The 123,845-nt window shown below is 51.4% G+C and overlaps 2 protein-coding genes across 5 annotated transcripts; both read right to left on the reverse strand.

Annotated features, from left to right (window-relative positions):
• Nucleotides 1-382: 382 nt before the first annotated feature.
• Nucleotides 383-68,835, reverse strand: USP10 (ubiquitin specific peptidase 10). Of its 2 annotated transcripts, XM_086688784.1 has the most exons (14): nt 68,629-68,835; nt 39,204-39,272; nt 31,936-31,996; nt 26,565-27,605; nt 16,807-16,898; nt 16,168-16,277; nt 15,700-15,755; nt 15,339-15,442; nt 12,643-12,742; nt 11,688-11,865; nt 8,759-8,924; nt 5,628-5,772; nt 4,437-4,502; nt 383-1,417 (listed from the first exon to the last, which is right to left on the reverse strand). In XM_086688784.1, exons 1-14 carry the CDS (start codon nt 68,818-68,820, stop codon nt 1,230-1,232), a joined length of 2,568 nt encoding a protein of 855 aa, XP_086544910.1. In that variant the 5' UTR covers nt 68,821-68,835; the 3' UTR covers nt 383-1,229. The 2 variants fall into 2 exon arrangements, with proteins under 2 accessions (XP_086544910.1, XP_086544911.1); XM_086688785.1 differs by lacking the exon at nt 39,204-39,272.
• Nucleotides 68,836-90,370: 21,535 nt separating this feature from the next.
• On the reverse strand, nt 90,371-102,810 carry KLHL36 (kelch like family member 36). Of its 3 annotated transcripts, none has more exons than XM_086688787.1 (5): nt 102,637-102,810; nt 100,298-100,376; nt 94,845-95,918; nt 93,105-93,262; nt 90,371-91,126 (listed from the first exon to the last, which is right to left on the reverse strand). In XM_086688787.1, the coding sequence occupies exons 2-5, from the start codon at nt 100,358-100,360 to the stop codon at nt 90,478-90,480; spliced, it is 1,944 nt and encodes a 647-aa protein (XP_086544913.1). In that variant the 5' UTR covers nt 100,361-100,376; nt 102,637-102,810; the 3' UTR covers nt 90,371-90,477. The 3 variants fall into 3 exon arrangements, with proteins under 3 accessions (XP_086544913.1, XP_086544914.1, XP_086544912.1); XM_086688788.1 differs by lacking the exon at nt 102,637-102,810 and adding an exon at nt 102,437-102,594; XM_086688786.1 differs by lacking the exon at nt 100,298-100,376 and having other exon boundaries at nt 102,637-102,734.
• Between the last annotated feature and the right edge of the window lie 21,035 nt (nt 102,811-123,845).

Here is a 123,845-nt window from a genome sequence, read left to right on the forward strand (position 1 = left end):
CACGTGAACTCTCCTCCGTCTCTTCTGCCCGGGAAGGGCTTCCTGTCCCCAACCCAAGGGCGGTGTCCGAAGTGCTGCTAAGATGCCCCAGCAGCACGGTGTTCAGCCGTGCGTGACGTAAGCCCACTGCTCTGGGGATGCTGACCGCGCTGGGGACAGGAACAAGGAACGGAGGAGAGTCACCTCCCTTTTCTGCTATCGGAAGATTCAAAAACTCCATCCCCCCAAATCGCTAGTTAGTGGCGTTGGCGACACTAAGCGGGCACGACCCGAGCCTTGGTTCGGCTGGCTGGAGGGCCCGCCGTGATTCTGGGGGAGCCCGCGGGCCCACGGGAGCGCCGGCGACCGGAAGTGGCGAGAGCAGTCAAAGAAACACCGTGCACAGCTTTAAACCAACTTTGTGATTTTTATTGGTGGGGGACAACTTCTGTAGTCCTAGAGATCACTAAACTGTGTACAATTAGAGACGCAGCATCACAGAAGAGCAGACGGCAGAATTAAACAGAGCGACTGAAGGAAAGATCCGTCGTCATGATTTTGCCCATTTTTCATTATGTGTACACAGAAGCATGAATGCAACGTGAAATCTTTTAATGGCAATAAAGTTTACAACCACCCACCTACGTGGGCTAACGTCTTAACTCCGGGTATCTGATCTGCAATGCATACGTAAGCAGCTTTTCATCGCACGATTACTAACACGTATCTTTCCGGTGAGGAACCAGCAACTTATTTTTCGTATTTATGTTTCTTTTAGAAGTAAGAACTATGTCTCCTCTGATAACTGGCTCGTTTTTATCGTTTATCAAAAACTAGAGGGTGGGGAAGGAAAGTGTGACGGATTAAAAAATTTACTCCTTAAGGAAAGATAAAATTCATTTTCACAAATTTACAAGTGTCGCTGGTGCAGGATTTATTCTACTAAGCAATTAGACTGCGAATCGAATGCAAGTTCCCCCTTCTCACTCAGGAATCGGCATTATTTCAGAAACACGGGTTCTGTGTATTTTCTCAAATCGAGTGACGGTCTGTTTCAACCAAATGATTCGGATCTGGAAGGCAGGCGGCAACGTGAACTGTTGCGCACAAGCCCCGAGGCGTCTGCTCTCCGTTCTAGCCCGTTCTGCCAAGGACGAAGAGGCTCCCCCTAGAGAGCCACTAAAGACGGGAAGGAAGTCAGAGGGAGTCGGCGTCTGCAAGCGGGCGGCGGGCACACGGCGCGCAGGCGGCTACAGCAGGTCCACGCGGCGGTAATACAGGAGGTAGGCTGTGCGTTCGGCAGTGGGCTTCACCACCTGGTACTGGTTCACCACCTTGACCGTCTGGTCATCGATGCGCAGCCAGCCGTTCAGACCGATCTGGAAGACGTCCGTGGTGTAGTGGCCGCCCGTCGCGCTGCTGCCGTGATGGTAGACCACTGCAAGAGAGGCCGGGCGCCAGGTGAGACGGGCGGGGCGGGGCACGGCAGCGTGCCACGCCCCCCACGCCCGCCACGCCCACCGCGCGCGCCACGCCCGCCACGCCCGCCTGACCCCCCCCCCCCCCCCCGCCCACGGAGCCGCCTCGCGGGACACACCTTTCCGAGGCGCGTGGGGCAGAGATGCCACCACACAAAGCAACGTCATGTAATCCAAAACCCTCAGCGACGCGCGAGAAAGTCACACACGGACACCTTAACGACACACTCCGGACGTTCAAGGCCTCGCGGAGGAGTCGCCGGCCCGGCGGGGCTGTCCCACAAGCCAGCCCTCCGGGCGAGGACGGCAAAGACCCCGCCCCCTCCCAGCCCCCACGGAACCGCTAGCACTGACGGACCTCCAGAAATGCCACCCAGACCCCCAAACGCTCATGCTCTCGATCCAGCCCATCCCCTTCTAGACCGTTCTAAAGAGATCATGTGAACCTCCGACAAAGATTTGGTAAGAGTGAAAAAGCAAGGAAACGTCAAGAGCCGTGCACAGTAAGAGGAACAGGCTGAGTGCAGGCGATGTAGGAATATGCCGGTGTTACGTGGAAAATGGACAGTTCTAGGTTTTCTGTGACTGTCATCACAACGAGTGACCGCGCCGGCCCCAAGAGGGACAGACAGCAGGACTGTCATGTGGGCGGAGCGGGTGGCGTCCCCACCGAAATGGCACCTAGTCATTGCGCTTTCTTCTTTTATGCTTAAACGAAGCTTTTCACTTAAAAAAATTCTGTAATCCAATCAAGAAGCCTTTGGTCAAAGGCCTAAAACAAAGACAACCAACCACTGGAAGACGCAGTGAAGTCCCCTGAAGACACCAAGGGCCCCCGTCTTCCCCCCATGGCGGGGGAGGAGGGCCAGGCCGCAGGCAGGAGCCTGGGGGACGGAGACGCCTCCCGAGGACAGGGGGCTGGCAAGGCGGCCGGGCGAGCTCGTGCCACCACCAGTGCAGAGCAACAAGACTCGGCTGGTGGCACGGTGGCTGGGCCCTGGCGGCAGCGGTCACTCCAGCGGAGGGACGACCCTGTCCGGACCCCGTGGCCGAGGTCGTGGCTGGTGGGATGACAGTCCCCCCGGCAAAGGAGCCTCCGTGCTGGAGGCACAGGGGACGCCCTTGCCAGCCACGTGACAAACACGGCTGGTGCCCTGGGGACAGAAGACTGCAGGAGGCCCCGGCAGGACACCAGCGGTGGGATCGGCACACACGGCAGGTCGCACCCATCAAAAGGCCATCGAGGACGTGGAAGAGGCTTGACATGGCCCGTCCCCCAGGCCCCAAACCCACTTTGGGCTTTCGTCCTGGATTTTCACCTCCAAGACACGTCTCGGGCAAGAGTTTTGATCGAGTGACCAAGTCAGTGGGATTTAAGGAGCTGTGGGTTTGTGTTTCCTGCAGGCCCCTCCCGTTCTAACACTTCAAGAGAAAGCACTCCACACGCGTTGTGGTTCCCTCAGCAGCACCCGGGGGCTGACACGGCACGTCAGGGCTCCAGGCGAGTCCCCCTGACTGAATGGGACCGCCCAGCACTTCTCGAACGTGCTCTCCGGGTCCCGCAGTCAGAACCATTTGTGCGAAGTGCTTCCTTACATTCCTGGCAGACCGGGAAAAGTCCAACTGATCCAATCTAGTGCCCTTATTTCTGAAGTGAGAAGCCATGAGAGGATTTGGGAACGCAGGGGAGCCCTGGGCAGACGCTGGGCCACAGCCGGCAGGCAGAGCGGGACCACACCGGGGCTCCCCGAGCAGGAGAGACAGGGATTCCCGTCCTTGCCCCCGGTCGGCGGCCTCCCCCTGCAGCGGCCCCAGGCGGGGAGGGCAGCAGGGAGACGGCAGGGCTGACCTTCATCTCCCCCTGGGGCCTCAGGGCCCAGCTCCGGACTCGGGCCGGCCGCCACGACCTCTCTGGTCCCAGAGGCAGGTGGCAGAGTTTCCATGACAAGGCAGGGCTGGAAAGGGCTGGGGACACCGCAGGAGCGCAGGGCCCCCCTGCCTGGGGAGGGGCTGTGATCGGCTGACGTGGGGGAGAAGAGAAAGTCAAAGGCACAGCCTGGCAGGAAGAGCAAGGTGACCGGGCCCAAGCCCTCCTGGTGTCGCACGGGGACCTGACCCGCTCATCGGGGGCCAACCAACTTTCTAAACAGGCAGGACGGAGGGTAGGAAGGTGAAGACCGGCCACGCCACTGCGGGTCAGAGCGGGGCGTGTGTCCCAAACAAGAATTTGGGTTTCTTGTTTTATAAAACGGGGACACCACCACCTGCCTCGCAGGACAGCTGTGAGGAATAAATGAGATACCACGAAAAAGGCACCGAGTAGAAAGGTTCACTAAACACGTGTCAGTAAATGGGAACTTAGTTTAAATTACACGCAGACTGAGCAAGGCCAACACAAAAGAAGGATAACGAAGAAGCTAGGAAATTCTGGTAAAAACGGCCAGAAAGCACACGCAGCTGATGCAAACAGCAACCAGCACAAGTACAGGGCCTCAAAGGCCCAGAAGACTCTAGCTACAAGAGAGGAAGGAGGAGCGGAAGGACGGACAGACAGTATTAGACAAACTGGGGCCGCAGGAAGCTCTGGGCCGAGAGAACAGGGGTCTCGGGGACCCGGCCCCCCAGGCGCCACCGTCCCTGCGCAGGGGCCACAACCGCAGCAGGAAAGGTCCTGTCTGCAAACCGCTAGCCCGGCAGGCGGCCTCCGACCCGATCCTCTGACTCACGGACAGAACTGATGTTAAACAAGGTCTTAAGACGGATTCAGCTTAGAGCCAAAAGGATATTCTGTCAAATCCAAGCACCAACGTCAGGTCAAACGCACATTTTCAAAAGAAAACAGAGTCCCCTTATAAGGTCCAGGGGTTACCAGCAGAGACACTCTTCTCTATGCGAAGTGGTATTGTGGCAAAATTGGGCCTGGGTATTAAACGTCTTTATCAGTGCTTTAGTAAGTAAATAACGTACAGATTTACTTACCTGCAAATAGCCTATAGGTTCTGTGGCATTTAAAATTCTTATTTTTAACCCCTGGAGAAAGCAGTTCTGAAAAACAAAATATCGACAGCTGCAATCTGTAAAAAAGCACTTATAGAGAGGCTCAGGGTGACAGAGACGAAGAGGTGCCGACAGCCCCGCTCACATGCGCCCCCTGGCAGACCAGGAAAACAAAACAAACTCCAGGCCTCCCTGGGCGCAAGCGCTGCCCAGGAGGGAAACCGGCTGTGCGACGCGGGAGCGCCCGGACCCGGCAGCCAGTCCGTTAAGAAACAGGGGAAATACACTGAGCCTGTTAAGCTCATGCCAGAAACCCCTTAAAAGCAGACATGCTAAAAAACGGAAAAGAAAGCCGCCCACTTAGAAACAAAATGGCCCGGGGAAACGAAGAGTTGAAACGTTTTACAGGCGAGGGAGGCCGCAAAAGTTCCATTATGTAAGAGTAAGACGGTCCCTCCAAAGAGGCACTGTCCCCCTGCGGGAACGGCTCCCCGCAGATGCACCCTTCCGGGAGCCGCTCGCCACCGGCTTCTCCCCTACCCCCACCCTTGACCCACGCCAGGGCCTCTGGTCCTCGCTTATCTCGTTTCTCTTTCTGGAAAGCACTTCAGGTGGCAGCTGACACGAAGACCACGCGTGACAAGCAAGACAACACGAGCTTGCTTTCATCAAAACGCGTCGAAGCTGAGGGGGCCCGGTTACCTGACGGAGACTCGGGGCGGACAGGGTGCCACAAACCTGACACGTGTCATTGCAACCGGAGGTCGGAGGAACGCCCAGGGGCCTATGGGAAACGTCCCTTCACTTCACTAAAAAAGTCCATTTAACAGGCCGGTACGTGCGATTCTTAACGTTTATGAAGAAAACCGTTTTGGACCACTGATCCACAAGGTATTTCCAGAAAGACGATGCTCATCTTAATGGACAAAATCTCCTCCGGTTTTACAATCTAGTAAGATCATACGGTTTATTCACTTTTTGCCTTTATCTTTCAAGAGCTACCCTGGTGCCAATTTGAGCATCAAAATCCGTTACTAATCGAGAAATCTAAAACCAAACCGTCACGAGAGAGAACCTCCTGACTCCGGCATCTCGCAGAAACGCCGGGCGCCAAGCGCCCGGCCTCCCGGGGGAGCGGGCACCACGCACGCGGTCTCCGTCCGCGGCCGTTACCTTTGCTGATCTCCAGGTCCACAGGATACTCGACGCTCTTGACGAGCTTCTGACACCCGCCGGTCTTCTCGTAAACAAACCGCTTCAGGTGCAGCACGAGCACAGGAGGGAGCTTCTCCAGAGTCACCCTTCGACTGATCTCCACCTAGGGCACAGAGCAGAGCAGGACGCGCGTCCCTCACTCCACGCGGCAGACGCCACGTCCGTCCCCCAAGAACCCCCTCCGGGAGCCGACGGCCTGCGGCTCCGCGGCCCCGTTCCCCACTCGGCCGGGTCAGGGGAGCGTCTGAGGATCTAACATCCCGCCAAGAGGTCTCGCGAGAGCCACCCGCACCCACACTCCCCGCGGGAAAGCACGCACGTGCCTGCAGACACAGCGGCACGGGGCGCCCCGGCTCCGCGGGCCCAAGCGTGAACTCCGCGGCAGGAAGCCCTGCTCTGGGGTCGGTTAAGCATCAGACTTCCGGTCGGGTCACGCTCTCACGGTTTGTGAGATCGAGCCCACATCGGGTGAGCCCCGCTTCTCTCTCTCTCCACCTCTGTCCCTCATGAGATTCTCTCTGCCCCTCGCTCACTCGTCCTCTCGCTCTCAAAAACAACAAAACAAAAACCTGTTCTGTGACATTAATGGCAAATTGGCACAAAAATTAACAGCTAACTCGGCAGTGGCACCTCGCATTATGTACGTATTAACGTGCTTTTTAGTAACTCAAACCGAAGCCAAAGTGTTTCTCGAATTAGGTGTTCTACGTAACCCAAAAGCTATCTCTTGTAACCATTAGCTTCGCAGGTTTGTTTTATCAACTTACACGTCTCTCATCTGCTTCCACAGGTCCAATGAATGCTGCGCTTCATTAAAAATGCATCCTTGCCAACAATGCCTATTACCTTTATTTGCCGTTCTTTAGAATTATAAACTCTTGGATGCTCCCTGTATTTAGATGAAGAATCCTTTTGGTAGAAATGCCCGTTCGGGTGACCGTCGGAAAGAGAACAGCGGAAGCGAAGTGTATGGCAACGTTCAGAAGACCGTATGTGCATCTGGGCAGAGGTGTCCTAATGGGTGCCCGGCTTCCCACTCAGGCTCAGATGCCAGGCGGGGAACCACCCGACCCGCCTCTGGATGCTCATCACGGGTCTGGAGCCCGGTGTCTCCGTACCCGAGGAGGATGTGCAAGCGATCGGAAAGTGTGGCTACGGCCCAACAGCAAGAGACCGAGATTGTGGCAAGAGGACTCCAGCGTCCCCGCGCGTGAATCGAGGGCTGGGCAAATGCATCTCTGGGATGCTCTCCGAGCCAGGGACCTAGGACTCTGACCTCAGACTTTCGGGCAGTTCACTAAGTGGCTAATCGGAAATTCTTCCGTGTGTTTTGGGTTTCCACACAAACTTGACACACTTTTCTTCACACAACAAAACCAGACCCGTTCCGCACAGCAAGTGTTTTCTATAGTCCTATTTTCCCATGGGCCTTCGTCAAGTGGTCCCACAGCAAAATAAATCTCATGACCTTAAAACACAGTAACGTCAAACTCGGTATTTTAAAAAGTCCATTCAAAGAAAACACATTCCAGAAAATGTGATACTTGCTCTTTCTGGATATCCCCGCCCCATACGAACCGTCCAAGATCTCCCTTTCTCAAACGTCTGCTTTTCGGAGAGTTTTCGCTCTTCTCGGTAACATGCCACCGCCATCACCGAGCCGGGACACGCAGCGTGTTGCTTCTTCCTCTTCGAGGCTCTGCCAAAGGGCCTCTTTTTTCCTGCGTCCTTCTCCCCGCTCCCCCCAGCCATCTGGAATAAACCACTTTCTTTCTTCTCACATCCCCTACCTCGATCTCATCTGCACCCTCCCGACGTGCACGCGTCACCGCAGCAGGAACAAGAGAGGAAAAGACGCGTGAGGGGGCGGGGGCGAGGTCTGCAGGATGAGTGGCCACCAACCCCTGCAGGTGGCTGCGGGAGAGCGAGCGAGAGAGGCGCTGGGGGGTGGGGGTGGGGGTGGGCAGGACGGCGACTCCACCTCTGGAGCCGCGGCTGCCACACAACGAGCCAAGTACACGGCTCAGCCACACCAACCGACCTCCTGGAAACAAATACCCACTTTCTCTCTCATTAAGTTCCACCGCCAGACTCGGCTGATTCACTTAAGCCAAGCGCCGAGATTCTGTCTCTCGCTCCTACCGCTTTTCTTGTTTAAACAAAATCGCCCGTGGGAAGCAAGTCAGAAAACACGGGAGGATCAGGCCAAACCACGTGCCCATCTCCCAAGAGGAGGCTTGACCGGTCCAGGCGGGAGGCCCCAGGGGAACCGCAGGCGCCCAGGTGCTCCTCTGCTCTGCTCCCCGTGAGCCTTCAGCCACCACAGCCTTGTTGAGTCACGCTCCCCAGGGATACTACGAGCTGTCCAGACAGGTGCCGCCCGTAACTAGCCTGCGTCCATCTGTCACGTTTCTCTGAACTCACCAACCCCGAGATCACCAGCACGATCTCGGCAGCGGAGACGACACCCTCCTCAACCCCGGAGTGGAAACAGCGGCCGCTGGCACATCTGGACCCCAGGCACCAGGAAGCGCTCCGGGAGCAAACACTCCAGCTCTCTCCTGACTCGGCTGACAGGTACCCCGCACGAAGCCATCTGCCTCTCTGACTCCCGAACACTGAAGACTCAAAGACTTTCCTCCTGTCCACATCCGATTAAAGACTAACACGCAGGAAAACAGCTACCTTCTAATTGTTTTTGATCTCCTGGAAGACCTACAACCAAATGCTAAATAGACGTGTTTGGAACCTCTTTTCTGGCCTACCTAAGCTCACGAAATTATGCTCTGTGACGTCAGAAGCTGCTCGGCCTCTGTTCGACGTGGTGCTGACTTTATCATACCACGATCGCACTAGCCAAGTTACACAGCTCAGGACAGACGCTCCCGATGACCGTCACCCTGGGCTACGTGAAGTGGTGTCAGGACCAGCCATTTCAGCCGTCCCATTGTAAACACGTGGAAACTTTCAGTGCGAAACAGTGAAGCAAGGGGCCTGAGAGGCAGAGCGCGGACCCGCTTGCGCCGCGCGCTCTTTCCACCAGACCGGGGCGCCTCGGCACACACGTTCAAGACCAACTATGGCTGTACCTCTTGTTTGGTCTTTGTGGTATAACCCTGGACAGATTCTCTCGCCACCAGGCTCTCCAATGCGTCCTGGACCGTACGTATCTTGTCAGACTGGATGTCCAGCTGCAACGTGAAGAAGGGCTGCAAAGTGGCGGATTCTCTGGAACTCTGCTGGTAGACCACAGACCTGCGGGTTGGAAGACACGACCAGACAACTGTGAGACAACGCTCCTTCCCGCCTTCCCTCAAGATCACCCAGCGGCAGAAGAGGGATTAACGCAGGGAACGAGGTTTCTCAGGACCACTCTCAGAAGGCCAGAGAGGGAAAAGAGCCACAAATGTACCGAAGTTAAAAACAATCAGGTGGGAAAAATAAATAAATAAAATAAAATAATGACACCAACTACTGGTGGAAAAAAAAAATTAGGCTGGGAAAAAAAAATAATGACACCAACTATTGGTGGGAAAAAATAATCAGGCGGGAAAAATAAATAAATAAAATAAAATAAAATAATGACACCAACTGTTGGCGGAAAAAGAAAAATAATAATCAGGCTGAATACCACCTCCTGAGTATTTCTAAGCAAAAGCCCACCAGTTCAGCGGATCGCGTTCCCGGCGCAAGCACACTGGAAGAAAACCTACTTCATCTTGCAAATTCCTTCCCTTCCACTCCACACTTTATCTAATGCACCAGTTAGTAACTGCCCTTATCCTGCCATGGCCTCAAAACGCTGACACTTCTCATCTTCGTAAAGTGTCAGAGCCGTTCTAATAAAAGAGAGGAAACCCCAAGGTAAACAATATTTTTAATGGCATTCTTCCCCTATGAAAATGACTTACAAAAGAGAAGCAGGGTGTGTCTAACAAAAACTAAGCTAACATTCCAGGAAACAAGGCTACCTACCACCCTCAAGAAGAAGGGTGCCAGTTCGACCTTGTTTTCTTAGCTGGTTTTTCATTTCATTTTTCTCTGAGTTTCTCTGAGTAAAACTTGTGTGCTCAGCCCATCTCCCGTTTAGCCCCGGCAGGGAAACATTCCAGGCGCGCAACGAGAATTCTGCTTCTGCAGCCCGAGTGACCCGGTTTACGAAAGGAATCAGATGGGTGCCTGGGGATTCAGACTTTGCAGAGCAGGTGCCCCCAAGAGCGAACTAAACGCTCCTCTGCCTCGGGCTTCACGTCCACACGCGCTCCCCTGCCACATGGACCAGGAAGCATCTTGGTGCTCCCTCCGAGGGCACAGACTCGAGAGCCACGGCCCTTCCCCTGGTTCCAAGAGCAACGGGGGAGGGCGGTCATTAAAACTGGTGGCGGAATCAAGAAGCGGTCCTCCGGACTCCGACGGCCTCGATTTTATTCAAGGCTCCGAACGGGCGGGGGGAAAAGGGTGAAGAAAGGTGATGGTTTCTCCAGGGGGAGTGAAAACCCACCCAAGGAAGGTGGATTTGCAAAGAAAACCACACTTCATGATGGCTACCACACACAAAGTTCCTAAATTTTAAGAAATCATTCCAACCTTTGTTTTGTTAGTTCTCCAAAGTATCAACAAGCCGTTTCAACATTTAAAAAGCCCGCCAAGGCCAAAGCCAGAGGTCCTGCACGGCAGGGCCGTGCACGCCGAGCTAGAATTTCCTCCAAATCGGATGCTGGTTATTCTCAAACAAACGTGAGATCTTGGGGTACGCTGGCCTCAGGAGCCTTGCACGTTCCACCTACGCGCACACACACGGTGCTGTCACGCCCACTGGGCTGGCCCAAGAGCACGGACATCAGGCTGCCGGTCTCACGCAGAGCCAAGGGCACAAGATGGCCTTCTCTCAGTGCCGTGCCTGACCTGGATCCCAGCTTCCCTTCCCGAAACAGCCCAGCCCAAGGAATCGTATCCACAACACCAAGTCACAGGGGCGGCAGTCCCCAGGGCACACCTGACCACAAGGCTGACGTGGAGACGTCACAACGGAAGGGGGCCCGGCGGCTCTAGCGCACAGTGGGGAGCCCAGAAAGGACTCGTTCAAGGGGACAAGGCGGCACGACTGGCTTCTGGATCCGGCGCGGCAGAGCAGCACCGCGCGGGGCCGTGAAGGAGCCAGTGGGCGTGCGGGGGTTGTATCAGCCTCGCTGAAGGGGGCTCGACCTAAGCTGTGGGGCAGGGCGAGCCCGAACTGACTCTGCCTGCCTCTGCCTCGGAAAGGGGGTCACTTCTTCTGGATACACGGCATTCGGGACAAGCAAAGGCTGCGTCTCACTACGAAACCCCCCTCGTGGGTTCCAACGCCAGGCCGTCCGCGAGGAAACCCTGCTCCGGGGGCCCTTCGGGACTCTGGACGCTTGGGCCTCCCTGGAGCCGGCCCCAGCGCTCCTGAGTTCCACATCGAAGCGGCAATGAATGTCTGTCTCTAATGCACTCAGACAGAACTCTTCTAGAAGGAGGTCATTAAAGAGCAATGAGCATCTGCTTTATGGGAACTGGGCCAGAGGAGGGAACCCAGGCCCTCCAGGAGGCCCCGCGTCCCCCTTTGTGTGAAAGTATCTCCCTCCACGCTCCCTCACGTTTCTGGCTCACTCGGTTCCAGAGCCTAAAATTCCTCTAGCCAGACACAGAATTTCTTCTCTTAACAGAACCTGCCTGCCAACTTAACAAGTCTTTCTCTTTCTACCTAGCTGTGAGCGGCTGGAGCGCTGACGGAGGGAGGAGTCAGGAGGGCAGCAGGGCCTGGGGGACGGCGGCAGTGCCCGGGGCCGAAGGGCCTTGGTGCCGGGCGAGAGCAGTTGAAAGCACCAGGCAGGAGAGGCGCAGGGACGGCGGGGGACACAGCAGGCACAGGGGCGTCGAGGCAAAGCGTCGAGCCCAGAATTCCTCAGACACGTCTTCCACCCTCCCCCTTCGGCCAGATGGCAAAACCCTGAGAGAGGCCAACACTCCGGCATATTCCAGAAGAGCACACACCTGATGTGTCCGCCAAAAATGCCAGTGATCGGGGTCTGAACAAACTCCGCCTGGCGCGTGACTGAAGTCTTGCTCCTGGGGCCCACTTGCTCCCACTCGTCCTCACTGCCTTCGCCCGGCTCGTCCTGCTCGTCTTCGTGCACCGACGGGCTCCTGGGTCCGTTGGAAACGGTGAGTTCTGAAAAGGAGACAGTCCGCTTAGGCCACTCACGGCAACAATGACAGCGAAACAGCTTCCTTAAAAAAAGGTTCTCCGTAAGCCGCCTGCACGGAGTGAGCCTTAAAGGCGACACCAAGGCGCGCTCTGCACAAAGAACAAAGGCGACAGGGACGGATGCCCACCTGAATGCTGCTGGCATAAACCACCAAGGACGGCGCTCCTGGGACAGCCGGAGAGCCGTGAAGACAGACCGGAAGCCAGGCAGCACGGTGGGAGCGCGGCCCGTCTTCCTCACGTGCTAAGGAGCTTTGGTCACATGGGAGAGCACTCTCAGTCTCCGGACACGCATGCTTTGGCCATTTTAGGGGCGAACTAAACTGCTACTTCCCACTTAATTTGTGTCACTCAGGAAATGCGTGCACACACCGTGCGTGGGGACACAGAGAGAGAAAGCACGGCAAGACGTTAACGGGTGCAGAATCCAGCGGCTGCACAGGTATTCACCAAACCATTCTCCCAGCTTTTCCGTATGTTTGATCGTTTTCCTCATTAAAAGCTGAACGAACAAAAGCAGAGGTGCTGGATGTACTCTGATTTACCCAGAGGGAGCATTCTTGGTGGTATAAAAAATAAGCAGTGTAGAGATAACCAGAGTCGCCCTGGTGAGAAAGTGACTCAAAGGGCCAACGATCTGGGGAGGAAGCGGCTTCGTGTACGAACACGCGACATCTGTTCAGAATGAATTCTTGGGGAAATGTTCTCGCGCAATTTTGTGGCCAACAGACCACGACCTACTTTGGTTATTGGGTGACAGAAGTTTCTTCAGGTTCAGCATTTCCTCGTGAAGTCCGTTTAGAATGAAGCCTAAATATTCCTCCGCATCTTCTTGTCGACCCTGAAAAGGCCAGATAGGAACACGTTAATTTTAACTGATCACCACGCAAGGCCTGCAGGGAATACTGAGCCTGCATATTCAGACCAGGTCTCCTCTTCAATTTTTAACAAGACTTAATGTAAAGTGTTTCCAGAAATCATGTGACTTTTTTTTTTTTTTTAAATTTCTTTTTACGTTTTTGAGACAGAGCGCGAGTGGGGGAGGGGCAGAGAGAGAGACAGACAGACAGACACAGAATCGGAAGCAGGCCCCAGGCTCCAAGCCGTCGGCACAGAGCCCGACGCGGGGCTCGAACCCACGAACCGTGAGATCATGACCTGAGCCGAAGCCGGACGCTTAACGGACGGATCCCCCCCAGGCGCCCTTTGCGTGACTTCTTTGTAGGCTGAAACAGGTGGAGTGAGGGGGGCATGGGTGGGGGTGCAAAGTAAACCTTTATGTCTTAAGTGTAGGATGAGGAGGAACTTCCATCTGTTATGTTTTTTCTGGCTTTTTGAAATTTTCTACAATAAATACACGTTACCCTTAGAACAAAACACTTATTGAAAAGTTGCTCTTCTGTGGACACGAAAGGGACGAAAAAGCACCAGACACGAGGGCCCCCTCGTCTCACAGCCCCAGGGGCCAAAGGTCACACTGTGGCTGTGAAGGGGAGCCCGGGTGGTCCTCCCGTTCGCAACGATGGGCAACTACAGGGGAAAGGACCCAAATCACACGTGAAAATCTCTCCTGATTCAAAGGCTCCGCTGACGGGTTTTTTTTACACACACACATCAGCAAATTCATCTCCAGACGAGTCACGCGACAGCCAGATATCTGTTTTATGATCTCAGGATGAGTTCGTATTTCCTTCTTTGGAGAAGGACCGCAGGGACCGAGGATTTCCGAACCCTTCTTTCAGCCTCTGGCGTACCCGCTCCAAACAGGACTCCAAACGGACGGCAGCCGTTGGGCGTGGAGCACGCTCTGTGTGTGCGGCAAAGGGCGGAAACCGGCACGGCTCAGAGGCACAAGGGTCAACGCGGCAGGCCTGACGTTCTCGGGAAGGGCCGCTTGCCGGGTCGGGTCGCTCCCTGGTTGGCATCTGGGAAGTGGGATTTGGGGAGGGTCCCCCCCGCTCCAAGAACTGACAAGGGAATGTGCCTGAATCGTACAACATGGTTTACGCTGAACACCCGCTTTCCTTGTGCAGGTGTGGAATTCTGGTCTGCGCCGGGCAGAGGACGCCTGGGGACCCCGGGCACGGAGTCTCCAATGTGCTTCCCTAGCAGACGGCATCTTTCCACGCGTTGTCGCACTCTGACGCCGAGGAACGAAGCGCGTTCTCTGTGACGCACCAGGACGCGAGTCTCCAGGTTTCCCGCACACCGGACGTCTCGTCTTGCCTTGTGTCCTCGTGCTGTCCTAACCCGATTGTGAGGATAACGGCTTCTGAGTCCTTCCGATAACGGCTGTGACTCACAGCCCTTCCGTCGGACCACCAAGCCTGAGGGTGGCATGGGGGACCCAACACAGCCAGGATGCACCTAACTTCAAAAGACACTTCCGTCCACGAACATGACCTCGGAGCCGGATGTCAGTGGGGCTTGGCCACGGGACGCCCCCTGAACTTCACTGCTTTTCCTGGGCCGCCACCTGAACCGGGTGGCCCGCCTGGGCTTCTCAAGCATCTGCATTTGCATCTATCTTAGGACTTCTTTGCTGTTTCCTTAGATTAAATATCTAATTCCCCTACCGGACGGTGAGCTGTCTGCGGGCAGAGGGTGCAGTGTAATCTGCTTCTGCATTCCCAACATTCCGTACATTCCCGCCACCCCGGAAACGTCAATCTCCAACTGAACGTGGAGAGGCACAGTTCGCACCTACGCCACCCCGGCCACTCACCCTCCGCAAAACAATGGCGCTTCAACACACTTTACTTAGCTTTAATGGAATTTTGGGGGGGATGGTTTTTCTCTCTAAATAATTCCCATAAGTATCATTTCAATTGCTCGTATGGACTCATGACAGACTGTCAGGGAGGAAAGAAAGGCTCCAGTTAACTTTGCAGAAAGGGTATGTAATTCACTCTCGACAGCTGTCGGCGCCCTACGCGAGACCCCCTTGGCCCCTGGTCCCACGCCTTTAGTAGCAAAGTGTGTGACAAAAGATGCAGCTAAGAGAGTCAAGGAGCCGTGTGAGTGTGACGGAGACGCAGCTCTCCCGAATGCCGCCACGGTTCCGGGCCCAAGGACCACGCTCCATGTGAAAGGCCGTGCGGCGGTCAAGGAGCTGGCTGTGATGCCAGGCGCTGCATTTACGAGCTATGTGGCCTTGGAAAAGGATCGCCCTTTTCTCAAATGTAACAACGAGAGGACCACAGGGGGCGAGGTCGGCTAAGGTACGGAAAAAACTTACAAGGGTGCTCAGTGCCCAGTAAGTGATGCACGCCCTGCCTCTGGTTACCAGGACGATCGTCGTATTTTTAAATTTCATTCAAGCAACTGACTCCACAACAAGCCTAAATCTACCGAACACCCACCAAATGGCAGCAATGCAAGTGCAGGGCGAGCACTGAACAAGCAGGGACCGGAGCTACGCGCGAGCAGGGCCAAACCTTTTCAGACAGGCTCGACTTGATCACCGTCAGGAGTCTGTAAATGTACGTAGGTTCAAAAGCAGCTCCAGGGCGGATATCCCTCACGATTTTATCCCCAAGAGCTGCAACGGAACAGGACACAGATTCTCGTCACTGAAACAGAGTCTTAACACGATGAAAGGCAACATCACCAGGGCGCCCCGCCCCCCGCACAGCCCCGCCCCCGCCCCGCCCCCCGCGACGCTGAGAACAGCACAGGTGTAGCGCCGGTTATTTTAAAAACCTTTTCTTTGCGACAAGACCGAACATATGAAATTTAGCCACCTGCCTCCCCAGCCGTCCGTACACAATGGCATCAGGAGGCCTCACCGCTACTCACCTTGTCTGGGTTTTGGAGGTACTGGCATATTAGTAAACTCATTCATTAGCCGAACACTAAACACGGGGGAGAAAAAGTTTAGTACATTTTTGTAAAAGACATCCTTTCACTAGAGACTCTCGATGGCTACTCAGAATATCAGTCAGTATGAAGGTGGCAAGTTTTTGGCAACCGATGCCAGAGTGGTGAGTGGTTCTTCCACCTTTTCTATGTAACTTCCGGAAGATCTTCAGGGACACACACTGGCAAGCACTAAACTGACATGAACAAATCTGAGGAACACAGGCAGTGCTCCAATTCCATTTCTGGTTAGCTTCCACATAAAAACACAAACAGTGAATTTTAAAAAATTAAAAAATTAAAGGACTCATCTGCAAGAAAGTAAGAACGTTGCTAAACTATTTGAATTTGAATTATCAGAGGCGAAACGACCCAGCCCCTGGACACGTCTGGAGGCACCTTACTTACAAGCTATCTATCATGGGTGTCGACGTACAAGGCCTTTGCACTTTCGAATACAGAGGGATGAACTTCATCAGGTGATACATTGGAGGGCAGGCGACCAGTGCCTGCAGCGTCTAAGGAGTGGCAGTAAGGAAGCGTAAAGGAAATGAAACAGACACTCCAAACTTCTGAAAGGCACATTAAACGCAAAGCATGTAAAACTAAGCCAAGGACACTGAAAGACTTACGTATGTAAACTTTCAAGGAATCAACCAAATAACCGTAAGGACAACTGCCTTGCGATTTCCATGTAAGGCCTTACTCGGCAGTCAGCAGTTTACATACAAAAACTTGATTCGACCAAGATGTAGCAATTACAACAATGTCTCCAGCTGTCAGTGGACACGCTACCCTATTACTCGAGGCCATGCTAATGAAAATAAAATTGGCCTCATTCTGTCACTCACCGGTCAACAAATCACCTTTTTGGGGGGCAGGAAGAACTCTATCTTTTAAGCAAGGTAGGCACACTAAGTAAGGAACCAAGTTTTCGGACTCAAAGTTTAAGGCAGAAGCCCCATGGCAGCTGAACTAAGTCAAATGCACCGGAGGAAGAGAACGCCGTGGTCCGCTGGCCTTGGAGACAGCATGTGAGAAGGATACAGCATTAATGTAGCACCAGTTTCCTTTATTGATCAGCCCCCGGGGTTGCAATGACACTGGTTTATGTATTAGGGTCACATTCTCCAGTAACTCTGAAAGAGTGAAGAAGCATATTTAAGAAGTTAACGACATCCAGTAAATAACAGTGAGCGAAATTCCTACACTCTGGAGGAGCGTTAAAATCCCCCTCGAGAAAGCACATATCCAAGGAAAAGGCACACTGTGTTGAAGCTTCACGGGGCCCAATATCGTGTGCAGTAACCAACGATTTAAAATTTTTAAAAATACTCTCCCCCCAAACACTAGGTTTGTTTATCTTTCCATGGGGATCCAACCAGGGAGCAGAGAACTATTTTAACAAGAAACAGAAACGGCTGAACTACATGGGTTAGAGCGAACAGACCTGAGACACACAGGCTCCTCCCCGCACGCTGACAGCGAGGCAGGCCCCGCCAACGGCACAGTCCCTCAAACGCCAGCTACGGAGGAGTTCGAGCGCAGACGGGAGCCTCGTCCGGGGGAAGCCCCCAGCAACTGCCACGGCACCCCACGCACCCCAACGGTGGGCGACCCATCACCGTCCAGGGAGGGGCGACACTCCTTTCTGAGACAGCGGTCTCACGTGGCGCACTCCTCACACAAGGCGTGTGCTCAAACGCCCTCGCTCCAGGCAGAAACACACCTCTCGGCAGATTCGCCCTGACGTCACTCTTCTCTACAGTCGGCAGACAGACGGGACTGCCATCTTCACAGAACGCTCGAGTGGTGCAATTAAACGCCTTAAGTAATTTTTTTCAGTAAAGTGTTAAAACAAGACAAAGCCCCCCCATGTCCCGTTACGAATCTTGTAGTGAAGCCACACAAGTCAAGGACACCTTTTACCCGGGCAAGCGCTCGATGACGTACAAGCGCTAAGGGGCTGCACTGAATCCTCAGCAATCCAGAGGAGCAGCACCATCCCCCTTTCACCAGAAGGAGACGGAGTCTCTAAACCCCCGCCGGCCGGCCTGTGTCACTCGGGAGCTACGGGGCACAGCCGGTGCCTAAAAGCCACGATCTGCAGCCACACCGCTTCCTTTTAAATCGTGTCCCAGAAAAGACAAAGGGAGTGAGCGTACGTGTGATGTCAGCACCCGTCCAAGGCATCCAACAAAAGCAAGCTTCTTAATCCTACACCGCAGCTGGACTGGCAGGTCTCAGACTTGAGCTTTAAATGAGGAAATTAATTTGCACACACACCTATCCCCTCCCTCCTGGGACAGTAAATGTCCTCTTGCCTCTAACTGACGAAGCACAGTGAATGATTTTCCCATTTACAAAAAGTAAAGCATCACAGGCTCCAGAAGACCCGCTGGGACCTGTTCAACTAGTCTGGGCTGGCACAGCTCTCCGCTCCCTCCCCTACTGCGGGCGCAGCGCTGGGCGTCCGTGAGGACCGCGCCAGGTACAGAGCTGGGCCTCGCGCGACATGTGACGCCTCCCGGCAGAGACGGGACAGGGCGTGTGACAAGACAGTGTGCCGCGGGGCTCAGCTGTACCGTTCGTTACTGTGCTCACACCCCTGTCAGGGGGCCACCGCTATCCTGCTCACGTCACAGGCGAGAGAACAGAGGCCCAGAGGGTTAGGGAGCCGGCACGGCTGTGGCCTGAGCTGACGCGTCACCCGCGTCCGCACTGCCCCTCAGCAAGTACCGGGCTCCACGCCACGACCCTTTCTCACAAAGGTTTCAGGGCTCACTTTCCCCACAGGCTTAAGATCTCCTCCTTAAAACAGAGCTGTGTGTTGTGTTTGTGGCGTATTATCATGACGGTCCATACTTGTCAACGTGTGCCCCAGAACGGCAATTATTTAACATAATTATTCCATTAAAAAATCTGTGCACTTCCAAGTGGGCATCCGTCCCAGATGAAGACTCCAGCAGAGGCACGACCCCTGTGAATCTCTGCCACAGCAGCTTTACATCTACGAACAATAATGCTGTTTCTGCCAAACCAGAAGACTCGGAATCAACCGCCTTCTCACCACCAGGACCTCTGCTAACTGACACGCTGCCGCTCGCTGAGCCCCGCCCGGGCACCAGGTCCTGGAAGCACAGAGGTGGCTGAGAGGTGGCCCTGCTGCAGGAGAGCTTGTGGACCAGCGAAAAGGGGACAACGGGGCAGGCTGAACCGAAGGCGGGTCGGCGGACGGGATGCTCGGCCAGATCCACAGACTGGACAACCCGTCAGGCGGCAGGGGGCCGAGGACGGCAAATGGCAGCTGGCACGGCAAGGTCTCCGGCCGGGGCGATGGGGCCTCCCACCCAGAGCAGGCTTCTTGTTGTTGCATACAGTGATGAGGTCACAAGCTCAGTTTCAGAGGTGTGGAAACGAGGTACCCAGATTACACCAGTCGGCAGTGCACGCACACCCACAGAGCGGCAAGTACCACATCTACACACACACACACACACACACACACACACACACACACACACAGGCCCACAGCTTGCAGCTGGCACCAGACATCCTCAGCAGCAGTGATGTGTCAGGAGCGGAGCCCTAAGCACCACCCACATGTAAGAGGCAGCCCAAGAAGAACCTAGAAGGACGCGGGGGATTGAATTAACAGTGGAGGCGGAAGCAGGCTCTAGGCCCCCAGGAAGGAGAGCCAGAGCGGAGCGGCCTGAAGCCTGCCTGAGGAGTGAGACAGGACTGGGGTGCCGAGGGGCTCACAGGACTGTGGAGGGAGGGAGCCAGGGAAGGACCGACTCACCGCTGGGGAAAGAAAGGAAACAGCAGCCTCCATTTCTTTTGAGGACTGCAAGGAAGGAGCGGCTTCTAGGGTGGGGGAGGGGCAAAGACAGAAGAGGGAGGTGGCTTGGTGACAGGAATTCTTGTTCAGCAAGACACGGAAGGAAAATGCAAAGAAAAGGACCAGAAGATCTGAAATCTCCCTCCCGCGTTAACTGCCTTAACAGACTCAAAAACATGTTTGCAGACGGTCAAAAGTACTTTGAATTAATATCTTCTTAAATACAAAAAAAAAAAAAAAAAAATCAACTCCACGCTCAAAAGGAAACAGGTGTGGGGCGCCTGGGTGGCTCAGTCAGTGAAGCGTCGGGTCACTTCGGCTCAGGTCATGATCTCAAGGTTCATGAGTTCGAGCACCACGTCGGGCTCTGTGCTGACAGCTCGGATTCTGTGCCTCCCTCACTCTGTGCTCCTCCCCTGCTTATGTTTGCAACCGAGCCACGTGCCCAGAATAATCTGCATACCTGCAGGCTGAAACACTCCAGCCCGGTGCAGTCAGAGAATATACCCAATTTAAAGTTGACTATCAGCTGACTTCTTTCCAACACTGATCTGGGAAGCAGCAGGTACTGGCTGGACAGAAACCTTTAGTTTCTACATCGACCCTTCCCGTTGGAACCAACGCCAGCTTCGGGCCATTGCTCTCAGTTCACTTATTTTTTAAGGGAGGGAAAAAAAAAAAAAAAGCAGTTTCACTGTTCGGCATCTACAATCTCAAATTCAAGTCTCTCAGCATCACCTAGTGGTTTGCTCAATGACTGCAAGTAACAGAACATTCCAAACAGCCATGTAGCCACAAAATGAACAGGGCAAAAACTCAAAGCACATAATCTGGAACAAAAAGACACTCAGTACATTTACTAGAGGATGTACTGAACTAACTTCAAGTCTTCAACATTCTTTACAAGAGCCTCTGGTACAATATTCAAACATTTGTAGATTAAGGTCTTTATGGTAGAACATACAGAGAAGAAACCATTCCAAACATTCCAGATTTTCCTGAATCATGACACTGCTATTCTAGAACGTTCTCTACAGTGGCAAGTCTTACCCAAGCTAAAATAAAGTTACCATTCTGTCGTTAGCATCTTCCAGTGAGCCTAAACACCACTCTCGAAGGCGGGCTGACTGGAAGCAGTCTTCCCTGAAGGCACACTGCGTATCTCCATGGCAGGAGGCGCCATCACCCCCACCTAGTATCAGACAACCCCGTCACGCCACTAACTGCTCTGCTGAGTCCTTCCCGTGTGCGTACCAGAGCTTCCTGGCCTCCTCGGTCCCGGCCTGATCTTGCCATCCCCACTGATTCCAGCGCATCTCCTACTGGCCTCAGGCCCCACACCTCTCTGCAGATGATTGCTGTCTTTCTGCTAATAAGAGCGGACATCTGTTCCTTTCGTATCTTATTCTTCAGACAACGCTCAAGACGAGGCCAACCATCACTCACTGACCTACAGAGTAGGTGGCATACAGAAAGTAACTATTAAGGGTCATGTGGGGGTGAATTAAACATCTGGAGACTAAAGTTGTTGGTTCCACTCAAGTTTGTTAGAAACGACCTGGTGGAGTTTGAGGGTCATCCTATCACACTGTTCAGAAAGCCTCCAGGCGCCCCTGCAAAGGAGACTCAAGGCACGAGTCCAGGAAGACAACCAGCAGACAACCAGAGTTCAAACCCTGACTCTGCCGCTCCATTCACTTCGCAGCCTGGAACAGAAGACTCCAGCCTCCCTTGTGGCAGAGTCGACAAGCTGCACCGTGCAAGGCCATGAGGTGCGCAGACACGAGAGCACAACGGGTCTACAGAGACACCTAGCAGGATGGCAGGCGCTGATAATCCTTATTATAATAGAAAGAACGGTGGGGCTCCTGGGTGGCTAGTGGGTTAAGCGTCCGACTTCGGCTCGGGTCATGTTCTCACTGTTCGTGGGTTCGAGCCCCACGTCGGGCTCTGTGCTGACAGCTTGGAGCTTGGAGCCTGGAGCCTGCTCCTGATTCTGGGTCTCCCTCTCTCTCTGCCCCTCCCCTGCTCGTGCTCGGTCTCTCTCTCTCAAAAATTAACAAACATTAAAAAACATATGTTTTTTTAAAAAAGAAAAGAAACAACTGATGTAGGCAGGAAGACACGGAAAAAGGAAATTAATTTATGGAAAACTTTGAGCAAACCAACAAATTTCAGTACTGCAAGAAGTTAAATTACTTAAAATTAAGTTTTGGACATTTTGTGAATATACATCAAGTTCCATTTAAAAAGAAATGAAAGTTTGTAAAAAAAATTAAAATTAAATATCTCCTCGGGGCGCCTGGGCGGCTAGGTGGGCTAAATGTCCAACTCTTGGTCTCGGCTCAGGTTGTGGTTTCACGTTTTGTGGGTTCGAGCCCCGCATCAGGCTGTGAGCCGACAGCGCGGGGCCTGCTTGGGATTCTCTTTCTCTCCTCCTCTCTCTGCCCCTTCCCTACTCACTCTCTTTCTCTCTCAAAATGAATACACTTAAAAAAAAAAAAAGATGAAATTTCTTCTCATCTGGAACTTCTCTTAAGAAACACACATCCAAACGATGTAAAGGTTTGGTTCTGCAGCACCTGCCACTGGGCCCGCCCCCCTCAACAGCTGCAAAGACCACAACCGGGCGGAACACACACAGACACCTGTGATGCGCTCCTCCTCTCCCTCCCGGCGACACACACGTGCAAAGATCCTAATTCCTATCAAGGGTCACCTGTCACTATTGCTGAATCCTGCCACTTGTAACTCAAGTCAATTCTTCTTGACTTGCAGACAAGCCAGTAGGAATCTGGCTTTGGCCTAACTCTCGGCTACATTTAGTTCAGTTTCTTTTATAACATCACCAAGTGCATTCGCTATTGTATTCCTATCCTGAAGTCCAATAAGCACTCTAACAATTTCTGAGGTCAAAAGAATTAAAACCAGGAAGGGCGGAGCCAAAGGACAAAAGGCAGGGTACTTCCTGACGCTGAAACTTGAAGTGGGACCTGTGAACCCAAAGTCATCACTGTTGGTTCTCTATTTCACCTTTTAAGGCAAATAATCACAAGTTAACTGGAACAACAAACCTCCCCGGAGGCCTTCTTTCCAGTTCATTATTGTCAGTGTAATTTACTACTCAGATCCACCCAGACAGCGGCTGTAGGAAGCTGGCCTCCTCGATCCACCCTTCGCACCGGGCTGGGGGACTGCCCCACGGAACGCTGACTAGAATGGCACAGAATGCCAGAATGATCCATACCACATACAAGGTCCGAAGTGCCTTTGCTTCTGTACCAGCTTAAACATTAAATGGCTGAATTAAAATTAACTTTCTTATGAAATCTGCTGACACACGGAAAAACTGAGTGGTTAACAGCCTTTCTTGTATTTGAAGACATACACAGTGGCTCACGTAAACTGCCACAAGTCATTCCAATGAAATGATTTACAAACCCGGAGGCAACACTTGCACTGTAAACTTTTAAGTCAGTATAAAGCAGGATTATTTTTGTATGTATTTTAGGCATCAAATTTTGTTTTCCTAAAATTAGGATTTAGAGGTCACGGTACCTTTTAAAATCTGTGAAAATGCAGGGCAGAGAACTTTCCTGGATTCTTAAGGCCCAGTAACCGGCCTGTAATCAACATTCTGATGCTGACCTGCTTTTTCTGTCACCTTCCTAAACTGTCCAGAGCATCCTATAAGTGTTTCCCTTTCCCTCATCGCATCACTTTGGAAGGACACAAGCTCTCTTGGGTTACCAAATCAGGAGCAGGACAGCAAAGTGACCAAAACGTACCACTATCTGTTGGCTGCACAGACCAACACACGCTCTGTAAGTAAGTGGAGGGGGGTCTCGATTTAGTTCTGTAAGAGAGAGACGCGGCCCAAATACCAGCAGGACCATAAACACAGTGAATCAGACAGGGACCGAACGCTCCATCCACAAGCATGACTCGTACAAACCGGTGCTGGTACCTTTTCAGCTACATTATGCTACATTATCACTACCTCCGTTGCTCTGGAAAAGCTGAAGAGGAAATACAAAATATTTAAGAAATCATTCCCCTAGGAAAAGGGAAGTATAAATAAATATGGCTTATAAGCCACCAAAATGATCGATCACAAGGTATGTACTTGTTTACATATTTGAAATAAATACGGACACAGGAATTCATTTTTCTGAGCAGATCCAACTTGTAATGATTCTGCTGCTGTCTCCAGGAACAAATTTTAGGTATAAAACCACTGTGCGATTCCATACATTAATAGGTTTTGACTAAAACTCATAATAAACGGTAGCATTAGGGACTTCAATTTCTTCACCAGACAGGTGTATTTTTAGAGCTGTCAAGGACCTCAGTTTACTTCGCTCTTTCCCCCTGGAATTTTAATTCATTTTATTTGGGTTTCAGCCTAGTCCCTCTCCTTGCCCACCATTATTTATACTCCTTTGAGACAAGATACACCGATGCACGATTTTAAAAGCCGAACATAAAATACAAAACAGCTCTATTTGTGACTCGAAAGCATCGGATATAAATGTTTCTTAGCAAAAGCCCAGAAAAGTTAAACATTCGTCACAACACACGGGGAATCCCTGCACTACCTGTGTGTCCCCCACACTTACTCTTAAACGTGGACAGGTCTACGGCTTGGTAACCACTTTCAAGTACAAGCTAAGATTTTCAAGTTTCTTTTCTTCACCTCCTGGTTCAGCTGTTACTACTGAAAAGTGGCAAATATCCCCTCTCAGATTGCAACAAGCAGGCACTGCCACAGAACCCGCCCCCACCCCCAAGCCCATGCAGGCCCCTGCTCCCTGCAGGCTGGAGGAAAGCACTCTGGGGGTCAGCCCAATTGCTCTTCCCTTCCAACTCCTGGAGTAAGAGTTTCTACTTGAGTTCCCACCAATGCAACAAAACGTGGACAACCTACACCAAGAAGGTGAGAGCAGAACCCACTAACATAACGGATCAACACGTACAAGTAGTCGAGAGCTGGCTGTATTTCGGGTCAAAATGCCTTATGTGGTGTTCTTATTGTTTACAGTTGGTTTATCTTCCTAATTTGTATCTCATTGGTGGTTACACAAAAATTAGTTGGCATTTATTAACCACAGACTTAATGACAGGGCAGAGGATCCAGAAATGTGGACATCCAAACTAAATGAACTTGGGATTTAAAAAAAAAAAAAAAATCAAATGTGGATACTGATATTATTCTAAGAATTCAAAACAGAAAAAACTTCTTATCTGAACTATTTCCCTCTCCCTGTTGACCAAAAGTTAATAAATACAATAATCAACATAAAAATTACTCTCTTAGTAGAACCAGTTAGATGCTAATGCTAATTCTGGGATAACCATCAACAGATCTTTTAATGGAACTAGAGTCTCTCTCAGTTAAATGCTGCTTAAAATAAGTGGGCCTACGCTTAAAAACCTGCCCATTCGAGCGAAGTCTGTGGCAGTGATCTTACTCGTAACAAACTGAATTTATTTCACCGTCTTACAAAGTAAACGTCTACACAGGAGCCTATAACAAAGAGGAAGAAATTGCAAACAATAGCACTTTGCCTAAGCTGTGTGTGGTCCCAGGAGTTTAGTGTCGCTGCTACCGCTGCTCTGTTTTACAGGAAGCAATACTCAAAACTACTTTCTATATTTCTAAGCAGCAATTTCTAAGTCTCTATTTCTAAGACTCAATAAAAAGTCTCAAAATAATAAAGTATCTTTTTTTTTTTAAGTTTATTCATTTTTGAGAGACAGAGAGAGACAGAGCGCAAGTGGGAGAGAAGCAGAGACAGACGGAGACACAGAATCCGAAGCAGGCTCCAGGCTCCAAGCTGTCACCAGAGCCTGTCGCGGGGCTCGAACTCACAAACCGCGAGATCATGACCTGAGCCGAAGTCCGATGCTCAACTGACTGAGCCACCCAGGCGCTCCGAGACAGCCTTTTTTAACTCCGCTAGCGGGACGAGAACCTGAAGAGCTGGCGACTGAACTTCTCAGGACAGAGAAACCTGAAGACATACGTTGGCTTCTTAGCTATGTATAAACATAGACAGCCCCTGCATTTCTGATTCTTAGTAAATTCGCCCTTTGAGCCTGAACCCTCAAAAAAAAAAAAAAATCATCAACTTTGTCCCAAATTACTGCAGTTTTTCTTTTCCTGTCAAGAGCTGACCCTCATGTGCTACAACGAACTAAAATCCATGTCCTCAATCCAAAACAGACGACAAAAGAAAACCACCCCCGCCAGGGTGCCTGGGCGGCTCAGGCAGTTGAGCAGCTGACTTTGGCTCAGGTCGTGATCTCACAGTTCGTTCGTGGGTTCAACCCCCATGTCAGGCTCTGTGCTGACAGCTCAGAGCCTGGAGCCTGCTTTGGATTCTATGTCTGTCTGTCTGTCTCTCTCTCTCTCTCTCTGCCCCCCACCCCCCTCGCGCTCTGTCTCTCTCCCTCTCTCAAGAATAATAAACATTAAAAAAAATTTAAAGAAAGAAAAAACCCCAAATGCTTTCTAATATCCTAAGAAAGAACGGAACAGAAACAGTGCAAAGTTCAGTCCACATCAAGGATTCCACCGCAAAGGTGTGCAAGAGCTGTGACACACGTACACGTCCATTCACTCACACGATGGAGAAGTACTGGATCAAAAGGCAAGAAAGTGGAAATGTAACCCCTCAGCAGAAAAGGACTGGTAACAGACACGGACTGTTCACTTAACACAAAGGTATGAGCACACCCCCGCCACCCCCCGCCCCCCCCCCGGCACTGTGCTTGGATATCCTTTTACATCTAGACAGGTAACAATTAAGGCATGGCCATTCTCGAGAAATTCCTAGTAACACACAGGTCAGGGCCTGCTGCCGCGGGTAACCGTCAGCCCAGACAGCCTCAAAGTTCCTCACCCGGAGCCAAGGAGCCCTGCTCCCATCTCCACTCTCCACCTGCGTCTTTTGAACTATACCTGCAATCTTTATGGCTACGGGATCCTCTGAAACCGGAACAAGCCCTTCTTTGACTTCGACCTGCTTTTCAGAGACCAGGGGGGACGTGGCGGGAGGGGAATACTTAGTTTCCACGGAAGCCACGGGCGAGGAGGAAGAGGGCTTAGAATCATGAAAAAGACTGGCCCACGACTTAGGCTGGCTGGCGGGAGCGGTGCCCGCCACAGAGGCCGGGGCATCGGCAGCAGGGGCAGCGCTCTCGGCTTTAGCAGCGTCCGAGTCCGGGCTTTCCACAGTGTGCAACTCGACCCCATTGGCAGCGGAGCCCTCGCCCGAGGATTCAAGTATCTGTCCATTAGCAACGGCAAGGTTTTCAGTAGTGTGAGTCCCCGTGTAAGGCTGAGCCACCGCTGTCCTCAACAGGCTGTCCCTGCCGGCCTCTGCGGGGAGGCAGGACTGTTCCAAGTCAGCCCCGTGGCAGCTCCCGGGCTGCCCTGCAGTCCTCGCATCGCCGTCGAGGGCTCCAGGGAAAGGCCCGCCGGACACAGCGTCGCTGACGAAGTCCGTGGAACCCTGAGGGCTGCCGCAAGTCCTGGGTGTCCCCGATGGGGGCGCCGCGCCCGCTAACTCCACATCCTCTGAGCCTACGCTGTTCGGGACCGCTGGGTTGGCGTGGCCATTGACCAGGGCGTCTGTGGGACTACTCCCCTCACCGCCATCTTTCAAGTAACTGTAATATCCTGGTGGACGTTTTTTCTTCTTTTTACGCTCCCTCTGTCCAAGACCACCCGCGACACCGTCGTTTTCTAGAACTTCCACCTCCACGCTAGAGCTGCCGTCCAGAGCAAGGGCAGAGCCTGGGTACTGGCAGTCCACGGAGCTGTAGGCCGCTTCTTTATCTACGTCATCAGGGATCTTTTTGGAAGTTGTGCAGCTGAGGATAAATTCAGGGGCCTGAGGATTCAATGTGCTTGAAATACTGTAGTTGGGAGTTCTCGGCAAAGTGTCGTTAGGTTCAATTACTTCATTAACACCAAACTCAATTCTCTGATATTCTTGTCCTGTTTAGAAAGACAAGGATCAGCGAATATCCCATTAGTTGAGAACATGGCTTATAGACGTCTCAAAAATTATTTTCTTTTTGAAACTGAACCCTTAAAGTCTTCTTCTAATTAACAAAGCTATGACATTTTATTTCTGTGCCAAAAAATCTGCTGAAAATAAATAACTATGAAATTTTATTTAATTTAGAGATATGAAAAACAGAAGCCTGTATTTATTTTCCACTTTCAGGGTGGCCATGGGAGACTTCCAGAAGGCAGAAATTTAAATGAGATTATAATAGAAAGCAAGTAATATTTTGCCTGTCTAAAAACACCCCTCAGTGAAATATGACTTCATTGGCTTGCTTTCTGGGGTATATGTATTTTGGACAACTTAATTAAAAAAAAAAAAAAAATCATGACAACTAACTTAGGGACTTGAAGTCATTGCTGTATTTATCACTTCTCTAACTGGTGTAATTTAATAATTCAGAAAATATAAACTACACCAGAATTAATCCTCTACATAAAAGCGCACTTCAGAGGTGCTCCTTACAATTACCCGTCTCCTCGGGGCGCCTGGGTGGCTCAGTCGGTTAAGCATGTGACTTCGGCTCAGGTCATGATCTCACAGTTTGTGAGTTCAAGCCCCACACTGGGCTCCGTGCTGACAGCTCAGAGCCTGGAGCCTGCTTCGGATTCTGTGTCTCCCTCTCTCTCTGCCCCTTCCCTGCTCATGCTCTGTCTCTCTCTCTCAAAAAATGAATAAACATTAAAAAAATAAAATAACAAAACAATCACCCATCTCCTGATCTCCTCCACTGACAACCTTAACTGAAGTCTGAAAATGGCTTTGCATGAATGCATGTAAATGTGCACTAAATGAATTCATAATGGATGAACTCCACGGGTGAAGAAGATACTTCCAAAAATACCCAAAGACAGTTAGGACTGCACACTTTTAGAAACCTCTTTGGGACCTTTCACTACTTCCTGCCAACGGACAACAATCTACACGTGCCACCATTCCGAAAGGTACATTTTCTTCATAGTTTACATTTCTGAAATTACGTTAAGTTTTAGAATCAACTGCAGCTTTCAACAGACATCAAGCATCAGTGTCATCTTCTACCTGACGCAACAGTTCTAAATTGTGAAGTTCAGGAAAGGCCACATGCCTTCTAACTCATCTTTAACGCCTAACTGAGGATTTCTCCGAGTCTAGCCTAAGAAGCCAACTTCTCAAAACATGTATTTCAAAAAAAACCCACCCTATAGGCCAGAAGAACTGGGCTCTATTAGAAATATCCTATGTTTCACCTCAGAAGTCTTTTAAAAAGCAGCCCCCAAGAGGCGGCAATTACGTGCAAGTTACTGGAGGGCAGGGGTGTCAACAGTCTAATTCTTCATCCGTTTAGTGATCACACCTGGGGGGCGGGAGGGGCGAACACCTGCCCAACACCAGAAAGTTCCTGAAAAAGGAATACTAGGGATGGTTACACCTAACAGCACATTTCCATATAAAGCCACCACCATGACCACTTGAATCCTTTGGTCCTTGAACACTGATTTTTTGTTTCCTTATTTTGAAAAGAATCACTAAAGACAAGTGAACTTCTCCACCATCATGCCTAGAAGTAGACCGTCCATTCTGCTTCCAGGCATCCCCTACTCCGCGGTGCTGCGAGGGTGCAATGCCGCTGCATGGACTGACACGGATGTATTTGAGGAAATGAAGAGCACGCCACACAGGGAGGCTACTCTGGGGACACTGGTGCGTATTGTGACATCTGATTATAAATTAGTATGCGCTGTGTCAGGCAGTCTGTGCAAGATTTTAACTCCAACAGACAGTGCCTTCCACATCTCAATCCTTGATCTCATCGTGTCCCAGAACATTCTAGAACACGATATGATATTTCCTTAATCTTATCATATCACAGAATATTCTAGAACATGATATGACATTTCCTTAATCTTATCGTATCACAGAACATTCTAGAACATGATATGACATTAATGGAATCATTTCACTACGCTACGGCCATTGTGAAAACATGATCCTGTCTAGGGTCTGACTGCATCACTGGAAGGCAGAGTCCTACCCGGAACAGCTCCTCCTCTTCGCCAGAACACACACCACGGACACGCGTGCGCACTGCCCCACACGGCAGAGGAGTCAGGAGAAGCCAGTCGGTGCGGGCTGACGGACCGGTGGAAGCCCGCGAAGCCAGGCTTTACACAACACAGTCGAAGCAGTGGGTGACTGGGGACCGCTCAGCGCGCTCAGGCTATACAGGCAGTGGGTGGTTGGGGGAGGGAAGCAGCTCAAGTAAAACGATGACATCCTAGCAGCGTTTTGCCGAGCGTGCTCCCTGCAGCTCCCTGGGTTCCTGAACGTGCCCCGCGGTCTGCCATGCTCAGGGGCCCCTACGGGTTGTCGTGCCCGCCACTGTCTAAGAACTGCTGCTTAAGTGGCTTGCTCAGCTCATCTGTCCAATTAATAGAGCAGCCAGCCACGTGCAAAGTGCTTACTCTTATCACAGAGGGTTGAGTGATGAGTAAGGCAGAGTCCCTGCCCCAGGGAGTCACATTTACCTGCAGACAAACACCTTGGACTGAAGCTGACAGTACGGAGGGAGGGCAAGACAAGGCCTCAACGGTTTACAGAGAGAATGCTTCCAGACACAGGGAAGAGCGCCAATTTCCACGAGAAGCTACAGAGGCGTCCGCGGAAGAGGCAGGACAGCTGGCTGGGAGCGGGGGGAGAGGGGGGCGCACACTATTTCCAGCTGTGGGAAGTGACTGAAGGAAAGGAGAGGCAGGAAAGGCACGCCGTGATGAGCCCCCGCAAAGAGCCCGCTGCAGCTGCCTACGGTGGGAGGCAGAGGACGTCCTCCTAAATCATTCATCCGAAACCATACTGGGGGTTGACAACATTCCAGATACGACACCGTGCGGCTGCTGAGCACACAGACGTGGACGACTACGATCCCTGCCGCCACGGCTGCACTCAGCCCGGAAAGGGGGGCGGACTCATCACTGGACAGTGGGACAAGCACTGTAAGAAAACAGACGTCACGGAAACGCGAGAGAACAGAAAAGGCCTCAGAGAAAAAGGGGCCTTTAAGCTGGCCGGTCTCTACCAGCACGAGCAGGTGGCAAGGTCCCAGCTGTGTTTTCAGCAGATTAAAAGGTGGACTTGAGACAATGGAGAACGGGGGACAAGCAGCAGTAACTGAACAGAGAACAGCCTGGAAGGCGGGTACGGCGCGAGAAAGGGAAGGAGAGAGCTGGACGCCGGGAAGAGCTGGCAGGGCCTCCCGTCTCCAGCCTGCGCCCCCTGAGCGGGTGGTGAGGCCGTTAACTGGACGAGAATAAAAGGAGTAACGTGAAAGGGAAAAGAACGAGACATTTTAAAGCGCTGAGGAGACACCCGCAGCGTGCTCACGACGCGCAGAATGCACGGAGACAGACTGCAATCCAGCGGACTCGGGCAACAGCCGCCCTGGAGGCTGGGCGGCAGGCAGGGGGGCCGGCTCCCTCCGGCTCACTTCACTCCGTCCCGTCCTGGGCCGCCACCGGAACCGCCCTTCCCCTCGCCATCTCCGAGACGCCGGCTTCTCAGCTGCCAACGTGAGACGCGGGCTCTCTCCGATTTTACTGTGCACAAAGTCCAGACAGTCTCTTCAAAGCGCACGTCTAGACTATAATTAAGAGCCCATGCTAACGAAGCACGGGACCGGATCCCTGGCTCTCCAAGGAAAGGGTCAGCGTTCGCTTCTCCGAGGCCAGCGAGGGACCTTAATGATCCAGACTGAACACGGTCCACACGGACCCGACCCGCGCGGTAACCGAACCACCCGCCACTCCTTAAACCCCGCGGCCTTCGACAACACAAGATCACTGCATCTCGGCGGGCACCGTCTCCGGGAATCGGCTCTGCGCCCGCTCTCGGGGAGGCGGCAGCTGCGGCCCGGCAGCCTCCCCAACCAGGAGGAAGCCCGCGGACAAGTTTCTCAGAAAGCTCTGGCCATGAAAAACCTACCTGTGCAGCTGAGAACGGTGAAGAGAAAAACAGACTCGAACAAGCAACTCCTTCGCTAACCTGGAACATCTGATACCCTGAAGCCCAGGAGACACTTAACTCCTCAGTCAAAACGGTGCAGTGATCAAATATGCTATAGCTTACAGCGAAAACACTGAGCGGTAAGGCAATGTTTACTGGAAAAGTAGGAACGAGCAGGAAACGTGGCTTCCAGGCCTCCTGCCCGTCCCCCCCCCACCCCCACCCCCAGCACACAGGGCCAGCACGCATGTCCGGGGGGTAGAGGAGAGACCAGCTTACCATCGGGTAGTTCATCGGGAGCTTGTGTGCCACACAGAACCGTTCCATTGTAGGGAGGAAGCTGCACAGGGAAGTGGAAAACAAATTTTAATTCAGCAACATGTTAACACCCAACACATGCTTCTTCGTTAAGGCAACACTTCGTTAAAACTCTTTATCCGTTCAACTTCTCGTGACATTTGTTTACCACAATAACATACACTGATGGTAAAATTAAATCACCTTCATTTAAGAAAAAAATACCACAGGAATGCTTTTAAATATTGCCATTAAGATCCAAAAATGAGGCAAAATAATAAAAACGGACTCCAACGGACACGTGAATCAACTACGATACAATGCTACGACAAACACCCCCGTCTCACAGGACGTCAGGCGGCCCACAGGTACCGCGGCCACTTGTCCCGGGCCCCCGACAAAGATGACCCGTACTGCCCGTCGGCGTTTCAGGTTCACCTCACACGCGTCAGCACGGCCAGTGGAGGCCAGGACCAGGCCCACGGGCAGAGTGCCGAGAGCCCACAGAGAAGTCTGAGAATCACGGCTCCTTTTTGACACAGTGCCTTAAATAGCTGAATTAAAGGCTGGAAAAAACATTCCTTGTTTAGGAGAGAGAAAGCAAAACAGCAAGTATCTGACCTCTTTGTAAAAAGCAGGAAGGTAGTGTTATGAATATCCCAAATTTTTCTTCTTCCTAGCTACTCCACAGCATTTAAGACTTGGAAATGTTTCAAACGGACACATTCGGGGTAAGAATGCTTAGGACGGAAGGGCTAAGGCAAGTGGACCTGAAGAAAAAACAGAAGAGCAAAGCAACGACACCCTAACACAGCCCTTCTCCAAGCGTGTCCCCCCGCAGCGCCCGGGCTTCCTGGACGGGCCCCGGGGACTGTCACGCCCGCCACTGTCCGAGAACTGCTGCGTGAGTGGCTTCCTCGGCTGATTTCTCCAATTAACTCTCAGCAAGTCGACTCAATAATCACGGAGACAAACTCTTATCACTCCAAGTAACCAAGTTCTCTCCCCCAAGAGAACCTAAGGAAACAAAGAGCAGTTCAAAAGGAACTGAACAGGGGCGCCTGGGTGGCTCCGTCGGTGGAGCGTCTGACTTCGGCTCAGGTCATGATCTCACGGTTGTGAGTTCGAGCCCCGCGTCAGGCTCTGTGCTGACAGCTCAGAGCCTGGAGCCTGTTTTGGATTCTGTGTCTCCCTCTCTCTCTGAACCTCCCCCGTTCATGCTCTCTCTCTCTCTCTCTCTCTCTCTCAAAAATCAATAAAGGTTAAAAACATTTTTAAAAAACAAAGCAAAAAAAACAAAAGGAAGTGAACACTTTCAGGACCGGAGAGCTATGCATGTTTCCACCACGTATTCCCACTAGGGGGCGCACGGTTCCCATCCGCTGACACACCAGGAGAACCCATTCCGGGTGCGGCCAGGGGCTACCCTGGGACTCGCACCTCGCACGGGGTGCTGCAGCGTTGACCTCTGGCACAGACACACGGAACAAAAAGGGCGCACGTGAGGACCAGTCGCTTCCCGTTCCTCTGCAGCCACAAGGGAAGTTTATCAAGCTCCCGGATGCAGAGGGCCTTCTCTTTCTCTATCAGTGACAGCAGGGTGCCCCCTGGTGACAGAAATCTATACAACCGTAAGGCACCGAAAGTGCTTAGTTTTTTAATCACGCTGTATTTACACACACTGTGGTAAGGGGTAGAGGCAGGTCCCGAAAACAGACCTCCCACCCCACCAGACTCCAGGGCAACACTGACAACCTGTTGGTGTTTAAAACACTCTGAGTTACTAATCTGGTAAGAGTGCAAATGTGGGAATTAGTGATGCTGGAATGAGTTCTGGCACAGAAGTGTGTGTGTGTGTGTGTGTGTGTGTGTGTGTGTATTTTTTTCCTCTGTAAGCACGTGGCACCTTTAATTCAACAAACCTCCACCATTCATAAGATGCCCCTTAGTCTGTGGTAAATGTGGATTTATTATAGACAGCGGAATGAAATTATAAGAGTTGTTCAAAGTTCCCTCTTTAACCGTGCAGCTATTTACGAGCATACAGACTTTCAAACTGAAGCAAAACCATAAAGCTCTCACACACGAATGCACGGTGAGCAACGCAAGATGCTGACATCTCGTGACATCAGGTACAAAGTGAGATCAACTTAGGCTGAGAATAGCGCCACCGTCTGGAGAAGTCACTGCTTGGGCCCTTTGATGAAGAAGGTCGTGTTTTCAACAAATACTGTATGACATCCCTTACCTCTGGAATCTCAAAAACGAAAACACCTCAAATCCAAAACCCAAAGAGTGGAATGGTGGGTAGTTCCCAAGGCTGTGGACTGGGGGAACGGGAGAGACGCTGCTGAGGGGTAAGTACCTGCAACTCGCAGGTAAGCCCTGGACAGGTGACACACTACACGGATTACAGGCAGCAAACCTGGCTGTGAACCTGAAGCCTGAGAGACCAGAGTTTAACCGTTGTCACAACTAAAGGAAACGGCAACTCCGTGACGAGACACAGCTAACTCTACGACAGCAATCTTGCAATATAAATGTATCAGATGTGGCGCCCACCTTATTAAGCTTACACAATTTTGTGTCGATCACATTTCATGAACTAACGTTTCAAAACCTTTTGGCACGGCCCCCATTTGTTCCGCCGTCTAAAAGCCCCTCGTGAACCTCAAGTCTCTCCTTTGAAGCCCCACAAGGACACCAAACCCCTGAGAGGAACAGTCTTAACTCTCCATAGCCAGACCCACACCCACGCACCCACGCACGCACAGACACACACAACCCTCAGCGTCTGCAGCGTGGCCCATCCCGCTCTGGTCTTGTTTTTCCCGTAACTGCATTAAGCATGTGTGCGTGTTGCCCCCAATACTGAAGTTCCGGAAGTCCCAAGAACAAGGAGCGTTCATTCACCCCTAATTTGTGAACACTACTGACATGATGACGACTGGGGTTCAAAGCATGCTTATTCACTAAATTGACTGTATTTCTTCCAGCTGGAGAAATTCATTTTTAAATCACGCTGGCTTACAAACTAGAGCACAGCTTTATAAAAAAAGATATGCGGTATGTTACCTTTAAATTTCTACTAATATTTAAGATCACATACAGAAACCAGCTGAGAGGGTTTCTTCGGACTCTGTTCAACTACTGACCATCCTGTCTGGCCAGGGGCAAGCTTTCAAACAGGGAAAGTAAAACGGAGTCCAACACTCAGCTGAGAGAACAGGAGAAAAGCAGAATGTTCCTACAGTTTAACACTTTATGTTTCTCAAACTTTGTTTTTTCAGTTCTTGGCCCCAGGGAGAGGAAAAAAATGCTTCTCAAATTCCTAACAGCCAAAGAAGTACATGATGAACAGGGCTGGTGCGAGTTCCCACGACGGCCACACGGCAGGCACGGAGCGGGCAGGAGCCACCGCCGTTCTCAGCGCGAGGCAAAAGGCCCGAGCCACAAGGCCACAGCGCCAGGAGACAACAGCACCCACACACCCACCCGTGCAACCACACGGCACGCCACGAAACAGTCTGTGCCCCACGTGATGATGCTACTAGTATGCTCCAGACTCCTGAATTACAACAATTACGACAGAGAGAGAGCTTGGCCCAATCGCATTAATTAGCCTGTGTTTCCCCTCTGCGGGTCACTGGACCATATGTGATTCTGGCAGACGACATCTGTCATACCTGCCCCCAAACGCAACGCATATTCAAAAGCGAAAACACAGACGACCCAGAAATGAGCCAGACTTACGAAGATTTCTGGCTATAAACTCATTCTGTTAAGACACAGCCATTATTTCTACAGTAAAAAGCCTGACACGACTTTACCATCAAATCCTTATGTGTGAAGGTCTTCCACAGTAACCAATGACTGCCCAACATTCTGAGAGGTAAACAAACACCCCCGTTTCCCTGTAAGGAAGCACGATCAGTGGGAGGAAACTGCCAGAGCCACCAGGCCTGAGTAGCAGAGTGACCAAGGAGCGCAGCTCTCCAGACTCTGAAATATGGTGCATTCTCTACCTTCACATCACAGGAAAACCCACGTTTTTACTCTGACACTTACCTGCAAACTGGCTCTCACAAACCCACACAAATGCACACACTTGCGAAAAGCTTTTGTAAAATACACGAGTGGGGCTTTCTCATCTTTTGACACCTTAATTGCCAAGCGCACAGGCTGTCCTGTCCCTGGCAGGTGCCTCTGTACTCTACTGTGATTCAAAGACAGAAATGACTTAAAACTCGAACCATTAGTACACAGGGTAGAACCTCAATTACACTAACACTTGGGGAATACGGGACGATCATGTTTTTCCTAATTGTTATTTTTTCTGTCAGGACACACTCAACTCCAAGCCTCATTCTACAAAATCTAACATGCACAGATGCATTTTATTGCCTTAGGAAATACACTCTATAACGCAGCATTCACGGTTTCCTGGCTCCTATCCTTAGATTCCTTAAAACGCCCTTACCATCAATGAACACAAAACAGAGGGAGATGGGCACTGAAGGGATTTATTCACCTTGTCAACTGTAACCTGACCAAAGCTTTGCTTTCGGTGATTTCTTCCTTTTTCCTGAAGTCAAAGAGGAGAAACCAATAAATCGCTCTCTAGTCTGTGCAGCTGAAGTAACGCTTTCAACACGCTGTCATTTAATCCTTCCTCTCCAGCTCCAGAGTCTAGAGTTCAAGAAGCCAAGGTGAAACGGGCAGGACTGGCCAAGGCCACATGCAACGCGGGCCGTGTGGCTCCAATCCTAAGGAGTCAGTATCTTCTGCTCCATCTTGCCAAGTAAAAAGAACTCCACACAAAAACACTCAAGTGGCTGGTTAGGTCTCATCAACGTCCTTATCCTTATCCTTACTCGTACCTCCCTTTGTGCTTTTCGATACAATTTCAACAGTTTTCATATTTAAAATACGAATATGAAAAAATATTCCAGATCAGTTTTATTAAACTAAAACAGAAATCATTAATTACATGTAAAAGACCTGAATGGTGAAATGTACCAAAATCGTGTTTAGGAAAACTCTCATAAAATTGTGAATTCTCCTACAAATGAGCCCATAGTTTACACAATTCTAACTGAAATCTCAATGGGATTTTTCATGGAACGTGGCATGCTGATCACAGATTCTTAAGGAACAGTTAAGGAAGAAGGAGAACCAAACCACTTGGGGTGAGCACAAGAGGGTGAGGGCCCTCCCAGAAGACGGCCTACAATTAAAACGAGTGGCACCGTTGCAGAGATCAAGCGCAAGGGCCAGAGCAAAGGGGCACTGCAACTGAGGGCCCAGTGCTGGGACAGCTCCCTGCGGCCAGGGCAGAGGACGAGGTCAAGCCCCACCGCACATGCACAGCCAAGTCCATTCGGCTGCACTGCATACTACAGTGAACACAAAAACCTTAAAAGTTTCAGGAAAAAAAATGGTGTCTTTGCTACGTCAGGGCAGGGAAGAATTTCTTAAAGACATTTATAAACCGGAAGTAAAAAAAACAAGACGTTTGGCATGAAAGTTAAAAGTTAAAAAGTTACTTCCCATACCCAGCAAGCAAGCAAGCAAGCAAGCAAGCAAGCAAGAAAAGAGATGTGCATCTCACATGAAGTTTTTAAAAAGCCCCCGTGCTAGGGGCACCTGGATGGCTCACTCAGTTACATGTGCGGCTTCAGCTCAGGTCAGGATTTCAGTCTGTGAGTCCGAGCCCCGCGTCTGGCTCTGTGCTGACAGCTCAGAGCCTGCTTCAGATTCCGGGTTGCCCCCTCTCTCTGCCCTTCCCCCCACTCACACTCTGTCTCTCAAAATAAAATAAAGACACACACACACACACACACACAAATTTTTTAAAGCCCTCATGCCAGAAAAGATACTTGTAATATGCAAAACCAAAGACTATGAGTCCTGTAAGCAGTAAGAAAAAGACAAGCCACTTAATAAAAAATGCGGACAAGGGAGACAGGTAATTCACAGGAGGGCTGGGCACACGAAAGTAACCAAGCGGTTCTCAACTTTGCACCCTGGGAATATTGTAAATTAAAACAGTGAGAACCCATTCATAACCAGCCCGGCAGACTCACAAAAATTTTGAGCACACCTGTAGTGAGAATAAGCGAGAAGCTTTTCTTTAACTGAGATGGTGACGGCGCTCACGCACAGCTGGTGGCCATGCAGACGGTGAAACCCTCAGAAAGCGGATGAGCAGAGTAGCCAGTGAAACTAAACACTTACTCCTGGTGGCCCCAGCAATCCCACCCCTAGGAACAGATCTTGGAGAAACCCACAGAGCCTGAGGACACACAGTAAAATATGTTTACCGCAACGTTTCTGTAGTAGCGTAGGAACCAAAGATCTAAACGGTCCTCAACAGGAAACAAGGCAAACGAGCTGTGGTACGTTCTACTGACGGAATCGAGAAATTGAAATCAAACAACACGAATGTAGAACATGAACGCACATTCATCAAAGCATGAATGTAAAGAATGTTACCTTAAAAGAAACAAACCTCAAAAGGATGAATCTACAGCTGACCCTTGGACAACACGGGTGTGAACGGTGCAGGCCCACGCCAGGCGGATTTTTTTCCAAAAACACAGAACAGTACTGTAAATGTATTTTCTCTTATTATTTTAACCTTTCCTTTTCTCTAGCTTACTTGGTTCTGAGAATACAGTATATAATACTTACAAAACCCAAAATATGGTAATCAACTGTTACCATTGTCATCGGTAAGGCTTCCGGTCAACAACGGGCTACGGGTAGTTAAGGTGCGAGGAATCAAAAGTTATTGCGGATTTGCAACTGCGCTGGGGTCGGCACTCCCAATCCCCGTGCCGTTCAAGAGCCAACCGCAGTATGACTCGGTTTACCATTTAAACCACAGGAAACAATATGGTGCTACAATCTGTTGACAACCACGTATGTAGTGAAAGGTGAAGACGACAGTCCGAAAACAATACCAATCCGGCAGAGTTGTTACTTCTGGGGAGGGAAGGCAGGAGGTGGGAACGGGTACAAGGGAGGCCACGACGCTATCTTGTGACGTTTTGCTGTTTAATAAATACAGCAAAATATTGACAGTAGTCAAATCCGCTCGGTGGGTTTGGGCATTTCTTGTATTAGTCTCTGCGCTTTTCTGTACGTTGGATTTCCTTATCAACAAGCAAAATTAAAAACTCAAAACTAAAACGTAACCATTAGTTATATCTATACACATATTCAAACAAAACACTGTTTTGTCTTACCTCAACTGAAGAGCGAGGAGTCACAAAGAACTGATTGAATTCATCAGGGCTAAAGTCTCCAAAAATATACTGGAAAAAAAAAAAGCCACCGATCACATAAAATATACAATTTATATTTTCAGGCAAGATGCTACAGACTATACCAATCCTATGAAATACGTAGGCCAGAACACCCAAGACCCTTTCTCAATTAAACGATCAAGGGTCGGCAGAAAAGATTCCGAGGTGTGATTTTCCGATCACAAACAAGAAAATGCTTAGCCGTTTCCGCAAACTGTCAAAGAACACTCTGAAATTGATAAAGCCTATTCTGAAACAGGTCAACTGTGTGCACCACACTTATCCTGAAGGAAAACCTTCGGGATCACAAACCCTTCCAGGTGTTCTGTTTACCTGTCTGTCGACTCATGTCACTATCTCCATTTCAGCCCTCTCCGCCGCACATACTAACGAAAAGCAGAAAACGTGGTTCAAAAGGCAAGACAGGGAAATCCAAAACAAGAAAAATGCTAATGATCCTGATGAATGATATTTAAGATATATATGTGATTTTTTTATCCTGAAGTTTCATTTAAATATGATGCACAAGCGTATTTTTTAAAGTTTATTCATTTATTGTTTCTGTGAGATAGAGAGCGAGCGAGCAAGAATGTGTGCTCACAAGTGGGGGAGGGGCAAAGACAGAGGGAGACACAGAGTCCAAAGCAGGCTCCAGGCTCTGGGCTGTCAGCATAGAGCCCAACACGGGCCTCGAACTCCTTACAAACTGTGAGATCATGACCTTAGCCGAAGTTGGATGCTTAACTGAATGAGCCACCCAGGTGCCCCAAAGTATTTTTTAATTTTTTATATTATTTTTATTATTGTAAACTTATTCATTTATCCTGAGAAACAGAGACGGTGAGAGTGGGGGAGGGGCAGAGACAGAGGGGGAGAGAATCCCAAGCAGGCTCCAAGCTACCAGCTCAGAGCACGACCAGGGTCCAAACTCACAAAACCACGAGATCATGACCTGAGCCGAAAGCAAGAGGGAGACACTTCACCAACTAAGCCACCCAGGTGCCCCCAGATAAACATATTATTGAACAGATACAAGCCTATTTGTGAACTCCTGCTTCACAGAGTTCGGAATGTGACTTTCTGAAATAACAATTGGTTTACCTGCATGGAAGCAAGTTGGGCAAGTACCTAGCAGTTCATATTCTCCCCGAAGCTTCTAAAAATAAGTCACTGAAAAGAATCAGTATGACCAGATTTCTACAACAGAGAACACTCACTGCATTATTCATTCATATAATCAACAATTATTTAGAGCCTACTAACTGCCAAGCATGATGATCGGTTGCTGGGGATAAAAATGGTAAGCAGAGGGGCACCCGGGTGGCTCAGTCAGCTGAGCGTGCAACTCTTGACTTCGCCTTGGATCACGATCCCAGGGTGGGGGGATTGAGCCCTACCTGGGCTCCACACTGAGTATGGAGCCCTGCCTGAGGTTCTTTCTCCCTCCCTCCCTCCTTCCCTCCCTCTCTCTCTCTCTCTCCCCCCCCCCCCGCCCCTCCCCAATGCTTGTGCTCTCACACTCTCTAAAATAAAGGAAAAAAAAAAAAAGAAAATGGTAAGCAGAGTTAGGGCTCCTCTGCTCTAATGGAGCTCAAGAACCTACAGGGAAATTTACAAGCATGTAATCAAAAGTAACCAGTAACTACATATTATAGATGTGGATAATGCCCAGTCTTATTGTAAATGTAGATAAATGCCAATTAACTCTCACAGCCTGTTAGTAAGAATGCACCAATACTTTTCAGGAAAATATTTGTGGAGGGCTCTCTGGCAATAGCTACCAAAACTGTAAATATATATAAAAAAAACAAGAACAGCTTCACACAATACTTCCATATACTTGCAAAAATCCACAAAGAAATTGTGTGTTGACGCTAATGGTGAAAATAAGCAGTCTCGAAACAATTTAAAAATAATCACCTGCGATACTTTCATTCTGAACTTAGACCTTCTTATCATTTCCCACACTGAGGAAAAGCCTGTATTCATTTCAGTCTGGTGTAATACCACGCAATGGAAGGAAAAGGTATCTTTCAGTGAAAAGGAAGCAGGAGAAACGGTGGGGAGGGGAAGCAGGGTGTAATGAAATGACAGCGCTGGCTGGTATTCCCACTACAGACAGAGATCGTAAAGTCTAGATATAAATAAACCTCAAAATGTGCTCAGGAGGGAATGAAAAGACAAGCCAAACTAAGAGAAAATATTTCCAACAATACCAAATGCTGACAAGGATTTGGAACGACTGGGACTTTCTACATGGCCAACACAAATGAAGAATGGCACAGCCACTCTGGAAAAGAGCCAGGCAGTTTCTTATAAAATTACTTACCATCAGACCCAGCAATCCCATGCCTCCTCACTCACCCAAGAGAAATGGAAACCTATGTCCACAAAAACAAACAAAAAAAAACAAACAAACAAACAAAAAAAACCCCTGTAGGCTGATGTTTATAGCAGCCCTATTCAAAACTGGAAACAACCCAGGGGCGCCTGGGTGGCTCAGTTGGTTGAGTGACTGACTCAGGTCATGATCTCGCAGTTTGGGAGTTCGAACCCCGCGTCGGGTTCTGTACTGACAGCTAGGAGCCTGGAGCCTGCTTCAGATTCTGTGTCTCCCCCTCTCTCTACCCCTCCCCTGCTCACGCTCTGTGTCTCTCTGTTTCTCAATAATAAATAAACATTAAAAAAAATTTTTTTTTTAAAAACTGGAAACAACCCAAACGTCCATCAAGAGGCGAACGTGGTACGTCTATAAAATGAAACACTACTCAATGGCCCTCAAAAGCATCATGCTAAATGAAAGAAGTCTGACTTAAAAAGCTACATGTGGTATGATTACACTTGTGTAACATTCTAGGGCAAAACTGTAAGGAGAGAAAAAAGCTCAGTGGCTGTGTCAAGGGCTGGGGAAGGACTGATTACAAAGAAGCACAAGGGAACTTTTGGGAGTGATGAAATATTCGCAGCGGAAGCCTGTTGGAAAAACAGTAACCCTCCTAATTGCCAAGGAAACACACAACCCACTGAAACACTAATGACTTCAGGGGCACCTGGGTGGCTCAGTGGGTCGAGCGTCTGACTTCAGCTCGGGTCATGATCTTGCGATTCATGTGTTCAAGCCCCGCTTCGGATTCTGTGTCTCCCTCTCTCTCTGCCCCTCCCCAGCTTGTGCTCGCGCGCACTCTCTCGCTCTCTCTCTCTCTCTCTCTCTCAAAAACATTTAGAAAGATTTAAAAAAACAACACTAATGACTTCAGTCCCCATACAAGGAATGGACAACAAATAGTCACAGGACATGTGAGGACAAAAATGAAGAGAATTACTTTTAAAAATGAGTCAGTCGGTACAGGGGCACCTGCCTGGCTCAGTCACGATCTCATGGTGTGTGGGATCAAGCCCCGCATCGGGCCTTGCACTGACAGTGCAGAACTTGCTTGGGATTCCTCTCTCTGCCCACCCTGCCTCTCGGGCGCTCTCTCTCACCATAAATAAACTTAGAAAAGAAAAACCTCTGAGTCACACTTTCTAAGCACCCATTCTTATTGTCGTTCACATACAATGTGAAGTGTTCACAAGAGAGATACGGGTAGTGCAGCAGGAGAACTAAATCTCCAGATGATTTCATAATATCGTGTCAATAAAGGGGGTGGGGGGGGCGGGCACGTAATTCCTGGTGGCACCTGCAGGTACCACATCCCCACAGCCGGTGGCTGGAAGAAGCCTCACCATCAACCTAGGCAATGCTCAGAAAGATGCCAAGGAAAACTTTTCTCTTGTGTCATTTTCAATTTTACCATTTTTACTGCTTTCTTTATTTTTAAAGTATGATCTGAAAAACTTTCCAACAGATTTTAAATGCGTTTTTATTACCATTTCATGCCCATAGTTTCTCCAAAGATATGTGCCTTCAATCTCATCACAAGACTAATGGGAAAAATGAGGAAAAGCTTGATGTGCAGGTGGGAAGGAGTCTCCGGGATACTGTTAAGTGAACAAAACGCTCTTTGGGCACAAAAAGGAAGAAAAGCTGGAGCTACGTAGTACAGTGGCACCAGATTCCTAGCTTGTCTCTTGCCAGAATTCTTAGTTCTGAACCATAGAAATACCTAATTTACTTAAAAAATTACTTGCAAAAAGTCAATGTAAACAACCGAAATCACTGCCCAACTATTCAAAGACACCCACTCTGCACAACAGTTACAAGCCCTGTGCTCCTCTCAAGGTCTCAATGACAACAGATTAGGACTTGATGAAACGCTTAATCCAAAAAAGCCATCCTAAGCAACTGCTAACTATCAACTACACAAGGCCAAAGTATCACTTACCGCTCAACAGACGGCTAGCGGGAGCTGTGGTCAACTCCAACGTGATTCCCTCAACACTGGCACACGTGCATCCGAAAACAACTCGGTCCACTCGCTCCTCTTGCCACAATCAGGCCAGACCGATCTTCAATCTTTCAAACGCATGAGTTTCTGAACACGAGCAGTTACACCCCACTAATACAAGAAACAGTCGTTTCAATTCTGCGACTGAGATGACGGAGGGATTGCTAAGAGGCTGGCACCAAGAAGAGTGAGCGTTTCTACAAGGTGCTCACCACCCCGAGGAGTCTGGTTAGGATTTCTATTTCCTACAGAATGAGTATTCCCCATATGTTCACGGCAGATAAACCGCCTGAGTCTTCTTCCTATGTGTCTGTACACACACGGCTTATATTTAACCAGAAATCCAAATATAAGGAAGTAACCGCAGATGTAGGAAGGCCTGAGAGTTGGGGGATGCATTCTCACAGGGCGGCCAAGGTCAAGCCCCTGAGGTGTCAGGCAAGGGAAGGCTTAACAGAGGCAATTTCCCACCTTCACGGTGCATGCAGGAAAAAGGACAACTCCTTTCTAGGCAAAATAACTAACTAGCGCCTCTTTGGGAACCCTCTTTGGGAACCACGCAAACAATCATTTGGAATGATGTAAGAAAATACCCCCCATAAACTCTGAGGCTGTGACATCATTTCAGGGTTTAACAAAATCAACTGTATCACCCAAAACTGACTACAGGAAGCATTACCACGAATAAGCATTTTATTATCCACATTGTTCCAAAAAGGCAAGTAAGAGTGTTGCTTATAAAATAAAATTTAGCTTAAATAAACTTATTAGGAGCAAAAAAGGTAATTTTTTAATGTCCTGATAAAAAACTACAAAAGCAAAGGCCAAGTATTTATTCAAACCCCGGTGAGTGGACATAAATCACACGGCCCTGCATTTTACTGACAACATTACTGAACTAAAATTATACCTAAGGGCTCAGGCAACAGTGTTGGGACACTGAGGAGGGGAACCAAACTGCCATTAAGTGTTCAGGTTCTACCATCTCCTTCTCCAAAAGCCTTCTTAATTTTCCATCACAAAATATTTCAGGTGTTTGGCAAAATGAAGAACGTGACCAAAAAGAGAGGGGCGGGACTGTGTTCTTCAAAAATTCAGTGTTACGAAGGCTGTAGAAAAGCTCCAGATTACAGAAGCTACAGACACCCGCCAACTACAGGCAACACCCGGCCCCAGACGGGATCCTGTCCCGGACGGGAGACGCTCTAAAGGAGATTCTTAGGTCAACTGACAAAATTAGAATACGGACGGCAGGTTATAAAAAGTATTGTCTCAATGTAAATTTATGAACGCGGGAACTGTCCAGCTGTGGTTATGTAAGAGAATATTCCCATTCTTGGGAAATACCTTCAAGCATATGCAAGGTAAAAGATCATGGCGTGTGTAATCTCTCAAATCTCAGAGGGTGGATGACAAAATGTGTATCTGCACATGCGCATGTTAAGTGAGTGAGTTTGGGAATATGTCTGTGGAGAGAGAACTCAGGCACACACATAAATGACTATGCAAAGGGGGTTAAAGCTTTTATTTTTTTTTTTTAAGTGAGAGAGAGAGAGAAAGACAGAGACGGCGGTGGGGGGTGGGGAAGGGAAGGGCAGAGGGAGACAGAATCTTAAGCAGGCTCCGCATAGGGCTCAATCCCATGACCCTGGGATCATGACCTGAGTCGAAATCAAGGGTTAATGCTCAAGTGATGAGCCATGCAGGCGCCCCCAAAGGGTCGATCTGGGTAAAGGAGTAAATGGGGGTTCTTTGTACCGTTCTTATTTTTGCAACTTCTGTAAATTTGAAATTATTCCCAAATAAAGAGATTTAATTTAAAAGTCAAAGCTGAAAACACTCATTTGTGAGACTAACCTTTAACCCCTCTCTTTATGTGAGTATGAAACATTCTCCTTCCTCTGGAGAAGTATTAATAAATACATTCTAAAGTCTTTTTAGGGAAAAAATATTGTAGGAGTCTGGGTTAAAAAAAAAAAAAAAAGGGGGAAATATGGAGCTCCTGGGTGGTTCAGGCAGTTGAGCATCCGACTTCGGCTGAGGTCATGAACTTGCGATTCATGAGTTCGAGCCCCACATCGGGCTCTGTGCTGACAGCTCAGAGCCTGGAGCCTGCTTCGGATTCTGTGTCTCCCTCTCCCTCTATTCCTCCCCAGCTCACACTCTGTCTCTCTCTGTCTCTTTCTCTCTCTCAAAAATAAAGATTAAAAAAAAATTATAAAAAAGAAATAGGACTCTGCCTGATTTCATAGGATTTATAAGTTAGTGGGGAAGAAAAAGCCACTGACCGCATGAATTAGTTCTGTCCTGTAAGAAAGAGCAGAAAAAAATACAACAGGACAATTGAGTCTGCATGAAGAAGAAACAGTAGGAGCAACTGCATTCTTTCTTGCATTTCCAAAGCCGGGCACGGGGCCCAGCACAGACAGATGCTCAGTCAATGGGTTCAGTGAGGACAGAACAAAAGAAGGTGCCTGAAGGCCCTCTGTTGGCCCACCTGCACTACAGAAATGTTTACATTGCCATTAATAATTTTACTCTCTCAGCAGCTGTAGCAGACTCTATAAAGCAAAGCTGGAAACTCCCTCTAGGTTTTCAGCAACCCCCACCCGAGGTGGATGAATAATGGGAGTCGCGAGAAGGAACAGGAAAGCAACCATCGAAGGCTCCCTTCCCAGCTGCCATGATGCCCACGGGAAAGGCCCGCGGTCAGGGGCATGCCCCAGGGGCTTCTGGGCTCCCCAAGCCCCTTCTCCAGGAAGCAAGCCTGTAAGGTGCAGAGGCTCTCGCCCACGACCAGGGACGCAGCTGACTTCTCCTCATTTCCAACTAATTCCAGCTCAGGCTTTCAGAACTCCCACTGTTCACATGTTTGATTATTTTCTGATCCTTTCTAGAAAGGACATGATAACAACAACAACAACAACAAAGACGGAGGAAGTGCTTCCGGAAAACAGGGCAAACGCCCACAACACAGGACGGAGACCCGGCCCCTGGCTGAAGCACAGCCCCTGGGCTCGGCTGCTCTGGGTTTCACCTTCTGGAGACCCGATCTGGCCCCTGCAGGGAGGGCCTGGCTCTGTGAACGCTGAAGAAGGGGCCAGGCAAACCTGGAAACACCACGTTCACACTAAAGGAAAAAACAAAGACGCGATGTCACCCCAGGAAGGTGAGAAGGAAAGATGCTGGCCGTCGCCTGCACCGCGTCAGCGACCTGCACAGACCGCGGGAAGCCACACACCGGAGGCACAGGGACTCCCACCCCAGCGCGGCGCTAGGGGGCGCTGGAGCACCGCGTGCTGCGCCTTCAGTCCCGCTTTCAAAATCTCCTCTCTAAAAGCACGAATACAGAGGGTGCCACCAAAGCAACGTTCCGCCTTCAGAAGGGCGCGCGGAAATAGATCAGCCTCTGAGAGAAAAAATAAAGCTACGAGGCAGCGATCGATGAGCACCCTGCCGCGTGTGCACGGTACTCGGTTTCCCAAGGCAGTGAGACACCGGCGAGCCAGCTCCCAGAACCACCGCCAGCCGACGCGCATCAAGCCAAGCCAAGCCAAGCCAAGCCAAGCCAAGCCAAGCCAAGCCAAGCCTCGCCGGGTGAGAGGACAGAACCAGGCACGGCTACCAAGAGGCCGAGAGACACGACGTCTTCTCCTCCCTCAGCATCCAACCCAGCAAGGCTGAATTCGGGAGAGAGGAGGAAAGAGGAAGGACTAACAAACTCGTTCGTTTCGAGAGTGACGAAGCCTGAATGTCCTCTCTAGTGGACGTGAGGGGGCGCTGGACTGGGCAAGTGGGAGTGTTCTGCCAGCTCCGAAGGCATCTCCTGGATCTAACAAGGACAAAGCAGCAGGGGTGTGGAAATGTCCCCATGCGACCACATGGATGAACCCTGAAAACCGTGCTGAGTAGAAGCCAGGCACGAAGGGCCACGTGCTGTATGATTCCACTCCTGTGAAACGTCTAGAAGAGGCAAATCTCTAGAGACAGAAAGCAGACTGTGATCGCCAAGGGTTCAGGGGAACGGGAAATGAGAAGTCGCTGCTAATGGATCCGGGCTTTCCTTCTGGAGTGGTGAAATGCTCTGACATGGCCTGTGCTGATGGTTGCACAACTCCAGGAACACACCAAAAACCGCTGAAATGTACTCGTATTGAAATGGGTGAATTCTATGGGATGTGAATTAGATCTGAACAAAGTAAAACAGAACGTCAGTGCCTGCCTAAAAAAGTCCAATTTCTTCACTAAACTATACTGATCAGGCCTGCTAGGTGACGGATGCTCAGTGACAGCTACCGAACAGTCACAGCGCACTTTCAACTCTACAAAGTGGTGTGCAGAGAGGACACTGTTCAGGCAGTCGAGGCACAACGGGAATTTCGCTGACTTAACCATATGCGCTGAGCACCAACTATCTACACAGAGCTGTGTCAGATCAGAATACACTGAGTAAGACAGACACAGGGTTCAGGACAGCACCACATTTACAGTTCTGTCACAGCACAAGTGAACTGCGAGCTGCACTGAGAGCTACAGAGGGCAAAAGCAGACAAAGAGGGAGGCAGAGAAGGGCTTGCTGCCCAAAGCACTGGGCTGGAGCAGAACCCTGCTTTACCTTCTTGGGGCCGAGGGATCCCGAGAAGGGGACAAAAGGACAAACTGTTACAAAGCCACTCCCATGGGCGGTGCCCTCTTCTTAGGATTCTAGCATCCAAATGCTGCAATATCGTGTCAGTTTCCCAGGGTTTGTGGGTTTCACGTGACTACTAAAGTCCATGAGAAGATCACCGCGCACCTTCCAAAGCAGGATCTGTGACGGGCTGGCTGCATGTTCCTTCAGAGCTTTCCTGGAGATTCTGAGCTAAAACTTGTTCCCACCAAATCTATTTCCAAAATTAGAAAATATGATTCATCTAACAGAAATCCATTTCGTACCAACTTCCCAGTCCTACATCTGCATTAGGTACTTTACACAATGGCAGTTAAATTTTAACTTACTTTGCTCTAAACTAATACTAAACAGCAAGATAAAAGAGCCCTCATTACACAATAACTTCTATCTAGAATTTTTATCACATGGAAGAAAGCTGATAAATTATTAGGGAGTGAATTTAGCTCCAGTAGAAAAGTTCAAGATTCCACCATTTTCATTTTCATTACCATCACCTAGCTGCTAATCTAGGGAGGAAGGAACAGGGTTGGTGGGGAGACACAAGGCAGGGAGGAAGAGAGAACAGAGAACAAAAAAGAGAGAACAGAGAAGAAAAGGGAAAACAAGCAAAACACCAACAAACACGACACCATAACAGCAGTGCTCCCTCTGCTGGGGCCAAGGGTGAGTGCAGACAGGCTGCAGGGAGGGGAGGTCTGGGGAGCCACTGCAACGGTAGAAAAGTACCTTAACTGTTGACGTGATCACATAAGTGGGCACATTCGTTGAGACTCATCATGTATACTTTAAATGGGTGACATTCCCTGCACATAAATTATGCCCCCATAAAGGTTTTTTTTTTTAATGAACAGGAGCCAAGTTAAATTCATCTGCGTATTGCCGGCAGTCAATGCAGTACTTGGCATACAGTAGGTGCTCAAAAAAGCTTTGCTGAACAAATCATTTCAAGAAGAGGAAGAAGAGATCCCCACTCTCCCACCCCAATTATAAGTTCTTGGGATAAGGAATGACAGACAGCCTCTCCAACCTCCACAACAACAGGAAACTTCCCACATGTCAGTGCCACCAAATCACCCCGTTTGCGCGGACTGGTTTTTATTCTTCGGTTTTTAAGATCACAAGAGATGTTCCAGCCAGAAGCACAATTTTCACGTTTAAATATAATCTTTAGGGGGGCGGCGTCTGGGTGACTCAGGCGGTTGAGCATCCAACTTTTGATTTCAGCTCAGGTCATGATCTCACGGTTTCTGGGTTCAAGCCCCATGTCACGCTCTGCACTGACAGCACAGAGCCTGCTTGGGATCCCCCCACACACATACAAAAGAAATACACACACACACACACACACACACACACACACACACACACACACTTTAAATGTAATCTTTAGGGATACCTAGGTGGTTTAGTCAGTTGAGCAGACTCTTGGTTTCAGCTCAGGACATGATCTCACAGTTCACGGGATCAAGTCCCACGGTGGGCCCTGCACTGTCAGCAAGGAGCCTGCTTGGGATTCCCTCTCCCCCTCTATCTCTGCCCCTCGCCAGCTCACTCGCCCTCTGTCTTTCAAAATAAATAAACTTTAAAAACTAAATAAACATAATCTTTAAATATAACCAAGATATAACCTTTCATTTTTAAATATATATTTAAACATAATCAAGACAATCTGAATTAAGCTTTACAGAAAACTTATTAAGAGCATACTTGTTTTGGCCTAGAGGAAAATCATTCACAATTACCACATGGTCGCCCAGACTAAAGAAAAATCGACTTTCACATTTTAAATCTAGAAGGGAAAAAGGGGGTAGAAAAAACCATGCGTGTGATTACAAAGTATCGGGGCAGGTCAACCTTTCAAAAATCCGTTTTCATTCCCTACCACCCCCCTACTATCCTCGCCTACCAAGAAAGTCACTTGTGTCCAGTGTGGAGAGGGCACTCTCCTAGTCTTTACTGTCCCCCTCTATTTTTGGCTTAAACTTTTTTTTTTTAAACATATTTTACTAAGAACCACCTATGTGCAGTCAGATCCACTTCTCGGTCATAAATATGACTCATGTTCTTGTGGATAAAAAATTCTTTCCTTTTAAACTGATGCACAAGAAAGTTAACATAACTGAGAATACCAAGTGCTGGTGAGGCTGCGGAAGAAGGGGGATCCTCACGGTTGCTGGTGGAGATAGAAAATGACACAGCTACTTTGGAGAAGCTGGCAGTTTTCTACAAAACAAAACACACCGCTGACCACATGACCCAACAATCCCACTTCTAGGTATTTTACTCACAAAAGTGAAAATCCACGTCCACCAAAGACTTGCAGATAAACGCAAATCTTCGTTTAGCTTCGTTCCTAACAAACACTGGAACAAAACCGTGCACCAAGAGGTGAAGAGACAGGGGCGCCTGGGGGGCTCAGTCGGTTAAGCGTCCGACTCTTGATCTCAGCTCACGTCATGATGCCAGGGTCGTGGGATGGAGCCCCACATCGGGCTCCACCCTGAGCTGAGCGGCGAGCCTGCTGGGGGTTCTTTCTCTCTCCCTCTCTCTGCCCTTCCCCTGCTGGCTCACTCTCTCTCTCAAAATAAACAAATAATTACATTAAAAAAAAAAAGAGGTAAAGAGAGGAACTGTGTTACTTCCATAATGAAATACTACTCAGCACTGAAAAGGAGAGGACTCTTACCCACAGTACGGATGAATCTGAAAGTGCTGTGTAGAACGAAAGAAGCCAGAGAGAGGAGTACACTCCGTATAATTCCACAGAAACAAAATCCTACAAAAGGGGATATGCCCAGAGTGACAGAAAGCAGATCAGCAGTCACCCACTGTGGGGCAGAGACTCATGGCAAAGGGGCATGAGGGAACTTTTTGGACAACAGATTGATTGTGGTAACAGTTACCCTGGCATAGACGTGTCAAACCTCAATCTGAAAATTTAAAGTCGGTACATTTATTCTATTAAATTATACCTCAAAATGGTTAATGTTTTAAAACTGGTGCAGAATTAACCAATGCACGTCTACAAATAAGGTGGATGAGGCAGCTGCACTACAGAAGCAACGCTGGGAGCGCCCGGGGGGGGGGGGGGGGCCGGTCGCTTGAGCGTCTGACTCCTGATTTCGGCTCAGGTCATGGTCTCACAGTTCGTGAGTTCAAGCCCTGCATTGGGCTCTACCCTGCTTGGGATTCTCTCTCTCTGCCCCCACCTCTTGCTCATGCGTGCTCTCTCCTTCCCTCTCTCTCTCAAAATAAACTTTTAAAACATTAAACCAGAATCAAATAAGTAAAAGCAGCTCTTGAAGACCAAGGACCACAGTATTAATCCTTCACTTACATTAAGCAGATTCTTAAATACTCTGCTAACACCACACGCTGAGATGTGTTTTAAGACTTCGTGTTCCTGGGTCCCAAGACTCTTACTAGTAGTACCCAGCACCACCTACGATACTGGGCATGACACCTGTAACCTGCTGCCTGGTATCGCCATCAGGGTGCCCACTCCCGTAGTTGCCCAAGCACTAGACCAGAGACTGTTCCAGCCCGGCACGGCCTCTCTAACTGCCTAGATCCCCCAACCGCCTACTCAAACCCCACACCACACACAGACAGTTGCTGCCAGTAACACTGAATCAGACCTCGGGTGTTTCATTAAACAGAGTGCTACGCGGGCAGAAACTTGCACATGCATCTGTTCTACAGGGTTTTTCACTTAATGGAACATGCTGGAACCAAACCAACAGAAGCTCAGCTACCGAAGGCCACCTGCCAAAAAGGAGCGTGCATCACTAAACCAGAACTTTAAGTTAAAACACATTTGGAAAAAAGCAGTGTGACTACATAAACAATTTCCTTCTAATCTGCTGCCCACTGCCAACGGTTTCCTAAATACCTTGCAAGATCCAGAGCTGCCTGACTTACGCCCCGCAGCCCACACACCCAGAGGGAGCCAGTTTAGAACGTTCCCCTTCAGGAGTCGCTCTGCTTGTTAATGAAAACCAAAGTTACTTAGAAGAGTCGGTCCAAGCAGTAAAAGCTGCAAAATTACGATCTGCTGAAAACAAGAGAAAGCGAAACCGGGTGCTGACAGCTAAGGCCGGGCCGAGCCCACGGAGGAAGCAGCCCGCTGCTCGCTTTTGCCCGCTTTTTCGGCTTCGCTTTCACCTAATGATCTGCCGAAAACAAAGACCGCAGCTATGCAGAAACAGCTTCCTTTACCAGCCAAGATAGCAGATTGCGCTCCATTCCTGAATTACGTTTGTAAGTTGGCTGTTAGGGTTAAAAATCTTTGATTAGAAAAAAACGAAACCCGAGACTTCGGGAAGTCTGCCCTATAGTAAAGATGTGGAGCTCGAAACTTGAATCTCCTGGAAAAGTATTTCACCCACCTGGCTCACAATGCTGTTTTCCGTATAGAACACCAACCACTGGTGGGGCTCACCAGGCAGGGGAGGGGGTCAGCTGTGCAGGACGAAGGCCTGTGGCAGTGGTTCTCAGCCCCAAGCTACCCCTGGGATCGTCGGAGGATCCTCGGGCCTTCCCTGCAGAACTCCAGGGTTCAGCGCTTCACTCAACACGCTAAACACTTTGTGTCCTCGTGACGTGCAGTTAGGGTTCTGGCCCGCCGCGGAGGGTGCTCCCACGGCCACTCCAGGCAGCTGAGGAGTTGGGGAAACTAAGGCAGCACGAGGGAAGGCCAGGCGAGCACAGCTACCTCGCCACTCAGTTATGGCCCCAAACCAGACAGAAGCAACCGGGAAACCAGTTGAAGCGATCACTTTGTGAAAGGACCCTCTGCTTGATGAACAACACGCAGAGCATGTTTTTAAAACGGGAACTCTTTTAGTGCTTTCAAGGGTTTACTGATCACTAACAACTTACCGGCAAACCACAAAGCTAAATGTCAACCAGAAGAGAAACTATCATGCAAGCAAACTGGAAACAATTTGATAAAAAAATTCCATTCCCAGGTAACGTTTCGACCCGTCTTTTCCACAAAGACCATTCTTTTATAACTGAGCTCATTTCCCATTTGCTCTTAACTGAAATCTAACACTCACCTCCAACACTCTGCTTTTTCAGAAACAACCTCCCATCCTAGCATCCTTTCACACCCTCCAGCTAGTCTGTCTCTCCATCACGCACCCGATTTGTCCACACTGGGAGCTCTCTCTCACACACACACACTCTTCCCGTGGGTGGCTCCCGCCCCCTGCAGGTCCGGCCTCTGCTCCAGCCACCCCTCCTCCCCACCCCCGGCCTGTCCACGCCTGTCTCCGTCCCACAGGCAGCTCTGTTCCCCGCCTCAAACCGTGCTGGTGAAGCCCAGACTCCCATCCTCTCCCGGCCGCTCGGTCAAGTTCCAGGCCCACTTCTCAGGCTGCCAGCCCCACGGCACTCCTACTTCCAAGCTCTGGTTTCGCCTTCAATTCCAAAGGCCCGTTATTTTCTCAAAACCAGCTCCTACACGAACGCCAACGGCAGACTTCATGGTTCTGCCAACCTCCCGGAAGAGAAACCTTGAAGATTATCTTAAATCATGTACCCTTCCATCCCAAATTTCTGGGACAATCTCAAACAAAGTACCAAAATGTTCAGAAAGCTTTACCTGGCAAGAACAAGGGCAACTACATGAAGAGAAAGAAGTATTCTGATTAACTGACCCCTATCGACATCCCACGACTGAGACCCAGAGAACAGTATCTCCAGGAATCAAAGGCAGGAGGAGCACCTTTCTGAACATACACCGCACCTCAATAATAAGATTATGGGGCACCTGGGGGGCTCGGTCAGTTGAGCATCTGACTTCGGCTCAGGTCATGATCTCACGGTTCGTGGGTTCGAGCCTCGCATCGGGCTCTGTGCTTCCAGCTTGGAGCCTGGAACCTGCTTCTGATTCTGTGTCTCCCTCTCTGCCCCTCCCCCGCTCGTCCTCTGTCTCTCTCTCGAAAGTGAACGTTAAAAATGATTGATACACAGATGTCATTTTATCATTACGTTCTTTCTTAAAGACAGGGATTTCTAATTGCTATTTGGGGGGAGTAGACCCCCTGAGGACACAGTCCACTACCTGAAGAATGCACGCACGGAGGAAGTGACAGACCTGGAAAAGGAGAGGGGGAAGGAATGGTGCTCCCGGATGGGGCTGTAACGGACTTCGCGGCCACCCTCCAGATGTCCATTTTCCTCCTCCCCTGCTGCTTAGTGGTCACCCAGTCCAGAAGGCTGATACACACCCACTCCCAGCTCTAGATGGGAGCCCGACCTGGCATGCCACCCACCCTCCCTGCCCACAGCACCCGGCTCAAGGGTGACCCAGAAGGCACAAACCCCAAGACACAGCCAAGAACTCTGGATCACACGTCCACTCTCTTGTTCTGGTTGGTGCGGAATAGGCTGGACATACACAGGAAGCCTACAACCGCTGTGACTATTTTCTCATTCGGAGGAAAACTAGTCTTGGGAAAATGCTGACACAACAGAAGTGAAAAGAAACCAGGTCCTCAAAGATATCACTGAATTGATTAATCAAACCAACCTTGAAGCGTGAACTACCTCTGGGATTTCTGGTTCCATGAGCCAATAAATCTCTAGTTTATGCTGTAAGCCAATAAGAGCTGGCCTTTCTTTCACTTGTTCTCAAAAGCATCCTACCTAAGACAGGAACGAAGCGCACAAAAAAGGACATAAAAAGGCTTGTTCCAGGTTCAGTGGCAGCAACCAAGGGACTCAGAGAAAGTAAGGTCACTCCAAAAGCCAAAATCAGGTTGATCAGAAACGCAGGCCCTACTGTCTGCCCACAGGATGCCCTCCGCCTGCCTCCCCACTTGCCAAAATCCTATTTCACTGTCAAGGCTGTTCGTCCCTCCCTTCCTTCACCCTCTGAATTACTGCGGCAGAGCCTCGCACGTGCACCTCCCAAGCACTGAGCACGTAACTACACGGCTCAGGACGTGCCCGGCAGCTTCCTACACCTCAGTTACGGGCTTAGTCACCCACTACCTACCCAGGGTAAGAGCACCAGTTATCTTCCTGAACATCTGTAGCAACAGCTAAAATAGTTGGCCTTCACCAAACATTAATCAGCTTATTGACAAACACTTTATGAAAAGATCTTTCTCAATCTTTTCCAAGTAGTTCACACACAGAACTGGCTTCTGATCCAACTGGTACAAAGTTTTAAAATCCAAACATGAAAAAACGTCATGTTTGGGGCGCCTAGGTGGTTCAGTCAACTGAGTGTCCAACTCAGGATTTCATGATCATGGAATAGAGCCCCACACTGGGCTCCACGCAGAGTGTGAAGGCTGCTTGGGATTTTCTTTCTCTCTCTCTCTCCCTCTGCCCCTCTCCCCCTGCTCACACACACGTGTGCGCTCTCTCTCTCTCTCGAAATAAAAATATAATAAAAAACTTATTTTCGGGGCACCTGGCTGGCGCAGTCAGTAGAGCATGAGATTCTTGATCTCAGGGTTGTGGGTTTGAGCCCCAATGTTGGGTGTAGAGATCACTTAAAAATAAAATTTTGAAAAAAAAGCCCTTCATGTTTTAAACTACCACTAATTACTTAATATTACTTAGCAAAATATATCTTCTCCTCTACCCCCCAAATAACCAATGAATTAAATGTATCTTTCAGTTTACTTTTTTTTTTTTCAACGTTTTATTTATTTATTTTTGGGACAGAGAGAGACAGAGCATGAACGGGGGAGGGGCAGAGAGAGGGAGACACAGAATCGGAAACAGGCTCCAAGCTCTGAGCCATCGGCCCAGAGCCTGACGCGGGGCTCGAACTCACGGACCGCGAGATCGTGACCTGGCTGAAGTCGGACGCTTAACCGACTGCGCCACCCAGGCGCCCCACTTTCAGTTTACTTTAATGCTTTAATTAGTTCTGGGAAATAAGGTAATTCACAACCAGAAACGGCTAAAAAATGTATCCAAAAAATGTCCATCACTGTTTTTAGTATGTGTAAAATATAATTTGTGCATACACCACAGTACTTAAAAATAACATTGAGGAAAAAGTTTAATAATGAAGAATACTCACAAGTGGGGGAGAAAAAAAAAAAAACTTCACTCAACAACATATAGTATAATCCTATTTCATTAAAGAAGAAAGTGCATTATTATTATTACATATGTTACAACAAAGCTGCCTGGTTCCGTCTGCATCCCATTTCAACTGGTCACCCAAAGCCTTATTCGGCCGCCATGGCCTTTTGTGCTGCTCAGCTGGTCATGGGAGCACCCAACCGCCCCTTCCTGCCTCCAGGCTCAGCCTCCACCCTCCAAACCACATGTGGCCACCACGGCACTTTCTCCAAAATGGGAATCTGATTTGGGTCCCTAGGAGCAGCCTATCACAACCATTCAGGACAAAAAGCCCCAGCAGAGCACATAAGAGCTCAGCGCCTGGCACTCATCTACCTTCCCAGACTCACGGGCCAAGGCTCCCCACGGCCCAGCACGGCAGTTCTCTCCGTGCACGCTGCTGTGCGTGCTGGGCCTCTTGCATCCGGGGCCTTCTCTGGCCTGGATGACCTCTGACATCATAGAACACAGTTCCAGAGTCTCAGCTTTACCAGCTATTTTCCCAAAAAACCTGCGGAGTTACACACTCTTGATTGTAACAGCTGATTAGCCTCTATCTTACATGCAACTGTGAACTTCCTCAATATATGGACTGGGCTACATCTCTCATTAATTTGTACATCAATATACTTACTGAGCACTGATCATGTTCTAAGCCCTGGAGATGTATCAATGAACAAAACAAACAAATCTGCCCTCATGAAACTTATGCTCAGCTCTGACATACAATTAGGCTCTCCACCTGGGAAGCTCTCGAATTGGGAGCGTTAACGGCACTGGCCCTGACGGGATCAGAGGATCACTGCCACGGCCTACTAACAGGGCATGGGAAAGCTGTGCTAAAAGCACTGTATTTGCATCAGTGAGTAACTGCCTTTTGATCTATCTCAGGACTACATTTACTGAGAAACAACCCAGAGAATTAAACAAAATACTTTATGATCTGATATACAGATCAGTCGCCTGGATTCAAAGAACTACACAACAGAGATAAAGAAAGCCATGAAGACCCTTAAAAGCAGCTCAGGTCGCCTGTGTTTTGTTCTTGTTTTTTTTAAGCAAAGTCTACACCCAACGAGGGGCTTGATTCAACTCACACCCCAAGACCAAGAGTCACGTGTTCACTGATGGAGCCAGCCAGGCACCCCGCCCACTCGTTCTTAATGCAAAAATTACAACCAATCAGAACACTTCATGAGCAGCTCATCCTTCTTATTCGGGACTGGCACTAAAAGGTATTTCCAGCAAGGACGAATTTGTCCCTCGCCGTTCTGCACGCTGCGGTGCTAATCTTCATGCCCAGAACGAGAAACCCCACAACAAACCCATATGCGGTCCTGAATGTACTGGTCATTTCCTCCAAGTGGCCCCTCTGTCAAGTAACTTACCCACTGCACACACCACAAAGGCGAGACCCTGTACTGGCAGCGGAGGTGCTGGAGGAGAACCAGACCTCAAGAAAGCCTTCCTGTGCCACCAGGTCACCCCCGGGATCCTTACTCTTACTTCAGAGCACCTGAGAGAGCTCGAGTTAGACAACCGACCCGTGCTGTTCTCTGCCAGGCAGGGCCCCGTCTGGGCACAGGGCCCACACAGGGCCCGGAAGGCTACAGGCCTCCACGAACAGCTGACTGACCCTCGGAGGAAAGACAGGGCATCTACAGAACCAAAGTCCACGGGGGCCTCAAAGCTCACCATGCACATTGCATGCAAGGCAGTCCTTTCCTTTTTCATAGGAAAGTGAAGGACTGACAAAGCTAACTCAAACCTATGTTCCCACCCGAAAAGAAATTAGTGTCCGAGAAACAAAATGATAACGTACTTTACTTTCTGTCCACCTTAAAAAGAAAAGAAGTCCATCTGTTCAACTTGTGCCATAGGATAAGAGGCAAACTCCAAACTCAGCTGTGGTAATTGTTTCCAAAACTAGTCAATGCTAGGATATTGCTACAGTGTCACCGTGTGTAGTCAGCTAAGTTTCCAGCCAAAACTACTGCAGAGACTACTGCGAGTTATATACATACACATACGTATATACATATGTACATATATGTATACATATACACGTACACATATACATACACACATATATATACGTATATATGTGTGTGTGTGTGTGTATACATATAAATATAAAAGCTATGTCCTACCTCTTACCTCCTTCTCATTTACCTCTAGTCCCAGAAAAGTAAATGTACGTTCCTGACCCTCAACTCATGCCATACAGCCGTGGCACGTAAAAGGCAGGAGTTCGCCAAGGAGAGGGAAGGAGCAGTAATTATGCTCGCGCGTCTGTGGAAAAGTGGAGGCAAGAATTTCCTCAACGGACAAATCCGTGACCAGCAGCAAAATACGATGGCAAGAATTTCTGATGGCAGACTGGCTTAATGCCGTACACACAACCTCAGACAAATTTTGGCTACGACCAGACCTGAGAACGAATTAGAAAGTTCATCCCAATTCACTGGGACATCAGATGGTCACGGCTGAAATGAGCCGTGGTGGAGTCTGGGCCGCTTCCACCCCGTCCCCTACATCCCATCCACGACACAGAGCACAGGGGTCAGCAGCGGTGCGCCTCTCTGGCTTGGGAGAGAGTATTTGTACTCAGATTACTTCTCTGTGACTGTGTTTTGCAACTAACACACCCCATCCAGGTCCTGGCACACAGCAAGAGCTGGATAAATGCTGAAAAGGAATGAATCAGGAATCTCCTTCTGAAGACCCAATGGGACAGATCTTCAAAGTGGCAAAATTTTCAGGCGTCTCGTGCTGCTTCTGTCCCCACAATCCGTTCTACTCGGTGCTAAAATTAGATCTCATCACCTCTCACAGTGGTACATACATGTATTATGGTTGTTGTTCACACTCAACCTAGACTGGATAAATTATTTTATCCAAAATATGATTTAGCTAATCCTATTCATGGCAACGTGTTCAATGGGTTACGTGAAACAAACTGGAAACAAAGCCATGTGGAGGCTCTGAAACCTGAGCCGAGCTGCGATACCCTGGACGGAGCTGTCCTAAACCCAGATTTAGAGGCCTGCCCACAAGGAGCCCCAGCAAGAAGGTCTGGATGGCCATCAGGTGATTCTGACGGAAGACTAGGACCAAGGGTCCCAACCTAAGAAATACTATCATATAGGGGCGCCTGGGTGGCTCAGTTAGGCATCTGACTTCTGCTCGGGTCATTATCTCGGGGTTCGTGAGTTCGAGCCCCGCGTCGTGCTCTGTGCTGACAGCTCGGAGCCTGGAGCCTGCTTCGGATTCTGTGTCTCCCTCTCTCTGCCCCTCCTTTGCCTACACTCTGTCTCTCTCTCTCTCTCTCAAATGTAAGTAAATGTTAACACGAAAGAAAAAAATACTATCATATAAAATGATTCCAAATTTCTAAAATCTCCTATAAAAAAGACTGAAGAGGGGCACCTGGGCAGCTCAGTCGGTTGAGTGTCCAACTTCAGCTGCGGTCATGACCTCGCAGTCGGTGAGTGTCAGACTCGCTGCTGTCAGCACGGAGCCACCTTGGGATCCTCTGTCCTTTCTCTGCCCCTCCCCACTCGCACGCGCAAGCTCCTTCTCAAGAATAAAAACATTAAAAAAAAAAAAAAAAGGACTGAAGAAAAGCATTTCAAAGTATTAACCTCAGAAGTCACCTCTGGGTCATGGGATATTATGAGGGACATGTTCTTCTTATATTTTATTTCCTAAGACCATAATGAAGAAACAAATGTTTGTTTTTAAAGGTGCCCCCCCAAAACTAAAGGGCATAATGTCCCCACATGGCCTTCCTAACACTCTATCCAATCAGCACTGAGGACACCCAAAAGCTATTCGCCTTGCATTAGTCCGCCTCAGATGTCCCCAAAAGAATGCCCGGCTTTTCCCCCTCCAAGTTCTGGGGTTCAAGATGCTCGGGGTGCTGACGTGAGCACAGAGTACGCTCCCGGATCTGGGCGACAGCCGGAAGAGGGACACCTCTGACAGCCGGGAAGGACCACACCTGGCCCCCCGAGGCCGTCGCCACGGGCAAGGCTGGCACAGAGCGGTGCCACCACTTACTAAAACCCGTGGTTTTGTTCTGAAATCCTGTGGGTTCTCACAGACCCGCACCTGCTCACAAGACCCACGGTGTCTGCGGCTTGGCCTCTCTCAGGGTCCCTCACCTCGCCTCTGACTCCGCCCCACCCGTTCCCCCACACGGCACTTCAGCCACAAACCCCTTCCAGGTCCCCACACGTGCCTCAGGTTTTGGGACTCTGCTCCTCCGCCCGCCGTCTCCCAGATGCCCTTGTCCTCGTGCTCCTCTGCCCAAATGTCACCTTTTCAGAAGAGACATCCTCCCAGCCTCCCCTGACGCTCAGTCTCGCTCTCCCCCTGTTCAATCCGTCTTACACCTAAATACCTTCCAAGTCATTCCACTGCTCTACCCTGCACTCTCCCTGAACAAGAATCCAAAATCCCTCCGGCCTCATCTCGTGGCCCCCGTGATCTCGTTACAACGCGTCCACTCCGCACAGGGCGGTCACAGCATGAGCCCACGAGGCAACTCGATCACGTGCTTCCACGGTCAAACGCCAGACGGCCCCCTCCTTCCACATTTTTCTCGGCGTAAAGACGTTAACATTCAGGAAACCCTACAAGGTTGGGCAGACCCCTGGAGGCCTCTCCTCTCCGGCACGGAGCTCTACACCTATGTGGGCTTTCTCCGAGTCCTCTGAACTGCCCTCAACTCGCTCCAGCCACGGGGCCGGTACGCCCGCAGCTTGCACGGTCCCCGGCTGTGCATCTCAGCTAAGGCACCCCTTCCAGGGAAAACTCTTCCCCGACCCTCCCGGGCCACACCAACACGCTGCGTTCCCTTCCTCTGGGACACACTTCTCAGTCTGGAACGACACAGCCATTGCTGTGATTATCTGACCAGCGACCGTCTCCCTCACCAGACAGTAAGCTCCCTGGTAGGAGGGACAATGCCCGCTTTTGCCCATCACCCCATCCTCAGTGCCTGGTACACAGTAGCCACTCAATAACTACTTGCTGAGTGAACGAACGAAAGTTCTTGGCAATGTTCTCCACACTTCTGTTGCAGGAATTACCACCGCAAATCAGGGTTCGCCAACGAGCCTGTTTCTCTCCCCCCTCCCACTCCGTGAACTTCTAAAGCACAGCAACTCGCTCTTCAGCTCTGCGTTCCTAATGCCCAGGCGCCAAAAATTTTGCTTTGAACAATCACAAAAGATACAAAGTCCTTTAAACGTGGTTCTGAATAAAAGTGTCTGATAGCCTACAAATTAATTCCAGCTGAAACAGAACGCTACCCTTGGAAGACCTGATCTTGCGTTTTATTAGAGGCAGAAGGGGTGGAATGCCGTCGTCTCCAGGGAGCGGGACCCGAGGTGGGCAAGGGGAGAGTGCTTCATCTTCTGCCATTGCAGCACGTTGACTGTAAAACAAGGGGGGAGGAGGAGAAAACCCGATTTCTGGAGAAGGCAGGAAAATCCAAGTTAATTACCGGCGCCCCCACTATTCACTCAGGCTGATGACCACTGTCTCCAAATAAGGAAAGCTTCATCCTCTCAATAACCTTCTCTAGTGAAGAGGGGACCAAGAGACAAGAATCCGAGTTTGAGTCAGACCTCTTTTCACCGTATAAAAACTGGATGGCACGGCTGCTATAACTATGGGGTTGAATTCTTCAAAAAGCCATGTCTTTAAAAAAAAAAAAAAGTCTGGACATTTTATTACTCAGAAATCTCTAGAGCATTTCCACAGTTCTCAGTATACTTTAACCTCTGGCTAAAACAGGTAAAACGAAGAAAACTTACTATGCTTGAATAGATGCCTTCATAAATTTTAGAAACAAGGTTTGCTCCAAAAAGTTCAGCTCAGTGGCCGTGTGGTTCGAGCAGACTGTATCACGTACAGTGAACAACAGGATCGCAGAAACGCCCCGCGGGAAAAGGGGCGGAAGACGTAGATCAAACTGAGCGTTAAAGGCCAGAGAGAAAGAGCATGACTTCAACTTTTCACGTTAAATACTTCTGGGTCGTTGGCATGTTTTAGAAAGAGCACATCTGTACCATGTGTTTCAAAATAAAATCAATAAGGACACACCCCACACAAAATTTAGCAACTGGTAACATACTAGCAACTCTTAGTGAGATCACAGTCCTGAATCGTTTCCATTTTTATTTCACTCATTCATCCATTCTATCAACTTTCACTTAGGAGCTGCTCCGGCGGGGTCACTATGTGAAGCATTACACCTTGATCAGTCTCTTGCAGGAAAGCAGTTTGGCAAAGCAGAAAAAACAAAGGATTCAGAAGTCCAACGACCTGCTGGCAAGCCCCCAGTGATGCACGTAGCAGCCACGTGACTTCAAGTCCCACGCTGCGTGGGTCTCACTTTTTCATCTGTGAAACGGTGATGACAAGACACCGCAGAATGGCTGTAAGGCTCAAACAAGCCATGCACTTTACAAACCATGACACTTACATACTGCACAACACTCAAGTGCTGATCACTGCAATTTTAATGTGTTGTAATTAATAAGTTCCTCCGCGTCCAATTATCAGATCTACCCAGAAGGTCTACTTCCGGCCTCAAATAAATATACACATATTGACAGCCATCTAAGTGGAAGTACTACTTAAAATTTCAAGGGACATATTTGACAACACTGGGCAAGAATCTCAAAAAACTCTGGAATTAAATTTCACTGTCAAATTCTCTTCCACTTCCCCGAAAGCTTCAACAGGTCCTGTCAAAAGGAAAAAGAGGATGACGTTCAGAAAGAACAGGCAGTGCACACACTTTAACGACGCAAGACGAAAGTCTCTCGACAGAGGCACTGCTTCACTCCGCTAGTTATAAAACGTCTACAGTGGAAGAAAGCCCCCCCAAAAACCGCTAGAAATCCTCTTGACAATTATTAGAATACCAAATACATTCACAAGTTAATTGGTCCTAACTAAATTTAAATGAATGCAATAAAATGTAAAAGGCACCCCTTGTAACCAGAGCAAAGGAAGGGCATCACCGTGTTTACATGCAGACTGCAACCCATCCGGCCAAATGGCAACTCAAAATGTTCTACGGCGTCATCTGCAATGTTCCTGAACAGTTCCTATGTCACAAGGGCCATGGCTTGCAAATACAACGTATACAGACGTCTAGCTTTACTTAACGCATTTTACAACATGAGTATTTATGACATGTACTCGCAGTAATGGTAAACGACTGTCTTTGTGGACAGTGAGCAGAACTCAATTGAGACACTGGTCTGAAAAGCCACCCCCACCACTTAGTCCAGCACAACCAGCGGGTCCCCTCTTAGAATGACAGCTCCAGGGGGTGCACTGCTCATGGCACTCTGCACTCCCCACCCTGCCAGCAATTTGCATACAGTACACAGAGATGAAAAAAATTTCTTCCTCATAAAATAAGGACAAGGAAAACAAAATCTGCCACTGTCATATATGATAAGTAAGGGTGAAAGAAAGAGGCAACTAGATGTAAAAATCAAATGCCCAAGGTGCAAGAGTGGGGCAGACTTCCCACCAGGAGGCGCCTCCACTTGTAAGGCACCAGTGGTGAGAAGGAGAGTTAGATGTCCCACCAGCCGACACCAAAAACATAAACTGAGAATTGATCTGAAGACTGGCAACCACTAAAGCCGCAGACAAAGCCCACAAGAGAGGGGCCTGAGGATCACAAGAGCAGACGGCATCGGCGCGTGGACACTTGGCGGCAGGCGCTGGGCGAAGGCTACGCGCATGCTGTCGTCTAACAAATCTCCAGGAGGCCAGAAAAGGAAACTGTAGGAAAATGTAATAGGCACTAATCCCCTTTGCATCACCTTACTCTCCCAGCCCTAAACCACACCTCCACCTCTACACCTCACCTACTCGATTCCCGGGAGAGGGCAACAGGAGAACCGCACGTGTCAAGACAGAGGGCAGAATGGAGTTACTGGCCCAGAGCTTCTGGCTTCTCAGGTCTTCTGCTGGAATGGGGTCACGGCTGAGGAGCTTTCAAACAGACAGAAACAGCCAGCTCGCAAAAAGCATACATTTCGAAGACGCCACATCTAGGGTTATGACAGACTCTACAATGTCTAATCCTTGAAACAAATACTATGAGCGTAACCCACGGGCCACCTTTATGTTGCCCACACTAGTCCTTAATCCAGCCTGCAGTGACAGAGACGGTCACAAAAAGACCTTTGGGGAGATCACTTCAACAAACGGGCAAACTGCAATCCAAGCACATGTAAGTCTTTGGAAACGAACATCGACACTGCTGAAGTGGCACTAAAGTGACAAACGACAGTAATCCAATGGCCCCAGGCCAATTAATTCCACTGCAAACAGATTTATCTGTTTTGTGCCCGGTGGTTCTCGCACGGGAAGCAGTAAATAGAAATGCAGCCGCCTAATTACAAATCCAAAAGTGAGCTCTTCCTACAATTTCTCGAGTTCTTCCTACAATTTCTCATACTTCAGTGTGCGAGCAGCCAAGTAACAAGTGTCCTCAACAACCACCTTTAATGATTCTCTTGAAAAACCAGATCTATTAACAGCAAAAACTCACAGGACAAATCAGTACAAACACAAAAACGAACAAAAAATTAGCCTTGATGTGGCTGATAATTCAAACACAGATGACACAACTTTTCCCAAGTTCCTGAATATCATACACGGGCAGAGAAAACGTGCAACAGGCTTGGCATGAGACAATCGCTACACTTTGTAACCCTTTCCTCCTGTAAGTTTTCCCATGTCGAGCACTATTAGATCACGCCAGCTCCACATAAAAGTGCACTGGAATGCAGGTCCTAACTTTTGCTCTAGAGAGGAATTGAAAACGAGGCAGGTTGGCTTAGCGCTCACTGCAATTTCGGTAAACTGTGGTCCCACCAAGACGGACCCAAGTGCACGACGCACCTCGTCTGCACTGCCGCTCGGTACGTCACTGAGGCGACCGTCATTTCACCAACTTGAAACCCATCTAGTCGCAGAACAGGTTTGAGTTTCTGCTGTCGCTGTGCAAAGGAAAATCAGCATCTCCAAATATCCTGTATTTCAAATAACTGTATTTGCTTCAGCTGCCTCACTACGAGGTTCCAGTAAAAATGTATCTTTTGAGAAATACTAATACAGCAGTCAGTTATAAACAGATAGATATTCCACCACACGGGGACACTCCGCCATATGCTGTAAAGTGGATCCAAGAGATTCCATAACGTAAAATGTGGGGCCCCATCACTGCCAGGTAATGCAAAGACTAGAGTGAGCCTGCTTCAGGGCACCAGGACAGGAAGCCACGTGATATCCAAATAAAGTGTAGAAGGCATTACCAGGGGGGATTTCACTACAACGACCACAAACCCACAAACGATTCCTGGTTTAAGGAAGGACTGGTCAGTTCACACTAATTACCCCAAGTCATTTCATCAGACAACAAATAATCACAAATTAAGAGATGTACTTACACTTCCATTGTCAAAGTTCATCCTTTATATCTGTTAAAATGTTGAAAACTATTGGCATTAGAAATGTTTCCAAGTTTTCCACTGGTTCACTTCAATCCAGGGAACAGGGTTCAACAATCACATGGAAATAGAATATAATCTATATAAATTTTCAAAATTGTAAGCATAACAATCCAATTTTGTTTTATTTTTTAAAGTTTATTTATTTATTTTGAGAGAGACAGAATGAGGAGAGGGGCAGAGAGGGGGGACAGAGGACAGCAGAGAGGACAATGTGGGACCCGAGCCCACAAACTGCGAGATCATGACCTGAGCCGAAGTCTGACACTTAACCGACTGAGCCACCCAGGCGCCCCAACAACCCAATTTTAATACAAAACCCTTACTGTTAATTTGTGGTTGTCATTCCCAATTGTACACAAGTAACATGCATCTCATGATGCTTAACACATGGTAAGTGATCGGTAACTGCTGAATTAATGAGTGAATGACCAGTGTCTCTGCAGGGCTCTTAGGACAGAAGGTCTAATAAAACAAATTTATTAAGATGCTCAGCCTGGGGTGCCTGGGAGGCTCAGTGGGTTAAACGTCCGACTCTTGATTTTGGCTCAGGTCATGATCTCACGGTTTCGTGGGACTGAGCTCCAAGGCGGGCTCTGTGCAGACAGCACCAGCCTGACTGGGATTCTCTCTCCCTCTCTTGTCTGGCCCTCCCCTGCTTGTGCACGTGCTCTCACTCCTGCTTTCGCTCTGTCTCTTCCAAAATAAATAAAATTAAAAAAAAAAAAATGTTCAGCCTGATGCAAGCAGGATACAATTACCAAATCTTGTCACATTATTTCATTACTTGTGTTCATTACTATTCTTTGAAAAAGACTATGAGAAATCAAACTCTTCTTTTGCTACGTTCTCCATGCTAGAACTTAAAAGCACTCAAATTATACTTAAAAATAAACGTATTAAAAGAATAACCTCAAAGAGTTGCTAACATTTATGTTCAACTGACTTTCGCCACTGCGGTTTTCTAAAAATGGGTATAGGCAATATGGTTTGAAACGTGAATACTAGGACAATGAATGTAGATGAAATTACAATTAAGTTTATATATCGTCACGGCTAGTTATCATTTAAATCAGGTTTGCATTGTAACTGGTGCTTATGATAATGGACTGAATTAGGGGTGCCTGTAGCACACGCAACTCTTGACCTCAAGGTTGTGAGTTTGAGCCCCACAGTTAAGCATAGAAATTACTTAAAAAAATAAAATCTTGAAAAAAAAATAATAGAATGAATTATGGCTAAACATGCCTTCACTTCAAAATCACTATGAATACATTACACGTTCGTTCACAATGAATCTCGTACCTGTTCATACCAATTTTAACAAGGAGCTATACACGTCTATATTTGAGAAAAAGGCAAATATCAAACCTCTTAAGAAAACAAAAATCTTTCAATTACACATTTGTAAAAAATTACTCAAATGCTAAGCCCCCTTTTTTGTGCAAAGAACCATACGAAATACTCACAAAGTAGATGAACAAGTGAACAAGAAGTTAAAGGGAGAAACTTCCGCAAACTAAAGTATCAAAAATTTGACAACATTCCAGCCTCCTGTAAGATCTCATTTAAGAAAAAAAAAAAAAAAAAAGTTTTCGCGTTTTAAATTTCAGGATAGGCATTAATCTCAACAGCTATTAAAATCGACTTCATTTCCGAAGGGCGAGAAACACCCAACAGTTCGCAGAGGCGATCTACCGGCCACCAGCTTTCCCAGTAGCTACTTTGTTTCACTTTCCCACATTTCAATCCCAAAGCACACTGGGACGGTATAAAGTGCAGAAATTTCTAGGGATTAGATGTCAAAAAACCAGCGGTCGAAAGCAAGCCTGAAACATAATACCATAGGAGCAACTGTAATACCCAGAGTCACTGAAAATTGGGGGGGGGGGGGGGGGTCAACTCTACACGTACACCTCCCCAGAAGAGAAAAAGGTGCGTCTCACTCTTTCCCTCCACTGTGGGATCATTGTAAATGGTCCCTAAACTTCGGCTGGTGCTGTGACACGGCGCGTTAGCGTCAGCCAGGCTGAGATGGGTTCATGCAAAAGATGTCACTCAGATGCAACTCAAAGTACGGTCCTGGGGACTTGATTTCCACTTTCCTTTGCAACAGTAACCGAAGGCTGTTCCCCAGTGACTCGCGTCCACAAACCAGAGAACCAGCAAGCCCCCCGCGGTCAATCAAGCTGAGGAAGCGACCTTTGGGGGCACGGGGGCAGCGGGGCACCCCCACGCCTTGGGGTCCCGCTCCGCGCCCAGAGGTGACCCGAGTGCCTGGAGAGCCCCGCCGCGGCGGGGCCTCTCGAAGCCCCCCGGCTGCCTCTCCCGGGGCGCCCAGGGCGCCCCCCCCCACCTCCGCACCCCCGGCTCCCCCGCGGTCCGCCCGGAGGTTAACCCCTTCGCGACCCCCGCAGGCGGCCCGGCGCCCCTCCCCGCTGCTCCCCGAAGGCGGGCCCCTGCTGGCTCCGCGCGGGGCGGCGGCGGGCGGCCGGGGCGCGGCGGCGGCGGGAGGCCGGGGCCTAGTCCGGGGCAGCGTGTCCCGGCGCCCTCCCCCACTCCCACACGCTCGCTCCGGGCAGGGCGCGCCCGCCCGCCCCGGGGCCGCCCGCCGCGGCTCGGGGCCGCTCCCGCCCAGGGCGCGGGCCGGCAGCTACCTGCGGGTTGCGGAGGGCCATGGCGGCCCGTTTCAATGAGCCTCGGCGCTCGTCCGACTCCTCACGCTGCTTCCCCCGCCGCCGCCATCTTCTCGCCCGCACATACACACTCGCATCGGCCGCCGCGCCTGCGCACTGGCCGCGCGCCGCGGGGCGCGGGGCGGCCGGGCGCGCCGGGCGCCTGGTGCGCATGCGCGGCCGACAGGTGGGCGTGCGCGGCGGGAGTGGGCCTGGTGGACTCCGAGCCCGCGCCCCTTCGCGGTGCGGGCCGCGGGGCCGCGCGCTGGGGGCCCCGGCCGCGGTCCCGGAAGGAGAAAGGGCGGGGGACGGGGGTAATGATGCCAAAGCGCCCGGCCGGCCCGGGCCTCTCACCTGCTGGCGGGCCTCCGGGGTGCTGGGCGTGACTCGGGACGTCCGGAGCCCGGAGCCGCGACCGGAGGCCGGCCCGGGGCGCCGAACCCCAAGGTCTCCCTGGGCCGGGGTCTCCCAAATGAGCGCCGAGGGCCCGGGAGGAGCCTCCCCTGCTCGTGGTGATAACAGTTCCGTGCATTCATTCATTTATTCACTGTTCATCCCACAAACGTTGCCTGAGCGCCCACTCTGGGCCACGCCTATTGCCAGGCAGTGGCGAAGACTCAAACGCACACACGTAAAGCGCTTAGCATCGGGGCCTGGCGCCTGGTGAGCGCTCAGTCCGTGTTGCCCGTTACACACGTGCAGGCACGTACGCAGACAAATCGACTTTGGGGGCACGGATTCCAGACACAGTGAGCCCCCTACCAGGCCACGCACTTAACCATCTGGTTGGGCCTCCCTTTCTAGGTGAGTGATTTCAGACCTGTTACTTCCCTTTCTAAACCCTTCTGTTTTCCTCACCTGTAAAGGAGACCCATACAATTTCTGAACTCACAGGATTTCTGGGAAGTTCCTATTAGATGAGTGTGAACAACTTGGCCAACTCTCAAAAGCAAAAAAAAAAAAAAAAAAAAAAGTAGCTCCTGTGATTCTTATTCACAACCCTTATCCCTGGTCTCGCTTGTTCCACGAACGTGCACGGAGAGAGCTTGCTATTGCCGGACCCCGTGCCAAGCAGCAGAGGTCAACAGTATGATCCATGGTTACATTTCAAGACCGAGGGCCTCGCCTTCTCAAAAATGGGATGCCATGAAAAATAGATCAGGGAGAGGGAGGAAACTGTTCTAAAATGAAAGAGCTAAAAATATAACCAAATACAGTGGGTGAATCTTGATGGGATCCTGATGTGTTTTTTAAGCCGGTGAATATCTTTTGACAGAGAAATTGGAGTATGGCCCGGAGATACAGAGGCGTTCAGTGAATTATTATTGGTAATTGTCATGGCATACTAATGATATTATGCTCACGTGAGAGAATGTTCTTATTGTTAGAATATGCCTCTGAAGAATTTAGGGGTCAATGCCATAATGCCTGTGAGTTATTTTTTAATGGTTCAACAAAAAACAGCGTATAAAGACGCACAACTGTACATGGAAGGCAAATGAGGCGTATGTTCACAATCGGATCAAAGGGGTACCATCAACTTTTCTGTGCGTTTGAAAAATTATATAACAGAAAGCTGGGGAAGCAATATAATATTGTATCCATGCTATCCAGAAAAATAATACATGCGCATGGATAAAGACAAAGGTATGTGAAAACCCACTGGTGTCTTGGGGTGGTTGATGTCTGATTTTTATCGTAACGGTGCTTGAACAAAAAATAAAAATTATAATAAATAAGACCTAATTCTAATCTTCAAATCACTCATAGAGATAATAACACACGGTTTCTCGATACATAGGGGTGAACAGTAAAGAGAAAGGATCAACAATCATCATGGGCCCTATAGTGCTGAGCAGGCCCTGGTCTTTGCAATGCGTTTAGGGACACTGGAGGAACCCAGAGTCAAGATAAGCCTGAATTAAAATCCTGACTCCCCCAACTCACTGGTTGTGTGGACTTCAGCAGGTTACTTCACCTTTCCGTGAATCTTTTGTAAAAAGGGGTACCGTAGGCAAAATAACGCCAGCCCCGCTCCCATCCCCAAAGTACCCACGTCCTCATTCCTGGAATCTGTGACTACATGACCTCACGTGACAAAAAGGATGGGATGAAGTTGAGGACCTTGAGAATTAAGGGCCTTGAGAGGGAGAGAGCTTTCTGGATTATCTGGGTGGGCCCCTTGTAAGCACAGGGGTCCTTACAAGGAAAAAAGGGAGGCGGCACCAGAGGGAGAGTGGGGAGGGAGAGGGAGATTGCTTTGAAGATGTTACGCTGCTGGCTTTGAAGATGGAGGAAAGGGCCATGAGCCCGGGAATGCGCGCAGTCTCTAGAAGCTAGAAAACGAAAAGAAACAGAGTTTCTCCTACTTCTCCCAGAAGGAACAGAGCCTTGACCACACCTCGATTTTCGTAAATCTTCTGACCTGCAGAATTGTCAAATAGTCCTATGTAAACCAGTAGATTTGTGGTCCTTTTTTACGGCAACAACAGGACGTTAGTTAACACAGGGGATAAAACCACCACTTTGCAAGTATGTTGCCACGAGGACATGAAATAATGGCCCAGCACATGGGATATCGTGCCTGGCGCTTGTTAACGATCGTTAACATTTGGAAGATGTGCATAACTCAGTGAATCGATATTTTCCATATGACCCATGTGGGATGTTATAAAATCATGCACGAGTAAAAGATCCGTGTAGAGCACAAGATAGACTGATGGATTTCAACCTGAGTACAATAAAGTTCACTGATACGATTTCACATGCCAATTTGAATTTTCCCTTGAGAAATCTGTCAGCTTTGGGCAGAGCAACGAAGAAAGATAGCCACAATTCTCTGCAAACCTCACTTCTTAAAAAAATGAATGGGGGCGCCTGGGTGGCTCAGTCGGTTCAGCATCCACCCTCAACTCAGGTCACGACCTCGCGGTCTGTGAGTTCGAGCCCCGCGTCGGGCTCTGTGCTGGCTGCTCAGAGCCTGGAGCCTGTTTCCGATTCTGTGTCTCCCTCTCTCTCTGCCCCTCCCCAGCTCATGCTCTGTCTCTCTCTGTCTCAGAAATAAATAAACACTTAAAAAAATTTTTTTAATGAATGAAGTTAAAAAATAAAACCATCACTCCTTTTGAGGAATGGACAATACCCCTCCCTCCCTGCCCCCACCACATTCCCTGTGCGAGGCTGGATTTTCTCCATACGCTTCAGTCAAAGCAACGTATCGCAACAGACTGAATTCGGCAGCAGATACAAGAACCCAGCTATTTTCTTATTAAGCCAGACGTTAAAGAGCTTTACAGAAATCCACCATAATGCCACTCTCCTCACGCAAATTATTTGCCTTGGAAAAGAGTTATTTTCCACTTTAAAAAAAATACGTTATTTTTATGTTGATATACAATGAGTTCATGATTACTACATTATTATACTTATTTTTAAATGTCTCAGTTTTCATCCCCCCCCCCTTTTTTTTTTGAGAGACAGAGAGAGACAGAGGATCCCAAGCAGGCTGACACGGAGCGAGAGCCCCCAAACCATGCGATCATGACCTGAGCTGAAGTCAAGAATTGGACGCTGAACTGACTGAGCCCCCCAGGGACACCTCAGTTTTCATCCCTAAATAAATAACAACAGACATAACTTATAAAAACAAAGGCTTTCTGGAGTCCCGAAGTAAAGCAGTTTGAGAATGACAGCCCCAAGATACCAGGCTGCCCGGAACTTTCTTTCCCCTCACCCACTCAGGTCTCTGAGAAGAGGTCACGGCCACTCTGGCCCTCATGGCCACCTTCCGTCCTTCCCTCCTGTTAGCCTGCTTTGTTTTTCTCTACGGAAGTCCCCACTCGCTGACAATCTGGAAGGGCTGCTATAACAAAGCACAAACCAGAGACTTAAGACCCCGGGAATCTGTCCTCTTACAGTTCTGGGGGCCGGGAGTCTGGGATGAAGGTGTGGACAGGCTGAGCTCCTTCTGGACGCTCCGGGGACCGTCTGCTCCAGGCCTCTCTCCAGCTTCTGGCGTTGGCAAGCCTCGGCTTGTGGCCGCGTGGCTCCGCTCTCTGCCTCCGTCGTCACGTGGCCCTTCTGCTGTGGGGCTCCTCTGGGCCCCTTAATAAAACCAACACAGAGGACTTTTCATCCAGAGCCGATTGGAACCCGAGGTTGCCCACTTGAGCCCCCAGCTGCGGCTCACGGCGCAGGACGCGTTACGTGAAACCTGCTTAATGCTACCCATCAAGGCCGCGCTCCGGCCCGGCCGGCTGCCCTGGGAGCACTCGGGGACCCAGACTGCCACCTCCCAGCCCGTGCCCTTGCAGTGGTGCCCATATCTCCTCTCGTCGTCCTGCCGTCGCTCTCGTTTTGGGTTGGCAGTCGTGATCAAGTTGACGTATCCGTGCAAAGCAGCAGCACACCCGCCCACTGTCCCTGTCTCCCCCACACCTGGCACCACCCCAGGCGGGGACGTCCCCGTCGCCAGGGGAGACACCGGTAAGGAAAGCGGAGACAAGGGGAGAGGCACCAGTGGTCTGGATGGCACTCCCCATTCTGAGCCTGCCTGAGAAGGCACTGAACGCTCACTCACAGAAGGCTCACTGCCATTCTGATTTGCCACTGATTTTCCGGAACGTCCAGCGTATCCTGCCGGCCTCAGAGGACCGGGCCCGGGATCGGCCCAGAGACGGCTGTGCCGGCGACTTCAGTCTCATGAAACGAGCCATTAACCACGGCACCTTCGCATTAGCGAGGAGTTCAGGCAGCAACGTGGCCATTTAATGCCCTTCATTTGTCTCCGTCCCGTCGCCCCTGCGAGCCCTTCCTTCCCCACTCGGCCAAGCACAGCTTCGTTTTTCACGGGCTTTCGTCGAACTTAGGTTTTTCTCTTCCGCCAGACAGGCAGCTCGGAGGGGAAAAGAAATAATCTTCAATCTCCTGCAGCCTACAAAAATAAGTATCTTTTCTACTCTAAAGGCAAGATTAATTATTATGACAAAACCAAGAGATTTTGAAAAAAAAAAAAAAATCCGTGACCCCAGCACTCCAGCACAAATACTATGACTTCTCAATTTTTTTTTTTTCTCCCGAAGGCTGTTAACATGGATGGGACTGGGGGCACCTGGTTGGCTGAGTCGGTTAAGCATCTGACTCTTGGTTTTGACTCAGGTCACGATCTCACAGTTCGTGGGTTTGAGCCCCACACTGGGCTCTACTCTGACAGTGCAGAGCCTGCTTGGGATTCTGTCTCTCTCCCTTCTCTGTCTGCCCCTCCCCTGCTCACGCTCTGTCTCTCTCTCTCTCTCTCAAAAATAAATAAGTGAACATGAAAAAAGAAATTAATAAAAATAAAAATAAATTATGGGGGGGCCTGGGCGGCTCAGTTGGTTAAGTGTCCGACTTCGGCTCAGGTCATGATCTCACGGCTCATGGGTTCGAGCCCCACGTCGGGCTCTGGGCTGACAGCTCGGAGCCTGGAGCCTGCTTCGGATTCTGTCTCCCTCTTTCTCTCTGCCCCTCCCCCGCTCACACTCTGTCTCTCTCTCTCTCAAAAATAAATAAACATTAAAAAAAAAATTTAATGAAATAAATAAATAATAAAAATAAAAATCAATTTAAAAAAAAAACATGGACGGGACAGGAATCTCCAGAGTGGACTTTGGGGTCCAATGGGTCTGAGCTCAGCTCTTAGCTGTCCGTCCGCTCAGCCGCAGGGGATCCGTGGGCAAGCCCCCTGCTGGAAGTCTCCATTTCTCTTCTCACAGGGTCGGCAGGGTTAAACAAAAATCCTATCTGTCTGCTAGAGTGGGGTGAGCTGAGGATCGCAAAGAGGCGTCAGCCAAGGCGTCCCAAGCAGCCCATACCCACCGACCCCGCGAGGGTTGCGGTGGAGCCTAAGCAGGTGGAGAGCAGCTCGGTCCAGGAAACGCTGGAGGAATCCACGTAGTACCTGGAAAGCCGGGCTGGACCGGCCGTGAGGCTTGGCAGAGAGGATGCTGGAGAGACAGCCAGGGGACTGGAGGCAGGTCGTATAATGACGTCTACCGTGTACTGAGGGCTGTGTGCTGGGCACTTGGATTACATTGTGTATTTGCATCAGCCCACTATTTATTCATTTGGCAAAAGTTCATGGAGCTGCTACCATTCGCAAGTATTAATTTAGAAGCTGGAGACGGATGGGAGGGAAAGTGACGCGAAATGTATCCATTTACTGACTGCTGTACAGATACACACAGGTTCTTAGCTCATGCTGTCGGTGTAGTTTGTTTCCAGAATGTCACCGACGCTGAGGACACTGCCATGAAAGCAGTGTTTCTTAACGCGTCTCCATCTGACTTTATTTTTGATTATTAATTGAATAAGCAATAACTGGGTGGCCGGCGAGCACAGTTCAGCTGGGGGATCACCCAGGGGTTTCCTGACAGGTGTGACTTCCCATAGAGGAGGCCACGTGGCGCTGAGGACACAGAGCAGGAGACTGATCATCTTTTGTCCCGTTGCATGCTGCTCAGCCAAAGCCGCGAGGTTCCCCCATTCTGCCCCGATAATTACGAGGCTGCCCTGGGGAGGTGAGGTCCACACACGCCTTGCTTTCTATGAGAGCCTCAACTCTAGCATGATCCCTGACCCGTGGTGAGTGTCCCACTAATACCTAATGAATGAATGAACAGTTGGAGCCCCAAGAATATTAGAACCATAAGCTAGAGTCTCCAGACAGGGAGGCAACAGCTTTGAGCCTTCCGAGGCTCACGCTTTCTCCTGAGCAGAGGTTCTCTTTCTTCCGAGCCACGACCGATCAGATCTCCCAGACGTGACGAGGTGACCCAGCTAGTTAGCAACGGAAAAATTAGCCCCTCGCACCTTGGCTGGGTGATAGCAATACCCTATAATGCAATATCCCACCACTCCAACCTGCCGCTTCCGTCTAAGCCCGAGGCAGCGGCCAGAGAGCCTGGCAAAACTCACACTTGATCCTGACCCTCCTCTGCCCGGGACTTTCCACGGGCCCGCATCGCTCTGAGTAGAAGGCCACACAGTGACCTACGCGGCCCTCCACGATCTGGTCCTGACCCCCAAATCCTGTCCTCCTTCCCCGACACCCTCTCTTCTAGCACACCAGCCTCCCTGCTGTTCCTCCTGCCCCAGGACATTAGCACTTGCTCGGCCATTCGCCTGGAATGTCCTCTCCGCCTGTCTGTTCTCTCTCACGAGGACCTCCCTGGTTGCCCTTGATAAAGTGGACCCTACCCCCAACACCGTTTATCCTCTTTTTTGTTTCTTTTGTCTCCTTAGAACATGTCCCTGACATGCCATATATTTATTTTCCTTAACACATGTCTTTCTCCCCAAAACGGAAGCTCCGTGAAAGCGGAGATGGTTAGGGTGTGTTCATTCTAATATCCTTAGAGCCTAGAACAGCGCCTGTCCCATAAGTGTTCAGACACCAAGTTTATGATCAATGTGCTGATTTAATGAAGCGCTTGGCTGATGAGTGCAGATGGGGGTCTCCTGAGGGCCAGGACAAGTCACTTTCTTTGGGGACTTCTCTGGAGACATAGGGAGGATGTCCCCAAATCTCTAAGATCTCTTACCTCCGATGACTTTACCTCCAAACATCAAGATTTTGACTACGCATCCGATGGTTCCAAAACATGGTTTTGTTGGGTTTTTTTTTCCCCATTTGAAATGTGCTCTAAAGCACGCTGGCCTTTATTGCGGAAGATTACAGACGGCTGCCAGCTCTTTGACACTGTGCCCTGAGAGACGGAGCCGGCGTCCCCAAATTGCTGGCCCCGTGACTTGCTTGACCAACAGAGCGCGGTACCAGCCCCGCTTTGTAAATTCCAAGGCTGAGCCTTTCTCTCAAGTACTTGGAGTGTTTCCTCATGGAAACCGTGAGCCCACAATATCATGACAGTTGATTGTCTTAAGCCACTATATTTCAGGCGATCTGTTACGCAGTCATAAATAATCAAATGCCCCCGGTCTGTTGGGGCTGCGATGACAGAATACCGTAAACCGGACGGCTTGTAAACAGTGGAAATGCATTTCCCGCAGTTCTGGAGTCTGAGACGTCCGAGATGAAGACACTCGCGGATTCAGGGCCGCCTGGGGAGCTCAGTCGGTTAAGGGTCCGACTCTTCATTTCAGCTCAGGTCATGATCTCACGGTTCGTGGGTTCAAGCCCCATGTCGGGCTCTGTGCTGACAGCTTGGAGCCTGGAACCTGCTTCAGATTCTGTGTCTGCCTCTCCCTCTGCCCCTCCCCCCCTTCTCGTTTTCTCTCTCTCTCTCTCTCTCTCACACACACACACACACACACACACACAAAATAAACATTAAACAAATAAATAGTAAAAAAAATTGGAAAAAAAAACCTTCCGAGGGAAAAAATAATAATAAATAAATAAAACCTCCTGAGGTGTTTTTGCCTCTTGTTTTTACTTATATTTTTATTTTTTAAGTATTACAAAATTTTTTTTTAATTTCTAAACTTTAAAATTTTTAGTTTTTTTTTTTTTTTTTTTTTTTTTAAATCAGAAGCAGGCCCCAGTCCCTGAGCTATCAGCACGGAGCCCGACATGGGGCTTGAACTCACGAACCGTGAGATCATGACCTGAGCCGAAATTCACAATCAGTCAGGCGCCCTGACCCTACGTGACTGAGCTACCCAGGCGCCCCTACTTGTGTGTTTAAAACAATGATGCCAGATCCCATCCTAGACCGAGTTGGTCAAAGTCTCCAGGCATGGGCTTGGGCACAGGTGTTTCATGAAACTCCCCCCGTCCCACGCTGTTCTAGCAGGCCCAGCCTGGGATGAAACCCGCTGCGTGGGCTCTCCGGCCTTGGCCATGGCCTCACTGGCTGGCCAGCCGCTAGAGGCCACACGATCTCTCACAGCTCCATAGCTTAGCAGTGCCCTTCCCTCTGTCTAAAACACCCTTCCCTGTCCCTCCAGGCTAGCAAAGTCCTATTGACCCACTGTGGGCATCCCAGTACCAGCATTATTGGAAACCACACAAGCTTGGGATTCAGGTAGATGTGGGTCTGATGCCACAACAAGCGATTTACTCTTTTTGGAAGCGAGGGAGACAGAGACAGAGGAAGAGAGAGGCCTGATAACTAGAGACAACGCACGTTTCCACGTGAACTGAGACACCCCCCCCCCCATCTTTAAACGTTCGCTACTTTGTGAGGTCTGTTTCGTTTTCGTTTTTTGAGAGAGAGAATCCTAAGCACGCACCGCACTCAGCACAGGGCCCAACACGGGGCTCGATCCCACTACCCCGGGATCGAGACCTGAGCCGAAATCAAGAGTCAGACGCTCAACTGAGTGAGCCACCCGGGCGCCCCTAGACTTGGGCTACTTTGGACTGGGACCGTGTCACTTGCCACCAAAGGAGCGCCATGAATACACTGTTGCTATTGTTGTGCACCTATCATTTCAGGAAGTTAAAACCACGACCTCATGTGAATACACCGCGAGCCATGTCAGAGGTTTACTCAGCTCACAAGTGAGGGAAGCGGCAGGATGGGAATTGGGTTCCGGGAAGGACAAGAGGGACTGACGTCGATGAGGTTCATGAAAGAAAGAAAAAGCCATCGGTAACTTACTGATACTCGACAAGCCCTAAGAGTAAAGAGTAAGTCAAACACGACGACCTTTCCCTAGAGCAGCAAACCACCGTGGCCCACATGGGTGACCAGATTTTCATTCTAGAAAGATACCTCAGGCATCGACAGGTAAACCATCAGGGGTAGGGGTGGGAAGGCGGTGAGGTTAGAGAAACACAAAAAGATGGGAGGACTTGTAGCTAGTTTAGAGCCTGTAACTGAATCCCAAGCTGGAGCCACTTTGTGAACTCCTGGATGCAGCCATACCTGAAGCTGGAAAGAATTCACAGACTTCCCAATGAAGCCATCCTGAAAAGGATACTGGAGAGAAGGTAGGTAAGGGGACAGAATTGGAAGATATTGAGCTGATGGAATCCAGCAACTGATGCGCCAGGTGACAGGCAGCCAATGTTCTCCTGTAGCCAATGTCGCTATATATTTTTGATTTGTTGGACTGGTTATATGGGGCAGCCCAGGAGGAGGTGTTTAACTGCACGTAGAACCTCTCTGATTGCTTCCAATATGCTGGGAGAGAGAAACATCGGCCAAGGGAACGACAGTGCTCTTCAAACACAGTATACACATCTCGTCTTCCTCTTCACTTCCATCAACACGCTTGGCGAACACCACAGCCGAAGTTAAGAACACACTTCTACTGGCAACAGCACGGCGGCTGAGCGCTCCTCGCTTCTGAGTTAGATGCTCCCAGGCTTAAACCACGCTAGCCCTGCCCCCCAACAAGAATTTTACTCACGGCGATGAGGAATATGTCTGAGACATTGAATGCAAAGTGCTTTGCACGGTGCCTGGTATGTGCTAAGGGCCTCCTCAGAGGTGAGGGTTTTGATGATCCTTCTGGGGACGCCAAGCAGACATTTTTTGACTAACTGGCTTGTGACATGGATTACTTCTTTCCAATTTGAGATGCTTTTTTTTTTTTAATGGACGTTGAAAGAAAATAAGGCATAATTTCCATTTCATAGGTAATTTCTATGCGGTGCTTGCTCTAGGATTAAATAAAGGGATTTGCATGTAAGATAATATTGCTCCTGTTAGCACTACTGATATATCAGCTATATGATAATACTGACTTTAACTTTATGGGTAGATTCTGGGGATGGTAGTCTTCCAGGCGGGGGAAAGGGGCGCCCCACCACCCTCCATCGCTGGCCCCACGAGTGCTGTGACCTCAGAAAAGTGGGAAGGACAATCAGAGGTAGGAGACTGAGGCTCCAATCCTACTCTTAAAAATCCAGTTTCTCGGGGCGCTGGGGTGGCTCCGTTGGTTGGGCGTCCGACTTCGGCTCAGGTCACGATCTCGCGGTCCGCGAGTTCGAGCCCCGCGTCGGGCTCCGTGCTGACAGCTCAGAGCCCAGAGCCTGTTTCGGATTCTGTGTCTCCCTCTCTCTGACCCTCCCCCGTTCATGCTGTCTCTCCCTGTCTCAAAAATAAATAAACGTTAAAAAAAAAAAAATTAAAAAAAAAAACAACTTCCAATACCATGCCTGGCGTGTAGCTACTACGTGGGAAGTAACAGTATAAGAGTTACAGTGATTTTCATTGGATATTGGATTTGTGTGCTGGCATCTCCCATGCAACTAGTTGTCCATTTTTTTAAAAAGAAAAAAAAGCTCCTCAACATTATTATTATTATTATTTTTTAATCTTTATTTATTTTTGAGAGAGAGACAGAGTGCAAGAGGGGGGAGGGGCAGAGAGAGAGGGAGACAGAATCGGAAGCGGGCTCCAGGCTCCGAGCCGTCAGCACACAGCCCGACGCGGGGCTCGAACCCACGCACCGTGAGATCGTGACCCGAGCCGAAGTCGGACGCTCAAGCGACGGAGCCCCCCAGGTGCCCCTACATACGTATTATTTCTAATTGTTCACTCTTAGGAACAGTAATGAACATCTCCAAGCTTAACGTCCCTTCTATGTTTCGCGTTGTCGCGTTGTATTATTGGTCAGGGTTTTCCAGAGAAAGAGAAGCCAAAGGGTTCTCTCGATTGGAAGGAATTGGTGGAATTGGTTCGTGCGATTATGGATGCTGGCCAGTCCAGAATCCGCAGGACAGGCGGGTGGGCTGGAGACCTGGGGGAGGGGCTGATGTTGCATTTCAAGCCTGAGGACAGTCTACTGGAGAATTACCTCTTGCTCTAGGAAGGTTAGTCTTTGTTCTCTTAAGGCCTTCACCTGATTGGATGAAGCCCACCCACACAGTGGAGGGCGATCTGCTTTCCTCACTGTCCACCAATTTAAATGTTAATCACACCCCGGGCGCCTGGGTGGCTCTGACTTTGGCTCGGGTCATGATTTCACGGGTTCATGGGTTCGAGCCCCGCGTCCGCTCTGTGCTGACAGCTCAGAGCCTGGAGCCCACTTCGGGTTCTGTGTCTCTCTCTCTCTCTCTCTCTCTTTCTCTCTCTGCCCCTCCCCTGCTCAATCTCTCTCTCAAAAATAAATAAATATTAACAATTTTTTAAAAACCCCCACATCAAGCCACCAGCCTCCGTGGGGAATATATCTTACAAAGGCAGCTGACCGTCTCCCCTGATGTCTCTGTGGCACCTCTCTATGTGGCTGATGAAACGGTCGCCTGATCTTAGACTGTCAGAGGGGATGGGACACAGAAATCGTCCAACTTCCCATTTCCCAGAGGGGGACGTGCTGGCACACGGCCTCTGGAGTCGTTGTCACTACCAACAGAGTAGCGAAGGGGGGTCAGGAGCAAATGAGCTTGGGGGATCCTGGTTTAAGCGAAGGTGGATGGGTGTCCTTGGTGGGACTTTTGGAGGCTGTAATACGCACCCGTGTACCCTGCTATGACTCCCCAAGAGGTGGATCCTGTCTCGGGCATTTCCCAGGCCCCTCCTGACCAGAACTCCCTTAGGTGGCTGCGTAGGGGACGAGGGCTCTCTGCGGGGCGCCCCGCCCGACCCGAATCGTCTCCATCCGTCTCGTGTCACAGCCCAAGAAACGGAGACTTACGAGATGGCGTGCCTCGCCCGGAGGCACGTGACACAGCCAACGCGAGAATCCGCGTTCCTGCCCGGGGACATCACGGAGATGTGGTCTAGGCCCCCGTTCTACCAACAGGAGCCGCTGAGCGAAGCCACCCCCTTGCTGGAGGCTCACTCGTTACGAACGCTGCATGGGAATCCAGATCTTTCGAACCTCAGCCTGGCACCAAAAAAGGCCCAGGGCATTGGCACACTTGGAAGTTGGGAGCCGCGTGCGGGGGTTATGTATTTTTAGCGCCTTCAGACGACAGAGGCGGTGGTACCGTCGCCCCCGGGAAAGAGGAGTCACTAACGTGGCATGCCTGCTCAAATGATTCCCTTGGGCCCAGGAGGCTGGACATCGCTCAGAGGGTTGGGCCACGCCGGAGCTTCCGGAGCTTCCAGGCCCCATCGGCAGGAAGTCCACAGGCGACGTTCACTTTCTCTGGGGCACAGGCAGGTGTGTGGCCCCGTGCGAGTTTGCTCTGAGACCCCAAGCTGCAGCCCCCCCTGGACTGGGCTGTGCTTCGCCAGAGAGGAGCCCCGCGGTTCGGGTTGGGGCCACGGTCACCCGATTTGTCGGAGACTCGCGGCCCAGAAAGGTCTGTGGCTGGAGATAGGATACAGACACCTCCAGAGGGCGGTGGTCCCCGACGGAGCACGGGCTACACTCGCCGGGAGGGCTTGTGACAATACACGTGGCTAGGCCTGATCCGGCAGGCCTAGGGTGGGGCCTGAGAATCTGCGTGCCCGGCGAGTTCCCTGTAATGGTGACGTCGCTGGTCCAGGGGACTATGGTCTGAGGACCAGTGCCCTGGGCCCCCCCCACACACAGAGGTGCTGCCCCACAGGCCTAGAATGAATGCTGCCTCTATTCTCATCGTTTATGTAATTACTTTCAGAGCACACGCTCGAGAGAGACAGACAGTGTGAGTGGGGGAGGGGCAGAGAGAGTGGGAGAGAGAGAATCCCAAGCAGGCTCCACACTGTCCGCGCAGAGCCCGATGCGTGGCTTGAACTCACGACACCGTGAGATCGTGACCTGAGCTGAAGTCACTTAACTGACTGAGCCACCCAGCTGCCCCGTCTCCAGTTTTAAAACCCAGGGAGGGAGCTTTGTCTCCTGGCTCTCAACCTGTGGCTATCTGGGGGACCAAACTCGGAACTCGGAGAGTGGGCTGGATTATTGCTCTGACGCCTTAACCAACTCTATTGAGATGTAACTCACACAACATGCAATTCACCCCGTTGAAGTGTATTCGACGACTTTTTGCGGTCACGGGGATGTGCAACCGTAACCACGATCGGTTTGCGGGCATTTTTATCGCCACCAAGAAGAAACATTGCCCCCCTCTCCCCGTCACCCCCACCCCAGCCCTAAGCAATGCTTCATCCACTTGCTGGCTCCGTAAATTTGCGCGTCCTGGCTGTTGGCATGTTAAGTGGGATCCTGCAGCACAAGCCCCCTGGGTCCCGCCTCTGTGACTCACCACGGTGTTCACCAGGTTTACCCATGACACAGCCTGGATCACAGCTTCACTCCCGTTCAAGGCCATGTAATATTTCGTCGACCAGTTAGAGTCCGTTTAGTTTGTCCGTTCGTCCGTGGTTGGGCTTTAGTTTCTGCAGAAAATGATTGCTTATCTGTTAAAATTCATGGAACTGTGCACACAGGGTACATCTTACCGTCTGTTGATTTTTGGAAAAGGGACCCCGGCGGCTTCCACTTCCTGTCTCAGAACGGGGTTGGGCTGAGCCCAACAGTTCGGGCGTCTCCACTCAGAGACCACCTTGCTGGAAAGGCTGGGCTGGCCCAGCTGAGGCCAGCCTCCCCTCTGGAGCGGCTGTGGAGTGAGGCGGGGCCACCAAGAGGACCCCCCCCCCCCAGGGAGCTGCGGGGAACAGTACAACCTCCCAGGTGCCCCCCCCCCCCCCCTCGGAGCTGTAAGATACAAGTGGTTATTGTGAAACGCCAGGAATACGTGTGGTTTGTTTCAGGGCCTTAGGTACCGGGGCAGCTGTGGCGCCTCCCTGGGGGGGGGGGGGTCTGTCAGGGACGCCTCCCCTGCCAGCAGCCAGCCCTGTCCACCTGCAGACGGCCGTCTCCCTCCTCCCACCTTCCCCACCCCCCCATGTCCCTCCATTCCACTGCGGCCAAGGCTTTGCTCTGAAGACAGGGGATCAAGTCGCTTCCCTCCTGAGTCCGAGCCCCAGCTCCCGACCCTCACCTCGTCCCACCTCACTCAGAGCTTTCGCTCTTCCTCGCCCGCCATGCAGGAGACATGGGGACATAATCCACGCACGTAAAAATCGACCCCTCTGAAGGGTGCAGTTCGATGGGTTCCTGTACGTCCGTTCATGTGTCGCTAGCTGTGATCTGCATTTATTGGTCTGTGACTCCCCACTAGGGCTGGCACCTCGGGGGTGTGATCAGCACCGTGTCCCCAGCCACCCCCCTCCACCCCCCAGCGGTGCCTGGCTGGCACAGTGCAGAAGCCTGGTGAACGCGTGTCACCCTCGTGAGCACAGAGTTGTCTGGGTCCACGGAGAAGGTGACCTCCAGGATTGAGGGCAAGTCCTTGAGACGATGGCACGGCCTCTGCTGACATGTGGTGAGGACCAGGCCTGTGCGGGGCTCTGAAGTGATAGGCGTGCGTCCCCCACTCTGCCTTCCGCCCAGCCCCTTACAGACTTACCTGTGTCGTGCCTCCTGCCACCCGTGAGTCAGGACGCATCTCAGAGCCTCCCTGGTTATCCCCTCAGGTCACATACCTGCATGCTAGGGGGACCTTTGGGAGACACGATACCTCACATGGAGGCTTTGAGTGGCGGTGGTCATTTAAACCAATTTTTTTTAATGTTTATTTTTGAGAGAGAGAGAGGGAGAGAGAGACAGAGACAGAGCATGAGCGGGGGAGGGGCCGAGACAGAGGGAGACACAGAATCGGAAGCAGGTTCCAAGCTCTGAGCTGTCAGCGCAGAGACGGACGCGGGGCTTGAACCCGTAGCTGAAAAGAGCCGGGTCTGTGTTAGAAGCTGTGCAGCTGCTAACTTGGGACGTGGGGTCTGGGAGCCTTTGGCGGCCATGTGAGAAATCTGGATGCGGCCACCATGTGGAGAAACCAGAGAGAGCAAGGGGCCTGGAGGGGTAGGGAGGCAAGAGGAGGAGGAGAGATCGAGAGAGCGGGGTGCTGGAGGAGCCCCATCTCACCGTGAGCCTCGGGGAATGGATACCTGACCCTGACCCTGACCCTGAGTGAGACTCCTGGGGGTGGGGGGGAGAGGGCTGCCTAGTGGAGCCCAGTCGACTCTTGAGTTTGTCCCCAAAGTAAATGCTTATTACCATTTATAAATTTTTTTAATGTTTATTTGTTTTTGAGAGACAGAACGTGAGGAGGGGAGGGACAGAGAGAGAGGGAGGCACAGAATCCAAAGCAGGCTCCAGACCCTGAGCTGTCAGCACAGAGCGCGATGTGCGGCTCAAACTCACGGACCGCGAGATCGTGACCTGAGCCGAAGCCGGACGCTCAACCGATGGAGCCCCCCAGGCGCCCCATGCTTGTTATCATTTAAAGCCACTACCTGGGAGTGGTTTCTTACTCCGCTGCAGATAAAACTCCTTGTCATCTGCCTTTCTTCCCCGCCCCCTGGTCTCACGCCCGCCCGCTTCTTGCGGACCACCTCCCCAGATAAATCACCTGCCTCGTGTCAAGTTCTGGGTTCCAGAGAACCCAGGGCAAGACAAGCACTGAGCAGCTGGGGGGGTAAGGTAATTCACCTTCGGGAAGATGATGCGGCCCAAGCCTTGGGTTCCTCATCCGGGAGATGGGAAGAGAGTCATTTCTAACCCAAGATTCTTCTCAGGCTGAAGGAAGGGGTCCTGGTGAGCTTGGCATCTGCTGGCCTGGGGCCTGCCTGGGGCAGCTCATTGGCTCAGGGGCAAATTCTAGGCCAGGTTCCAGGTGTGATGGGCACGCGGGTACCTTCCACCGTCCTCCCGATGCCAAACTGCTAAAGGTACAGGGAAAAGGTGTTCCCAAGCGTGACTGGGCTTGTCTGCTGGTGGCCTCGTGAAACCCCGACGGGGCAGAGGGGCGACAGTCTTCTTCTCGGGCCCGTGGGACATACAGCAAACTCGGTTCTCACAGGAACGTTCTGCTCTTTTTCTGATAAAGACAACAAACTGCGGGGCGCCTGGGGGGCTCCGTCGGTTGAGCGTCCGAGTTCGCTCAGGTCATGATCTCGCGGTCTGTGAGTTCGAGCCCCGCGTCGGGCTCTGTGCTGACCGCTCGGAGCCTGGAGCCTGCTTCATGTTCTGGGTCTCCCTCTCCCTCTCTCTGTCTCTCAAAAATAAATAAACATTAAAAAAAAAAAAAGATAATAAATTGCTTGCCATAAGCTATGCTTCTTTCCCCTGGTTTCTGTTTTTCTTCTCTAATCAAATTACCCCCACTGACACAAATTTAAGCAAATAGCTTCATTTCAGGTCACAGGACTTCGCGGTGCAATCAAGGATCTGAATGAAATTCCTGGGAAAATATAGTAATTAGAAGCACAATGAGAGCAGCCTCAAAACGTCCCAGCCCCCCACCGTCCTAAAGGGCAGTCTGGTTAATTTCCAAATTATATTTGGGCTCAACATGCAAGGGGTTCTTTTTCACCCGGGCAGAGAAAACAGGCCTGAAGATCATTACAATAACCACACAAGACTGGGACTATAATTATAAAATAATCCATACCCTAGCAGGCAAACCATTTTAATGCGTTTTGGGAAGTGAATATTCTGGACGGAATCAAAAACAGAGGGGGGAAGAAAATCAACGCGCAGGAAATGAGTTAAAAAGAGGTAAGACACAGAAAACCTCGGAGTGTCATAAAATCACAAATACAAAAGCAACCAATCAAAACACACACTCACACACACACACATACAGTTACAGATTTTGATAACATCAGTAGCCAGAATATACCAGGGAATTATTTAACGGTCAAATATCTTACTGCTTTTCCAAGGGGGGGGCTGGTGGTGATGACAAACTTCAGTCGACCCCAAAGGGTTTGGGTCCCCCTTCCAATCAATGCCAAGGGAACCTGTGACGATGACGTCGGGTCACTGGGTTCCTTTTCTCCAAGAAAATGGACACGGAAGGTTTATCCCCTCGGCCCCCTCTACCGCCGAACCTGTACGTTCATTCACCTCTTTTAACCAAGGCAACCAAGACTTCTTGAGACCTCGACGCACCGTCAGAAGCCACGGATTCTATTCGTGTTAAAAAAGAGAGGAACGGACCTCCGAGCTGAGGGCAGTAATTCTGTCAAGTGCAGAACGGTTCGCTGTTACAGACTTCGCGTTGAAGTGTCTTTAAAAGAAGGGATGGACGGGAGTGGATGAGGGCCCCGGCGAGCAGTGACCCGTGTGAGACAGGTGACAGACGGACTGGACCGGTCCTCGGGGATGGTTTCACCTCTGTGCACGCCGCTGAGGTAGGAGCAGCTTCAGAAGAAATACAACGGTATCTTAAGGGAGTGAGGACGTCTTCTTGGCCGATCAGTGCCCTCTAGCTCAGCGGGGGGTGGGGGGGGGGAAGCTAAGGTGGTCACAGCCATGGGTATCAAAAAGTATCAAAGTGTTTCAAACAACTTGAAAAGCTGCCAGGCTGGGCGGCTGTGCAGGGCCGGACCTCCCAGTACCCTTGGAGCTGCCCTGCGCTCCAGGGGTTTATGCTGGAGGCAGGACACCGCCCCCTCCCCTCCCCTCCCCTCCCCTCCGGAGACACTCAGAATCCGTGGAGAGGCCAAGGATGAAGGGGCCCCTCCCGGGGGGGGGGAGGGGGCGGGCAGCAGTCTGAGATTCTAGCCGAAAGCTCAGAGACCCAGAAGGCCCGTGAGCTGCTCCTCAGGCAGGTGGTGGCCAAGCCACGCGCCACGAGGACCAGGGTAATGGTGGAAGGTTGACAACTCTACAAGGGGGTGGGGGCGGGCGTCCCTCACTTCCCACGGTGCTGCAAGCCCCTGAAAGGTCGCCCTGGCTCAGGGGCCAGGGACTCTGAACCGCAGGTTAACTCGCTTGAGCAGAGTGGGGACCCCGGACCTCAGAGGACAGATTCCACTCCCTTTGGCATTTGGGTTTGCACCCCGAACTGAACACCCCTTAGGGCTGGCTTCTGGGGTTTCTACTAAGTCGCCAAGAGGTCACCTTATCAGTAAGCAGCAAGGGGAGGGGCATTCACGATACAGATACACACGCACCGAGGTTTTCTGCCCAGATGGAGACCTACAAAGCCCCACCCGGGCGCCTTTCTAAAATGGGAAAACGTTAACGCTTCGCATCTAACGTGAGAAACCCTGAGAGCCGCACGCACAAAACAAGTTGCTGAGACGACCTCCGTATGTTCCGACGGCAGGAAGAACACGGTAAGTCGCAGCGCTTTCCACGTTCCTTCCAATTCTGGTGTTACAGTTAGGTCTTCGGCAAACAGGGTTCTGACGTCGGGGAAGGGGCAAACTCAAGATGTACGACTGTGAACCTAAAACTGTAGTTCTTTCAAAGTGAGAAAAAAAACCCAAAAAGCCAAAAAAATACCAACCCTAAACCTGCACGGAAGCCCACCACGCTCATTTCGAACCATCGCCAGAAATGACCCGGGTGCCCTCCGAGACCGAAAGCGGTGCCGCTGTGTCTCAGGGGGGCCGCCCACCGGAACCCAGTCTCTGTCGCTGCGGTGGGAAACCACACTCCCATGATTCTGCAGTTCTACCGGCCACCTGCAGGAGTACCTCCCCAAGCTCTGCCCATCGGGGTGGGGGGGGGGGCAGCGTTTCCTCCCGCGACTTCTGTCTTAACACCTCGGACAGCTGCCATGGGTCCCACTGCTGCGCGGGCTGGTGCCCAGACGCCGCTCCTCGGTCCCGAGACTCTTTTCCACTGACCCCTAAGAAAGGCTCCAAAACCTTTCGTGGCACAGGGAGACCACCCCCAATTAGGTGACATTAGTTTACGAGAAGGAACTTCTCAACCTCACCTTTAAGAGAACCCTCCCAACGCTAGTGATGTTAGATTCTAAGCCACGTAAATAACAAAGTGCCTTCAGAGCGGCAAGAGGGACGTCACGAAGCGTGAGGTGCGGGACACTGGACGTAATCCACAAGGCGCAAGAAAATCAGAAGAGTGACCAGCGCTGTGCCCTTATCCCGGGACATGACCTGGTGGTCAAAAATAAGAGAGCTGGCTTAAGCTAAAAACTGACTGTTCGCCTCTTCCCAAGGTCAAAGCCATCCTGCTGCCCAAAGCACACGTGGAATCTACGTTGATTCCCCTGGAGTCTGGTTGAACCACCAACCACCTCTCTGTTCACGAGTTAGGCTGAGCTGGGGAGAAAAGACCATGGGTTCCATGCCTTCTAAAGGGTCTTCATGTAATGAAATCTTTCCTGGAATAGGAAGGGGGTAGGCTATCCCAAAGTTGGGCAGAAGTTCTGCAAAACAAATGTTGTGGAGGGCTGTACGAGATAGAAGACACACACACACACACACACACACACACACAAAGGGTTTCAGGCTCAGTGAAGTTCGGAAACGCGGGGTTGATGGAATGCTAAGTTAATGCAGGACTTCTCAGAGCCTTTAATACAGCAAAGTATTGTGGAGCTCCAAGAAGAGTATAGAGTTTTTGGTTTGATTGTTTGCATGCCTTGCAGAACCTCTCAACAAGCCTCTAGGGACTCCCACGTGCACAGAACTAGCTAAGTCAGCAGACCCCTCACCCCACTAACAACAGAGGGCCACGATTCGGGTACTGAAGCTTTCAACGCCCAAGCTGCTCAAAATCACAGTAATCCTTTCTGGGAAAGGAAAAGAAGTACAGAGGAGATAATTTTTCGTTTTAAAGGAAGTTAACTGAGAGTCATATTCTAATGTCAAGGTTAACAATAAATCTTGAGGTGTTCTCGTCTCTGCAATCTGATCTTTGTCAAGGCATACATCACGAACGCCTCCCTTGGCTCGTGATAAAAACCGAGCACGCTCTTATCTTCCCAACGTCCTTGTGTCCACAGCAGCTTGGGCAAGAGTCCCCAGCTCGCCTTCGAGGGCACAAACCGTTGGTGACACCTGCAGGCAATCCGCACAGGACGGTCACACATCTCAAGAGGAGGGGTTGAACACGCGTTGCTAGCTTATACAGACTGAAGCAGCCGGGCCCTCGGATTCTGACCTGCCGCTTGCACGAGGGATCAGCCAGGGCCTGTTAAAACTTGCCCAGCAGCACAAAACGGCTGAGCAGCGGCCTGCTGAGCTGGGGGGGTGGGGGGGGGGGGGCAGAGGGGGGTACCTGACAGCCTCCTTTGGGAGCAACGTGTACTCGGCCGGCTCCCGGAGGGGCTCCCGAGGGCTTCTTGGTGCCGAGCCACAGAAAACAGTGGCAAGTTCTAAGATGCCCACTCTTTCTTTCCTGAGAAAGGAACACAGATTTCGGGGGCTCAGTACATCAGTAATGTAAGTTAACAGTGGGTTCAGGAAAAATAAAGCAAAAAGCACAAATTACAGAAAAAATGTTTATAAAAGAGCTTCATGCCTTTTTTTTTTTTTTTTTTTTTTTTTTTTTTTTTTTTTTTTAGTTTTTGGATTACCTAGACCCTTTCAGAATTCGGGAAGAGCTACCCATCAGGAAAATGGGATTACTCAGAAACAAGAGTCACCTGATCAGGAAATCCCGGTGGGGACACCTCCCTGGTGAGAAGTCCCAGGTCCTGCCTGTCTAGCGAGCGTCACTCAGTCACCCACTCACCCTGTCGGGGTCTCTGTGTCCCCACTCACGACACGAATGCGCTTGGCCTTGCCCGCGATTTGCCAGACGTGGCCAGTGCTCAGTCATTCCGGGAACTGGTTGAAATACAGTTTCCAGGCACCCCCTCCGCCCTCACTCCTGGTACGTTTACAACGGATACTTCTCAAGTGGGGCCCCGGAACCTGAATTTTGCACAAGCTCAGCCAAGTGGAGGGAGGTGCGGACTGGGGGGGGGGGGGGGCACCCTCGGGGATTCGTCGCGAGGGAGGAAGGGGCCCTGCACAGAGAGGAGGGTTGTGTCTCCTGCCTGGGCCCAGGTTCAATGACTCGAGCCAGAGGATACGTAAAATGATATAGAATATTTAATCGGTTACTGTGATATCATAGAAACACCAAGCATCATCAAAGTAAAAAAGGCTGCTAGGAGGTACGTGATGGGTGCGGACGCTACGGGGTCGGGGCTGGTCTGCGGCCTCCGGCGGGGGGCGGCGGGGCCCGGGGCCCCTCGAGGCCCAGCGGGGGGGGCGGGGGGTGGGGTCGCTGGCCCCGGTCCGGGTGCCTCTTGCCCTTGCCCTTGCCCTTCTTCTTGTCCTCCAGCCGCGGCTTCAGGGCGCACACGCAGGCGGACACGCCGGCGATGGCCTTGGGCAGGTCGGTGCCCCTGCTCCACGCGTCCTTGTCGCGGTCGTAGACCTGCACGGTCTTGGAGAAGGCCGTGCTCTCCCAGCTGTAGCCGCCCAGGACGTAGATGCGGCCCTGCCACACGGCCACGCCCGACTCGCTGTTGGCGTGCAGCAGGGGCGCCACGCGGGTCCACTGGTTGCACTGCGGGCTGTAGGCCTCCACGCCCAGCACGTCGAAGCGCTCCATGGACTCGATGCTGTCGTCGCTGCCGCCGATGGAGTAGATGCTGTCGCCCAGGCTGCACATGCTGTGCCAGCCACGCGCCGTGGTCATGGGCCGCCGCTCCTCCCACACGTCCGTCCGGTGGTCGTAGCACAGCAGGTTCTTGCGGTAGGGGCCGATCTGGTAGTCGTGCCCCCCCGAGATGTACACGAAGTCCTTGTAGATGGCGCCCGCGTGGCCGTAGGTGAACCTGCGGAGACGGACGGACGGACGGAGACACAGAGGGGGCTCAGTGCCGCGCCGGGACCCCGCGCTTTCCCTCTTCGCCGGGGGGGGGGGGAGGGAGGGAGGGGGCCGCGGGGCCCCAAGGGGACCACGGAGGGAGCGGGCGGCCCCCGCACGCTTTGCAGATGGCAGCTGTCAGCGGACACAAAGCGGCAGAGCCGGGCGGGCAAGTGCGCACGTGGCTCGGCAGCCGGACCGCCCGGCCTGTGCCCGCAGCCCATTTCCCCGTGTCAGATCCCTCGCATAAGAGGTAAACACAATGGGACCGTGTGACTGAGGCACTCGTAGGTTCCCTTCAAATTATACAGCAAACGGGAACGAAACAAAGCACAGCCTCAACTCTGCGACATTCCAGAAAAGACTACAGGGGCAGTGAAAAAAACCCTTGGGCCGTCGGGGCCCGGAGCTCGGGTGGGATGAATGTGTGGAGCACAGGAGGCTCACAGGACAGTGAAAACACTGTGTGCCACGCGTGGCTGGAGGCGCGCCCCTGACATTTGTCCAAACCTACAGCACAGGCGACACAGCGAGCCTTCGCTAAGCGCGGACCTCGGTGAGCGTCTTGTAGCCACTTGGGTGCGTCAGTTGTAACAAATGTAGCGCAGAGGGAATGAGCCCAGCAGAGTCTATGGGAACGATCTGTACCTTCTGCTCGATTTTCCGTACACCTAAAACTGCTCTAAAAAGTGCCGTGTGGGGGCGCCTTGGTGGACCCGTCAGTTAAGCGTCCAACCTCGGCTCGGAATGTGATCTCAGTTGGTGGGTTCGAGCCCCGCGTCGGGCTCTGTGCTGACAGCTCAGCACACGCACTAACGATTACGGCATCACGGACTATGTTTACTCCAACCTCGGACCCCTAAGGCCCATTTAGAAAGAAAAAAATCAGGTTTGTTTTAGCGTTTAGGTACGTGAATCACTCCAGCTGGCCCACAGCGATGGCCGCAGAGGCTCTTATCACTATCGTTGAGCTTCACTCCTCCATCTGTAAAATGGGATGATTTAAAAAAAAAAAAAAAAGGTACCTAAACCTAAGGAGATCACAGGTCTCGGTCTGCCTGTGACGGGATCGGTATTTACAGTTAACGTTCACTGTCATCCTGGTTAGGATGACAGATTATATGGGCGCCTACCCCCACCCCACCAGGTCCCTGGGTGTCAAGGGACTCGTCATATCAAGCACTTGGCCCAGAGGTGACACACGGTCCTCCCAACTGCCAAAGGCACTGCTCCACCGGCTTCTTAGAACCTCCACACGAAGGTGGTAGTAACTGGGGACTGGAGGACGATGGGATTTGCCACCAAATGCTCACACCGCTCACCCGTCTAGCTCCTGGGGACGCACCCAAGACCGCCGGACGCGTTCCACAGCAAGACTGGTTCGGAACGCGTGCCTGCACGCTCAGCCACGGGGAACTGCTGATGTTAAGTGGCAGGCACCTTCTGCTAAACCCGTCAGGGTGACAGGGGCTCCCTGAGTGCACACTGGCACACGGGGCAACCGAGGAGGAGGAGCTCCGAGCCCTGGATGCCGTGGAGCGGGGGGGGGGGGGGGGGGGAGGCTCCTTGGGAACATCTCGCTCCCAACAGCCCTATTCTGTCACCTCGAGGACCAACCCAGGTCCACGCTCAGGGATGTTTCTCGGGAAAGCCCTCGCTATCTGAACCTAACACTCTCTCCCTGAAGCTCCAGGAGTGAACAGACTTGGAAATTGAGGGACATCTGTCTTGGCGGCAGAGGTGACATTGCACTTGGATGGTCTGTCCCCTGACCTGTTACCACCACGCCCTCTGCCCCCACAGTCTACCCAGAGTTATCTACAAGCCAGGAGATTTTTCCTGAAATTAGAGGCCAAGACATCTAGAAGACGAGGTGGACAACCGGAGCCCCAGAGTAGAGCCCGCCTGAGGACTCTGCCCGCCCCCCGCCCCCAGCCCCCAGTCACCTCGGCAAGCCGGCCACGTAGGACCAGGAGTCGGTCTTCGGGCTGTAAGTCTCCACTGAAGAAAGAGCTCCGTTCTCGTTCCGGCCACCGACGGCCACCAGCATGTCTTCGATGGAGGCCAGGTAGAAGTCCACACGGCGCTGGTTCATGGAGGCCACCTGCGGAGGCGGGACACCTGTACCTTCCCTTCCCCACGCTCGGGACAACGTCAGCATCGAGCACTCGGCTCCCAAATGCGTGCTGTGGGACGCACAGCCCAGGAAGGTCAGGCAGCGGCCAAGCGCGTCTGGGGAAGGGAGTCACCCTTGACGAAAGAGGGGCTCTTCGGACAGGACTTCTCAAGAGCTCCCAGAACCCTTGAGACCTTGTCCCCCGGGAAGGGGACAGAGAACACAGTCCCCCAACCGGCCAGGGCAGTGGCTGACCTTGTGGACTCGGATTCTGCAGAACATACGGTTCAGAGTGACCGGTTTAGTGGTTTTCTGGAACAAAAACCCATCTCTCCTCTTGCTCCTCCCGCACCAGACACTTTGAGAATTAATGCTGATTGCTATCGTGTTGACAGACAGAAAGGGCAATCAGCAGGAAATTAAAAAGCAGAAGACTCAACTTTTTTTTTCTTTTTTTTAAATAATTCAAGCAGAACGCAGAAACGAACACAGTCCCAAAGGAGACCGCGCCTGCAGGCCGCCCCTGCTACGGAGGTGTCGGGGACGGGCTCCAAACAGGGGGCCTCTTTCGAGGAGCAGGACCTACACGCTGGAGGGTGGTTTGCAGACTTTCGAGAATAAAACAGAAAGGTCACGGGAGCCCATTCCGAGTTTCGCGCTCAGATAAAGTCACCAAGTAAAAGCGCAGAGGCACGGGCAGAAAGGCAGACCGGTTTCTGAGGGTCGTGGTCTGGGGAGGTGTTTGTGGGAGGAGAGGACTGCCTTCTCTGTGCCAGGGGCTTGCCAACCCCCACCGGCCCCAGCCCCTGACCTCGGGATGTCCACGGCCCCCCTACCGACCCCGTTTCCGGAGGCGGAAGCTGGAAATCTGGAGGGCGAGGAAGCAGTCTGAAATCCCCAGCAGCGACTCAGCGCAGCTGGGGTGAGAACTCGGGCCTGACACCGAGACCCAGCCTTGGCCACAATTCGCCACACCTGCTGGGCCACGGCTGCCACCAGGCGGGACCCTCCGTGGCCTCCTTAAACGAGCTCCAAACCCTTCCCGAAGGGGGAGCTCTGGGGCGACTCTGGGGGAACACCGTCCGAACCCTGGGTCCAACCTGTAGGCCGGCACCATCCAGCATGGCAGCCACCAGCCTCGTGCGGCCATTTACGCTCGGAGAGACGTCAGTTAGTTCAAGTGAAATACAACCCCAAATTCAGTCCTTGGGTCCCACTGGCCGCATTCTGAGCGCTCAGTCACCACACGTGGCTGGTGGCCGGGGTATCGGACAGCACAGGCGCAGAACGTCTGTGTCGCCCGCGGAAAGTTCTACTGGAGGGCCCCGCGCCGCGGGACGACTGCGCCTGCGCCGCCTGCGTGGCGGCCGCTCGCCCCTCCCTCGCCCCTCCCCCGCCCCGGGCAGGGCGCGGGCTCGGGGGCCGGGCCGCGCCCCTGTGTCCTCACGCCGCCTCGGTCAGAACAGAGGCCGGACGGGGGGCCGAGGCCCGAGAGCAAGGGGGCAGCCAAGGCTAGGTTAAGAGAGCAAAAGTCCTCAAGAGTAAAGAAATAATCTGGCTTTAATCTCACCTTGATCCACTGTTTACAGCGGGGGTCATACCTATAAAGAAGATTGGACGCCGCATCCCCTCCGTTGTCCCGGGAGAAGCTGCCGCCGGCAATGAAGATGAACCCCCCCAGCACGGCGACGCAGTGGTGGCTCCGCCGGGCCGGCAGGGGCGTCTCCTTGACCCACTGCTCGCTCTTGGCGTCCAGGTAGCAGGTGTCATCGCTGAGCTCCAGACACCGCTCGGAGACCTCGCCGCCCACGAACAGGAGGCGCTCCTCGTTGGTGCGGAGCGCCGTGCGCTTGGTCTGCATGACCGGCTGGGCCGCCAGGCTGTTGTGGTAGCGCACCGCCTCCTCGATGAAGCCCTCGCAGTTGGCCTCGCGGGGCAGCAGCGAGCACACGGCCGGCTTGACGCGGTGCAGCAGGTCGTTCTTGGGGATGAGCGGGAAGTGGATGTTCTCCAGCACCTGGTAGGCGTGGGCCTCGCGCTCCGGCTGCTGCGTCAGCCACTGCAGGGCGGCCTGCAGCAGGTCGTGCTCGCACTCCCGCTGCACCTGGCTGCTGCTCAGGTAGACGCACAGCTTCTGCATGGAGACGTTCTGCAGGAAGTCGGGCGTGAAGGACAGCGTGCCGAAGTGGCTCAGGATGAAGCCGTCGATGAAGGCGTCGAGCCGCTTGAGGCTGTAGATGGAGGCCAGCTCCTGCAGGTACAGGTAGTTGTCCTCGCTCACCTCCTGCTCCAGGTACTCGCAGCAGAAGTCCACCACCGTCCAGATCTGCAGCAGGTGCGCCGTCTCCAGGATGTAGTCGATGTTGCCGCCGTCCAGCGCCAGCTCCCCGCCGTACAGGAAGTCCACCACGGCCTTGAGCCCGATGTAGGAGGCGCCCACGAGCTCCACCTCCTTCTGGAAGGCCTCGCGCATGCCGATGGTGAACATGGAGTTGAAGTAGTCGCTGCACACGGCCAGCAGGTTGCGGTGGGCCGGCACGCGCTGCTCGTCCGCCACCAGGACGATGTCGCAGAAGAGGCCGCGGAGGCGCTGTTCGTTCAGCCGCTGCAGCACCGTGGTCGAGTGGTCGGCCCAGTGGTACACCTGCGGCCGAGAGCGCGCGCGCGCGTGCGTCAGGGCTCGGCCGGCAGCCCCGCCCCCCGGCCCCGCCCCCCGGCCCCCCTGCAGGGTCCCGGGGTCAACCCCGGGCCTCACCACCAGCACTTAACGAAACGAGAGCGCGGGCGGGCAGGACCCTGGGAAACGAGGGCGATTCGGTGCACACCCTGCAGCGGTCCTTCTTTCTTTTCAAACGCCAGCTCCTAAAGGGGCGCCCGGCTGGCTCAGTCGCCGGAGCAGCACACTCTTGACCTCGGGGTGTGGCTTTGAGCCCTACGGTGGGGGCAGAGATCACTTACCAAACAATGTGGCCCTTCTAAAAACTTACCTTTCTCCTTTCCTTCCTACCTAGCGTCTTTCTGCATAAATACAATCCCTAAAAACGTAATCTCTCTTCCTCGTTCGTCTTTCCTGGTTTTTTTTCTTTCTAAATACAGTTCCTCAAAGTTTTATTTTTTTTCTCTCCCTGCCCCATTTCTTTCTTACTGTGGGTCCGGAGCACATAGGTTTAAAAATGGCCGTCCCGTAGGGGCAGCCCAGTTGCTCAGGTATAGCCTGTAAACGCGGACAGAAGCTGGGTTTGAATCCCAGGTCTGCTACTTACTAGCTGAGTGATCTTGAGAAAGCCCTGAGAAGCCTCTGAGCCCCCTTTTCCTGGTCTCGCAAGTGCGGACGAGGGCCTTTACCACTCGGGATGGGACGTTAAGAGGACGGGGCCCCGTTCCAGGAGACCCAGAGCTCCCACCGAGGCCTCCCACCAAGGAAGACTGCTCGCTCCGTGTTTTCGAAAATGCTTAGCGCCCAGCCATGCGAGGGGCTCCCACTTCTACTGATGGGTCCAGGGATGGGGCGGGTCCCAGAGACTCCGCGATGCATCCCGACTAAAGTGCTCTGGGGGGGGTCCTACTTTCAGAAAAGCGAGAAATCAGGAAAAGTGCAGGAGCGTGGCCTCTTCCCCAGGGCAGGGCTCCTACGAACCTCGCACTGTGCGCTGGGTATGTGCTCTCTCATTCGCGGGTCACAATGACCCTCCTCCAAGGGAAGGTCTGTAATCATGCCCATTTCCCAGATAAGGAGAAACTGAGGTTCAGAGACTAGGAAACTTGCCCAAAGTCCCACAGTGGCTGAGAGGCAGGGCTGGGATTTGCGGCTAGGTCTGATTCCGGAGCCCGAACTTTTAATCACCACACGGCACCGGAATCAACAAATCAGTTCACGTGAACAACGAAAATGGGTCAATTCAAGCAACCCGGGTCGGGAGACGTTTGCGGAGTGCTGTCTGCCTGCCACGTGCTTTGGAGGGCACGAGGCCACTTCAGACCCAGGCAGCAGCGTCTCCATCCTTGGAAGACCAATCAGGCTCCGGGGGCTCGGGATCCACACACCGCCCGGTTTGTTTACGTCAGAAACACCACGAAATTCAGTACAGGGAGGCACAGGCCGTGCAGGCACATCGGTGACGTAGCTGGTCTATTGGAGGGTGTCGGCAGACAGGGCTGGCCGGGCACCGAGCCTCAAAGGGGAAGTGGTGCGGGTGAGGGGAGGTGGGCTGAGGGCTCAGCAGGTGTGAGCAGCTGTAGGGGGGATCGCCAGGTCCCCGCAGGCCACTTTGCAACCTGTGTCCTGCCGTGTGTCATCGCCTTCTTCCCTTCCTCCCAACACACCCGTGACGGGGGTAATAACTGTTTCCCCGCGGTCCCTCCTCATCCGGCCACTCCCAACACCCACCGCTCCCTCTAGGTTACAGGTGCGGGCAACGTTCTCGGACTTGTGACGCAGACGCCTAACAGGTACTGCCCGAAGCTGCCTTCCCTTCCAAGTGCGGAGAGCCAGGCTGTGTTGTTCTCACATCACAGGACAGTTTCTCGGAGGTTCCATACGTGGATCTCTCCGCCTACTCTGGTTACCGGCAGAGAGAGCCCGGCTGGCCTGGTCTGGGCTGCAACACGCCCCGGCTCGGGGCCCCTCTCAGGCGCGGACTCGAGGAAGGAAGCGTCAAAGCACCACACCGGCAGGCCCTCTCGTGACCGCGAGGGCTCAAAGCCCCCGGAAGCGAGGGGTGTCAGGTGGGCTGTGTGCCCCCGCCCCAGGCCCCCGGTTGTCTGTAAGCTGGTGGGGATGCGGGGCCAGCACACTTCAACGGGTGCACACAGGACCCCCAGCTGCGGCGTAAAAAGAAAAACCAGCCCCCTGGAGGGGGTGGGGGATGGGGACAGCCCCAGATGACAGCTGCGGAGAGGACCATCTGCTCCAGTGAGCCAGGGCAGGGAAAAGGGCAGCCACTGTTTCTAAAACTGGGTCTCCATGCTAAGTAGGCACGCTCATTCTTCACCTGGGTCTCAGTGACAACCCGTTTCTGGATATTTTACTGCAGCGGCAGAGATGAAGACTTTCAAAAGAAAAAAAAAAAACCCAAAACCGAAAAACACCAAACACGACCTCCCGGTTTCAAAGGGACCGCAGCAACAGAGTCGCAGCGTTTCCTAAAACCTAGAAGCTTCGACCCCCACACTCTTCGATGGTGCTAACTGTTACTCGTTCATTTATTCCCTATTTGAGTGCCTCCACCAGCGGCAAGGCGACGTGAGAGAAGAAACACAGGCCCTCAGCAGCCAACCCTAGCCAGAATGCAGCACGTCCGGAGTGTTTTACATGCAAACGGGATTCATCATCAGAACGGATCAACACATTTCAGAGCAGATGAACCAGCAGCGGCCGTCACACAATGGAAGACGCCATCGCGCCCAGAAGGTGAACAGCCTACCGCTTAAAGGCAGCAACAGGGCCAGACCTCAGAGGTGTAGTAACCGGCGAAAGGAGCCTGACTCGCACTGAGTTCAAGGGCAGACAACACTCCAGTCGCAGAAGCTGGCGACTGGGACTGGAGGGTCCGGTAATCTCTGCTGTAATCTGGGGGCTGCCTACTTGGGTGTGTTTGACGTCTAGAAAATCCAGGCTACACTTACCCTCCGGGTCCTCTTTAAGTACAGTAAGTCAGAAACACGGATACCATGTAACCACGGGATAGATTCCGACAGAAACGAACCCGGAACGCGCTTTTCGGGGACAAAGATTTCCAGCACTATCACCACGCTCAGAAAGCCGTACTGTCTCTGCAGCCAGGCTCTGAAACAAAGCCTCTTTGAGACAGCCGCGAGACCTTTCTGGGTTTTCGCGGCAGATAAAGCCGGGCTTGGCAAGAGCCTTCTCGGTAACTCAGATGGAAATAAGAGCCCGTTTCTCCGGAGAACCCACCTCTCCTGAAAATTCTACCCCGTTTTCCTTCTATGCACATCTGCAGAACCTCTGTTTTGCCCTCAAATCTACACGCTGCTCACAGGTCCCTATATCTAAAGTGGTTACCTCCGTCTTTTTTCAGTCTTCTTTTGACATATTTTTTCCTAACGGCGCCCATGAGATTCTAACGCCACACGTATCCTGTGTATTTGTACGTGAACTGTACGTATAGCTGTGCTCTCTGATCGCAAAAAAGAGAACTCTTTTTAAACCCTCCCCTCTCCCAAGAACCAATTTTGGGGGCAATATTGGCCCCAGTGAAAATGCACGATCTGAGGTAACCAGAACATTTAAATCTGCAAAAGGGCCACTTTTAAAGAAAAGTGGTGATAAAAAAATTAAAAAAAAAAATAATATTTTTTTTTTTAAAGAAATAAAGAGGTGTTACTGATATTTATAGAGAAACAGGTGTGAACGGACACTGGCCTGAAAACTTGTCCCCCAATCCTTATTTATAGTAGCCTCGAGTCTGCTGAAGGTATAGATTCCCAGGTCCTGCTCTCAGATTGTAATTTAGTAGGTCTGGGGTGGGGCCTGGCATACGCATTCCGAATTGGATACGTTCCCCCCCTGCCAGGGTGATCCTGATATGGCCAGCATGACACGGGTTGGTAGGCCGGCCATAGGGAACCCACCCTCACTCGCTCCTAGGGTCCCAGAAAGGCAGACTGGGGGAAAGACTCCGGGCCCTTAATATCCAGGTACGCAACACGTGACCCCGACTGCTAGGTCAGGTGCTGGCTTGTCAATGGACGTGTCCTTGGGAGTTTTGGGGCCCCCAAGTGGGGACACACATCCCATGGCTTTTTCCTTCTGTCCCATCCACGTCTTTGAGTTGCGGCAAAGAACAAGCGAGTCAAGGTGTATCTCTAACGACCCTCACGCTCCTGCTCTGAGTTTCGGATGTTTTCTACCCAGTGGCCGAGCTACCTGTGTACTCATTGTTAAGGAGGCTAACACCACCACCAGGAACAGAAAATCCGTCTGGCCTTTAGGACTGATCTCATCAGAAAAATACCACACTTCGTAGGCAACTTGCACAGGGTGGCGAGCGGCCATTCACAGACCTTTGAAGATTCGCTGATCTTGTACGGCCGTGACACTCGCGTCTGCCGGCTTCCCTCCATCATAGAAGAGATCCCAGCCCTAGGACAAGAACAGGGATTTTTGAGTGTGCGGTAAAAAAAAAACCCCAGGTCACTCAGTAATCGCAGGCTGCTGGCAGGTATCGAGGACGACGAGGGTGAAACCAGTCACACAGAGGAAAGACGGAGAGAAGACAGTACAGAAATGAGAACTCTTTTACGCTGAGTTGAAAAACTCAGGTGATTAGAATCCCACAGTGCACTTAACGTCGTTCCTTTATTAACTAAAATCTGACAGTATCCTGTCTTTTACAGCCCACCTCCTACAAATACCTGCCTTCTGATGCTTGATCTCAACTAGGCCTTCGGCTAGATCAAGATATAATGACGGCAGACGCCGGCTAAGGGATTTACCTGTGCTGTCTCGTGTAAGCCCCGCAACTACTTGGCCAGGCTAATGTCACATCCCATTTTACAGCTGAGGACGTTGAGCTCCAGTCACCACGCTCGCAAACGGCTGGGAATCAAACCCGGGTCTGTCCGGCCCCCAAAAGTGGCCAGACATGGGCCCTTCACCGCGAAGCTCTGCTGAACGTGGCCCAGTCTGTGAGAACAGCTTAACTTTTGAAAGATCATGACGAAGGCAGGGCTGTGACCCAGTGATGACTGCCACGTATAAAACACGTTCACGGTCTCGACACAGGTACTTTTCCTTTAAGTGCCTTCCTGTGTCTTCACGGATTTAATCCCCAGAAAAACCCCGTGAGTCCAAGGCTACTGCCCAGCATCACACAGCCAGGAAGGAGCTGCGGAGTTGGGCCTCCCACCCAGGGGGGCCTCCTTGCTCTCAACCCCAAGCTACCCTGCCTGGCCATTCAAAACAGAAAAAAAAAAAAAAAATTGCCCACAGGCAGGAAACCTCTACTGAGGCCTAGGCCCTGCCTGGACCACCCAGTATAAAACCAAACGCTCACGTTCACCTCCAGACGTCGTAATCACGTCTCCGGGATGGGCGGGTGAATCAGACACCTTAAAGTTTCTTCCAGCCAAGTAACTCACTAACCATAGCACAGAGATAGGCTTTAGGGGATCTGGAGGGCATGGGGGCACCGAGAGAGAGGACTTAAGCAAGTCACACCCTGGGCGTCACGAGGAATTTCTTCCCCTTGCTAAGTTGCTACCTACTGAACCAACAGCCTAGGCTAATAAAGAAAAATGTCACAAAACGTAAGCACAGTGTCAAGATAATGGGGGACACACTTCGGGCACAATCCATCCTGTCCAGCTCCCTGGGGAAGGAAAGGACAGCTAGATTTCCCGACAAACTAGCAACTTTGTGACAAAGGCCAGCTGTACCCACCCCCCTGTCCCTTTTGACTGCCCCTGGGCTGCTGGGGGGGGGGTCATGAGGGAAAAAGGAAGGAAATCAATATTCGGCCGGGCCTGCTGGATGTTTTCCCTTCACCCTCTGAGACTCTGACGCTCAGGTGGTGGAGGGGGCCGTCCAAGGTCACACCCCAGAAAGCAGCAGGTCCCTCTCTCTCCACAACCCTCCCCCGCACCCCCCCACCCCCCCCGCAACCAGCCAGAGCTCAGGTTTGCTCTCAGCGCTCAAAGCGTTCTTTTCTAGGCCAAGATTTCTTAAGAGAGTTCCCCTTGGTGGAGGCTCCCTTTTGTCTCGGGGCAAGCGGTTTGGGGCCAATGTGTACAGGAGCGCTGGGTGTCAGCCGCCTCGCGTGCTTTAAGGGGTCAAGGCCATCCGCACGGGCAGCGGCGATCCCCAGTTCCGCGTTACAAGATCTCTTAGTAAACATGGGACCAGAGGCCACGTCCGGACGGAGGGTCCCCAGGGAGCCTGCTCTCCGAGCTGCCTCCGGGTTTCTACCCTGAACCTGCCGGACCTCGGCGATCGGGACATGGCCTCGGACACCCGCCGCTACTCACCAGCCCCGGGTCTCGAGGACAGGGTCTCGGGGCCGCCGCGGTCGCTGGGTCGCACCCACACCCCCGCCGGCGGAACTGGCGGCCCAACGGCCGCCGGGCCAGCTCGAGCGGGCGGCGAGCAGGCGGAGTTGGGACGCGGCCGGGCCGGCGCCCGCGGCGGGACGCTGGGACACTCACCTGGGCCGCGCAGGCCGCACCTGTCTCACCTGCGGCGGCGGCCGCTGCCCCTCCGTGTTCCCCTTCCCGCCGCGCCTCCCCCCCCCCCAGCACCGCGGGACGCCGGGAGGGGGAGGGGCGGCGCGGCCGGGGGTCGCCGCTCGCGGGGCGGGGGCCCTCCCCACTCCCCGGATCCCCCGACGGCGCGCGCGGAGGCCCACCTGGAGGGCGCGCTACGGGAGCGGCGCGGGGACCCCCGGCGGCGGCGGGACCGGACGGGCGCGGCGGCGGGGCCGGGTCGCCGGAGCCCCGGGACCGGCCGGCTGCGCAGCCATGGCTCCGCCAGGAAGTGCGAGGCCGAGGGCGGAGGCGGCGCGCGCGGCCAATGGCGGCGGCCACGAGGAGGTGGGCTCAGGCGGCGCCGAGGCGGGGCCTGCGCCGGGGAGGGAGGAGGGCGCGCGCGGCCGGGGGAGGGAGGGAGGCGCGCGAGGCGGGCGGGGGGGGGGGGCGCGGGGGGAGGCGCGCGCGGCAGGAGGGGGGCGGTGAAGGGAGGCGCGCGCGGCCGGGGAGGGAGGCGGTGGTGCGCGCGGCCGGGGGAAGAGGGGGCGGTGCGCGCGGCCGGGGGAGGGAGGCCGTGGTGCGCGCGGCCGGGGGAGTTGGGGGCGGTGCGCGCGGCCGGAGGAGGGGGAGCGGTGAGCGCGGCCGCGGGAGGGGGCGGGGCCGGAGCGCCCACACTCGGCCGCAGCCCCACCCCCGCCACCGGACTCACCCCCGCCACCGGACTCGCCCCCGCGCGCGCAGCCCCCAGGTTGGCCCTGCGAAGCGCCCGCTAGGATCCGCCAGAGTCCCTGGCGCGGCCCCTAGGGACCCACCTGAGCGCTGCAAGGGGTCCTCAGCCCGCTGCGCTCACCCTAAAGTGAGGCGTCCGTTGGCCCCTCTAGGTATGGTCACCTTCCCCCTCTGTCGCCGCTTGCAGCTTTGCGCTTCACCTGGCTCTTGGCGTGAATTTGAATGTGCCAAATCCCTTTCTTACTCATTGGGTTTAGGGTCTCTCTCCCCCACTAGAAACCCTCCGGGACAGAGTTTACGGTCGGTTTTATTCCTCGCCGGGCCCTCAGGACTGGCACGCAGTAGGCGCTCCGTAATCTGGTTAACACTGTGGGATGAGTGAATTTAACTATCCCCCACCCGTCTGTCAGTTGTCCAGTTTACCTCCTGCTACAGCTTGGTTGAACCTGGACACCATTACGCTGAGTGAAGGAAGTCAGACACCAGAAGGTATGATTTTAGTTACACGAAGCGTCCGGAACAGGGGAACCCATGGAGACAAAGTAGGTTGGTGGTTGCCTGGGTCTGGGGGAGCTGGGAGGAAACGGGGGCGGCCGTACAAGGGATTTCTCCTTGGGGGTGATAAAAATGTTCTGGAATTGGGTAATAGTGATGATTGCACAACTCTGAATATACCAAAAGCCATTGAATTGTACCATTTAAAAAGGCAAATTTAGGGGCGCCTGGGTGGCGCAGTCGGTTAAGCGTCCGACTTCAGCCAGGTCACGATCTCGCGGTCCGTGAGTTCGAGCCCCGCGTCAGGCTCTGGGCTGATGGCTCAGAGCCTGGAGCCTGTTTCCGATTCTGTGTCTCCCTCTCTCTCTGCCCCTGCCCCGTTCATGCTCTGTCTCTCTCTGTCCCAAAAATAAATAAACGTTGAAAAAAAAAATTAAAAAAAATAAAAAAATAAATAAAAAGGCAAATTTATGGTATGCGAATTACCTCTCAGTAAAGCTGCTACAAAAAGAAAATCAAACAAAAGCCTCTCTCTCCTTGTTTTTCGACTCCCTGCCTTCTCTGGGAAGGATTCAGCGCGTCTTTCGGGCCCCGTAAAGCAGGGGCTGGTTGCAGCCCTGAAGATGGGCCAGAAAAGAATAGAAAATAGGGATGGGGAGTCAGCATGGCCGGGGAAATCCTCGAGGCTGGTCTTTGCCCTTTCCGTGCTAGACACAACACTCACGGGCCTTTTTGGTTTTTTGTTTTTTTGTTTTTTTTTAATTTTTTTTTAAATGTTTATTTATTTTTGGGACAGAGAGAGAGACAGAGCATGAACGGGGGAGGGGCAGAGAGAGAGGGAGACACAGAATCGGAAACAGGCTCCAGGCTCCGAGCCATCAGCCCAGAGCCCGACGCGGGGCTCGAACTCACGGACCGCGAGATGGTGACCTGGCTGAAGTCGGACGCCTAACCGACTGCGCCACCCAGGCGCCCCACTCATGGGCCTTTTTGAAAGATGACTTGGGACGATTGGGATTTGTATTAAAGATCTTTAATTGGTGGAGAAACAAAAGTATAGAAAGTATCTTTTTAATTTAAAGGGACTTAGGGTAGGGGGCGCCTGGGTGGCTCAGTCGGTTGAGCCGCTGACTTCGGCTCAGGTCATGATCTGAGGGTTTGTGAGTTCGAGCCCCGCGTCGGGCTCTGTGCTGACAGCTCGGAGCCTGGAGCCTGCTTCCGATTCTGCGTCTCCCTCTCTCTCTCTGCCCCTCCCCTGCTCTCGCACTCTCTCTCTCTCAAAATTAACGTTAAAAAAACTAACATAAAATAAAGGGACTTACGGTAAAACTAACGTTGGAACCACCTTCAGGCCTTCAGTCAGGCATCATCTTTACTCGGAAGCCTTCCTTGCTCATCTTTGACCCTCCCTCGATCTATGTCTAACCCCCCAAAAAAGCTAATCCCACATCTTGTTCTACCTCTGTATCTTGCCATGTGAATGTCTGCTATTCCTTGAACTCACGCCCGCCTTCATTCATTAGTTCATTCAACAGACTTGGAGGGTGTTTCTTTTTTTTTTTTTTTTTAACGTTTATTTATTTTCGAGACAGAGAGACAGAGCATGAACGGGGGAGGGGCCGAGAGAGAGGGAGACACAGAATCGGAAGCAGGCTCCAGGCTCTGAGCCATCAGCCCAGAGCCCGACGCGGGGCTCGAACTCACGGACCGCGAGATCGTGACCTGAGCTGAAGTCAGATGCCCAACCGACTGAGCCACCCAGGCGCCCCGGGAGTTTCTACAATGCTCCAGGCACTGTGGTACGTGCCTGGGATAGAAGACATTTTCAGGAATTTTAGGCAGGGAGGCAAGCAAGTGAGTGAGCAATTACCATATCATGGTCATTCTCCTGTTAGGGTTCTTTTTCGGCGCTGTGGGTGGGAGTATTCTTTTTTATAGTTGTAGTTAACGATTCCTTCTCTGTATATATACATATTATATATATACTAGATGGATGGATGGATATAGTATAGTAAATGATATATGTATGAGTCTATGTGTATATGGATATATATCTATTGGAAAGATTTAGCTATAGCTACTTGATCGCGAGAGCCTCTAATTCAGCACTGGCATCTGTCCACCAGATGTTGGATCCTTTATGAAGGAGAACTCGGACCACAACCGGATGAGGAGGCCTAGAATAAGGGCCTGGGACAAGCTCAAGAATCCACTGGTGACCTTGATCGGAAAAGCATGCAGACTTCATGCTGTTTTCCTGTGGAACCTGACTTCATCCTGTTTTCCCCAACACTTTCACTTTTATTTCCCCTTTAATTACTATTTTCTTTCCAATTCTGAAAGGAGCGCATGCTTCAAGGGAAATGCAGAGAAGTCCCAAAGGAAAAGTAAACCACTCGCTTCTGCACCATCCAGAAATAACGATTGCTAATATTGTTGCGTCTTTGGGTTTTTCTCTTATATAATTTCTTTACAAGAATAACATCAATGCTATACGCAGCTTGCTATGAGCTAGCCATTGGTCTAAGCCCCTTGCACCTCTGAACTCTTTTCATCTCCGTGCCTCTTTGAGGGAGGTGGTATTACTCGCCCGGCTCACAGACGGGGAGACTGAGGCCCAGAGAAGTTCAATCACTTGCCCAAGGTCACAGAGCTTGGCCAGAGCAGGACCGAGCTTTGAACCCAGGCAGTCAAGCCCCACAGTCTGCAGGTCTGAACTAAGCTTGCCCCCTGCACCGTCGCTCCTCTGTGCAATGGCAAAAGTGATGTGCGCCCCGTGTGTGGAAGTTGAAAACACGCACCCACAAAAGGGGGAAAAAAATCGCCCACCTAAGGAGAGCAGCTGTCAGTACTTAAGTGTAAGTCAGCCCAGTATATGTTGCCCACACATCTATGCAAATGAAGTCACGTGGTACAGGCCCTCTGCTGACTGCCTTTTTTCCTCTTTTGCAAATATCATGAGTTTTTCTCACGCCCTAAGTTCTCCTCTACGACATGCTTCTCCAGGGGCATCTGATCCCCTCCCCCCCCCCCCCGCATCTTGATTGTATGCTTGACCCCCTCTCCCCCGTTGTTGGGCCGCTTTCCCTGTTATAAATAACGCTGGCCCAGAGGAGTGCATATTTGTGAGGCTCTAAATAACCCCCCAAAGGCTGTTCTGGTGAGAACCCCTGGCCGTGGCTCAGTGCCCTGACACTTCTGAGATTCGGGCACCAGACGGAACCACGGCCAGCTACGTAATTTGCAGGGTCCGGGGCAAAATGAAAATGTGGGGCCCCTAAAGCAAGAAGAACGTGATTTCCTTTCTTCGGCAATCTCTCTCGATCTGTCGTGGTGCCGTCTTGTGCTGGGTGCCTTGAGCATGGAGATACTTGTGGGACACATGCAGACCCTCACGGCACCCCAGGCCGTGGAATTTGGTGGGCAGCGCCCAGAGGCTTGGCCCTAAGCCTCCCTGCACCCGTCTGTGCCCAAGCCCCCACGGAGCGACAGTGACGTAAACCTGTGAGCCACGCCCACCAACCCACTCATACAAATCCAGCAAATGGAATTATTAAGAATTCCAAGACAACAATCTCAGAGCGTTAAATCCCAAGCCTGAGTGTCGAGCTCTGTGAGGCTGCCGGCCCTAGATGGGGCAGGTGGAACTGTCACCAGAGAGGGACACGCGAGGCTGTTATTTCTATGCTCGATACTTCAGGAACACGCACAGCTGACTCTCCCTCGTAAAGAACACGTCATCTGGATACACAGAATGGCAAAAAATAAAAATAGGAAAAAAAAAAAAGGAAAGAAAAAGGCACGGGGCGGGGAGGAGGAAGGTGTAGGCAAGTGAGGCCTAGTTAATGGCAGGTAATACACAGGCCCTCACGGTAGCCTTCGGGGCCCATGCTACTGTCACCCCACTTTACAGATGAGGAAACAGAGGCTCTAGGAGTGGAGGTCGCATCCCGTACCACACAGATGGGTGAGCGCAGAAACCAGGATGAGGAACCCACGCCACCGTGCGCCAGCGCCCAAAGTTAACCAGCGCGCTAGAAGCTTCTCTGAAAGGGCTGCAAGCTGCTTTTCTTTCAGGCTACTGAGTTGGCCCTGACCTCCCTGTGCCCAGGAGGTTGCAGCCGGCAGGAAGGGGAGGCAGAGAAAGGTGTCCCCGCAAGCGTGAGTGTGAAAGGCCAGCCAGACATCCAGAGAGCAGCGGGCTTGGCAGGGGCGGGCCCTGAGAACTTGCACTTGGAGCTGGCCCCGCCCCCCCTGTGGGGAGTTTGCAGGCTCCCCTGTCTCCTGGAGGAGGAGGGAGGGAGAAGGAGGTGGGCCTGTTCTCTAAACAGTCTGTTCTTCTCACCAAGTGTTTGTCCGTGGCCCAGCTTCCCTCCCAAAAGCTGAGTAATCTAGAAAAATTGCAGCCGGGCACCGAGGGGCAGGCCCAGGGGCCGACCTGGATCACGGCCCCAAGCGCAGTTCTTGGCAGGCTCACTCTTGTAAGTTTGTAACTGTTTAGACCCGAGGACAGGAAGCACCAGATGCCCTCTAGAGGATCAGGCCAGCCAATGGGCAGAGCCACACTGGGCGTCTGTCTGAGCCTCTGACTTCTGCTCAAGTCACGCTCTTGCGGTTCGTGGGTTCCAGCTCCGCGTTGGGCTCTGTGCTGACAGCTCGGAGCCTGGAGCCTGCTTCGGAACCTGTGTCTCCCTCTCTCTCTGCCCCTCCCCCGCTCACGTTCTGTCTCTCTCTGTCTCAAAAATAAATAAACATTAAAAAAATAATAAGAAATCACTGATTTACCCTGTGACCGGCACTCCCGGCGGCACCTGCCATGGACAGCTGAACATGTGTGAGCTTTTGCTGACGATGCCTGACGCTCGGCCAGCCGAAGAGCGGTTCCCAGCTGAAGCCCCTTCTTCCCGTCAAGAGAGAAATTGTCGGGCAGTGGACGCGCTGCCTCCCGGTCGTTTATACCTTAGCGTTTCCATCAGCTTCTGGCACTTTCTCAGGAGGATGCCGTGACTGGAAGGAAGGAAAGACGGCCGCCCCCGGCCAGAGGTAGGGACAAGGTGACCGGGGAAGCAGGTGCCACGTGTAAGACGTACAAGAGGCTCCCCGCCCGTCACGGTTTCACCTGCCGCTGACTCTGTCTTGGGTCCTGCCGCTTACACCGAGGCCCCTAGCTAAGCTCGCATCGCCCGCGGCCTGACTCCCCCGTGGCACGCCAGGCGGACCACGCGTTTCTCTTTTCATCAACTGTTAAAATGAAACACTTGGGAGGGACCTCAGGGTCTGGGTCCAAGGCCAGCAGGTAACCCCGAGTGGGCCATATCCTCCTCTGGAGTCTTCCGACGTCTCGTGTAAAGTTAGACAACGCGGAAAAAAGCCTTCCCAGAACTGTTGCAGCCGGCAGAACACAAACCCAGTTGTTCGTGGTAAGTCCATTCCTTGGTTACACCCCTGCCCTCCCCGACGGAACTGCAACCGAGCACGTCTCGGGGTATCCGTGCGCATCGGTGGAGACCGGGAACGTCTCAGGGTACCCGTGTGCATCAGAACCACATTCTGAATCTGGAGTCTGGTATCGGTCTAGGGGGGGGAGTCAAGCCCCCCAGGCTCTAGAGCGATGCTGTGCAAAGTGGTCACCAACGGCCCCCGGTGGCCATTTCAATGTCAATTAGCTAAGACCACCTAAGACTCAAAATTCGTCACTTGAGCCTCATGTCGAGCATTCACAGCCACACGCACTAGGGACTGTTGCCCTGGATGGCAGAGGTTACAGGACGATGCCATCATCACAAAGTTGTACAAGAGACGCTGTCCCACAGCGGTGCTTCCTGCTAGCTGCAGGCCTGGGAGCAAGTCGCTTACCCCTCTGGGCCTCAGTGTCGTCATCTGCAAAATGAGAGTTAATCTAGTCAACAGCAGATGCTTCGCGGAGGCCCTGCCAGGTACTCTTCAAGGGGCTGGGGATACAGCAGTAAGCAACACAGGGAGCTAAAATCATGGCCCTCGTGGAACGGACCTTCTAAAGGAGGGGCCGCCCTTATCTCCCGGAGCTGGTTTGAGAATGAAATGAAATAGGGCAGGAAAAGCACATTTTGTGGTTTCTGGCACGTTCCAAGAGCTCAGTAGATGGTAGCTGCTAGTGTTACTAGTTATCAGCTCCCTTCTCCCACGCCCCGCTAACTGGGATGGTAAAAACGTAACCATCCTGCACATACTTCTCATCCTATACCCGTGGCAGACATTGCTAATCGATCACAGCACACTCTCCACTGAGCCCAGAAGTGGTGCCTGAAGGATTTTAGGAATAGAGCGTCAGGCAGCACTCTCAGACAAAAATCCCCTCGGAACTCCCATCACCCTGTTCAACATCACCTCTGCATTCCTCTACAAGCTGCCTGTCCCCTCCCCCCCCCCAATCCTGGATGCTGGACCCCCGTGGTCCTCTGGAAGGTCAGACTCCAGGCCCAGGCCTGCCTCCACTTGGGAGAAAGTATTTTTTTTCAAATACTGAAGTGTCTGGTCAGTACCTGGTCAGCTGAGCAGCTGGTTTGCTCTGACCTGCCAGGGACTGGCTTCTTGAGTCACTGCCTCCCGGAGTGGGTTCTGGCTTTGTTCCCACCAGGGCTCCTGGGGTCTCGAATCCTGTCCCTCTTTTTTGTTCCAGAAAAGTGGATTGTTTCCAGGCAGGGCAAATAAGTCCTGGCCAAAAAGGTCTGAGTGAAACCCAGCGCGCGTCCCCCGTGAACACACAGTTGTGACACGGAGAAGATAAGGGATGGGCGGAGGAGGCCCCGTGCCCCGGGGACCCAAGGGAGGCCGGGACACGGGGTCCCTGGGAGTCGGCTTCACAGACGAGATGCATGTCCTGCACTGCAGCCTCCAGTCAGAACCCTTGCACTGCCTGCCCGAGCCTCGCTGTCCTCCACTGCGGGGACTCACCCGGAGGGCTGTCCTCTCTCCGGATCCTGTGTCACTTCCTGTATGCCGGTCCCTCCAATCATTCCTTTGGCACGGCAGGTAGTAACGACACCCGGTGTCGTCGTCGGGAGTTCAGCTCTCCCGTCTACCATTTACCAGCTGTGTGACCTCGGGCAAGTTACCGAGACTCTCTGTGCCTTGCTTTTCTCCTCTGTGAAACGGGGTTTACAACCGAGCCTACAGGGAGCATCTGGGTCACAGGGAGAACTTGCGTAAGTCATTGCTGAGGGCTTAGCAGGGTGCCTGGGGTGCTGTACTCAGTCCACAACACAGGTTCACTGCCGCGGTCAGTGTTTTCTTTTTTTATTCTGTTGGCGTGGTAAATTTCATGAACTACTTTTTTTTTTTTTTTCAAATACTGAAGTTTTCCGGCACCCCTGGGATAAAGCTTACCCGCTTTTGACATAGAGCGATCGAGACTGACATCTGAGCTATTCACAGGGGTACGTGGGGGATCAGTAGGCAGGTGAAGGAGGAAAGGGCATGAAAGGCACAGGGAACAGTGGGTACGAAGGCCGGGGTTAGAGGCAGCAGGTGAGTCCAGGGAGGGCCCAACCTGGCTTCAACCAGGGGAGCTTACGGGGAACAGCGGGAAACGCGGACTCCAGGAACATAGAAACCCGTCAGCACCGAGCTGCGCATCTGGCACTGGGTGATTGAGCACCTTTATTTAAAATTTTTGTTTTTGATGTTTATTTTTGAGAGAGACAGAGACAGAGTGTGAGCAGGGGAGGGGCAGAGAGAGAGAAGGAGACACAGAATCCGAAGCGGGCTCCAGGCTCCGAGCGGTCAGCCAAGAGCCCGACGCGGGGCTCGAACCCACCAACCGTGAGATCGTGACCTGAGCCGAAGTCAGCTGCTTAACCCATTGAGTCACCCAGGTGCCCCAAGGCAGCTTTATTTTAACTTCTACAAGTGCACCATAAACTTGGAGAACGCAAAGCACCTGTATCCTATTTTTTTTTTTTTTTTTTTTTTTTGCCACATTCAGTATATAGTTGTTGTCCGTGTCGAGTTTTAGCAGCTTTGAGGCTCCTTTTCCTGCAAGCTGAAATCCACAAGTAGAAGATGCCGCCCGGCCTCCCCCAGATCCCATCTGTTGTGAATAGCTGTGAATATCCGAGTTGTGAATACCCAGACTATTCCGCCTAGAGGCTTTCAACCTCCTCCCCTTGAGGGCAGCCTGCCGGCCTCTGGTTGACCAGTATCAGAGTACAAAGCCGTGGCCCCCTTGCCTCAAGGTGGAGGGGATAATTTTGTGTTTCTAGTCAAGCTCCAGAGCTCTTTCTGGGAATGAGCTGAGATCCCCCTTGGCTGGGCTTCCTCCTGCCCTGTCCTACTTCCTCCGTTCCTCACAGGTTTCCCCTGAGGGCTCTCCCGTCGCAAACCAGGGCAGAGAATCCGGGTCTCGAGATCTGCTTCTTAGACGCCTGACCTAAAGCTCTGTAGATGGACAGGTAAATGAGAAAGCAGGGCTGTGGGTGCCCACGGTTATTTTGCCCTTCTTGCGCAGGGACAGCCCTGCCCCCTACCTGATCGCCAGGGTTCCCCAGGCGCAGGCCTTGAGGCTAAGATTCAAGTTCAAGTAGCTGATTTGGAAAGTGCAGAAACGCTGACTGGGAGGAAGGAGCAAGAGAGCAAAAGGGAAGGGGTCCTCGCGGCACGAATGAAGCCAGCCCCACTGCCAAAGGTGGCCGGAGCTTTACGCACAGGGAACTCTCCGAAATAGTGGAGAACACACCCTTTGGAGCTTTCCCACCCCAGGGGTGGGGCGGACCAGGTACTTGCACAACACTCCTGGCGCGTATTGGCTGACAGCTGCTCGCAGGGCTAACCGGCCTGCGTTTCCAACCTGCCTGGCCAGGGGACAGAATCGAAGGCCTCAGATCCAGGCCTGCAGGTACTGGCAGCCGCAGAAGGGAGGCGGGAGGAATACGGACGGAACACCAACAGCATGGGCTGCATCGTCCTTTCGGAAACGATTCCTCCCCAAAGTCCCTTCCGGGAGCTTCTCTTGAAGTTGCCGATCTGAGAAGCCCACCCACGGGCCTGGGCGTATAACCCATATTTAGCCAATCACAGCAGCCCACTTCCTTGGCGACAAGTGATTGGCTCAAAGGGTAGACACGTCCTCCAGGCTGGGCCAATCAGAATCGTTCCCTAGCATTTTTATACAGTTGTCCGGAGAGAGCAAGAAGTCCTCTTTTCTTTATCGCTGAGGGAGGATGTAAGCTGGAAATTCTCTGCATGGAAGGAAGTGAATTACACTGCAAGAGAAGTGAATTACATCCCCCCTCTTTTTTCTCTCCCCAAACTATTGGCTTATGTCAGTACGGTTTCTGTTTCTCTCACTTGCAACGACTGAGTCCGAACTCATATGGGGTCTATCAATCTCGTACTCCCTCAGACTCACGAGTGGCAGCATTCTGGAGACGAAGACCTATTTGTTGACTGAGAATCTTGGATTATGAGTCTGTGTACTCAAGGCCAGGCCATTCCCATGTGGTTTGTTCCCGGAAGGCTGAGCTCAACTGGAAAGCTTCGTATTTTTCTCTTCCAAGTTGCATAACACATGTGATTCCAGGAAGTAGGAATGCGGGTTGGGGGTGTGGAACAGGGAATCAGAGGGATATACCATGGAGTTGTCCAATGCCCTGCCCCCATGCAGGGGCGACTGCATGGTGGATCTCATGGGACCTCTGGGGAGCCTGTGTAATCCAGCTCAGAACTGTCCTTCCAGGAGACAAAACGGGGACACATTTGTGTGTGAGTTCCTGGGCCCCACTGCTCAAGGGGAGGCCGTGGGAGTTAACCCCATGGCCAAATTCTGGGTTGTGCATGTGTGAGTCCCCAAAGGGCTCTGCAATATTGCATGCCATGGTGTCTGAGAAGTCTGAGGGCCAAAGGCAAGATGTACCTGGCCTTGGCTGGGTCTCCCCGTCACTTTGCTTTTGACAAAGCAGCTCTGTGCATCGGACAGGCCCGTGCAGTGACGTGGGTCGGGTAGGGAGAGGGGGTGGGAAGGGTGTGTACCTCTCCAAGTGACCGTTTCTCATCCAGCAGATTGGGGGCCAAAGTCCACCCGTGCTGGGATTTTTTGGGTTAGGATGATAACTGTGGAGTCATGTCTGTCTGCCACACCTCTTCTCTGCCTTGTTGACCTCCAATCTCGTGCCAAGTCCTTTTTCTGGTCACCTCCCAGGCCTCCAAAGACTTGGCTGGCCTGGTCTGTGTGTCGATCCCCTGTCCCCTGCCTGCTTCCCCTGACGCCGTTGATGGGCTGGCCCCAATCCTTCCCTGGCTGCCATGTTCTCCTCCTGGTCCTGCCCCTTCTTGTGTTCATCTCACCGACTTCTGGACATTGTAAAGGAAAAAGGAATTCTGATCCCATCAATTGGGCCACCCGTTGGCAAGCAGGGTGGGCTGATTGTTCCCCATTGGCTCGCCCCCCACCCCTCTCCCCAATCCATTCTCCAGGTTCTCCAGATCCTAGAAGTTTGACATCGACGGACATCACCTGGGCCCCCTCCCCGTGGACGTCCTGTTGGCTTCAGCCAATGGAAGGCATGAGGAGATTGGAGGGCGGGAAGGGAGAGGTTGGGACATTTCTTTTCCTGCACACTCCCTGCTCTAGGTTGATGTTCTGTCAGTGGCTGCTCCCTTCCGTGACCCTGGCTCCTGTCAGGCCATCCTGTTAAAAAAGAAATTATTCTGACAGTCGTTAAAGACGCAAATAGACTTGTTTTAAGACCATGGCAATAGGAGAGAGGCTCTGAGCTCACCTCTGAATACAGCAGAGACAGCTGGGGGTTTACAGCTGGATGGGGGGCGGGAGGGGGGTGGCGAGCCCTGGATGGAACCTTACAGGGAGGAGTCATGGTGGGGGGCACAGTTCTTGCTGAAGACAGGCCAAAGGTGGGAGATGAGGAATTTGATCAGATACCAAGGGTCAGGGGATTCTCCTTGAACTGACTTTGCAGGATTCTTTGCCCCAATCTGGGCTTGGCAAGTCCAAGAGGATGGGAGCCAAGGTCAAGACCTCATCAAGGGGAGGGCTCAGAGGAGCCTGACTCACATCCGGTCAAGGAAGGAGGAGCTTTAGCAATCCCCATCCGAGGCTCCCGCCCCCCAGGCTTCGGGAACACTCCTTCCTGTCTCCCCATCCCCAGGCTCAGGGGACTGACAGCTTCATTCTTGCTGGCTCGGGGTGCCTCAGTAGCCCTTGTTGGTTCTAACTCAGAAATTCTCTTCAGCGTTCTATCAGACGTGCCTTGGGTCCGCGGTCCTCACCGTGGCTCTCTCCCCTGGGAAAATGTGCCTTTCTGTCCCTTTCTCTGTCATTTTCCAAAGTGGCTTTTGGAGTTGTCTCCTTTCTGTCTCACTGTCACCACGGAGGATATGAACTTTGGTCCCGGGGGAAGATGAATCGGAACCCACAGCATTGCATAGAGGAAGCACCCGAGGGTCTGGCTTCCAGGCTGGCCACTTTTTACTTGCCATGTGTGTGCCGATGGACAGGTGGCTGAGCCCCAGACTCCCCTTCAATAAAAAAGGACATAGTAACAGTGACCCTGCCAATTAGCCTGCCGTAAGCACCGCGTCAAGTATTATCAGGTCACGGAAGGAATCTTTATTGAACGAAAGAGTAAATGGATGCCCAAACGAAATGAGCTAATGCATAAAGTCATCCCTAACTTCTAATGTCTAATCAAACTTTAATTTTTTTGAGAGAGAGAGAGAGAGAGAGAGAGAGAGCCAGCCTGTGGGGAAGGAGCAGAGGGAGAGAAAGAATCCCAACCAGACTCTTCCCTGTTAGCACAGAGCCCGATGTGGGGCTCCATTCCACAAACCATGAGACCATGACCTGAGCTAAAATCAAGAGTCAGACACTTGACTGACCGAGCCACCCAGGCGCCCCCAAATTTTAATTTATAAACATTTATCTTTTAAGATGACTCTCTTAGCCAACTTCCACCTGATTTTTTTTTCAACCTGGTTTTCTTTTGTTAATAATCAATTCATAAATTAGTGGGTTAAAATTTCCCCTGCAATTAACTCCATTTACAAATTTCGTTCTTTAAAAAATTTTTTTCAACGTTTATTCATCTAGGAGAGACAGAGAGACAGAGCAGGAGCGGGGAAGGGGCAGAGAGAGGGAGACACAGAATCTGAAACAGGCTCCAAGCTCTGAGCTGTCAGCACAGAACCTGACGTGGGGCCCGAACTCATGAACCACCGTGAGATCATGACCTGAGCCAAAGTGACTGAGCCACCCAGGTGCCCCAAATTTAGTTATTTTAAGTTCCCTTAAGTGTTCCAAACTACGTTCAAAATTTTTAAATGTCTCAATCTTAGACACCTTAAAAAACAACTAAATGTGCTTTTTTTTAATAATGGTAAAAAATACATTACGTAAAGCTTAGCATTTTTACCATTACATTTTTAAAAATTAATTAGTTAATTTCTTAATTTACATCCAAGTTAGCATATAGTGCAACAATGATTTCCAGAGTAGATTCCTTAAGCCCCTTCCCCATTTAGCCCATCGCCCCTCCCACCACCCCTCCCGTAACCTTCAGTTTGTTCTCCATATTTATGAGTCTCTTCTCTTTTGTTCCTCTCCCTGTTTTTATATTATTTTTGTTTCCCTTCCCTTATGTTCGTCTGTTTTGCGTCTTAAAGTCCTCGTGTGAGTGAAGTCATGATTTTTGTCTTTCTCTGACTAATTTCACTTAGCATAATAACCTCCAGTTCCATCCACGTAGTTGCAAATGGCAAGATTTCATTCTTTTTGATCGCCGAGTAATACTCCATCGTCTATATATACCACGTCTTCTTTGTCCATTCGTCCATCGAGGGACATTTGGGCTCTTTCCATACTTTGGCTATTGTCGATGATCCTGCTATAAACATGGGGGTGCACGTGTCCCTTCAAAACAGCACTCCTGTGTCCCTGGGGTAAATACCTTAGTAGTGCAATTGCTGGGCCATAGGGTAGTTCTACCCTAGTTCAATTTTTTGGGGAACCTCCACACTGTTTTCCAGAGTGGCTGCGCCAGCTTGCATTCCCACCAACAATGCAAAAGAGATCCTCTTTCGCCGCGTCCTCGCCAACATCTGTTGTTGCCTGAGTTGTTGATGTCAGCCATTCTGACCGGGGGGGGAGGGTGTATCTCATTGCGGTTTTGATTTGTATATCCCTGATGAGGAGTGACGTGGAGCATTTTCTCATGTGTCGGTTGGTCATCTGGGTGTCTTCTTTGGAGAAGTGTCTGTTCATGTCTTTGGCCCATTCCTTCACTGCATTATGTGTTTTTTGGGTGTTGAGTTTGAGAAGTTCTTTATAGATTGTTGGTTACTAACCCTTTATCTGATAGGTCGTTTGCAAATATCTTCTCCCATTCTGTCAGTTGCCTTTTAGTTTCGCCGATTGTTTCCTTCGCTGTGCAGAAGCTTTTTATTTTCATGAGGTCCCAGTAGTTCATTCTTGCTTTTGTTTCCCTTGCCTCCAGAGACGTGTTGAGTAAGAAGTTGCTGCGGCCAAGATCAAAGAGGTTTTTGCCTGCTTTCTCCTCGAGGATTTTGATGGCTTCCTGTCTTACAGTGAGGTCTTTCGTCCATTTTGAGTTTATTTTTGTGTCTGGTGTAAGAAAGTGGTCCAGGTTCATTCTTCTGCCTGCCGCTGTCCAGTTTTCCCAGCACCATTTGCTGAAGAGACTGTCTTTATTCCATGGATGTTCTTTCCTGCTTTGTCAAAGATTAGTTGGCCATGCATTGGTGGGTCCATTTCTGGGTTCTCTATTCTGTTCTGTTGGTCTGACTGTCTTTTTGTGCCAGTACCATACTGTCTTGATGATGACAGCTCTGTACTATGGCTTGAAGTCTGGGATTGGGATGCCTCCTGTTTTGGTTTTCTTTTTCAAGATTGCTTTGGCTATGCGGGATCTTTTCTGGTTCCATACAAATTTCAGGATTGTTTGTTCTAGCTCTGTGAAGAATGCTGGTGTTATTTTGATAGGGACTGCCCAACTGACTCCCTCGGTTAGCAGACGGGTCCTGTTTCTTCTGTGAAACACGGTAGCACGCTCAACCCTGCACCTGTGGACTCCTTCCCCTACCGATTGGTCTCAATGCTTATCTAGGGCTGGGTGCGTTTGTGCCCAAACTTGTTCCTGGCAGTTGTGTTTGTCATTGTCATCAACTGATTTAATTAAGCATTGCATACACCGTGGGAATCTGAGGGTGACAAGAACGAGCGAACGTTGTCTCTAGGAAATCTAGGAAGGGGTGGATTCCAGGCTAAGGGAACTGATATCGACTTTGCTGATTGACCAGAGTCCTGATTTCTAGAATAAGAAAGCCTCCTTGTCTTTCCGAACTTCTCTGTCTTCTCTTTTTCCTGCTCTTCCGGTTTTCTCTGCTAGTTTGTCTTCCCTTTTTCTCTGCCTATTAAATGTCCAAACAGGGAACTGGTTTTTAAATGGATTTCATTTTAATTCTATTGAATATTTGATTTCTGATGTATTGCATTCCTTGAACCACATGGAATATTCCCCGTTAATTAACTCGAACAGTCTGTCTTTACTCGCGGCATGTCACTGCTATGGTTGCTTCAAGCCAAAGGGATGCTCACTTTCGCTGTGTCCTGTAGACAGTTGTGGCTTCTGATTTGCATATTGTCCACATGAATTTCTTCCTCCCCGTGGGGCCTCCCCATTGTAATGGTTTCCCTTCTCCGGTGTGAAATAAATGGTTCCGAAAACATCTCCTGTGAACCTGAAAGTATTCAACGTTCAAATTACTGTTGGAAAAACTTTTGCGTCAGATGTGTAGGCTTGTCTGTTTTCAGCAAAACCGGAAAACCCAGGTTTTCATATACTGTGTTTGCCTAAAGTCAGGCAGCTCTACAGACACATTCCTGCCTCTGAGGAATTTATACCCTGTTCAGGGGAGAGAAGACAGAAAATGTGAAAATTTAGCTGATGCTATAAGAGTTGCTACCTCACAGAGGAGCCCATTCCGTCTGCATCAGAAAGAGCTTCTTTATCCCGACTCCAGTCTGTCTTCCGGTAACTGTTTTTCATCTGCTTTCCGGAGGTTCATGCACGAAGACGGCCAGTTGCCAAATGGAGAGGCAGTTCTCCCGTCCTCCGTGAGGACTGCCCTCCTGAAGGATATACTGCATCTGAGGCCTGTCTCCCCGCTCTGTCCTGAGCACTGCCCTGTGTCAGCTGGGCTCCTCCTCTAAGCGTGGTCCCCCCATCAGCACGCAATTCTCAAACTGTGGTCTGACCGCTCACCGTAAAGCACGACTCCCTCTTCCCGTGTTCGGGGCAGGAGTGCTCCTCCAGAGCCAGTTAGGTCTGCGCCTCCCCCTTGCTCTGCTCTGCGTCACTGTGGGGGTGGGAGAAGGGCCTCCCCCACCCTGTCTGTATTTCCCAGGCTCCCTGGTCAGTGGCTTCCTGCTGGGTCTGGCCAATGGGGGACACTGGTAGAGACTGGACGGCAGGAGGGGGAAAAAGGCCGGGGTATTTCTACTCCTTTTTGGAGCAAATCTCTAGCAGGTGACCTCCTCCACGCTTCAGCTTTCCCTGGGTGACCCCAGCCCCAGGGCTCTCTGTCCCTCCAGCCCAGGGCTGGTTGCCAGTCTCCGTGCTGTGCTTACTCTCTGGGGGCACTTCGCCAACTTGCGTGGCTTCTCAGATCTCCCAGCCCTGTTGCGGTCAATACCCTGCATTCAATTCTTCCTACTTATATACTTGATACATATATGGAGAGAGAGAGAGAGAGAGAGAGTATATATATATATATATATATATATATATATATATATATATATATACACACTTGACCCTTGACCAATGAAGGGTTAGGGCGGCTGAACCCCTGCACAGTGAAGACCTGCATATAACTTGTGACTCCCCCAGATCTTCACTAGTAATAGCTGACTGTTGACTGGAAGCCTTACCGATAAGGTCAACAGCCAATTCACACATATTTTGTATATGTAGTAGGTACTGTGTGCTTACAATACATGAAGCTGGAGGAAACAAGATATTAAGAAAATCGCAAGGAGGAGAAAATACGTTTACAGTGCTGTACCGTAAAACACCCGCGTGGACTTGCACAGTTCAAAGCCACGTTGTTCAAAGGTCGGCTGTGTGTATGTATATATAGTTTATGCTTCCCTGTGGACTCTAGTGCAGCGTGTGACTTCTACTAAGTAGTTTAAGGTTGCAAACAGATGTGGGGGCTGGCACGTAAAATACCAGCCGCTGTTATATCTTTCACACGCATTTTCCACATGTGATGCTCAACGAATTCCTCGGTGGGAGATACCCATTTTGTGGAAGAGGAAACTAAGGCTGGGGAAAGGTATGGCAGAGCCCAGATTTGGGTGAGTGGCTGCCCAAACCCTTAACTGTTAGACCACTTTCCTACTCACCAGCAGCTAAGACCCCAGGTCACGTTGCCTTTCCAGTGTCTTCCGGCTGGATGTCTGGAACCTGAGCGGCGTTGGCTCTGAGCGACTCAGTTCCTGAAAAAGACCATTCAAGAGCCCTGTTTTACACTCCCTCAGTAACTGGCCCAGCATCTTCATTTTGCAAACGTTCCTGGGAACCTCTTTTCAGAGATTTGACAATGGGTGAGCTCAGCACCGATTCTATAAATATCATTTGCTTATAAATATCTGTTCCGTGTAAGGCACCTGCTTCAGAATGACGACCACCTTGCTGAGAACAGCAAGTTTCAGGGTTATGTTTTATTCCCATCTCTAATTACAGCTGAGGTGGGATTTCTTTCTTTCTTTCTTTCTTTCTTTCTTTCTTTCTTTCTTTCTTTCTTTCTTTCTTTCTTTCAACTGGTAGCTCCAAGGAAAATGTGGGAACCAGGACGCCGACCTTACAAAGTCTGTAAGGTTTTTGCAGTGAAAGAAATAAAACCCATGCACTAAGTGAATGGTCTTGAAAGGCCAGCACAGATTTTTCTGGTTGTGTCAGGGCATGTATAGCTGAGCTACCTCGGATCGATGTCAAGGTCTCCAAACTCTGCTTCTTGGTGGGGAGGCTCAGACCCCTGAGGGCAGACCGCCTGGGTTCAATTCGTATCTGTGCAATGTTCTAGCTGTGCAACCTTGGGGGATGAATTCAGCTCCCTCATCTATGTCCGGGTGTTAGTGACAGGGTCGCCCCAGCGGATGCGAGAATTAGCTGAGAAGGTAGTTGCAAAGCACTTAACACGGCGCCTGGCACACACTCATTAGGAAGACGTTACTATGGCTAATATTGCATAATATAATCACCATATAATGTATGCGCCATATAATTACTATTACTAATATTCCCTACTGTCATCACACATTTGTATATATTGTATAACTCGTCCATCTGGCGTGGCGGTTGGGCCCGAAAGAGGCAATGCTGTGAAACACGCACTATGGGGCTCACACACACTAGTTTCTGTCCGTTGTCCGTTCCTGGGTCAATAACAGATTAAAAACTTTGTGTACTGTCTTACATCCCGCCCCCCTGGCTGAACCCCTATCTCTCCCCTGCTTAATATCACAGGGATGGGTCCCAGCTTGTCCAATGCTGGTCACTCTCCTCTTCCTGAAATGCCCCCTCTCCCACTGGAAAATCCTTCTCAGTCTGCTTCACTGGCTCCTTTTCCCTTAGGAAAAGGATCCTAAGGGGCTGGGGATCCTTGGGGCTTCTGGGCTCTGCCCTAGACCTTCTTCTTCTACCTCGAGCATCCCGGGCCATCTCACACATCCCTGGCCTGATCGCCCCCACCCTACACACCCATAGCTTCCAGATCTGCATGTCTGGCCCACTCTCTGTCCTGTTGCAGCCCTGTGGTTCTGCTGGATGTCCCCACTTTGATGTCCCACGGGCAGCTCAAATGCCACTTGTCCCAAACTGGACTCATTCCCTCTGCCTACCCAGATATTCAGGCCCAAGCTCGAGAACGTTCCTTCATTCTTTTTTTTTTTTTTTTTTTTTGAGAGAGAGAGAGAGAGCACACACGCAAGGCGGGGGGAGGGGGAGGCAGAGAAAGAGAGAGAGAGAGAGAGAGAGACTATTTTTATTAATTTTTTAAAAAAGTTTATTTTGAGAGAGATTGACAGCATGCATGGGAGAGGAGCAGAGAGAGACAGAGAGAGAGAGAGAGAGAATCCCAAGCAAGCTCCACGCTGTCAGCACAGACCCCGATGTGGGTCTTGAACTGACGAACCTCAAGATCACGACCTGAGTTGAAACCAAGAGTCAGACGCTCAACCAACGGAGCCTCCCTGGCACCCCCTCCTTGACTCTTTTAAAAAACTTCATTCAAGGGGCGCCTGGGTGGCGCAGTCGGTTAAGCGTCCGACTTCAGCCAGGTCACGATCTTGCGGTCCGTGAGTTCGAGCCCCGCGTCGGGCTCTGGGCTGATGGCTCAGAGCCTGGAGCCTGTTTCCGATTCTGTGTCTCCCTCTCTCTCTGCCCCTCGCCCGTTCATGCTCTGTCTCTCTCTGTCCCGAAAATAAATAAACGTTGAAAAAAAAAAATTAAAAAAAAAAAAACAACAACAACTTCATTCAACCTTTTGTTAAGTGTACAATTCAGTGATTTTTCATATATTCACAAATTGTGCACCCAAGAAGCAGAAACCTAAATGTCCAGCAACTAATTAATGGACGCCCGAAATATGGTCTCTGCATACAATGAAATATTTATTCAGCCATAGAAAGGAAAGAGGTACAGATTCGTCCTACAACCTGGAGGAACCTCGAAAACATTACACGACATGGGAGGAGCTTGCCACAAAAGATCACATGGCGGGAATCCATCCGTACGAGGCATCAGGAAGAGGCAAATCCATGAGAGGCAGAAGGTAGGCTCATGACTGCCAGGGGCTGGGCCGGGAGCGGGGGGCCAGGAGAGTGACTGCCGATGACTGCGGAGTTTCTTTTGGGGGAGACGAAAATTCTGGAACGTTGGCCATTGTGAACAACACTGCTGTGGACACTCACACGCTAGTTTTTATGTAGATGTATGTTTTCATTTCTCTTGGGTGTATTCCTGGGGCTGGAATCGCTGGGTCATGTGCCAACTCCACGTTTAATATTTTGATGAACTGCCAAGCTCTTTTCCAAAGTAGACACAGCATTTCACATGCCCACCAGCGGGGTGTGAGGGGGCCCTATCCCGCCACCGTGAGATCATGCCCTGAGCCGAAATCAAGAGTGGGACGCTTAACTGACTGAGCCACCCAAGTGCCCCTCTTTTCCTCTATTTAAATGGGGCTACTTATCTTTGTTTGAGTCGTAAGTGTTCTTTATCTATCCTGGATACAAGAGCCCTATCAGATATATGATTTGCAAGTACTTTCTCCCATTCTCTGCATTCTTTTCACTTTCTTGACCGGGCCTCTGAATCACAGTTTTGTTTTGTTTTAATTTTGCGAGTCCAATGTATCTAATGTTTTCTGTTGCTGCTTCTGCTTTTTGCGTCATAGCTGAGAAGTTCTTGCCTAATCCGAGATCCATCCGTCCAGTGACGACGAACCGTGTGTCTGTCTGGGATTGGGGATGTGCTTGGACATGGGCGTACAATGGTAAAGGAGACGGACAGTGTCCCTGCCCTCACAGACCCGCCATTCTTCTGGGAGTGGAGGGCAATAGGCAAGGCAAGGGATAAACAAAGAAGACGATTTCAGATAGAGATTAGTGCCGTGGAAAACAAAAGGAGGTTACGTGATAGAGAGGATGTTCTAGAAGGGGCTCTTTCTATTGGGATGCTGGGGAAGGCCTCTCCGAGGGGAACGCTTGACATCTGCATGAGGGGTCCGCTGCCGTAAGTTGACACACCTGAAGCCCCCTTAGCCCTGGGCTTTCCTGTCATCGAGCCATTACTTGCCCTCCACTGTGGAAGTCTATTCGAGTAGAACCTTCTGTGGTCAGCAGCCAACAGCGTTCACCCCGAAATAACTGCTTGCTCCCCTGCTAGACTGTAAGCCCCACGAGGCCGCGAGAGTATTTGTCTAGCTCAGATTTGCACCCAGGCAACGCTTTTTTTTTTCTTTTTTTTAATTTTTTCATTTATTTATTGTCGAGAGACAGAGAGAGCACAATTGCGGAGGGGCAGAGAGAGGAGGAGACAGAACCTAAGGCAGGCTCCAGGCTCCGAGCTGT

The sequence above is a fragment of the Puma concolor genome, chromosome E2, assembly GCF_028749965.1.
Source record: "Puma concolor isolate L17-30 chromosome E2, mPumCon1.1.hap2, whole genome shotgun sequence".
NCBI classification, from domain to species: domain Eukaryota; kingdom Metazoa; phylum Chordata; class Mammalia; order Carnivora; family Felidae; genus Puma; species Puma concolor.

Coding starts and splice junctions, on each gene's coding strand:
- USP10 (XM_086688784.1), bottom strand. CDS start 68,820: ATGCGCACCAGGCGCCCGGCGCGCCCGGCCGCCCCGCGCCCCGCGGCG. Junction 11,866..12,642: donor TCTGTCACCCAATAACCAAA/GTAGGTCGTGGT, acceptor TCTCCTTTTCAG/AACTCACCGTTTCCAACGGA. Junction 8,925..11,687: donor ATTTTTGGCGGACACATCAG/GTGTGTGCTCTT, acceptor TCCAACCCGCAG/GTCTGTGGTCTACCAGCAGA.
- KLHL36 (XM_086688787.1), bottom strand. CDS start 100,360: ATGATGGAGGGAAGCCGGCAGACGCGAGTGTCACGGCCGTACAAGATC. Junction 93,263..94,844: donor GCTGTAAACAGTGGATCAAG/GTGAGATTAAAG, acceptor CCGCCTCCGCAG/GTGGCCTCCATGAACCAGCG. Junction 91,127..93,104: donor TACGTGGCCGGCTTGCCGAG/GTGACTGGGGGC, acceptor CCGTCTCCGCAG/GTTCACCTACGGCCACGCGG.